Source organism: Pelophylax lessonae (assembly GCF_965119305.1).
Source record: "Pelophylax lessonae genome assembly, chromosome: 1".
In the NCBI taxonomy this organism is placed as follows: Eukaryota; Metazoa; Chordata; class Amphibia; order Anura; family Ranidae; genus Pelophylax; species Pelophylax lessonae.
This window is the reverse complement of record NC_138768.1, coordinates 26,351,903-26,496,081: the sequence shown is the minus strand read 5'-3', so window position 1 is coordinate 26,496,081 and position 144,179 is coordinate 26,351,903.

Here is a 144,179-nt window from a genome sequence, read left to right as displayed (position 1 = left end):
AAAAAACATTTAGGGGCAAAAAAAGTTGATTGTGGCCCTGTCTGCATATGTTACAGTGAGATACACCCATTGCATACTGTTGTATTGTGCCTTGCAATAAAAAAAACTATTTAGGGGACAGAAAGATATTAAATTGCGGCTTAGTCTGTATATGTATGTGTGAGATACACTCGTTGGATACTGTTGTTCTAGTCCACTATTCAATAAACACCCATTTAGGGAAAAATATATTACATTACGGCTTAGTCTGTATCTGTACGTGTCAGATACACCCGTTGTATAGTGTTGTTCTAGTCCGCTATTCAATAAACACCCATTTAGGGAAAAAATATTAAATTGCAGCCTAGTCTGTATCTGTATGTGTGAGATACACCCGTTGTATACTGTTGTTCTAGTTGCTATTCAATAAACACCCATTTAGGGAAAAAATATTAAATTGCGACCTAGTCTGTATCTGTATGTGTGAGATACACACGTTGTATACTGTTGTTCTAGTCCGCTATTCAATAAACACCCATTTAGGGAAACAATATTAAATTGCGGCCTAGTCTGTATCTGTACATGTGAGATACACCCGTTGTATACTGTTGTATTGCGCCTTGCAATAAAAACCCATTTCGGGGAAGATCCAAAATTCAATAAATATGAGGAGAAGGTCAAATAAGGGACATGGCCTGGGTCGTGGTGTTGCTGGTGGAGCTCCTGTTGCAAGGAGAGGACATGGTCGATCTGTGCCAGCTACACGCACAGGTGAAACACCTTCCTCAGCTGCGAGTAGGCAACAGAACCTGCAGCAGTATTTGGCAGGGCCTAATGTGCCTCTAGAAATGTTGAGGCCAGAACAAGTACAGGCGATAGTAGATTGGGTTGCTGACAGTGCCTGCAGTTCCTTCACATTGTCTCCCACCCAGTCTTCAGCTGAAAGGTCAGAGTTTGCACCTACAGCCGATGTCCATCAAACTGTCACCACACCCCCTTGCAAATCAGCCAAGCAGTCTGAACCCCAATTCATGCAGCAATCTCTTCTTCTTTTTGATGACTCTGTTAGCATGGTTTCCCATGGCCATCCATCTAGCCCTGCCCCAGAAGAGGAAGAGATTGAGTGCAACGATGCCCAACCACTTATGTTTCCATATGAGTACATGGGAGGACCATCGCAGCACGTCTCAGATGATGAGGAAACACAGGTGCCAACTGCTGCGGAATTCCGAATTGTGGAGACCGACAAGGGTTGCAGGGGTGAAGACTGAGTGGAAGACGATGTGGAGGACGATTAGGTCCTCGACCCCACATGGAATGAACATCATGCAGGTGACCTGAGTAGTTTGGAAGAAGAGACGGTGGTCGCACAGAGCCACCAGCACAGCAGAAGAGGGAGCAGGGTGCAAAAGCAGAGCGGCTGTGCCTTAGACACTACACCTGCTACTGCCCAACGCAGCAAGGGACCGAGCACACCAAAGCCAGCTCACAGGATTTCCCCAGCGTGGCAGTTCTTCAGACAATGTGATAATGACAGGACACGAGTGGTTTGCATGCTGTGCGATCAGAGCCTGAAGCGAGGCATAAACCTTCTCAACCTGAGCACAACCTGCATGACCAAGCATCTAAGTGCAAAGCACGAGCTGCAGTGGAGTAGACACCTCAAAATCCAAGAAAGGTCTCTGGCTCCTCCTGCTTCCTCTTCTGCTGCTGCAGTCTCGGCCTCTTCATCCACCTCTGTAGTGACAGTGGCACCTGCCACCCCGCAAACAGAGGATCCACCAGCAACACCACCACCAGGGTCACCAACAACCATCTCCACAATGTTCTGTGGAAGCGTTCAGCTTTCTATCTCCCAAACACTGGAGCGGAAGAGGAAGTACCCCCCTACCCACCCGTGATCCCTGGCCCTGAATGCCAGCATTTCAAAATTCCTGGCCTTTGAAATGCTGTCATTCTGGCTGGTGGAGACGCAGAGTTTTAAGAGCCTTATGGCGGTGGCTGTCCCACAGTACATCGTGCCCAGCCGCCACTACTTTTCCAGGCAAGCCATCCCTTCCCTGCACAACCAAGTGGGTGACAAAAGCAGGTGTGCACTGCGCAACGCCATCTGTGGCAAGGTCCACCTAAGTACGGATACATGGACCAGTAAGCACGGTCAGGGACGTTATATCTCCCTAACAGCACACTGGGTAAATGCAGTGGTGGCTGGGCCTGAGGCGGATAGCAGTTCGGCGCATGTCCTTCCACCACCGAGGATTGCCGGGTGGCTTCAGTTTGCCTCCTGTTCCTAACTCCACCTACTACGCTTCCTCATCCTCTACCACTTCCTCTTCCACTCAGCATAACACCTTCACCACCAACTTCAGCACAGCCAGGGGTAAACGACAGAAGGCAGTTTTAAAACTTGCCTGTTTGGGTGAAAAACCACACACCGAACAGGAGTTCTGGAGGGGCATTGAACTGCAGACCGATGAGTGGTTGGTGGCAGTGAGCCTCAAGCCCGGCCTGGTGGTGTGCGATAACGGGCAAAATCTCTTTTTTTGGCGCATGTGCTGAATTTGGTGGTGCAGAGGTTCCTTAGAAATTACCCCGATATGTCAGAGCTGCTGCACAAAGTGTGGGCCGCCTGTGCGCACTTTCGGCATTCTCACCCTGCTGCTGCTCATTTGTCAGCGCTGCAGCGTAACTTTGGCCTTGTCGCTCACCACCTCATATGTGACGTGCCCACAAGGTGGAACTCCACCTTTCACATGCAGGCCAGACTGTGCAAGAAGCAGCAGGCCATAGTGGAGTTTCAGCTGCAGCACGCACACATGAGTCGCTCTGCGGAACACCACCACTTCACCAGCAATAACTGGGCAACCATGCGAGACCTGTTTGCCTTGTTGTGCTGTTTCGAGTACTCCACCAACATGGCCAGTGCCGATGATGCCATTCTCAGCTTAACTATCCCACTTCTATGCCTTCTTGAAAAAACACTTTGGGCGATGATGGAAGAGGATGTTGCACAGGATGAGGAGGAGGAGGAGGATGAAGAGGTAACATTTCCAAGGCTTCCAGGGCAGTAATTTGCAAGTGGCTCCGAGGGTGGGTTCCTGCACACACAAACGCCAGGGACACAATTGTCCAGCAGGGGCACAGTTCTGGAGGATGAGGAGGATGAGGAGATGGAGGAGGATATGGAACCATGTTCACAGCAGGGTGGCACCCAGGCCAGCTCATGGCCATCACTGGTGCGTGGCTGGGGGGATATGGAGGACACAGAGGATACACCTCCCACAGAGGACAGCTTTTCGTTGCCTCTGGGCAGCCTGCCACACATGAGCGATTACATGCTGCAGTGTCTCCGCAACGACCGCCGAGTTTCCCACATAGTAACTTGTGCTGATTACTGGGTGGCCACCCTGCTGGATCCCCGTTACAAGGACAACGTACCGTCCTTAATTCCCTCACTGGAGAATGATCGCAAAAGGTGCGCGAGTACAAGCGCACGCTGGTAGACGCGCTGCTGGTGGCATTCCCACCTGACAGTGGGGGCATAGTGGAAGCACAAGGCCAAGGCAAGGGAGGAAGAGGTCATCAACGCTGCCAGGGTACTGCCAGCACCTCAGAAGGCAGGGTTAGCATGGCCGACATGTGGAAAAGCTTTGTCAGCATGACACAACAAGCAGCAGCACCAGCAGCTGATATGGAACGTCTTAGAAGGAGGCAGCATTTCACTAACATGGTGGAGCAGTATGTGTGCACACGCCTAGATGTACTGAATGACGGGTCTGCCCCCTTCAACTTCTGGGTGTCCAAGTTGGGCACATGGCCTGAGCTTTCCCACAGGACTTGTCTGTACCTTGTGCAGAATAGACATGAATACCGGCCTTACCCAGCCATTGCTGGATTTGATCTTTCTTACTCTTTTGGGGTGTACCCGAATTAAATTTTTTTTTTTTAATTAAAAACCAAAACCAGCGTTGGCTACCTCGTCCTCCTCCTCCACTGCCACCGCCGCTTCCACCTACACCGCCATATCACCCGCCATATCCTCCGCCACCTCAACCTCCTACTCCATATGGGCCTCGTCTTCCTCCTACATTATTCAAGATGATTATTTTTTATTTTTATGTTTTTTTATGTTCTCTTAAATTAATTCCCTTTCCACATTTGTTTGCACAGCACTTGCCATGCTCTTAAGATGATTTTGTTGCCATTTGCAACCCTCTAGCCCTTTAGGCATTTTAGTGCTCAAAAGTTCGGGTCTCCATTGACTTCAATGGGGTTCGGGATCGGGACAAAGTTCGGGTTAAGTCCGGGTAACGAACCCGGACATTTTTTTTAAGTTTGTTCGATCCCGACGATCCCGAACATCCAGGTGTTCGCTCAACTCTAATCGTGAATGATAAGCACACTCGCCTAGCTCATGACAGTGTTAACTACCTCACATTTCTAAAAATGAATGAGGCATGGATCTCTGAGGATTTCAACCCATGTGACCAGTAGACCATGTTTGATTACAATTCCTCATGACAGGCAACAAATACCTGTCAGACCGCCATCCACCCACAACAATTCATGGTCCTTGTCTTCGGTAAATACAGCGGCATAAAAGGCATTTCATGTTCATTGAATGCCTAATTTTTGGAGCCTTTCATGGCCGACAATTATTTTTTCTGTCAATGCCTAATGTATCTCCAGCCACAGAATACAATGTTCTTAGCTGTCAGGTAAACCCATGTGGGCTAATTTTTGGGGCCGATACTGGCCGACCCTTACTTCTGTTTCCTGTGAATACCTAATGTACCTTTAGCCACAGAATACAACGTTCCTTGCTGTTAGGTAAACCCATGTGGGCTAATTTTTGGGGCCTATACTGGCCGGCACTTACTTCTGTATCCTGTGAATGCCTAATGTACCTCCAGCCACAGAATACAATGTTCTTAGCTGTCAGGTAAACCCATGTGGGCTAATTTTTGGGGCCTATACTGGCGGATACTTAATTATTTATCTTGTGAATGCCTAATGTACCTTCAGCCACAGAATACAATGTTCTTAGCTGTCAGGTAAACCCATGTGGGCTAATTTTTGGGGCCTATACTTGCCGACACTTACTTCTGTATACTTGCCGACACTTACTTCTGTATCCTGTGAATGCCTAATGTACCTTCAGCCACAGAATAAAACGTTCTTAGTTGTCAGGTAAACCCATGTGGGCTAATTTTTGAGGCCTATACTGGCCGACACTTACTTCTTTATCCTGTGAATGCCTAATGAACCTTCAGCCACAGAATACAACGTTCTTAAATGTCAGGTAAACCCATGTGAGCTAATTTTTGGGGCCTATACTGGGCGAGACTTACTTATTTATCCTGTGAATGCCTAATGTACCTCCAGCCACAGAATACAACGTTCTTAGTAGGGTTGAGCGGACACCTAGATGTCTGTGTTCGACGGGTTCGGCCGAACTTTAAAAAAAAGTCCGGGTCCGTGTCCCGGACTTTTACCGAACTTTTCCCGGACACCGAACCCCATTGAAGTCAATGGGGACCCGAACTTTAAGGCACTAAAATGGCTCTAAAACACCTAAGGAAAGGGCTAGAGTGCTGCAAATGGCAGCAAAACGTAATTAAGAGCATGGCAAGTGCTCTGCAAACAAATGTGGATAGGGAAATAACTTAAAACAACAAAAAAAACAGAAAAATAAAACAATGTTCTTCTTCATCTCTGAAGGACGAGGCCCATATGGAGTAGGAGGGAGGTTGAGGTGGTGGTGGATGTGGCGGTGACATAGGCATGCGCACAGGGTGTGCCGGGTGTGCCTGGGCACACCCTAATTACCTAGGGCACATAGCATTGCCAGTGAGGAGATGGGAAAGATCTCCCTCGGACCTGCTCTGCTCTATTTCTCTTTGCCTACAGGTACATGGCCCCCGATACATTACTCTCCCTGCTGGCAAACACATGCATGTGTATTTCAACTTTGGGGTGCACACCTTAATGCAATAGGCTGCGCACACCTATGGGCGGTGTAGGTGGAAGCGGCGGTGGAGGAGGACCAGGGCCGGATTAAGAGCATCATGGGCTTGGTGCTGAGGATTTTGAAGGGCCTTAAGGGCCGTGCCTTGCCATGCACCCAGAGGAGGAAGGGTGCAGCCATGCATGCCTAATTCAACATGGGATGCTGTCTCTGAAGCCGATAAACACATCCATGCATCGGCAACTGTCCCTCCTTGTCCAGCCTTCGCGCTTTGTGGGGAGGTTCTGAGGGTGCTGCCTGGGGAAGCGAGCATAGAAGCCAGACTTCTGTGTTTACAAGTGACAGAAGAGCGGTAACAGTGAATATGGCCAACCCGGGGCCTATATAAAAGGTAGGGGCCTGGAGCTGCAGCTCCAATAGCCCCTACGTTAATCTGGCCCTGAGGAGGAGGACGAGGTAGCCAACACTGCTTCTTTTCACACCCCAAAAGAGTGAGAAAGAGCAAAAATGGAACAATGGGTGGGTAAGGTCGGTATCCATTGCTATTCTGCATAAGGTACGGAAAAGTCCCGTGGGATCCATGCCTGGTTCATTTTAATGAACGTGAGCTTGTCCACATTGTCTCTGGACAGGCGGCTGCGCTTGTCTGTTATAACGCCCCCAGCCGTGCTAAATACCCGTTCAGATAATACACTGGCTGCAGGGCACGCCAGCACCTCCAAGGCGTAAAGGGCAAGCTCAGGCCATGTGCCCAATTTGGAGACCCAGAAGTTGAAGGGGGCAGACCCCTCATTCACTACATGTAGGCGTGTGCACACATACTGCTCCACCATGTTGGTAAAATGCTGCCTCCTGCTAAGACGTTCCATCTGAGCTGCTGGTGATGCTGTTTGTTGTGGCGTGCTGACAAAGCTTTTCCACATTTCGGCCATGCTAACCCTGCCTTCTGAGGTGCTGGCGGTGCCCTGGTTGCGTTGGCGACCTCCTCCTCCTCCTCCTCTGCCTTGTGCTTCCACTGCGGCCCCGCTGTCAGATGGGAATGCCAGCAGCATGGCGTCTACCAGCGTGCGCTTGTACTCGCACATCTTGCGATCGCGCTCCAATGAGTGAATTAAGGACGGTACGTTGTCCTTGTAACGGGGATCCAGCAGCGTGGCCACCCAGTAATCAGCACAAGTTAGAATGTGGGCAACTCGGCGGTCGTTGTGGAGACACTGCAGCATGTAATTGCTCATGTGTGCCAGGCTGCCCAGAGGCAACGAAAGGCTGTCCTCTGTGGGAGGTGTATCGTCCGTGTCCTCTGTATCCCCCCAGCCACGCACCAGTGATGGCCATGAGCTGGCCTGGGTGCCACCCTGCTGTGAACATGGTTCCATCTCCTCCTCCAGCTCCTCCTCCTCCTCATCCTCCTCATCCTCCAGAACTGTGCCCCTGCTGGACAATTGTGTCCCTGGCGTTTGTGTGTGCAGGAACCCACCCTCGGAGCCCCTTGCGAATGACTGCCCTGAAAGCCTTGGAAATGTTACCTCTTCATCCTCCTCCTCATTATGTGCCACATCCTCTTCCATCATCGCCCGAATTGTTTTTTCAAGGAGGCATAGAAGTGGGATAGTTAAGCTGAGAACGGCGTCATTGCCACTGGCCATGTTGGTGGAGTACTCAAAACAGCGCAACAAGGCACACAGGTCTCGCATGGAGGCCCAGTTATTGGTGGTGAAGTGGTGCTGTTCCGCAGAGCGACTCACGCGTGCGTGCTGCAGCTGAAACTCCACTATGGCCTGCAGCTGCTCGCACAGTCTTTGCAGCATGTGCAAGGTGGAGTTCCACCTTGTGGGCATGTCACATATGAGGCGGTGAGCGGGAAGGCCGAAGTTAAGCTGCAGCGCTGACAGGCGAGCAGCAGCAGGGTGAGAACGCCGAAAGTGCGCACAGACGGCCCGCACTTTCTACAGCAGCTCTGACATATCGGGGTAGTTTTTAAGGAACCTCTGCACCACCAAATTCAGCACATGCGCCAGGCAAGGGATGTGCGTCAAACCGGCTCGGCCCAGAGCTGCCATGAGATTTCGCCCGTTATCGCACACCACCAGGCCGGGCTTGAGGCTCGCTGGCAGCAACCACTCATTTGTCTGCTGTTCCATGCTCCTCCACAACTCCTGCGCGGTGTGTGGTTTGTCCCCCAAACAGGCAAGTTGTAAAACTGCCTGCTGTCGTTTACCCCTGGCCGTGCTGAAGTTGGTGGTGAAGGTGTTACGCTGTCCGGATGAGGAGGCGGTAGAGGATTAGGAAGCGAAGTAGGAGGAGTTAGGAACAGGAGGCAAACTGAAGCGCCCTGCAATCCTCGGTGGTGGAAGGACATGCGCCAAATTGCTATCCGCCTCAGGCCCATCCGCCACTGCATTTACCCAGTGTGCCGTTAGGGAGATATAACGCCCCTGACCGTGCTTACTGGTCCACGTATCAGTAGTTAGGTGGACCTTGGCACAGATGGCGTTGCGCAGTGCACACCTGATTTTTTCCCCCACTTGGTTGTGAAGGGAAGGGATGGCTTGCCTGGAAAAGTAGTGGCGGCTGGGCACGACGTACTGTGGGACAGCCACCGACATAAGGTTTTTAAAACTGTGCGTCTCCACCAGACGGAATGACAGCATTTCAAAGGCCAATAATTTTGAAATGCTGGCATTCAGGGCCAGGGATCGCGGGTGGGTAGGGGGGTACTTCCTCTTCCTCTCAAGTGTTTGGGAGATGGAAAGCTGAACGCTTCCACGGGACATTGTGGAGATGGTTGTTGGTGACCCAGGTGGTGGTGTTGCTGACAGATCGTCTGTTTGCGGGGTGGCAGGTTCCGGTATCACTACAGATGTGGCTGGAGCGGCCGAGACTGCAGCAGAAGAGGAAGCAGGATGAGCCAGAGACGTTTCTTGGTTTTGAAGGTGTGTACTCCACTGCAGCTCGTGCTTTGCACTTAGATGCCTGATCATGCAGGTTGTGCTCAGGTTGAGAAGGTTTATGCCTCGCTTCAAGCTCTGATTGCACAGGGTGCAAACCACTCGTGTCCTGTCATCAGCACATTTTCTAAAGAACTTCCACGCTAGAGAACTCCTTTGAGCTGACTTTGGTGCGCTCGTTCCCTTGCTGCGTTGGGCAGTAGCGGGCGTAGTGTCTAGGGCACGGCCGCTCCGCTTCTGCACCCTGCTCCCTCTTCTGCTGTGCTGGTGGCTCTGTGCGACCACCGCCTCTTCCTCCAAACTACTCAGGTCACCTGCATGACGTTCATTCCATGTGGGGTCGAGGACCTCATCGTCCTCCACATCATCTTCCACCCAGTCTTCACCCCTGCCCTCCTTGTCGGTCTCCACAATGCTGAACGCCGCAGCAGTTGGCACCTGCGTTTCGTCATCATCGGAGACGTGCTGCGATGATCCTTGCATGTACTCATCTTGAGAAATAAGTGGTTGGGCATCGCTGCACTCAATCTCTTCCACTTCTGGGGCAGGGCTAGGTGGATGGCCCTGGGAAACCCTGCTGACAGAGTCATCAAAAAGAAGAAGAGACTGCTGTATGGCTTGGGGCTCAGAATGCTTGCCTGATTTGCAAGGGGGTGAGGTGAAAGACGGTTGGACATCGGCTGCAGGTGCCAACTGTGACCTTTCTGCAGTAGACTGGGTGGGAGACAATGTGAAGGAACTGGAGGCACTGTCAGCAGCAAACCAATCTACTATCGCCTCCACTTGTTCTGGCCTCATCACTTCTAGGGGCGTATGATGCCCTACCAAATACTGATGCAGGTTCTGTCGCCTACTCACACTTGAGGAAGGTGTTTCACTTGTGCGTGTAGCTGGCACAGATCGACCACGTCCTCTCCTTGCAACAGGAGCTCTACCAGCAGCACCACGACCCAGGCCACGGCCCTTATTTGACGGTCTCCTCATATTTCTGTAATTTAAGATCTTGCCCTAGAAAGGTTTTTATTGAATAGCAGAATAGGAAATATGATCCAAAAAAGTGTATGTATCTCGCACGTACAAAACCACACTAGGCCCCAATTACTATTGTTTCTACCCCTAAAAGGATGGATGAGGAGTAGGAGGAGTATGGAACAGACAGCACCCTCAAATCTTCAGAAGTATGAGATGAACCTCAAAAACTTGGAAAGGTGGATCTCACACTTACCGACACAGACTATCCCGCAATTCAATTGATCCTTAAAGGTTTTTATTGAATAGCGGAATAGGAAATATGATCAAAAAGAAAGTGTATGTATCTCACACGTACACCACCACACTAGGCCCCAATTACTAGTGTTTGTACCCCTAAAAGGATGGTTGAGCAGTAGGAGGAGGAGTATGGAACAGGCAGCACCCTCAAATCTTCAGAAGTATGAGATGAACCCCAAAAACTTGGAAAGGTGGATCTCAGACGTACCGACACAGACTATCACGCAATTTAATTGATCCCCAAAGGTTTTAATTGAATAGCGGAATAGAAAATATGATCAAAAAGAAAGTGTATGTATCTCACATGTACACCACCACACTAGGCCCCAATTACTATTGTTTGTACCCCTAAAAGGATGGTTGAGCAGTAGGAGGAGGAGTATGGAACAGGCAGCACCCTCAAATCTTCAGAAGTATGAGATGAACCCCAAAAACTTGGAAAGGTGGATCTCACACGTACTGACACAGACTATCACGCAATTTAATTGATCCCCAAAGGTTTTAATTGAATAGCGGAATAGAAAATATGATCAAAAAGAAAGTGTATGTATCTCACACGTACACCACCACACTAGGCCCCAATTACTATTGTTTGTACCCCTAAAAGGATGGTTGAGCAGTAGGAGGAGGAGTATGGAACAGGCAGCACCCTCAAATCTTCAGAAGTATGAGATGAACCCCAAAAACTTGGAAAGGTGGATCTCACACGTACCGACACAGACTATCATGCAATTTAATTGATCCCCAAAGGTTTTAATTGAATAGCGGAATAGAAAATATGATCAAAAAGAAAGTGTATGTATCTCACACGTACACCACCACACTAGGCTCCAATTACTATTGTTTGTACCCCTAAAAGGATGGTTGAGCAGTAGGAGGAGGAGTATGGAACAGGCAGCACCCTCAAATCTTCAGAAGTATTAGATGAACCCCAAAAACTTGGAAAGGTGGATCTCACACGTACCGACACAGACTATCACGCAATTTAATTGATCCCCAAAGGATTTAATTGAATAGCGGAATAGAAAATATGATCAAAAAGAAAGTGTATGTATCTCACACGTACACCACCACACTAGGCCCCAATTACTATTGTTTGTACCCCTAAAAGGATGGTTGAGCAGTAGGAGGAGGAGTATGGAACAGGCAGCACCCTCAAATCTTCAGAAGTATGAGATGAACCCCAAAAACTTGGAAAGGTGGATCTCACACGTACCGACACAGACTATCACGCAATTTAATTGATCCCCAAAGGTTTTAATTGAATAGCGGAATAGAAAATATGATCAAAAAGAAAGTGTATGTATCTCACACGTACACCACCACACTAGGCCCCAATTACTATTGTTTGTACCCCTAAAAGGATGGTTGAGCAGTAGGAGGAGGAGTATGGAACAGGCAGCACCCTCAAATCTTCAGAAGTATGAGATGAACCCCAAAAACTTGGAAAGGTGGATCTCACACGTACCCACACAGACTATCACGCAATTTAATTGATCCCCAAAGGTTTTAATTGAATAGCAGAATAGAAAATATGATCAAAAAGAAAGTGTATGTATCTCACACGTACACCACCACACTAGGCCCCAATTACTATTGTTTGTACCCCTAAAAGGATGGTTGAGGAGTAGGAGGAGGAGTATGGAACAGGCAGCACCCTCAAATCTTCAGAAGTATGAGATGAACCCCAAAAACTTGGAAAGGTGGATCTCACACGTACCGACACAGACTATCACGCAATTTAATTGATCCCCAAAGGTTTTAATTGAATAGCGGAATAGAAAATATGATCAAAAAGAAAGTGTATGTATCTCACACGTACACCACCACACTAGGCCCCAATTACTATTGTTTGTACCCCTAAAAGGATGGTTGAGCAGTAGGAGGAGGAGTATGGAACAGGCAGCACCCTCAAATCTTCAGAAGTATGAGATGAACCCCAAAAACTTGGAAAGGTGGATCTCACACGTACCGACACAGACTATCACGCAATTTAATTAATCCCCAAAGGTTTTAATTGAATAGCAGAATAGAAAATATGATCAAAAATAAAGTGTATGTATCTCACACGTACACCACCACACTAGGCCCCAATTACTATTGTTTGTACCCCTAAAAGGATGGTTGAGCAGTAGGAGGAGGAGTATGGAACAGGCAGCACCCTCAAATCTTCAGAAGTATGAGATGAACCCCAAAAACTTGGAAAGGTGGATCTCACACGTACCGACACAGACTATCACGCAATTTAATTGATCCCCAAAGGTTTTAATTGAATAGTGGAATAGAAAATATGATCAAAAAGAAAGTGTATGTATCTCACACGTACACCACCACACTAGGCCCCAATTACTATTGTTTGTACCCCTAAAAGGATGGTTGAGCAGTAGGAGGAGGAGTATGGAACAGGCAGCACCCTCAAATCTTCAGAAGTATGAGATGAACCCCAAAAATTTGGAAAGGTGGATCTCACACGTACCGACACAGACTATCACACAATTTAATTGATCCCCAAAGGTTTTAATTGAATAGCGGAATAGAAAATATGATCAAAAAGAAAGTGTATGTATCTCACACGTACACCACCACACTAGGCCCCAATTACTATTGTTTGTACCCCTAAAAGGATGGTTGAGCAGTAGGAGGAGGAGTATGGAACAGGCAGCACCCTCAAATCTTCAGAAGTATGAGATGAACCCCAAAAACTTGGAAAGGTGGATCTCACACGTACCGACACAGACTATCACGCAATTTAATTGATCCCCAAAGGATTTAATTGAATAGCGGAATAGAAAATATGATCAAAAAGTAAGTGTATGTATCTCACACGTACACCACCACACTAGGCCCCAATTACTATTGTTTGTACACCTAAAAGGATGGTTGAGCAGTAGGAGGAGGAGAATGGAACAGGCAGCACCCTCAAATGTTCAGAAGTATGAGATTGTGTTCACTGTACCCCACAAAGATTGTGTTCACTGCACCCCACAAAGATTGTGTTCACTGCACCTCAAAAAGGATTTTGTTCACTGCACCCCACAAAGATTGTGTTCACTGCACCCTAAAAGGATTTTGTTCACTGCACCCCAAAAAGATTGTGTTCACTGTACCCCCCAAAGATTGCGTTCACTGCACCCCACAAAGGATTTTGTTCACTGCACCCCAAAAAGATTGTGTTCACTGCACCCCAAAAAGGATGTTGTTCACTGCACCCCAAAAAGGATTTTGTTCACTGCACCCCAAAAAGATTGTGTTCACTGCACCCCACAAAGATTGTGTTCACTGCACCCCACAAAGGATTTTGTTCACTGCACCCCAAAAAGATTGTGTTCACTGTACCCCCCCCAAAGATTGTGTTCACTGCACCCCACAAAGGATTTTGTTCACTGCACCCCAAAAAGATTGTGTTCACTGTACCCCCCAAAGATTGTGTTCACTGCACCCCACAAAGATTCTGTTCACTGTACCCCACAAAGATTGTGTTCACTGCACCCCACAAAGGATTTTGTTCACTGCACCCCAAAAAGATTGTGTTCACTGCACCCCAAAAAGGATGTTGTTCACTGCACCCCAAAAAGGATTTTGTTCACTGCACCCCAAAAAGATTGTGTTCACTGCACCCCACAAAGATTGTGTTCACTGCACCCCACAAAGGATTTTGTTCACTGCACCCCAAAAAGATTGTGTTCACTGTACCCCCCAAAGATTGTGTTCACTGCACCCCACAAAGGATTTTGTTCACTGCACCCCAAAAAGATTGTGTTCACTGTACCCCCCAAAGATTGTGTTCACTGCACCCCACAAAGATTCTGTTCACTGTACCCCACAAAGATTGTGTTCACTGCACCCTAAAAGGATTTTGTTCACTGCACCCCAAAAAGGATGTTGTTCACTGCACCCCAAAAAGGATTTTGTTCACTGCACCCCAAAAAGATTGTGTTCACTGCACCCCACAAAGATTGTGTTCACTGCACCCCACAAAGGATTTTGTTCACTGCACCCCAAAAAGATTGTGTTCACTGCACCCCAAAAAGGATTTTGTTCACTGCACCCCAAAAAGGATGTTGTTCACTGCACCCCAAAAATATTGTGTTCACTGCACCCCACAAAGATTGTGTTCACTGCACCCAACAAAGGATTTTGTTCACTGCACCCCAAAAAGATTGTGTTCACTGCACCCCAAAAAGGATGTTGTTCACTGCACCCCAAAAAGGATTTTGTTCACTGCACCCCAAAAAGATTTTGTTCACTGCACCCCAAAAAGGACATTGTTCACTGCACCCCAAAAAGATTGTGTTCACTGCAGCCCAAAAAGATTGTGTTCACTGCAGCTCACACACAGAAAAATGGATGTGGATCACTGACACCTGCCTATCTCCTATCCCACACCACACAGCAATATCGATTGTAGTTTGTAGAACACAGTTTCCCTAAAATTCAGCAGCAGCAGCCTCTCCCTAACAGGATTGAGAAGAGATCGTAGATCAGGATTGAGTGCAGAGTCACCCCACCCCCCCCACAGCAATATCGATTGTACTTTGTAGAAGACACTGACCCTATAATTCAGCAGACTCTATCCCTAAAATGCCTACAACTCGCCCTGCCTAAACACTCCGACCTGTCCCTCAATTCTATCCGGACACAAATGTTTTTTTCCTGCCTGTCTTTCCCTAATCAGCAGCCAGCACGTTGATGTGTGCTTTGTCCCTGATCTAAGCAGCAGAATGAAGACGCTGCGGCTGCCTGGAACTTATAAAGACTTGGTCACATGCTTCAGACGGCCAATCACAGCTACTGAGACATTTGCAGGCATGGCTGGGATGGCTTAAGGCACACCAGTTAAACGATTGTTGATTGGCTGTTGAAAGCCCGCCATGAAAAGAGCGCCAAAGCATGCAAAACCCGGAAATAAAACGACCGAACACGGATTTTTACCCAAACATACAGTAAAGTGTCCGTGTCCGTGTTCGGGTACAAAAAATCCAATTATTCGGTACGAACACGAATAATACAGTCCGTGTTCGCTCAACACTAGTTCTTAGCTGTCAGGTAAACCCATGTGGGCTAATTTGTGGGGCCTATACTGGCCGACACTTACGTCTGTATCCTGTGCATGCCTAATGTACCTCCAGCCACAGAATACAACGTTTTTAGCTGTCAGGTAAACCCAGGTGGGCTAATTTTTGGGGCCTATACTGTCCGACACTTACTTATTTATCCTGTGAATGCCTAATGTACCTTCAGCCACAGAATACAACGTTCTTAGCTGTCAGGTAAACCCACGTGGGCTAATTTTAGGGGCCTGGAATGGCCGACACTTACTTCTTTGTCCTGTGAATACCTAATTTTTCAGATTGAAATTGAAAATCAATGGGTCTGTAAACGTTCCGCCAAATTTTGGAACGGATGCGGATCCATTTTACAGATGTGTGAATGGACCCTATATGTATTTGACATGAATTTACCGGCTGCCGTCAGTTCTGGCTGATTTAGGAAAAAAAATTATAAATTTTTTTTGCTTTAAAAATATTTTTAGGGCAACTTTTCCAATTGCAATACTTCTGTTATGACAGTGTCCATGTGGTGGGACTGTTTGTGCACAGCTAGTAAGTATTTTTTGACTGCAAATATGACCTAAAGGTTTTTAAAGTTCTCCTCCCATAAAAGTCAATGGGGCCCGCCGCAAACTTGCGGTTCGCGGACATTTGAGAAAATTTGCGGCTAACGTTTGCAAACCTCCCCGGCCGATGTTGGTCCATCACTACTTATCATATAGACAATGGCAAGAGACCCCAGTATCAGTATGTCCGTCTTCTAAGTACATGGAATACACATTATTAGAAGTCTAAACACAGAGTAAATCAGCATAATTACGACGTGTGGAAGACAGGTGATTGAGCTGATGATATTATCTGCTAGGAGTCTGACTGTGTGAAGCCTTATTGGCAATAGGCAGCTAGGCTTAGAGTCCCAGAATCTTCATATATTCTTTGAGATATATTGTTGACAAATATTACTGTCCCACTTGAAGCAATCCAAACCATTAAGTAGCTATCTCTCACTGACAGTGACTGTGGGTACCGTCACAAGGACCATTTGATATTCAACAGTGGGAACGGTTTTTTCAAAAATGATGGGCCACAGCAAGTTAGAGATGGAAGTTGGCAGCAAGCAGAGACACAGCTCAGAGAGAAAATGTATGGCAGAAATGGAACTAACTAAAATGCCTAATCCAACTACAGCAACTATATTCTATACTTGTCCTGATGAGAGTATAATACTTGATGATGATTATCCTCCTCTTTATGGAGTATATTTAACCACTTTGACCCTAAAGGTAAAACTTGTGCCTAAGCACAAGTTTTCAATTTTGACATGTGTTAGTAAAACCGTACATATCATCAAGACTACTTTGTGCATTCAGATGCATTATACATTGTTTTTTTCAGGACAAATTGGGCTTTCATTTGGAGGTAAATGGTAATGGATATCTCTTGATTTTGTTTTTATTATCAAAGGAAAACCGGCCCAAAATAGTAAAAAAATATTAAATGAAAATTAGCTATATATTTCTTGTTTATACCATAACCTACAAGAACAAATAACAACCCAAAATAAATTCTCCTGCTCCGGGTGATCACATTGATACCATATATGTGTATGTTATTTAATGTATGTACCCGTAGTACAGCCCAAGAACAGTAGTGCACATTTTTTTTTTAATCTTACCTAAAACACAGTGACACTAACTGACACTCATACTAATTTAAAAAATGCTTAAAAAAACCCTGCTTAAAATATAATGACCATGACCTTTGACCCTGACCTTGATCTGTACCCTTACTTGACCCAAACACAAACCCTGGCACTGACCTAAATCAAACTTTGGTCTAGCTATTTTTTTTTTTATTTTTTTTTTCCTTTGCATTATTATTATTATTATTTATTTATTTATTCATTCATTTATTTTTACACAAAGTTTTTTTTTTCTTTCTGCAAGGAGAGAGACACAGGGATGGGCTTCACAGTGACTGGTCACTGTGATAGCCAAACAGAGGTTATCACAACGATTTAGGTGACCCAGAACTGGATGTTCCAGGTACTGACCATTAGTACGGGACCCCCCGCAGTCTCTGTGCTGTAAGCGCACTCTGAAGCACACTCACAGCACCAAGACAGGTACACTTATATGCGGCCCCACAGGAAAAAAGCCCAGTCCAGTGGGGCTGCATATATGCATACTGTTGGTGTGAAAAGGTAAATGAAAAGTCTCACATGAGAGTCCAAAGGAGCCCAAACAGTCTATATCAATTGAAAAATATCAAACAATTTTATGATGAGGATTGAGGAATCAGGCTCAGTATAGAATCCAAGATGACGGCCGCAAATTCACCCCATGTGAAGGATGAACAGATTGCAGGCACATCTCCTCACAGGACCCTCTAATCCTTAGCCCCAATTCAGGGGCCCACCTGAGTACCTTTAACATGATATCCGCTTCACCTGCCTCCACTGAATCCCTGATCAGGCACACCATGGATGATTTAATTCTTTCTCCCATGGAAGATGGGCCCTCACACTACAAAATCAATAAGGCCCAGTCAGTTCACTCCACAGAATTCTCCCCTGACACTGCGGTCATGCTTACTAAATTTCAGCATTATTTAACAGCAGCCTGTCGCAAACAGCAGCCAAGATTACAGGGGACATTAAAGCAGAGCTACATAACCTGGGCACTCACATAGAGGTAGTTGAAACAAAATTGGACACCACCATCTCCAGAACCAACCAAAACACAGATCTATTACAGGACCTTAAGGATCAACATGATATGGCTTTATCTAAAATAGATGACCTCGAAAATAGGTCAAGGAGGAACAACTTTAGGATCAGAGGCCTTCCAGAGAGTGTTATGGATGCTCCTACAGCAGTGCAGTCCCTGATCCAAGCACTCATCCCGGATATGCCCCCACACAAACTGGAGCTGGATAGAGCTCACAGAGTGCTGGGGCCCCCTCGATCAGATGGCCTCCCAAGGGACATTGTGGTAAAACCCCACTACTACTCAACTAAAGAGGAGGTCATGAAGAAGGCCCGTCTAACTCCACAACTTAAAATTGGAGAACATCCTATACAGGTATTTACAGATTTATCTCCATCCACCATCCAAAAGCGGACGTCCCTTAAATCTCTCCTCTCGGTCCTTTCCCAAAAAGAGATAAAATATTGGTGGCTCTTCACATTCAGCCTTAAATTCACATATAAGAACACATAATACATGTTCTCAAAATATGTGGAGGGGGAAAAACTACTACTGCACTTGGGACTCATCACCCAGACGCCTACATCCCCATCTTCTGAATTCAATGTTGGAACCTCCAAACGTCAAATGTCTACCAGCCCCATCACACCTGTATGGCAGAACCCAAAAGCAAGAGATCTAAAGAATCTGGACTTACATGGTAAGAATATGAAAGAAAAGACGCCCCCAGCTCAGAGAGCCCTTTACAATTCAATCTCCCCATTGAGGGACTGGTCCTGATACTGACTCACTGGAGTTTGTGGAACCCTAGTGGACTCCCACCCCTGCCGGCTTCATTTCTACAGCAATACATGTTAATCTCACTGCACTCTTAGTTTAATTATCTACTTTGGTTGCGCTGTTATTTTAAATTGTTTTTGTTCTACAAGATTTTGAATTATGTACTTTTTAAGGTTGGAGAGGTACACTCGTGCCTTCACCTGACCCAGACACAAGGTTACTCCCTGTTTGTGGGCCAGGGAACCTTCTACTCTGGTTAGAAGAAGAACCCACACAAGGGTCAGAGGGTCAGATGACACCAGTCACATCCGCCCCGAGGAGACATTACCTCTCCCTCTCTTCTACTTTATTATTTTCTCCCACTACTCTTTCTTTTTCTACCTCTTCTCTAGGAGTCCTGCCAGTAACGTACATACCACAACTATTCCTACTCGTATAATTGGCCTGGCAGAAAAGGGACTTAGAACCTCAATTAAAGACCTAAAGGTGAGTGACTGTTCATCTCTAGTTATACCTCCCTACTTGCTCGATGGCTGACAATGCAAAGCCACCCCCCCGGCTATGGATTGTTTCCCATAACATGCAGGGATTAAACTCTTTAACAAAAATACAGAAAACCTTTCAGTATTATAACACCCAAAAGATTGATGTGATCCTGTTGCAGTAAACGCACTTTCCAAGACTGCACACTCCCAAGTACATCCACCCAAAATTTCCTAACTTTTTCCTCGCAAATGCTGAGGACAAGACAAATAAAGTATCAATCTGCTTCTCCCATAAGTGCAAGTTAGTACTTAAATCTGAGCACAAAGACCTTGAAGGGAGATTCATTCTTATCAAGGTTGTATTGGATGATCAACTCTATTCCTTAATTACCTATTATGCACCCAATCGAGGTCAGGTAAAATTCTTTGACTCCGTGTTCCGGACGCTGGGGCCAATGCTTGAGGGCATGGTTATATTTGGGGGGGGGGCTCCAATTTAGCATTTGATACAGGATTGGGCAAAAAAAGACCCCCAGGTGCTCAAAAGATCTGCCCCACTAAGCAAAGCCTTCATCTAGCTAAATTAATGTACCATCAAGGGCTTATTGACGTTTAGAGGGAATTAAACCCTCAGACCCAGGACTACATACATTATTCTCACCCACACAAGGTTCAATGTTGGCGGCGGGAATAACCCCCAGACCTCACTCTTCCTCGTATATCTCTACCGAATGGTACAAGAACCTATAACCCCATAAAATTATGGGAGCATTTCATGACTTCTATAAAAAGCTTTATAACAGCAACTCAGGAGAGACCAATATAAACTCCAATTCTTTTCTAGAATCCCTCTCTCTCCCAAAACTAGAAAATCGTCACTTAAACAGAATGGAAGCCCCAATAACAGAAGAGGAGGTTATCTCTGTCATCAAAACCCTAAAGACTGGTTCCACTCCTGGTCCAGATGGCTTTTCAAACTCATACTACAAAGTTTTTGCACCCACTTTATCCCCTTACCTAACCCATTTATTTATTGCACTACCATATGGAGCCTCTCTAGATAGATTGCTCAATTCATCATTTGTCACGGTTATCCCAAAACCAGGGAAAGACTCAGGAGATATAAGCAATTATAGATCCATCTCATTGATAAATAATGACCTGAAAATTCTAACCAAGATCCTGGCTGATAGGTTGGCTTCTTTTATAAGCTTATATGTCCATAAAGGCCAAGTAGGCTTTACCCATGGCAGACAAGGCCCAGATAAAATCAGGAGAGCAATAGATATTATATCGTTGTTGAGATCAAATTGGGATGGGGGCACCCCACAAGAAGGACTTCTTTTGTCCATAGACCTTCAGAAGGCATTCAATTCAGTTTCTTGGCCTTACCTCTTTACCATATTACAGCACTGGGGGTTTGGCCAGAACTTCTCTAATGTCTTATGGCCATTCAACCTCCTGAGGCCAGGGTGCATTTACAGGGATACTACTCAGAGCCTTTATTAATCGCTAAAGGTACGAGACAGGGATGTCCACTCCCGCCCCTGATTTTCGCAATAGCAAAATCTCCCTAGCCATAGCGATCAGAAACCATCCAGACATTCATGGAGTCAGATGTGGTCCCCACACACACAAATGTGCGCTCTTTGTAGATGATCTGCTCCTTTTTATTACATCTTCTCCTATCTCACTTCCAAGTGCCTGCCGACTGTTAGACGAGTTTGGTGATATTTCAGGGCTTTGTGTCAATATGTCTAAATCACAAGTACTTAAGATTAATGTCCAAGATTCCCTGGTTTCTAGAGTGAAGAAACACTTTCCCTTTTCTTGAAATACATCATCCATACCCTATCTGGGAGTACATCTACCTTCCAGGATAGACAGACTTTTTTCACTTAATTTCCCCCCATTTACCAAAAACTAGACAAGGACTTGCAGTCTTGGTCTCGGCTTAATCTCTCATGGTTAGGTAGAATTCACTCAGGTAAAATGACGCTATTGCCACAAATCCTCTAACTCTTTCGTTCTTTACCCCTACTTATCAACAAAGACCATTTGCAACGTTTCCAAGCAAAGATTGTAGCATTCGTTTGGGGTTCGAAGGGACACAGACTGGCTAAAGGAGTCCTTTTTCGAGCCCATAACAGGGGCGGTCTGGGACTGCCGAACCTACTCCTATACTATCAAGCCGCACAATTAGTCAGATTTCAGTTATCTACTCGAGGAATGCTAAACCTGATTGGGAGATTATGGAATGACAAGCAGTTCCACAATTCACAGTGGATTATCTGATGTGGTGCAACTCTAAAACCCGTCCAGCAACCCTTGCTCCTACACTCTCTTACTCTTTGACCCTATGGGACGGTCTCAAGAACCACAAGAATTTGGTTTCTCCCATTCAAACCCTAGCCCACCTCTACCATAACCCCCAATTCCCCCCAGGAATGAGCATTAGGGCCTTCCAATGGTGGTTGGACAAGGGGATGTACAGAATTGGACCTTTTTTTTTAATTTGAAAGGGCCGCTATCCCCAAATCACTGCATCAATAAACTTGGGATGCCAATTACTGAAAAATGTAGGCTTCAACAAATTTTGCACTTCTTGCATTCTATCTGGATTCCCAAACCCTTAATACCTAGCATTTCGCCATATGAGTGATGCGGTAGACAAAGCCAGGAGAAAAGGGGAGAGGATCTCGGTGATCTACCAGTCACTATCTACAGATAACACTAGAACTAACTATATGTTGACTTTGGAAAAAGATCTTTTGCAGGTTTGGGACCTAGAGGACTGACGTAAAGCAGTTCACAGTGCTTACAGCAGAATGATCAACATATCCCTAATGGAAGCAGACCTAAAAGTATTGACTCTCTGGTATCTAGTTCCCTCCAGGCTAACAAAATTATACCCATCATCCTCCCCCCTCTGCTTCAGAGGGTGTTCCTACTTAGGAACAATGCTACATATATGGTGGGAATGCCCCAGAATAAGAGGGTTCTGGCAGAGGATCTTTGCTATCATAAGGCAGTTAACAGGGTTGTTCATCCCCAGCATCCCTCAATTAGCCCTTCTGAAAACTCTGGTATGACCGCATCTGGAGTATTCTGTCCAGTTCTGGTCACCAGTCCTCAGGAGGGATGTGTTGGAGCTGGAGAGAGTCCAGAGAAGGGCAACTAAACTAATTAGGGGACTGGAGGACCTTTTTTTTTTTTTTTTTTTTTTATTTAAAATTTTCAAGTTTGACAAAATGCAAAACAGAGATAGACAAGTATCGAGAGACAATAAAATCAACAGCATATAAGGATTAACTGGGGCAAGGATATCGCCTAAGGCAGGAGGGAAGGGGGGGGGAAGTGGGGAGGGGGCGCGGTCAGAACTCAATGATCCAAGCATAGGTGGGTCTGGGGATAGCGGAGATCACTTAGGGCGGAGGATTGCATATCGTGAAAGTAAATCCATCAAGGGGGTAGTCCAAGGTTTTAGACAGATGCTGAAGAAAAACGTTCCATTTAGCCTGAAAGGCGTTGGTCGCCGAGGGCGATGTAAAGTCTGTGTTTAGGCGGTCAATGGAAAGGAGTTTGGTTAGCTCTGGTTGTAACATAGAAATGTGAGGAGGGGTAGTAGCAATCCAGTGCTTCAATATCAGTCGTCTGGCAACGAGTAGAGTTGTAAGTATCCATAGACGAGGAGGCTCGATCGATACACTTGACCATTTCTGAAGACGCTTGTCCCAGTAGCCAAATAGCAGAAGAAGGGGGTCTTTCGGAGCAGATAAGTTAGTAACAGATTCGATGAAAGCAAGGACTTTTTCCCAAAATGACGAGATATCTGCACAGTCCCAAAACTTATGAAAAAGGGAGGGACGTACAGTAGAGCAAAAAGGGCATTTTTGAGCTTCCGGGATCGTCTTGTCAGATAGGAAAGGGATATGTGCTCTGTGAAAGATCTTGAGCTGGGTTTCCTTCCAGGCAGAGTTTGGGGTAAGGCTGAGAGTGGTCCGGAGTCCGCTGATGATCTTGGGCAGGGTGTCTTCCCCAGGGAAATCCTTAAGCCAGTTCTTAGCGGAGGAAGTAAACGAAACCGGTGGGCATGTCTGCAAAAGAGGTTTGTATATGTCCGATATGGTAAACTTGCCTGAGTCTAGAAGGGTATCAATGAGTGAAGGACGGAACCTTTGTTCAGGTTTAGTCGAAGTATTACGAATAAAGTGGCGACATTGGGCTAAATAGAAAGAGTCCGAAGGCGGCAGTTCGTATGCCCCGGATATGTCCGGGGTTGAAAGCGGGAGTCCGGTTTGTACATCACAGAGGTGGGCAAAAGTGACTATCCCTTTTAGTTTTACCGGGGGGGAAGGCAGGAGTACCTCTAATCGGCAGATATTTCGAAAAATATAACGGTAATTTCAAAAGTTTCCGCACTTCCCTCCACGCGATAACCGTATCCCTTAGGAGCAGGTTATGACGCAGTTCGGGTTGGAGTTGTGCCCATCTGACATGAAGCAAGGCTGACAGCGAGAATGGGCTGGACATCTGAGATTCCAACTCGTGATTCGAGAAATGAGAGGTCTGAGATATCCAGTCCATGGCCACCCTCAATAAACAGGATAAATTGTACAAACGCAAATCAGGGAAGTTGATGCCGGCATCTCCCCTGGGGAGGGACAGTTTTTTAGAGGAAATGCGGGGTCTCCTCCCTCTCCACAAGAAACAGGAAAAGGCTCGGGAGACCTCTTGGACGTCTTTATGTTTGATCAATAATGGTAGGGTTTGCAGGAAATACAATATACGTGCAAAGCTCACCATTTTAATTAGGTGGCATCTCCCCAAGAGAGACAGCGGCAGTTCCCTCCAGTTTTCCAGTTCTCCTTTGATTTTGGCAAACAGCGGGGGGTAATTGAGGGTATAGATGGAGGCGGGGGTCCTCCCAATTTTTATCCCGAGATAGGTTATAGACTGCGAAGCAATTTTGAAGGGGGAACCTATTTCCCAGGCGCGATGGTTGCCTGACCCCAGGGGAAGAATCTCGCTCTTGGAGTAATTTATTTTTAGGCCCGAGCATTTCCGAAAAGCGTCGAAAGTAGAGACAATCGTGGGAATGTCGGCAGAAGGGCAGGAAGTGAATAGGAGGAAGTCGTCTGCGAACAGGGAGATCCGTAATTCCTGTGTACCCAGACTGATACCATGTAGGGGTGCTTTAGTCGAAAAAAACCGAGACAAGGGTTCCATTGCCAAATTAAAAAGTAGCGGGGACAGGGGACACCCTTGACGTGTACCCTTGAACAGTCTGAATTCCTCGGTCAGGGATCCTCCTACACATAGTCTGGCAGTCGGGGAAGCGTACATAGATGTTATCAGACGCACAAACGGGCCTTGAAACCCCATAACATCAAGGACCTTGCGCAGCCAAACAAAATTAACATTGTCGAATGCCTTTTCGGCATCCAACGTCACTATCGCCAGGTCTTTGGTGGGGTGAATACGCGCTTGTTCCAGTACTAGCAATACCTTTCGGATATTTGCTGTGGCCGAGCGTCCCTTTGTAAAGCCGGATTGGGCCGGGTGTATCAAATGTGGCATGATAAGTGCTAAGCGCGAGGCAACAATTTTCGATAATATTTTCACATCCAGATTAAGTAATGAGATCGGACGATACGATCCCGGTTCTAGGGGGTCTTTCCCTTTTTTCGCCAGCAATTTAATTATGGCCTGGTTACCCGTCGGCAAATAGGGCCCACCTTCCCAGATGTGGGAGTAGACCTTTACAAGTGTAGGAACCAAGCTGGCTGGGATGGATTTGTAAAATTCCCCTGTGAGACCGTCAGGTCCAGGTGATTTATTGGCTGCCAAGTGCTTTATCGTACGTTCGACTTCTTCCGCCGATATCGGGGCGTTTAACATGGCTAGCTGCTCTGGGTCAATAATAGGAAGTCCCGTGTCCGACAGGAACATGTCACCCGCCGCATCCTCTACATTTTCCGGCCCATATAACGTGGAATAAAATTCTCTCATGATGCGCTGCACGCCGAGGGGAGAAGAGTCGACGGCGCCCGCTGGATCTCGCAGTGACCCAATATGCGTGGGAGATGGCCTACCCTTGCACATCCTCGCCAACAGTTTGCCAGCCTTATTGCCGAACCTGTGCAGGGACGCGGCACAGTGAGCCATGCGAATATGCTCAACTTTATCAGCCCAGTCGTCAAAGTTTTTCTTGGCTAGGAGCCAAGTTTCCGTGGCTGCTGGGGTATCTGACAGAAGCAAATTCCGCTGTGCCGTGCGAAGGCGATCACTCGCTAATTTATACCCGCCGTTAGCATGTCGCTTGTAAGCCGCCGCATATGAGATTATACGACCTCTCAAAAACGCCTTGCCCGCTTCCCAGAATAGATGGGGGGACGTGGAATGCGCTGCATTGGAATCTGAATATTCCTGCCACGCACGATCTAGATATGATTGGAAGTCAGCATTTTTGGCTAAAAAGGAGGGGAACCGCCAAGTCCGGAGTCCGAGCAGAAAACGTAGTCAATTCTCGAAAAAGTTTTATGAGGGTGGGAGTAAAAGGAGTACTCCCAGTCAGTCGGGTGAAAGTGGCCCCAGGTGTCCGTCAGTGATAGAGAGTCTACGAACGTGGCTAAAGGCGTAGTAGTGCCGACCGTGCGGGGATATGACGACGAGGGGGACAGTGATTTGTCAAGAACTAAGTCCATAACCGCGTTGAAATCGCCCCCCACCAGACGCGGAAGATGTGGAAGGGTTAAAGCTCGCGTTGATAACGCCGAATAAAAGGACTGATCATAGACATTAGGGGCATACACATTAGATATCACGAGTTCTTTGCTGTTAATGCGTACGTGCGCCGAAACATATCTGCCTTCCGCATCCGCGTCCACCGAGAGGATATCTACTGGGAGGCGTTTATGAAATAGAATGAGAACACCAGCCCTGCGCCCTATCGCCGCCGATCCAACTACCTTACCCACCCAAAGTTTCTCCATACGGGCCATATCTTCTGCTGGAAGGTGTGATTCCTGGATAAGAGCGATATCAGCCCGGAGGCGTTTGAGGTGCCTCAAAACTTTCATCCTCTTAGCCGGGGATCTGAGACCCTTAACATTCCAAGATATAAACGTCATAGCTTACCTAGAGCGCAGAGATTTGCACAGTGCCTACAACATAGTCTACCAATAGTTACAGAGAGCGTTGTGGTCGAACACTCCAGTTTTTGCCGCCAAGTGATCAGGAGGGTACGCCAAGCGGTTTTCGCAGCCTGGGGAAGATTGATCTCTGAGGGGGAGAAGAACAGGGTGACAGGGAATAGGAAAACTGGGGGGAAAACATAATAAACAGTACAAGCACAACAACATAACATCAGTGTCTTCACTTTTTTCCGCATGTGTATGCGATAGAGCACAGCTCCCCACGTGTGACTCCAGAGACGAAGCAGAGCCACAGAGGCCCAACTAGAGATCGTGTCTGCAGAAACCTGGGACGCGACCTACGACAGAGCGTGGTGCAGCCATGGCATATGATGCGTTCCAAAGGAAGGAGCACAATAGCAATAAAACAAAAGTATAGCAATGATTAAGCAATACACAATTATCAGACTCTAATAACAGAGGATGATCTTACGGTTTCCGCCGACCAAGCGGCAGGAGCCACCCGGGACATAGCCCGGAGAAAACCACTCCTGTGGCCCACTTAGGCAAAAGGGAGCGCCGAGAGGACCTGAGGATGTTCAACGGGGGGGACCAGAGCGGCCAGAGCTAACCACCTCCGCGTATCGTTGCCGTTTAGGGGATTCCTTCCTGGGGCTGTGGTGGACGTCCAGTCTGGGAAAAGAAAGGGTTTTTGAAGCGGTAGAGTGACCTGAGTCGCCTTTGTGTAGAGAGCGGACAAATTTTTCAGCTTCAGAGGGGTCCTGAAAGGACAATTGATTGCCGTTCGGGGCGCGAAGGCGTAACGTCGCCGGATAGGCCAGGGTGAATTTCAGACGTTCTTGGTGGAGTTGTGAACAGACGGTCTGGAAAGCCTTGCGTCTTTTTGCGACGTCAACCGAATAATCTGCAAAAATTAGAACTTTCATACCTTCGATCTGAAAATGGGGAGTTTGGCGAAACTTCTGCAAGATGGCGGATTTGTCCGCATAGTTCAGATACTTCGCTATAATGGGGCGAGGGGTCTTACGTTCTTCAGAATAGAGACCCATTCTGTGAGCCCGTTCTACTACGCAAATCCCTTGCAGACCCAGTGCAGCTGGTATTTTCCGTGCGCACAATTCAGGGATGGCTGAGGGTGCAACAGTCTCCGGGATCCCTATGAAACGCAAGTTGCTCCGCCGAGATCTATTCTCTAAATCCTCAAGTTTGTCCATAATTATGCGGTTTAGCTTATCCTGTGACTGCTCAGTACCTTGCATTTGGTAAAGTTCATCCTCCATACTAGAGATCCGACTTTCTGCTTCGTTTAGGCGGTGTGAGTGAGACTCCAGCTCCTTCCTAATGCAGGCCATGCCAGCAGCCACGGCCTGTTCCACAGAGGCAGAAATGGTGGGGGTGAGCAGGTCCATCACTGCCTTAGCTATTCTGTCCGTGGAGGGGTCTGATGCCGAGGTAGGTGGCATGGGGGGCATCCGGGAGGTCTCCTCTGGCTGTCTGGAGGTGTCCATGTCCGCTGGTACGGACGAAGCTCCGGAGCAGGCCGCGACCGCGGCCTCGATTTGCGGCGGACCCGGCGGAGGTCGCGCCGCCGTTTTTTCAAGAAATCGCTCCATAGCGAAACTTATGGGGTGCAGTCACCGGGTCCTGGGAGGTTCCGAGGGCAGGTGGGGGGTTGTGGAGGCAGGCAGGAGGCTTTGGGCCAGTTTTATATGCCGTTTTAGGTGGTCACACTGCGGGAGCTGCTAAGTGCCCAGCTAGTGCATGCGGCGCCGGAACCGGAAGTGACTGGAGGACCTTAATTATGAGGAGCATCTGCAATCGCTTGATTTATTCTCCCTGGAGAAGAGACGCCTGAGAGGGGACATGATAGCAATTTATAAATACCTCAATGGTGATCTCAGCATAGAAAAAAAGCTATTCAGTTGAAAGGATTGCATGAGGACTCGAGGGCATACAATGCAATTAGAGGAGAAGCGTTTTAACCTCAGGCAACGCAGGGGATTCTTTACTGTTAGGGCTACAGGATTGTTGAATTCTCTACCACAAGAGGTGGTTTCTGCGGGAAGTATGGTTGCTTTCAAAAGACTCTTGGACGTACATCTCATTGATCAGAACATTCAGAGGTATGAGAGATGATTACGGCCACACACAACTACACAGATTGAACTGGATGGACTATTGTCTTTATTCAAGCTCAACTACTATGTAACTATGTAACTTCCCAGTGGAAAGGGCCCCATAAAATACTAAACACCTTATACACTTTATTCTCTTAGGAGCTAAACTGACAATAGTAAAAGCGTGGAAACAGCCGTTGGTCTCCAGCAGCAGAGCAAAGAGGAAAATGTCTTGGATTATTGCCCAGGAGAAGATGGCCAGCATCCTACAGGACACTGTCAATAAATTTGAAGTGACTTGGGAACCATGGGCTGAGTACATGCAAATACCACTGACAACCCTGTAACCTCCCATTGTAACATGCCAATTACCAGGCTCTGGCAGGACTGCTTATTCCCTAAACCTATCTGTCCCTTTCTTTCCTCCTTTCTACTTCTCCTCTTCTCTTTCCTTTCTACATCTTTCCTCCACCTAAGGAGGTTTACAGGTTAAAGGTTTTGTTATCTCTTCTAGAAGGGAGGATATTCAGATTGCTGTCTCCCCCCTTGTTGGGACTATAATAGAATCTCAGGTTTCTTAGGTCAAGGTGGTAACCAGTTTGGTCATTTTTTACACTTTTAATCCACAGGGATATAGCTTGAAAGGAGCATACTCAGAGTGTGTATGCAATGGTTTGCGCTAGATATTCATCAATCACTACAGCTCTAACCCCCGCAGGTTAAACTGAGATTCCTTCACATCTGTTATATTTTATATCTACGTGGGTTTTAGTGAGGGCATGTTTGATGACTTAATCTAACACCGGGCAGGAGCATTCTCTATCTCACTTTAGACTTTATATTTCATAAACTCCCAGGGACTTGCCGGACTTACTTGATCTCTCAATTGATACACCGGGACTCCAGGAGCACTCACCAGCTCAACAAAACATAGCACCTCTGGATATATGGTATCATTCTTTGGTACTCTGGTTGTTTTCCACAATTTATAAACTTACTTAACTTACCTTGTTGACTTACCTTTTGGTTGATTGCACCTCTACCTTACCTGTGTCAGTTTGTTACATAGTTCAGCTACTTTCTGGATTTATTTGAACTGTACTATACCTGTTAACTGATTGGAAACTTCAATAAAAATGATTGAAAGTAAAAAAAGTGATTGCCCCCCTCCTCAGACTAGTAGGCAACAGACTATAGCAGGAGACCTACTTGCAATAAACATATTATGGCAGGGGACCCCAGTGGTTTGAGCAGATTACGTTAACATCTACGGTCATTGCTGGTTTGAGGCATAGAGGCCCCAAATATGGATATGGAACCTCCAGTTCCCTGAGTCCGTGTGTTTTGGGGAGACATGAACTTGATTTAGAAACAAGACCACTCCACGGATCCCCCAGGCATACACCCCCCAAAGGGCAATATTCACCTAAATGCCAGGATCCATAGTCAGTGGGTAAGAGGCTTGCTCACAGTCCTCCCCAAAATCCCCTGTCCCGGCTAGGTCAGTCACATTTAGTATCAACATTCACCTCCCGAAGACATCACTATTGTTGGAGTTTGTGAGCCTCTTGCAAACCGAACCCAGACGGAACCTTTTTGCAATTGTCCAAAAAATAATATAATTTGTGCAAGACAATATTCCCAAATGTAAGCTTATTTAATATTAGAAAAAAAAGAATTTGTAAAAAGTAAAAAGCCATATGTGGAGCATGTTGAACTACACATGCATGTATATTTTTACTATACACTGTAAGCACTCTATGACAAAAAAGTGTACAGGTTTTCTGACATGTTATTTAGCTTAGTACATGCATAATCTACTACACAGAAAGCCACTCACATACTTTTATTTATTTATTTATTTTTAATGATTTCATCTTAAGTAAAGTGTTGATCCATATTATGTACTGCACCTTATAGGGACAAAATATCCAAAAGTATCAAATATTGGATGTACAACACTAATAATAATAAAATAATAATAATACTTTTACAATTATTACATTTATTCATTTGTATCTTATTACTATTAGCCTAAACTAGATGGGTGAATGAATAGTTAAAGTGAAGGAGAGATAGTAAGACTTGTATGATGACAGTTTGTATTGGAAAGCAGATGGTGATCGGTAAATTCAGCGTCTGTTTCCTGGGGGAATCCGGCAGATACTTTCATCCAATAAAATAATTAAAGTTTTTCTTTGGTGACTCAGTTGTTCTTTTTTTCTTGTATGAATGGAGCGTTCCCAGCACTGTAATCATGTGTAAGTCTTGTAGTGTCTCTAGTGAGCGCTCAGCTCAGGTGTCAGTAGTCCCGGGAGAACGGCACACAGAAGGTTTACAATGACTCTAAAAATGAAGAATGAAGTCACCGGCTTTACTATTCTCTACAATCTGCTGCAATGTGTGAGATATTGTCATCATATGGTAAGCAGCCTCCAGAATATCACCTATCAGGGGAATAAAAACACAACAGTGATATTAAAGATTTTACTTTAAAAGACACAAGAAATACAAAAGTCTAAATGTGTCTCTAAACTTTCATCCAATAGAATAAACTCTGGCTGTTCCCTGAAGAAGATGTCTAATAATGGTTTAATAAAGAACTGATTTTTAGTATCAGCAATGCTGAGAAGAAAAAAGTTATGAAGATTAGTAGTTTATTTTGCTAGATATTCAGTATATATAATAGTTAAAATTCAGATGCAAATATACAAAATAATGTAATTGTTAAAAGCATGTAAAATATTAACAATTAAAGATAATATGTACTGTTCAATAAATATCAATCATAATAATTAGTGTTGAGCGAACACGGACTGTATTATTCGTGTTCGTACCGAATAATTGGATTTTTTTTACCCGAACACGGACACGGACACTTTACTGTATGTTCGGGTAAAAATCTGTGTTCGGTCGTTTTATTTCCGGGTTTTGCATGCTTTGGCGCTCTTTTCATGGCGGGCTTTCAACAGCCAATCAACAATCGTTTAACTGGTGTGCCTTAAGCCATCCCAGCCATGCCTGCAAATGTCTTAGTAGCTGTGATTGGCCGTCTGAAGCATGTGACCAAGTCTTTATAAGTTCGAGGCAGCCGCCGCAGCAGCGTCATTCTGCTGCTTAGCTAAGGGACAGAGCACACATCAATGTGCTGGCTGCTGATTAGGGAAAGATAGGCAGGAAAAAACCATTTGTGTCCGGATAGAATTGAGGGACAGGTCGGAGTGTTTAGGCAGGGCGAGTTGTAGGCATTTTAGGGATAGAGTCTGCTGAATTATAGGGTCAGTGTCTTCTACAAACTACAATCGATATTGCTGTGTGGGGGGTGGGGTGAATCTGCACTCAATCCTGATCTACGATCTCTTCTCAATCCTGTTAGGGACAGAGTCTGCTGAATTTTAGGGAAACTGTGTTCTACAAACTACAATCGATATTGCTGTGTGGTGTGGGATTGGAGATAGGCAGGTGTCAGTGATCCACATCCATTTTTCTGTGTGTGAGCTGCAGTGAACACAATCTTTTTGGGCTGCAGTGAACACAATCTTTTTGGGCTGCAGTGAACACAATCTTTTTGGGCTGCAGTGAACACAATCTTTTTGGGCTGCAGTGAACACAATCTTTTTGGGGTGCAGTGAACAAAATCTTTTTGGGGTGCAGTGAACACAATCCTTTTTGGTGTGCAGTGAACACAATCTTTGTGGGGTGCAGTGAACAAAATCCTTTGTGGGGTGCAGTGAACACAATCTTTTTGGGGTGCAGTGAACAAAATCCTTTTTGGGGTGCAGTGAACAACATCCTTTTTGGGGTGCAGTGAACACAATCTTTTTGGGGTGCAGTGAACAAAATCCTTTGTGGGGTGCAGTGAACACAATCTTTTTGGGGTGCAGTGAACACAATCTTTTTGGGGTGGAGTGAACAACATCCTTTTTGGGGTGCAGTGAACAAAATCATTTTTGGGGTGCAGTGAACAAAATCATTTTTGGGGTGCAGTGAACACAATCTTTTTGGGGTGCAGTGAACACAATCTTTGTGGGGTGCAGTGAACACAATCTTTTTGGGGTGGAGTGAACAACATCCTTTTTGGGGTGCAGTGAACAACATCCTTTTTGGGGTGCAGTGAACACAATCTTTTTGGGGTGCAGTGAACACAATCTTTGTGGGGTACAGTGAACAGAATCTTTGTGGGGTGCAGTGAACACAATCTTTGGGGGGTACAGTGAACACAATCTTTTTGGGGTGCAGTGAACACAATCTTTGTGGGGTGCAGTGAACACAATCTTTTTGGGGTGGAGTGAACAAAATCATTTTTAGGGTGCAGTGAACAACATCCTTTTTGGGGTGCAGTGATCAAAATCCTTTTTGGGGTGCAGTGAACACAATCTTTTTGGGGTGCAGTGAACAAAATCCTTTGTGGGGTGCAGTGAACAGAATCTTTGTGGGGTGCAGTGAACACAATCTTTGGGGGGGTACAGTGAACAAAATCTTTTTGGGGTGCAGTGAACACAATCTTTGTGGGGTACAGTGAACAGAATCTTTGTGGGGTGCAGTGAACACAATCTTTGGGGGGTACAGTGAACACAATCTTTTTGGGGTGCAGTGAACACAATCTTTGGGGGGTACAGTGAACACAATCTTTTTGGGGTGCAGTGAACACAATCTTTGTGGGGTGCAGTGAACACAATCTTTGGGGGGGTACAGTGAACACAATCTTTTTGGGGTGCAGTGAACAACATCCTTTTAGGGTGCAGTGAACACAATCTTTGTGGGGTGCAGTGAACAACATCCTTTTAGGGTGCAGTGAACACAATCTTTGTGGGGTACAGTGAACAGAATCTTTGTGGGGTGCAGTGAACACAATCTTTGGGGGGTACAGTGAACACAATCTTTGTGAGGTGCAGTGAACACAATCTTTGTGGGGTGCAGTGAACACAATCATTGTGGGGTGCAGTGAACTCAATCTTTGTGGGGTACAGTGAACACAATCTCATACTTCTGAAGATTTGAGGGTGCTGCCTGTTCCATACTCCCCCTACTCCTCATCTAGCCTTTTAGGGGTACAAACAATAGTAATTGGGGCCTAGTGTGGTTGTGTACGTGTGATATACATACACTTTTTTTGGATCATATTTTCTATTCCGCTATTTAATCAAAAACCTTTGGGGATCAGTTAAATTGGGGGATAGTCTGTGTTGGTACGTGTGAGAGAGATCCACCTTTCCAAGTTGTTGGGGTTCATCTCATACTTCTGAAGGTTTGAGGGTGCTGCCTGTTCCATACTCCCCCTACTCCTAGCCTTTTAGGGGTACAAACAATAGTAATTGGGGCCTAGTGTGGTTGTGTACGTGTGATATACATACACTTTTTTTGGATCATATTTTCTATTCCGCTATTTAATCAAAAACCTTTGGGGATCAGTTAAATTGGGGGATAGTCTGTGTTGGTACGTGTGAGAGAGATCCACCTTTCCAAGTTGTTGGGGTTCATCTCATACTTCTGAAGGTTTGAGGGTGTTGCCTGTTCCATACCCCCCCTACTCCTCATCTAGCCTTTTAGGGGTACAAACAATAGTAATTGGGGCCTAGTGTGGTTGTGTACGTGTGATATACATACACTTTTTTTGGATCATATTTTCTATTCCGCTATTTAATCAAAAACCTTTGGGGATCAGTTAAATTGGGGGATAGTCTGTGTTGGTACGTGTGAGAGAGATCCACCTTTCCAAGTTGTTGGGGTTCATCTCATACTTCTGAAGGTTTGAGGGTGCTGCCTGTTCCATACTCCCCCTACTCCTCATCTAGCCTTTTAGGGGTACAAACAATAGTAATTGGGGCCCAGTGTGGTTGTGTACGTGTGATATACATACACTTTTTTTGGATCATATTTTCTATTCCGCTATTTAATCAAAAACCTTTGGGGATCAGTTAAATTGGGGGATAGTCTGTGTTGGTACGTGTGAGAGAGATCCACCTTTCCAAGTTGTTGGGGTTCATCTCATACTTCTGAAGGTTTGAGGGTGCTGCCTGTTCCATACTCCCCCTACTCCTCATCTAGCCTTTTAGGGGTACAAACAATAGTAATTGGGGCCCAGTGTGGTTGTGTACGTGTGATATACATACACTTTTTTTGGATCATATTTTCTATTCCGCTATTTAATCAAAAACCTTTGGGGATCAGTTAAATTGGGGGATAGTCTGTGTTGGTACGTGTGAGAGAGATCCACCTTTCCAAGTTGTTGGGGTTCATCTCATACTTCTGAAGGTTTGAGGGTGCTGCCTGTTCCATACTCCCCCTACTCCTCATCTAGCCTTTTAGGGGTACAAACAATAGTAATTGGGGCCTAGTGTGGTTGTGTACGTGTGATATACATACACTTTTTTTGGATCATATTTTCTATTCCGCTATTTAATCAAAAACCTTTGGGGATCAGTTAAATTGGGGGATAGTCTGTGTTGGTACGTGTGAGAGAGATCCACCTTTCCAAGTTGTTGGGGTTCATCTCATACTTCTGAAGGTTTGAGGGTGCTGCCTGTTCCATACTCCCCCTACTCCTAGCCTTTTAGGGGTACAAACAATAGTAATTGGGGCCCAGTGTGGTTGTGTACGTGTGATATACATACACTTTTTTTGGATCATATTTTCTATTCCGCTATTTAATCAAAAACCTTTGGGGATCAGTTAAATTGGGGGATAGTCTGTGTTGGTACGTGTGAGAGAGATCCACCTTTCCAAGTTGTTGGGGTTCATCTCATACTTCTGAAGGTTTGAGGGTGCTGCCTGTTCCATACCCCCCCTACTCCTCATCTAGCCTTTTAGGGGTACAAACAATAGTAATTGGGGCCTAGTGTGGTTGTGTACGTGTGATATACATACACTTTTTTTGGATCATATTTTCTATTCCGCTATTTAATCAAAAACCTTTGGGGATCAGTTAAATTGGGGGATAGTCTGTGTTGGTACGTGTGAGAGAGATCCACCTTTCCAAGTTGTTGGGGTTCATCTCATACTTCTGAAGGTTTGAGGGTGCTGCCTGTTCCATACTCCCCCTACTCCTCATCTAGCCTTTTAGGGGTACAAACAATAGTAATTGGGGCCCAGTGTGGTTGTGTACGTGTGATATACATACACTTTTTTTGGATCATATTTTCTATTCCGCTATTTAATCAAAAACCTTTGGGGATCAGTTAAATTGGGGGATAGTCTGTGTTGGTACGTGTGAGAGAGATCCACCTTTCCAAGTTGTTGGGGTTCATCTCATACTTCTGAAGGTTTGAGGGTGCTGCCTGTTCCATACTCCCCCTACTCCTAGCCTTTTAGGGGTACAAACAATAGTAATTGGGGCCTAGTGTGGTTGTGTACGTGTGATATACATACACTTTTTTTGGATCATATTTTCTATTCCGCTATTTAATCAAAAACCTTTGGGGATCAGTTAAATTGGGGGATAGTCTGTGTTGGTACGTGTGAGAGAGATCCACCTTTCCAAGTTGTTGGGGTTCATCTCATACTTCTGAAGGTTTGAGGGTGCTGCCTGTTCCATACTCCCCCTACTCCTCATCTAGCCTTTTAGGGGTACAAACAATAGTAATTGGGGCCCAGTGTGGTTGTGTACGTGTGATATACATACACTTTTTTTGGATCATATTTTCTATTCCGCTATTTAATCAAAAACCTTTGGGGATCAGTTAAATTGGGGGATAGTCTGTGTTGGTACGTGTGAGAGAGATCCACCTTTCCAAGTTGTTGGGGTTCATCTCATACTTCTGAAGGTTTGAGGGTGCTGCCTGTTCCATACCCCCCCTACTCCTCATCTAGCCTTTTAGGGGTACAAACAATAGTAATTGGGGCCTAGTGTGGTTGTGTACGTGTGATATACATACACTTTTTTTGGATCATATTTTCTATTCCGCTATTTAATCAAAAACCTTTGGGGATCAGTTAAATTGGGGGATAGTCTGTGTTGGTACGTGTGAGAGAGATCCACCTTTCCAAGTTGTTGGGGTTCATCTCATACTTCTGAAGGTTTGAGGGTGCTGCCTGTTCCATACCCCCCCTACTCCTCATCTAGCCTTTTAGGGGTACAAACAATAGTAATTGGGGCCTAGTGTGGTTGTGTACGTGTGATATACATACACTTTTTTTGGATCATATTTTCTATTCCGCTATTTAATCAAAAACCTTTGGGGATCAGTTAAATTGGGGGATAGTCTGTGTTGGTACGTGTGAGAGAGATCCACCTTTCCAAGTTGTTGGGGTTCATCTCATACTTCTGAAGGTTTGAGGGTGCTGCATGTTCCATACTCCTCTTCCTCATCCTCCCTTTAGGGTAGGAAAAAATTTAATCGGGCCTAGTCTGTGTTTGTACGTGTGAGATACACAGTTTTTTATCCTATTCCGCTATTCAATACACACCCTTTTGGTGTAAAAAACATTAAATTGCGGCATAGTTTGCATATTTGACATTTGCATATATTGTGCCTTGTTGCGCTGTTTTGGGTACTCCACCAACATGGCCAGTGGCAATGACGCCATTCTCAGCTTAACTATCCCACTTCTATGCCTCCTTGAAAAAACAATTTGGGCGATGATGGAAGAGGATGTGGCACAGGATGAGGAGGAGGAGGATGAAGAGGTAACATTTCAAAGGCTTTCAGGGCAGTCATTCGCAAGGGGCTCCGAGGGTGGGTTCCTGCACACACAAACGCCAGGGACACAATTGTCCAGCAGGGGCACAGTTCTGGAGGATGAGGAGGATGAGGAGGAGGAGGAGCTGGAGGAGGAGATGGAACCATGTTCACAGCAGGGTGGCACCCAGGCCAGCTCATGGCCATCACTGGTGCGTGGCTGGGGGGATACAGAGGACACGGACGATACACCTCCCACAGAGGACAGCCTTTCGTCGCCTCTGGGCAGCCTGGCACACATGAGCGATTACATGCTGCAGTGTCTCCACAACGACCGCCGAGTTGCCCACATTCTAACTTGTGCTGATTACTGGGTGGCCACGCTGCTGGATCCCCGTTACAAGGACAACGTACCGTCCTTAATTCACTCACTGGAGCGCGATCGCAAGATGCGCGAGTACAAGCGCACGCTGGTAGACGCCATGCTGCTGGCATTCCCATCTGACAGCGGGGCCACAGTGGAAGCACAAGGCAGAGGAGGAGGAGGAGGAGGTCGCCAACGCAACCAGGGCACCGCCAGCACCTCAGAAGGCAGGGTTAGCATGGCCGAAATGTGGAAAAGCTTTGTCAGCACGCCACAACAAACAGCAGCACCAGCAGCTCAGATGGAACGTCTTAGCAGGAGGCAGCATTTTACCAACATGGTGGAGCAGTATGTGTGCACACGCCTACATGTAGTGAATGACGGGTCTGCCCCCTTCAACTTCTGGGTCTCCAAATTGGGCACATGGCCTGAGCTTGCCCTTTACGCCTTGGAGGTGCTGGCGTGCCCTGCAGCCAGTGTATTATCTGAACGGGTATTTAGCACGGCTGGGGGCGTTATAACAGACAAGCGCAGCCGCCTGTCCAGAGACAATGTGGACAAGCTCACGTTCATTAAAATGAACCAGGCATGGATCCCACGGGACTTTTCCGTACCTTATGCAGAATAGCAATGGATACCGACCTTACCCACCCATTGTTCCATTTTTGCTCTTTCTCACTCTTTTGGGGTGTACCCTCATTTAAAATTTTTGAAAAGAAGCAGTGTTGGCTACCTCGTCCTCCTCCTCAGGGCCAGATTAATGTAGGGGCTATTGGAGCTGCAGCTCCAGGCCCCTACCTTTTATATAGGCCCCGGGTTGGCCATATTCACTGTTACCGCTCTTCTGTCACTTGTAAACACAGAAGTCTGGCTTCTATGCTCGCTTCCCCAGGCAGCACCCTCAGAACCTCCCCACACAGCGTGAAGGCCGGACAAGGAGGGACAGTTGGCGATGCATGGATGTGTTTATGGGCTTCAGAGACAGCATCCCATGTTGAATTAGGCATGCATGGCTGCACCCTTCCTCCTCTGGGTGCATGGCAAGGCACGGCCCTTAAGGCCCTTCAAAATCCTCAGCACCAAGCCCATGATGCTGTTAATCCGGCCCTGGTCCTCCTCCACCGCCGCTTCCACCTACACCGCCCATAGGTGTGCGCAGCCTATTGCATTAAGGTGTGCACCCCAAAGTTGAAATACACATGCATGTGTTTGCCAGCAGGGAGAGTAATGTATCGGGGCCATGTACCTGTAGGCAAGGAGAAATAGAGCAGAGCAGGTCCCAGGGAGATCTTTCCCATCTCCTCACTGGCAATGCTATGTGCCCTAGGTGATTAGGGTGTGCCCAGGCACACCCAGCACACCCTGTGCGCACGCCTATGTCACCGCCACATCCACCACCACCTCAACCTCCCTCCTACTCCATATGGGCCTCGTCCTTCAGAGATGAAGAAGAACATTGTTTTATTTTTCTGTTTTTTTTTGTTGTTTTAAGTTATTTCCCTATCCACATTTGTTTGCAGAGCACTTGCCATGCTCTTAATTACGTTTTGCTGCCATTTGCAGCACTCTAGCCCTTTCCTTTGGTGTTTTAGAGCCATTTTAGTGCCTTAAAGTTCGGGTCCCCATTGACTTCAATGGGGTTCGGTGTCCGGGAAAAGTTCGGTAAAAGTCCGGGACACGGACCCGGACTTTTTTTTAAAGTTCGGCCGAACCCGTCGAACACGGACATCTAGGTGTCCGCTCAACCCTAATAATAATGATTACAATAAATGCTATAAATAAAGGACTTATAATTTGTGAAGAAGGTTATGTAATATATACAGATGTTTTGTTCACGAAATACATCTATAGGGCCAAATAATATACACTGCTGAAAAGAAGTAAAGGAACACTTTGAAAACACATCAGATCTCAATGGGGAAAAATATCATGCTGGATATCTATACTGATATGTACTGGGTAATGTGTTAGGACATAAAGGATGCCACATCATTTGATGGAAATTAACACGATCCTCCTAAAGGGGGCTGAATTCAAAGACCCCTGAAAATCAAAGTGAAAAAATGATGCAGCAGGCTAGTCCATTATGCTGAAATTTCATTGCAGCAACTCAAAATGATACTCAGTAGTGTGTATGGTCCCCACATGCTTATATGCATGCCTGACAACATCAGGGCATGCTCCTAATGAGAGGATGGATGGTGTCCTGGGGTATTTCCTCCCAGATCTTGACAAGGACATCACTGAGCTCCTGAACAGACTGAGGCGCAACCTGGCAGTGTCGGATGGACCAAAACATAATGTTCCATTGGATTTAGGTCAGGCGAGCGTGGGGGCTATTCAGTGGTATCAATTCCTTCATCCTCCAGGAACTGGCTGCATGCTCTCGCCACATGAGGATGGGCATTGTCATGCACCAGGAGGAACCCAGGACCCACTGCACCAGCGTAGGGTCTGACAATGGGTCCAAGGATTGTATTCCGATACCTAATGGCAGTCAGGGTGCCATTGTCTAGCCTGTAGAGGTCTGTGCATCCCTCCATGGATATGCCTCCCCAGATCATCACTAATCCACCACCAAACCTGTCATGCTGAACAATTTTATAGGCAGCATAATGTTCTCCACGGCTTCTCCAGACCCTTTCTCGTCTGTCACATGTGCTCAGGATGAACCTGCTCTCATCTGTGAAAAGTGGCTCCATGGTGCCGGGCAGTGGGCACAGGGCCCACTAGAGGAAGTCAGGCCCTCAGGCCATCCTCATGAAGTCTGTTTCTGATTGTTTGATCAGAGCCATTCATACCAGTGACAGTCATTTTGTAGGGCTTTGGCAGTGCTCATCCTTTTCCTCCTTGCATAAAGGAGCATATACCGGTACTGCTGATGAGTTAAGGACCTTCTACAGCTCTGTCCAGGTCTCCTATAGTATATGTATAAGTAGTATAAGTATATGCAGCCACCCCCACTGCTCCTCTCATTCTCCTTTCTGCTGCCCACCCTGTGCTCTCCGCCTCCCCCTCATGCTCTCTGGTCCCCCTGTGCTCTCCACCTCCCCCTGTGCTCTCCAGCCCCCCTGTGCTTTGCCTCCACCTCATGCTCTCTGATCCCCTGTGCTCTCTGCCTCCCCCTTGTGCTATCCACCTCCCCTGTGCTCTTAGACATCCCCAGTTCTCTCCAGCCCCCCTGTGATCCCCACCTCCCCCAGTGCTCTCCCCCTTCAAGTGTTCTTGCCCTTCAAGTGCTATCCGCCCCCCATGCTCTGCACTCCACCCCATGTTGTTGCTTCCCCCTGTGCTTCCCACCCCCCCCCCAGTGCTCTCCAGACCCCCCCCCTGTGCTCTCTAGCTCTCCCGTGCTCTCTGGCCCCCCTGTGCTCCCATCTTGTGTTCTCTGCTTCTCCCCTGTGCTCTCTGCCCCCCCCCCATATTTTCCACCTCCCCTTGTGCTCTCCACCCCCTATCTCTCTCTGGCCCCCCTGTGTTCTCCACCCCACAGGGCTCTCCACCCCCCCCCCCTCGTGCTCTCTACTCCTCAGGGCTCTCTGGCCCCCCTCCTGTGCTCTCCACCTCACACCTTGTTCTCTGCTCCCCCTGTGCTCTCCGCCTTACCATGTGTTCTCTGGCTTCCTCTCTGTGCTCTTCAGCCCCCAAGGTCTCTCCTGGCCCACTTCACTCCCCACAGCTCTGCCAGGTTCTCTACTGCCCTCTTCCAGGGGATCCGTCAGGATGGAGAGTGGGGAAGGGGCTAGCTAACATGTCATGGGCTGCTCAGTCCAAAATGCCCAGCCTATTTTTTGTTTCAGTCCGGGCCTGGCCATGATCTCCTGTAAGATGTTTTTATCCTATGTGCCATGATCCCATGTAAGTTGCTCTGATCCCATGTGCCTGATCCTGTGTAAGTTGATCTAACACCATTTGCCCTGATTCAATGTAAGGTTGTCTGTTGTGTGGCCCAAAATGTGCCCTGATACTATGTAATATGCCCTGCTCTGTGCCATATAATGTGTTCTGCTCCCATTTAAAGTGCCCTGCTCTCATGTAATGTGCCCTACTGACTTCCAATCTGCTTTGAACTGCTGACCTCCGTACACCAATTCTCTCTCCAAGTTTCACAATACAAAAGGTACATTTGACATCTCTCTCTCTCTCTCTTTCTCTATTCCCCTCCTCCTCTCTCTCCCCCTCCACCCTGCCTCTCTCTTCCCCTGTCCAAAAAGACAACACTAGTTACAGCATACTCAAAAAGACTGTCTGTGGTGAAAACCTGTATGCTATTTCCATCATTGGGGTCCTAAAAAGATACATTTTGCTGAAGAATTGCAGCCTGTCCAAAAATGTTTATTTTTTTTTTGTTGTTGCTTTTTAGTTGTGGTGCAAGCTTATACTGTATGTTCTTTCAATTGTTGGAGTCCAAAAAATATATATATTTTTCAGATTCTGAATGCTTGCTCATTCTCTCAAAGAAGCTAGCATGTTTTTAAAAAAAGTATTTCTGAGGGGTGTGGCCAGCCGGGAAAACCAAGGACACAAGCGGCCCGTACAGGCGATCTTGCTACCCGAGCAGACAGCCAAGTGAACATTCCAGGTCCCTAGGCTTCAGAGACCACAGTGGCAAGGACTAGGAAGAGGAAGGAGGACGGAAGGCCGCAAAAGTTAACATTATTCATACAACAGCTGCACTTTCACACTACTCACCATGCCAAAACTCCCCTGAGAGCTGTAGCAGCCATGTAAACTGGCAACAGCATACCCTCAGCTCCACACCAGTATTAGGAAGCCCAGAAAAAAGCAAGATTCTGGCTGGATGGCGACCACAGGAGACAGGAGGTAAGTCCTGGGGGTGATACAGGGGAAGACACCAGACACTTGCCTGAAAATACTGAGCTATTCCCCACTAATAACAAACCTGTCATGGATACAGTTTTAAAAGACATGCTGATGTCCATCTCTACAATCTGATCTAGCCTCATTTAATGAATACATTTGGTACTTATCTGCAATCTGTTGCAAATAGAGTGGACCATGTGGAGACCAACATGGGGAATTTGCTACCACAATTAATGACCACGTAGACGCAAACGACAGAAAAGAGGACGAGATGGAGTGAGTTAAGGCAAAATTAGTGGATATTGAAGACCGGTCAAGACGTAATAACTGAACACATCCCTGAACACATCCATCAGGACAACCTGCGCACTTACGCCACTGACCTATTCAGGGCTATCCTTCCAGAGGCCTCAGATCTTGGCATAACTATTGACAGAATTCAGTGCTTTAATCCAATGCAGGCAAACCGCTCAGGTGAGATGTGGCTCAAGTGCAGGTCGGATCTGCCATCCAGATTGTAAGCCAAACACAAAAATGGTGACCGCACTCTGATGTAGATCAAAACAAATGGAGTGGTTTATTCTTCATCACAAACATCAAAGCAAGACTGATATGACACAGGACAGGTAATTGGTTGACGCGTTTCACAACAATTCCAGTCGCTTACTCATAACCATACAAATAATGTCAATGGAATAACCATGCAATATAATAAAATAAATCAATTGCACTAAAACAAAAGTCCATTCGGCATATATAGATGGTGGAGAGTCCACTAGAGGGTGAAGATCCCAAGATGTGAAAGAGCAATGGAAATAAAACAGTCACCCGTGCGGATAGGCAAGATGGCAGCTTACCGCAATGAGTGGGCCTCCAAATTAATGGATGGGCCACTAAGAGCATAAGGTAATAACTCCTATGGACTGGGTTCTCTCCTCTGCATGAACGGACCAAGTATCACTAGACTGCATTAAACCCTCACTCGCTCATAGATCCAGACACGACTCCAATATGTATGGCAATATGTGGAGGATAAAAGCAGTCATAGCGTAATCCCGTTTGGCGGTATAAAAACATTTTGTTTTTGTTTTGTTTTTATACCGCCAAACGGGATTACGCTATGACTGCTTTTATCCTCCACATATTGCCATACATATTGGAGTCGTGTCTGGATCTATGAGCGAGTGAGGGTTTGATGCAGTCTAGTGATACTTGGTCCGTTCATGCAGAGGAGAGAACCCAGTCCATAGGAGTTATTACCTTATGCTCTTAGTGGCCCATCCATTAATTTGGAGGCCCACTCATTGCGGTAAGCTGCCATCTTGCCTATCCGCACGGGTGACTGTTTTATTTCCATTGCTCTTTCACATCTTGGGATCTTCACCCTCTAGTGGACTCTCCACCATCTATATATGCCGAATGGACTTTTGTTTTAGTGCAATTGATTTATTTTATTATATTGCCTTGTTGTCAATTGTATATTAATTTATTAACTTTTTAAGCACAATTAATTTTGCTGTTCATAGCGCTGCACTACTTGACACACAATATGAATGGGATTACTACGAATCCAGTGTTCTAGCTGCTACCTTGTTTTATGTTAATTTATCATATACTTTTTTATTCACTATTTAAGCGCAGGATATCCCCCTTGATTTTATTTAATGGAATAACCATGGATAAAGGGGCAATAACAGCTGAAGCGGATGAATGGTAATTGTTCCACCTTAAAAATGCCTCCATCACCTGTGGCTAATGATTCCACTGACACATAAAAACAACAACAATCTGTCACATATTCTTATATAACCAAAAAATAGAGTAGAAAAATAGTACATTCAAAGCATCAAAAAAACACAGGGATCTTAAACAATTATTTAAGGACATCAGAAGACACAATTAGACATTTAAACATTGAACCAATATATATATATATATATATATATATATATATATATATATATATATATATATATATATAGTGATGCTCCAAATATCTATACCATGTGATGTGAATGTACTATAAAATGTAATACATGGTTAAAGAAGAAAAGTCAACCATCTCTCGTGATTAATAAGAATTCCGACATAAAAAAAATAAATATATGTCAGTCTCTAATGCTTCCCACATACTGAGAAAACTGTGTATATGTGTGTATATATCAAAAATTTCATTAAATGTGAAAACGATAATAATGATAAAAATTAAAATAAAAATGAAATAATTGAAATTAATTGTAATCTGTTTGTCAATTATACATATGTGTGTATATATACATCATTAAAGAAAAGAAAGACAAATTTAAAAACGAGAAAAGGACTGAATATGAATGTTGTTGTATAGGATCTTCATAGATAAGGAAGTGCTAATATACTCAGACCAAAAAAAAATGATCGTTGTGTGAGTGGGATCAAAATCTGTATAGTTTTATGTATGTCCGAATCATATGTATAATTATATATTATAATGAATTCCCATAACTCAAACAAGAGAAATAGAAACATGAATAAACGGACACTTGAAAAATGCATATATACATAGACTCAAAATAAATGAATACAATTAGAACAATTAATAACGATCCCAGCTCATATTGAACTATGATACAGCAGTCGGAATACAAAGAGTTCAGACCCAAAAAGGAGAAACCGGTAACAAATTATAATCAAAAATATACATACCAATGGCCAAAGAAAAAGTAAAAACCAAAATAACCAAAAAGAAAGCAAATTTAGAAATAATCAATCAAAAATAATATAATTTGCTGAGAAATATTATGACTGAAAAATATTATTGCAAAAATACCGGAAAATATCTGAAAATCCCATATGCAGACAAAAAATGTGTATCGATTTCACATAATAGGATTAAACGCTCAAATCAAATACATGTGGCATCATAGTCATCCACACACATAATCTATCCATACATAAATCCATTGAAGTATTAATGGCTGTATACAAAAAGATAAGAGAATCGTGGTAATCCTTTTCAATCCTAATTAGAAAAGACCGACAATTCATTTCCCTGAAAAAAGGAGGTCAAAAGAGGGAGGTCCAAAAGATCTCAATAATCTCCTATCAGTTATACAATGTGTAAAGAGAAGATTCTATGCGGGATGTACATGTAAATACAGAACCACACATGACAGAAGATTGATAGACCCAAAGTATATAAACCTTATTAAATTGCTTGTGTAAAAACTCATATTATATAAATCTTTCATAAAAAACATTTTATATTTATCCAGTCGTGTGGATCCCGTAAGCATCTACATCCCCACAAATGGCTATGTACCCAAATCCTCAGAATAAACACCCATTGGACATATACATAAAGGAATATAGAGTGGAATAAATGAAATTACATTCAATTCAATTCATGAAAGTTCCACTCAAACCCTCCACTGACTAAGGAGAAACAACTAAATTTTATGCATAAAAGTGTGTTACGTCCCATTCAAAGTTTAACCCCTTTGGCAGGCGAGTTTGGAGATTAAAAATCCAAAATACTTCTGTTTTGCAGAGAATTTGAAAAATGTCACCCCCTCTTATTGGTGTATTGATTTTTTCTATGACTTGTACCATAACTAGGGATATGTCACCCTTATGTTGGTTATTAAAATGACGGGTGATGTTGGTGGATTTTAAATTCCTGATGTCACTCAGGTGTTCTCTAAACCTGTCTTTTAGTTTCCGTGTCATCCTACCTACATATTGAATGGAACATGCTTTGCATGTGATAACTTAAATTAAATATTGGGTATTACAATAACAAAATCTATTTCTGTTGTAGGTTTTATTGTACGCAGAGGATGTAAATACATTACCTGACAGAACATGGGGATAAGTCGGACAATCTCGCATACCACATCTCTAGTTTCCCTTACAGTGAAACCATGTATGAGACTTAGGTTTAATTTTAGATGAAAAGAGGCTCGGTGATAAAGTATTGCCTAATGTTACCGCCCTTTTGGCCACAATATTGATGCCCTGATCCAAAATCTCAGCACAAATATCATCCGTGTATAGAATTGGAAGATGTTTTTTTTTTTTTTAAGAGGAAATCATCTGCATATAATATAATCTTGTCTTCTAAGGCCCCTCTTTTAAACCCCTTCACCTTATCTGAGGCTCTCAAAGCTATTGCCAGTGGTTCTATTGCAATGGCGAAGAGGAGGGGCGACAGGGGACAACCCTGCCTTGTTCCTCTCTTCAGGCCAAATTTTCCAGAAGTTTCATTATTTACCATGACTCTGGCTTCAGGAGTCTTATATAGCATTTTAATCCATTTAATAAAGATTGGACCAAACTGTGTCCCTTCCATTATTTTCCATAGGTACTGCCACTCTAAACTGTCGAAGGCCTTGGCGGCATCCAATGACAGGATAGCCTTCTCACCTCCTCCTTTTGTTGGTATCTGGAGGTTCAAAAATACCCGTCTAATATTTATACTTGTGGTTCTTCCAGGTATGAACCCCGATTGGTCAGGGTAGATAAGCCCCGCTATGACTTTATTCAGCCGAGCTGCCAAGACCTTCGACAGTATTTTCATATCGGCGTTCAACAGTGCGATGGGCCTATATGAAGCGACGTCCAGCGGATCCTTACCCTCTTTATGTATATTTATTATAATCGAGTCTGACATTGATGGGGGAAGCTCTCCACCTGCCAATGACCCATTCAGTACTCTCAAAAGTTCGGGCAGCAGAACCTTCCCATAATGTTGGTATATCTCCGCTGGAAGCCCATCTGGACCTGGAGATTTCTGTTTCGCCATTTCATTCGTAACCTGCTGTATTTCTTCCAATGTTATAGGGGCATCTAGTTCCATTCAATCCTTCTCTGAAAGAGAAGGAAGGCACTGGTCTTTAAAAAATTATTTTCAGGCTGTCTCTCATCCTATCCTGTCAGGAACTATACAAATCTTCATAGAATTCTTTAAACCTGTCCGCTATTTCTGGTGTGTGTGAAGAAATTCTTCCATCTCTCATAGCGATCGCAGGTACCGTGGACTTAGGGGAGTTTGCATTAGCCAGCTGTGCCAACATTCGGCCCACACTCTCTCCTTCTCCAAAGCTGGTTTGTCTCCGGAAGAGGGATTTGTTCTACACCCTCCGGAGAGTCACCAACTTATAATTCTGCTGTTCTTCCCTTTAAATCTTGAGTCTATCAGGTGTCGGTTCATTTATATATTTTTCTTCCGCCATTGTAACCCTCTGCCCAATTTGTCTCTCCCATTCTTTTGACTGCTTTTTAATTTTTGAAATTTGTTGTATCATTATTCCTCTTAAAAATGCTTTTAGAGTGTCCCATATTATTCCTACTGAGGCAGTGCCCTTATTCAGGTCTATAATCTCTCCCAGGGATGTCAATACCTCACTCCGGTTTCCCATCATTTCAATCAGAAAGGGATTTAACTACCACCCTCCAGTATACCTACGCTCTCCCAAGTCTACCCCCACCAACACCGGAGAGTGATCCGACAGACCTCTGGGTCTGTAGCTCACATTTGTAATCATAGGCGCCATCTCCTCACTCCCCAGGACCAAATCAATCCTGGAGAGTGTGGAGTGCATTCCAGAAAAACATGAGTAATAACGCACCCCTAGATTCCGTGTTCTCCAGATTTCCCTCAGCCCAAGATCCCCTAAGAGATCTGCCCTCCAGTTACCTTTTGCGTTGTTTGTGGTCAGCCCTGTGGGGAATCTATTCAGTTTCTGGTCTATTACTATATTAAAATCCCCCAATATGATCACAAGTATCCCTGCTTTATCCAACAAAAACTCAGCCAGGGCACACAGAGTTGACACTTCAGCGGGGGGGGGGGGGTCAGGTAGAAATTTGCCAGTACACAAACTCTATTCTCAGTTTTACAAGACAAAAAAACATACCGTCCTAAGTTGTCTACCTTAGTCTGCATACAGTCAAAAGGTTACCCCTGATTTAATAAAAATGCTTACCCCCCTAGGATAGGAGGTGTAGACTGAATGGAATTGTACACTATAGTTCGCCATCTCAATTGAGAGGTTGAAGCAGTTGTAAGGTGTGTCTCCTGTAAACAGAGGATGTCTACTTCGTGTGTTTTAGCAATCAAAAGAATAGCTGCCCTTTTCTCAGGAGCTCCCATTACCTGAACGTACCAGGAGCATAAAGTTATTTTCTTATTCTGAATACTATTAACCATTAACTAACAAATTTACCTTGAGAATCTGACCTATACTTCTTCCCATTGGTGAAAAAATTCCATTTCGATTTTGTGACCCTACCGTGTTTAATCTTTCTATTGTTTTTGATTTCAATCAATCTTAGACACCAGAAGGACCACACAACCCATCTCAAACACCCAACAACCATTAGCTACAATGGAGAGGGGCAAAGTGTGACTTTAACGGTGCAAAATGATGGAGAAAAATCTGAATTCTCAAAAATTGTACATTTTATTACACATAGGAGGTGAGGACAAGACAGTACATCAATATAAAATGATAAAATCAAGAAAATGCACTCGAAAATATCAACTCTACATGTTTCGCCATCTTCATAATAGCTTCTTCAGGAGTTTTCATAGACATTTCTCGAGAGTGAACATTTCTAGGTAACAAAAGGAAAGAACATAAAAGACATAGCATGTGTATATACATAGGGCTTATCTCAATGGTCCTAAAGTTGAGTGCCCAATTGATTTACATATTAGAAAGACAATGATACCAATAAAAGTACCTTAAGATGACCTGAACCCTTTCTTATGCCGAAGGTGGAGGCAATAAAGGTGACGCCACCCAAGCGAGCACAGAGGGGGAGGGGAACCGAGACATCCAACCTCTTAAAGTTGACCCATAGAGAGGGTGACAGCCAAGCTAGGAATGATGGGTAGAAATAATGAGACCAGAGCATGGAAATACACTTCAACCCAAAATTGCTATATCTCCAGTTGTATAGGACTAAATATCAGGTTGAAAAATTGCTAAAATATTCACCTGATTATAATGAATGTGCTGTTGATTCACTAGGTACCCCAATGTAAAAAAGGCAGGGAGGGAAAACAAAGTTTCCTTAGTATCCCCAAATGGGAGGTATCCCTTAAAGAGAAAAATGGAGTTTATTAATAACAATGACAAACGCAATGCGGGTCTGTCAAGTGTTGAGGGTATGCATACTTACCCAAAATTGGCAAAATTGGGCACATGGATTATCATGCAGTATTCAAAAGTTCACCGCCATTGTAATTGAACAAATTTTCCAATAGTACGCTCAAAATGAAAGAGACTGCATGGGAGGAGAAAGAAGAGAGAGGCATGGAAGGACATAGTCAGCATCTAATATACAAAAGATGTAAGGAGAGAAGCAGGGTTTAGAAGATTTCATTTACCGCAAATGGTCTCGAAGCTCATATGTCGTTCCCCGGTGGTCTGGTGTAATACTGACCGTATTGCGCCGGCATTTATACACCCTCTCCACTCCCTCGGCGTCTGACGTCACCGAGGGAGTGAGAGAGAGATACGCCCAGTGGTCCAATGGAGACCAAAGAGGAAGTGCGTCATCAAGACGCAACCGCATCGCATTGTTCCGCCGGAACCGGAAGGTCGGGGATGGCAACATCCGGTCCGGACATAATGTATGCAGAGGAGGTAACAGATCGCCAGAGACAATCTGAAATGGATCCAAATGAAACTGACAGCATTATTAAAGGCCGGATTTCAAAAGATATATCCACAATGCCTGTATAATGGGGAAAATCTAAAGACACAAAAGGTCATAAAGAAGAAGATTAACCCAATTAGTAAATCAGTCAGTATTGTGATAGAAATGAAAATTAGAAAGAAGAGGTTTTATGAAACTCCAATGAAGGACACCTGGGAGTTTGAAAGCGGTGCTGCTACTGACCAGGTTGGACCAATTTTCCTGGAAAATAAGTGTAGGGCACCGCGGGTGTCCATATGGGCAACAAGGACAGAGGCTGGAAATAGGCTCGGATACAATGGGTCCCCCAATGTGCTCACCTTAGGGTCTGCCACCCACAGTCGCATCCACATGACGGCAGGGGTCAGGAAAAAATATCCAATGGGCAAATCACAAAATGTTCTTGTTCTTTGAAAGGTAGATGAACTACAACTGAAAAAATAAACATATAATTGTTGTAAGGCAATTTTATCGAAATATATGTCATGTGCCAATATAGGCACCTAGAAAAAGGGGACTTTGTAACAAGGGTTCAAAATCCAAAATGCTGGCCAGCATCAGAAATCCTGTACTGAATCAGCAATAAATACAATTGACATTACCTAGCCAAGAAAGGGTTTGAAACTAATGGATTCATTTATACCAGGATACTGAATAGCCGATAAATTAAATATCCACTTGGTTTCACGTTGCAATAAATTTCTATATACACTTCCACCTCTTTCATTGAGTGGGATGTGTTCCGAAGCAAAAAAGGTCATCATCCTATCATCAAAGCCATGGTATAAACCCATATGTCGGCTAATGGGACTTTCAAACTTTTTGTTCTTGACAAGTTTGACATGGTCACGAATTCGATTAAAAAAAGGCCTTTTTGTTTTGCCTATGTAGAAGGCTTTACAACTGCAATACATTATATAGACAATTCCTACTGTTTGACAGTTTGCATAGAAATTCGGTCTATACAATTTTCCATTGGGAAGAATAATTTCACTTAAATTAGGCAGATATCTGCAGAAATTGCATTCTCTGCAGGAATATGTGCCTGTAAGTGTTTTTTTACATTTATTTGAAGGAGCATAGTGACTATGAACCAATTGGTCCCTTAAGGAGCGAGACCTTTTAAAAGTTATCTGGGGGCGGGCATCAATAAATTTATATACCTTTTCATCTGCCTCTAAGAGGTACCAAAAATTTTTAAGAATTGACCGTACCTGGTCATGTTGACCAGAATATCGTGTAATTAGACGTACCCCATAAGTATTGGTTTTATTCTTTGTCTTTTTGCCAAAAATCAAATCAGTCCTGTTCCATTTTTTCGCTCTATGATAAGATTTTTTCAAACAGGCCCTAAATAGCCTCTACATAAAAGTCTCCTCTGTAAGTTTTTGGCTTCTCTCTCGAAATCTTCAGATTTCGTACAATTACGCTGTAATCTCAAATACTGGCTATATGGTATACTAGATACCAAAGGTTGAGGATGGGAACTGTCTGCCCTCAGTATAGTGTTACCTGCAGTGGTTTTACGGAAGAGGGTGGAACCCAAAATGCCATCTTCATCTACATAAATGGTAATATCCAAAAAGTCCAAAGACCTTTGGCTATAAGTGTAGGTAAATTTGAGATTGAAGTCATTGACTTTCAACACCTCAAAGAATCTCAACAGCATGCTTAGAGAACCTGTCCAAATCATAAAAATGTCATCAATCAATCTTCTCCAAAGGAGTATACAAGATAAAAGAGACTCCAGGTTATCCCTGGAAAAAAGGTCACGCTCCCATCCCCCCAGGTGCAGGTTGGCATATGAGGGGGCACACTTGGTCCCCATAGCCACACCCTGCACCTGGAGGTAATGGGAGCCATTGAACAAAAAGACATTGTTGGACAAAATAAATCTAAGGAGTGAGATGACAAAGGCATTATATTCCACTGAAGAACCTCCTCTTTCTGATAGGAAGCCCTCCACAACTCGAACCCCACAATGATATGGGATGGAGTTGTAGAGGGCCTCTACATCAAGGCCCACTAGCCATGCCTCCTCAGGGACTTGGATGCCATCAATGGCTTTGATGAGATCACTGGTGTCCCTAATGTAGGAAGGCAAAGCCAGTACATGGAGACGCAGGTAATCATCCACTAATTGGCTCGCTCGTTCCGTTAAACAGCCATTGCCAGAGACTATTGGTCTCCCTGGGGTTTTAAGGTTTTCGTGAACCTTAGGTAAGGCATACATAGTAGGGGTTTTAGGATCCTTGATATTCAAAAATTCCCAAGTTTTCTTGTCTATCAAGGCTCTAGAATAGGCTTCAAAGATAAGCTGACGATATTTGATGATTATTCTTGCTAGGAAACATTAGGGACACCAGTGATCTCATCAAAGCCATTGATGGCATCCAAGTCCCTGAGGAGGCATGGCTAGTGGGCATTGATGTAGAGGCCCTCTACAACTCCATCCCACATCATTGTGGGGTTCGAGTTGTGGAGGGCTTCCTATCAGAAAGAGGAGGTTCTTCAGTGGAATATAATGCCTTTGTCATCTCACTCCTTAGATTTATTTTGTCCAACAATGTCTTTTTGTTCAATGGCTCCCATTACCTCCAGGTGCAGGGTGTGGCTATGGGGACCAAGTGTGCCCCCTCATATGCCAACCTGCACCTGGGGGGATGGGAGCGTGACCTTTTTTCCAGGGATAACCTGGAGTCTCTTTTATCTTGTATACTCCTTTGGAGAAGATTGATTGATGACATTTTTATGATTTGGACAGGTTCTCTAAGCATGATGTTGAGATTCTTTGAGGTGTTGAAAGTCAATGACTTCAATCTCAAATTTACCTACACTTATAGCCAAAGGTCTTTGGACTTTTTGGATATTACCATTTATGTAGATGAAGATGGCATTTTGGGTTCCACCCTCTTCCGTAAAACCACTGCAGGTAACACTATACTGAGGGCAGACAGTTCCCATCCTCATCCTTTGGTATCTAGCATACCATATAGCCAGTATTTGAGATTACGGCGTAATTGTACGAAATCTGAAGATTTCGAGAGAGAAGCCAAAAACTTACAGAGGAGACTTTTATGTAGAGGCTATAGTAGGGCCTGTTTGAAAAAATCTTATCATAGAGCGAAAAAATGGAACAGGACTGATTTGATTTTTGGCAAAAAGACAAAGAATAAAACCAATACTGATGGGGTACGTCTAATTACACGATATTCTGGTCAACATGACCAGGTACGGTCAATTCTTAAAAAATTTTGGTACCTCTTAGAGGCAGATGAAAAGGTATCTAAATTTATTGATGCCCGCCCCCAGATAACTTTTAAAAGGTCTCGCTCCTTAAGGGACCAATTGGTTCATAGTCACTAAGCTAATTCAAATAAATGTAAAAAAACACTTACAGGCACATATTCCTGCAGAAAATGCAATTTCTGCAGACATCTGCCTAATTTAAGTGAAATTATTCTTCCCAATGGAAAATTGTATAGACCGAATTTCTATGCAAACTGTCAAACAGTAGGAATTGTCTATATAATGTATTGCAGTTGTAAAGCCTTCTACATAGGCAAAACAAAAAGGCCTTTTTTTAATCAAATTCGTGACCATGTCAAACTTGTCAAGAACAAAAAGTTCGAAAGTTCCATTAGCCGACATATGGGTTTATACCATGGCTTTGATGATAGGATGATGACCTTTTTTGCTTTGGAACACATCCCACTCAATGAAAGAGGTGGAAGTGTAGATAGAAATTTATTGCAACGTGAAACCAAGTGGATATTTAATTTATCGGCTATTCAGTATCCTGGTATAAATGAATCCATTAGTTTCAAACCCTTTCTTGGCTAGGTAATGTCAATTGTATTTATTGCTGATTCAGTACAGGATTTCTGATGCTGGCCAGCATTTTGGATTTTGAACCCTTGTTACAAAGTCCCCTTTTTCTAGGTGCCTATATTGGCACATGACATATATTTCGGTAAAATTGCCTTACAACAATTATATGTTTATTTTTTCAGTTGTAGTTCATCTACCTTTCAAAGAACAAGAACATTTTGTGATTTGCCCATTGGATATTTTTTCCTGACCCCTGCCGTCATGTGGATGCGACTGTGGGTGGCAGACCCTAAGGTGAGCACATTGGGGGACCCATTGTATCCGAGCCTATTTCCAGCCTCTGTCCTTGTTGCCCATATGGGCACCCGCGGTGCCCTACACTTATTTTCCAGGAAAATTGGTCCAACCTGGTCAGTAGCAGCACCGCTTTCAAACTCCCAGGTGTCCTTCAATGGAGTTTCATAAAACCTCTTCTTTCTAATTTTCATTTCTATCACAATACTGACTGATTTATTAATTGGGTTAATCTTCTTCTTTATGACCTTTTGTGTCTTTAGATTTTCCCCATTATACAGGCATTGTGGATATATCTTTTGAAATCCGGCCTTTAATAATGCTGTCAGTTTCATTTGGATCCATTTCAGATTGTCTCTGGCGATCTGTTACCTCCTCTGCATACATTATGTCCGGACCGGATGTTGCCATCCCCGACCTTCCGGTTCCGGCGGAACAATGCGATGTGGTCGCGTCTTGATGACGCACTTCCTCTTCGGTCTCCATTGGACCACTGGGCGTATCTCGCTCTCACTCCCTCGGTGACAACGGACGCAGAGGGAGTGGAGAGGGTGTATAAATGCCGGCGCAATACGGTCAGTATTACACTAGACCACCGGGGAACGACATATGAGCTTCGAGACCATTTGCGGTAAATTAAATCTTCTAAACCCTGCTTCTCTCCTTACATCTTTTGTATATTAAATGCTGACTATGTCCTTCCATGCCTCTCTCTTCTTTCTCCTCCCATGCAGTCTCTTTCATTTTGAGCGTACTATTGGAAAATTTGTTCAATTACAATGGCGGTGAACTTTTGAATACTGCATGATAATCCATGTGCCCAATTTTGCCAATTTTGGGTAAGTATGCATACCCTCAACACTTGACAGAACCGCATTGCGTTTGTCATTGTTATTAATAAAATCCATTTTTCTCTTTAAGGGATACCTCCCATTTGGGGATACTAAGGAAACTTTGTTTTCCCTCCCTGCCTTTTTTACATTGGGGTACCTAGTGAATTAACTGCACATTCATTATAATCAGGTGAATATTTTAGCAATTTTTCAACCTGATATTTAGTCCTATACAACTGGAGATATAGCAATTTTGGGTTGAAGTGTATTTCCATGCTCTGGTCTCATTATTTCTACCCATCATTCCTAGCTTGGCTGTCACCCTCTCTATGGGTCAACTTTAAGAGGTTGGATGTCTCGGTTCCCCTCCCCCTCTGTGTTCGCTTGGGTGGCGTCACCTTTATTGCCTCCACCTTCGGCATAAGAAAGGGTTCAGGTCATCTTAAGGTACTTTTATTGGTATCATTGTCTTTCTAATATGTAAATCAATTGGGCACTCAACTTTAGGACCATTGAGATAAGCCCTATGTATATACACATGCTATGTCTTTTATGTTCTTTCCTTTTGTTACCTAGAAATGTTCACTCTCGAGAAATGTCTATGAAAACTCCTGAAGAAGCTATTATGAAGATGGCGAAACATGTAGAGTTGATATTTTCGAGTGCATTTTCTTGATTTTATCATTTTATATTGATGTACTGTCTTGTCCTCACCTCCTATGTGTAATAAAATGTACAATTTTTGAGAATTCAGATTTTTCTCCATCATTTTGCACCGTTAAAGTCCCACTTTGCCCCTCTCCATTGTAGCTACTTTAAACAAAGGGATGTGGTGCTTTCTACTTCATCTCTAGCAATATTTCTTTAAAATACCCAACAACCATTCTTTGTCACCACAAACAACTGACAGACCATCTCATGTACCCAAACTTCCCTTTCACTGGCCCTCTGGGCCTACTTAGGGGCATACTATAGTGACCGTTACATATTCCAAGCTTTTTGTGACTTATAATTTTCTTTAAATTTAAGTTTTTACACTCTTCCCTCCCTCCCACACCCTCCCTCCCTCCCACCTTCCTCCAACCATCCTAAAAAAACAATAAACAAAACCAAACATAACCCAAAAAACAATATTTGAGGGAACTCTTCACCATTCCCTCCAGTAACCTGGGGTAAATAGCTCATTATTCCCTCCAACTTATACTCCGCCAACCCCCCCACCCCCCCCCCCCCGCACCACCACCATTTTGTGGTCTATAAATGAACTGTGTTTTTTTTTTTCTTGTTTCTTTTTTTATTTAAAATTTTTAAGCATAACAAAGTATAAAACATGTATAAGCAGATACAGCGAACCAACAGAAATACATTTGGAAGAAAGGGGGTAAAGGGCACGCCCAGGGGTGGGCAGGGGTGTGAGGGAAGGGATGAAGGAGCGGTCAGAACTCGATGACCTAGTTGAGGGCGGGGGCAGGGGTCGTAGAGGTCGCATGGATAAGGGGATCTCTTACTCGAAATGTGAAATCGTCCGGGGCAAGTCCAAGTCCTTTGATATGAAATTGAGGAAAGTGTTCCATTTGACGTGGAAGGACTGGGCTGCCGAGGGGGCCGTAAAGTCTGTGTTAAGGCGGTCAATAGATAGGAGTGTGGTTAGCTCTGATTTCATCATACAGATAGGGGGTGGTGTGGAAGAGATCCAATGTTTCAATATCACTCGTCTGGCAACCAGTAGGCTGGTGAGGATCCAAAGACCATGAGGGTCGGCCGGGGTGCTCGACCATTTTTGTAGACGTTTGTCCCAGTAGCCGAACAAGAGTGGAAAGGGGGTCTTTTGGAACGGATAAATTAGTGACATCTTTGATGAGGGCTAGGGCTTGATCCCAGAATAGCGAAATGGGCTTGCAGTCCCAAAACTTGTGATAGAGGGAGGGCCTCTCGGCAGAGCAAAGAGGACATTTATGGGCGTCCGGGATTGTCTTGTCCGAGAGGAAAGGGATGTGAGCTCTGTGGAAAATCTTGAGCTGGGTTTCCTTCCAGGTAGAGTTAGGTGTTAGGGTGAGAGTGGTCCGGAGACTGCTGATCATATTAGGCAAGGTGTCTTCTCCAGGGAAATCTTTCAGCCAGTTCGAAGCAGAAGACGTGAAGGAAGCAGGTGGACACGACTTAAAAAGGGGTTTATATATATCCGAGATGGTGAATTTGCCAGATTCCAGGAGATTGTCAATGAGAGATAGCCGGAATCTGTTCTCAGATTTGTCTGAGATAGTAGTAATAAAATGGAGACATTGGTTCAGGTAGAAAGAGTCTGACACCCGCAGGTTGTATTTAGCCACAAGATCGGAAGTAGGAAGTAGTGCCCCAGTTTGGGGGTTGCATAGGTGAGCGAAGGTCTGCAATCCTTTATTGTCCCACACCTTGTATACTGCATGATCTATACTCGGGGGGAATGCAGGGTTGCCCCTGAATGGGAGATATTTGGAGAAATAAAGAGGCAATTTCAAAAGCTTACGTACTTCCCTCCATGCAATAACCGTGTCCCTAAGGAGCAGGTTATGGCGGAGATCGGGTTGCATTTGGGCCCATCTGACATGCACGAGAGCAGACAAAGAGTAGGGACTGGACATCTGACACTCCAACTCCAAAACTGCGAGGTCTGAGATATCCAGTCCAGGGCCACCCTCAAGAGGCATGATAAGTTATATAAGGGCAGATCAGGAAAATTAATGCCAGCATCACGCCTGGGGAGGCTCAGTTTTTTAGAAGATATACAAGGTCTCCTGCCCCTCCATAGAAAACGGGAGAAGGCTCGAGAGTAGTGTTGAGCGAACACGGACTGTATTATTCGTGTTCGTACCGAATAATTGGATTTTTTGTACCCGAACACGGACACGGACACTTTACTGTATGTTCGGGTAAAAATCCGTGTTCGGTCGTTTTATTTCCGGGTTTTGCATGCTTTGGCGCTCTTTTCATGGCGGGCTTTCAACAGCCAATCAACAATCGTTTAACTGGTGTGCCTTAAGCCATCCCAGCCATGCCTGCAAATGTCTCAGTAGCTGTGATTGGCCGTCTGAAGCATGTGACCAAGTCTTTATAAGTTCGAGGCAGCCGCAGCGGCGTCATTATGCTGCTTAGATTCAGGGACAGAGCACACATCAACGTGCTGGCTGCTGATTAGGGAAAGATAGGCAGGAAAAAACCATTTGTGTCCGGATAGAATTGAGGGACAGGTCGGAGTGTTTAGGCAGGGCGAGTTGTAGGCATTTTAGGGATAGAGTCTGCTGAATTATAGGGTCAGTGTCTTCTACAAACTACAATCGATATTGCTGTGTGGGGGGTGGGGTCTGCACTCAATCCTGATCTACGATCTCTTCTCAATCCTGTTAGGGACAGAGTCTGCTGAATTTTAGGGAAACTGTGTTCTACAAACTACAATCGATATTGCTGTGTGGTGTGGGATTGGAGATAGGCAGGTGTCAGTGATCCACATCCATTTTTCTGTGTGTGAGCTGCAGTGAACACAATCTTTTTGGGCTGCAGTGAACACAATCTTTTTGGGCTGCAGTGAACACAATCTTTTTGGGCTGCAGTGAACACAATCTTTTTGGGGTGCAGTGAACAAAATCTTTTTGGGGTGCAGTGAACACAATCCTTTTTGGTGTGCAGTGAACACAATCTTTGTGGGGTGCAGTGAACAAAATCCTTTGTGGGGTGCAGTGAACACAATCTTTTTGGGGTGCAGTGAACAAAATCCTTTTTGGGGTGCAGTGAACAACATCCTTTTTGGGGTGCAGTGAACACAATCTTTTTGGGGTGCAGTGAACAAAATCCTTTGTGGGGTGCAGTGAACACAATCTTTTTGGGGTGCAGTGAACACAATCTTTTTGGGGTGGAGTGAACAACATCCTTTTTGGGGTGCAGTGAACAACATCCTTTTTGGGGTGCAGTGAACAAAATCATTTTTGGGGTGCAGTGAACACAATCTTTTTGGGGTGCAGTGAACACAATCTTTGTGGGGTGCAGTGAACACAATCTTTTTGGGGTGGAGTGAACAACATCCTTTTTGGGGTGCAGTGAACAACATCCTTTTTGGGGTGCAGTGAACACAATCTTTTTGGGGTGCAGTGAACACAATCTTTGTGGGGTACAGTGAACAGAATCTTTGTGGGGTGCAGTGAACACAATCTTTGGGGGGTACAGTGAACACAATCTTTGTGAGGTGCAGTGAACACAATCTTTGTGGGGTGCAGTGAACACAATCATTGTGGGGTGCAGTGAACTCAATCTTTGTGGGGTACAGTGAACACAATCTCATACTTCTGAAGGTTTGAGGGTGCTGCCTGTTCCATACTCCCCCTACTCCTCATCTAGCCTTTTAGGGGTACAAACAATAGTAATTGGGGCCTAGTGTGGTTGTGTACGTGTGATATACATACACTTTTTTGGGATCATATTTTCTATTCCGCTATTTAATCAAAAACCTTTGGGGATCAGTTAAATTGGGGGATAGTCTGTGTTGGTACGTGTGAGAGAGATCCACCTTTCCAAGTTGTTGGGGTTCATCTCATACTTCTGAAGGTTTGAGGGTGCTGCCTGTTCCATACTCCCCCTACTCCTAGCCTTTTAGGGGTACAAACAATAGTAATTGGGGCCTAGTGTGGTTGTGTACGTGTGATATACATACACTTTTTTGGGATCATATTTTCTATTCCGCTATTTAATCAAAAACCTTTGGGGATCAGTTAAATTGGGGGATAGTCTGTGTTGGTACGTGTGAGAGAGATCCACCTTTCCAAGTTGTTGGGGTTCATCTCATACTTCTGAAGGTTTGAGGGTGCTGCCTGTTCCATACTCCCCCTACTCCTAGCCTTTTAGGGGTACAAACAATAGTAATTGGGGCCTAGTGTGGTTGTGTACGTGTGATATACATACACTTTTTTGGGATCATATTTTCTATTCCGCTATTTAATCAAAAACCTTTGGGGATCAGTTAAATTGGGGGATAGTCTGTGTTGGTACGTGTGAGAGAGATCCACCTTTCCAAGTTGTTGGGGTTCATCTCATACTTCTGAAGGTTTGAGGGTGCTGCCTGTTCCATACTCCCCCCTACTCCTAGCCTTTTAGGGGTACAAACAATAGTAATTGGGGCCTAGTGTGGTTGTGTACGTGTGATATACATACACTTTTTTGGGATCATATTTTCTATTCCGCTATTTAATCAAAAACCTTTGGGGATCAGTTAAATTGGGGGATAGTCTGTGTTGGTACGTGTGAGAGAGATCCACCTTTCCAAGTTGTTGGGGTTCATCTCATACTTCTGAAGGTTTGAGGGTGCTGCCTGTTCCATACTCCCCCTACTCCTAGCCTTTTAGGGGTACAAACAATAGTAATTGGGGCCTAGTGTGGTTGTGTACGTGTGATATACATACACTTTTTTTGGATCATATTTTCTATTCCGCTATTTAATCAAAAACCTTTGGGGATCAGTTAAATTGGGGGATAGTCTGTGTTGGTACGTGTGAGAGAGATCCACCTTTCCAAGTTGTTGGGGTTCATCTCATACTTCTGAAGGTTTGAGGGTGCTGCCTGTTCCATACTCCCCCTACTCCTCATCTAGCCTTTTAGGGGTACAAACAATAGTAATTGGGGCCCAGTGTGGTTGTGTACGTGTGATATACATACACTTTTTTGGGATCATATTTTCTATTCCGCTATTTAATCAAAAACCTTTGGGGATCAGTTAAATTGGGGGATAGTCTGTGTCGGTACGTGTGAGAGAGATCCACCTTTCCAAGTTGTTGGGGTTCATCTCATACTTCTGAAGGTTTGAGGGTGCTGCCTGTTCCATACCCCCCCTACTCCTCATCTAGCCTTTTAGGGGTACAAACAATAGTAATTGGGGCCTAGTGTGGTTGTGTACGTGCGAGATACATACACTTTTTTTGATCATATTTCCTATTCCGCTATTCAATAAAAACCTTTGAGGATCAATTGAATTGCGGGATAGTCTGTGTCGGTACGTGTGAGAGAGATCCACCTTTCCAAGTTGTTGGGGTTCATCTCATACTTCTGAAGGTTTGAGGGTGCTGCCTGTTCCATACTCCCCCTACTCCTCATCTAGCCTTTTAGGGGTACAAACAATAGTAATTGGGGCCCAGTGTGGTTGTGTACGTGTGATATACATACACTTTTTTGGGATCATATTTTCTATTCCGCTATTTAATCAAAAACCTTTGGGGATCAGTTAAATTGGGGGATAGTCTGTGTCGGTACGTGTGAGAGAGATCCACCTTTCCAAGTTGTTGGGGTTCATCTCATACTTCTGAAGGTTTGAGGGTGCTGCCTGTTCCATACCCCCCCTACTCCTCATCTAGCCTTTTAGGGGTACAAACAATAGTAATTGGGGCCTAGTGTGGTTGTGTACGTGCGAGATACATACACTTTTTTTGATCATATTTCCTATTCCGCTATTCAATAAAAACCTTTGAGGATCAATTGAATTGCGGGATAGTCTGTGTCGGTACGTGTGAGAGAGATCCACCTTTCCAAGTTGTTGGGGTTCATCTCATACTTCTGAAGGTTTGAGGGTGCTGCCTGTTCCATACTCCCCCTACTCCTCATCTAGCCTTTTAGGGGTACAAACAATAGTAATTGGGTCCAGTGTGGTTGTGTACGTGTGATATACATACACTTTTTTTGGATCATATTTTCTATTCCGCTATTTAATTTAACTGGGCCTCCATGCGAGACCTGTGTGCCTTGTTGCGCTGTTTTGAGTACTCCACCAACATGGCCAGTGGCAATGACGCCGTTCTCAGCTTAACTATCCCACTTCTATGCCTCCTTGAAAAAACAATTCGGGCGATGATGGAAGAGGATGTGGCACAGGATGAGGAGGAGGAGGAGGATGAAGAGGTAACATTTCCAAGGCTTTCAGGGCAGTCATTCGCAAGGGGCTCCGAGGGTGGGTTCCTGCACACGCAAACGCCAGGGACGCAATTGTCCAGCAGGGGCACAGTTCTGGAGGATGAGGAGGATGAGGAGGAGGAGGAGCTGGAGGAGGAGATGGAACCATGTTCACAGCAGGGTGGCACCCAGGCCAGCTCATGGCCATCACTGGTGCGTGGCTGGGGGGATACAGAGGACACGGACGATACACCTCCCACAGAGGACAGCCTTTCGTTGCCTCTGGGCAGCCTGGCACACATGAGCGATTACATGCTGCAGTGTCTCCACAACGACCGCCGAGTTGCCCACATTCTAACTTGTGCTGATTACTGGGTGGCCACGCTGCTGGATCCCCATTACAAGGACAACGTACCGTCCTTAATTCACTCACTGGAGCGCGATCGCAAGATGCGCGAGTACAAGCGCACGCTGGTAGACGCCATGCTGCTGGCATTCCCATCTGACAGCGGGGCCACAGTGGAAGCACAAGGCAGAGGAGGAGGAGGAGGAGGTCGCCAACGCAACCAGGGCACCGCCAGCACCTCAGAAGGCAGGGTTAGCATGGCCGAAATGTGGAAAAGCTTTGTCAGCACGCCACAACAAACAGCAGCACCAGCAGCTCAGATGGAACGTCTTAGCAGGAGGCAGCATTTTACCAACATGGTGGAGCAGTATGTGTGCACACGCCTACATGTAGTGAATGACGGGTCTGCCCCCTTCAACTTCTGGGTCTCCAAATTGGGCACATGGCTTGAGCTTGCCCTTTACGCCTTGGAGGTGCTGGCGTGCCCTGCAGCCAGTGTATTATCTGAACGGGTATTTAGCACGGCTGGGGGCGTTATAACAGACAAGCGCAGCCGCCTGTCCAGAGACAATGTGGACAAGCTCACGTTCATTAAAATGAACCAGGCATGGATCCCACGGGACTTTTCCGTACCTTATGCAGAATAGCAATGGATACCGACCTTACCCACCCATTGTTCCATTTTTGCTCTTTCTCACTCTTTTGGGGTGTACCCTCATTTAAAATTTTTGAAAAGAAGCAGTGTTGGCTACCTCGTCCTCCTCCTCAGGGCCAGATTAATGTAGGGGCTATTGGAGCTGCAGCTCCAGGCCCCTACCTTTTATATAGGCCCCGGGTTGGCCATATTCACTGTTACCGCTCTTCTGTCACTTGTAAACACAGAAGTCTGGCTTCTATGCTCGCTTCCCCAGGCAGCACCCTCAGAACCTCCCCACACAGCGTGAAGGCCGGACAAGGAGGGACAGTTGGCGATGCATGGATGTGTTTATGGGCTTCAGAGACAGCATCCCATGTTGAATTAGGCATGCATGGCTGCACCCTTCCTCCTCTGGGTGCATGGCAAGGCACGGCCCTTAAGGCCCTTCAAAATCCTCAGCACCAAGCCCATGATGCTGTTAATCCGGCCCTGGTCCTCCTCCACCGCCGCTTCCACCTACACCGCCCATAGGTGTGCGCAGCCTATTGCATTAAGGTGTGCACCCCAAAGTTGAAATACACATGCATGTGTTTGCCAGCAGGGAGAGTAATGTATCGGGGCCATGTACCTGTAGGCAAGGAGAAATAGAGCAGAGCAGGTCCCAGGGAGATCTTTCCCATCTCCTCACTGGCAATGCTATGTGCCCTAGGTGATTAGGGTGTGCCCAGGCACACCCAGCACACCCTGTGCGCACGCCTATGTCACCGCCACATCCACCACCACCTCAACCTCCCTCCTACTCCATATGGGCCTCGTCCTTCAGAGATGAAGAAGAACATTGTTTTATTTTTCTGTTTTTTTTTTGTTGTTTTAAGTTATTTCCCTATCCACATTTGTTTGCAGAGCACTTGCCACGCTCTTAATTACGTTTTGCTGCCATTTGCAGCACTCTAGCCCTTTCCTTTGGTGTTTTAGAGCCATTTTAGTGCCTTAAAGTTCGGGTCCCCATTGACTTCAATGGGGTTCGGTGTCCGGGAAAAGTTCGGTAAAAGTCCGGGACACGGACCCGGACTTTTTTTTAAAGTTCGGCCGAACCCGTCGAACACGGACATCTAGGTGTTCGCTCAACCCTACTCGAGAGAGCTCCTGAACGTCTTTATGTTTGATCAGTAAGGGTAGAGTTTGAAGAAAATACAGGAGACGGGCAAAGCTGACCATTTTTATCAGGTGGCATCTCCCCAAGAGAGACAGCGGCAGTTCCATCCAATTTTCCAGTTCCCCTTTAATTTTAGAAAACAGCGGGGGACAGTTAAGAGTGTAGATAGAGGAGGGGGTCCTCCCAATTTTAATACCGAGGTATGTGATGTGTAGTTGCGATTTTAAACGGAGAATGTTTTTCCCAGGAGCAGGACATAGCTACCCCCAGGGGGAGAATCTCGCTCTTGGAATAATTAATTTTGAGGCCCGAGCATTTCCGAAATGAATCGAAAATAGAGACAATCATAGGTACGTCGGCGGAGGGGTGAGAAGTAAACAAAAGAACATCATCCGCGAACAGGGAGATCCGTAGGTCTTGAGAACCCACCCGTATCCCATGCAGGGGAGCTTTACTGGAGAGATGGGGCTCTATCGCCAAATTGAATAGAAGTGGGGATAGGGGACAGCCTTGGCGTGTACCTTTATACAGTCGGAAGTCTTCGGTCATGGAGCCACCCACACACAGTCTGGCAGTCGGGGAGGTATATATGGAGGTTATGAGATTGAAAAATGGGCCGTGGAACCCCATGGTCGTCAGGACCTTACGCAACCAGACAAAATTGACATTATCAAATGCCTTTTCGGCATCCAGGGTAACTATGGCTAGGTCGTGTTTAGGGTGTATCCGTGCTTGGTCGAGAACCAGCAGCACCTTTCAAATATTAGCAGTGGCCGAACGGCCTTTGGTAAAGCCTGACTGGGCCGGGTGTATCAGGTGAGGCATGATGAGCGCTAAGCAAAATGCAATGATTTTTGACAAGATTTTTACGTCGAGGTCTAGTAATGAAATAGGGCGATATGATCCCGGTTCTAGTGGGTCCTTGCCTTTTTTCGCAAGGAGTTTGATTATTGCTTGATTGCCAGTTGGCGAGTAAGGCCCACCCTCCCAAATGTACGAGTAAACCGTGACGAGCGTGGGGACTACGCTAGGTGCGATGGATTTGTAGAATTCACCAGAGAGACCGTCAGGACCTGTAGATTTGTTAGACGTGAGGTGTTTAATCGTGTGCATGACTTCTTCCGCCGAAATTGGGGCATTTAACATAGCTAGATGGTCAGTACTAATGACGGGGAGTCCCGTGCCCGACAAGAATACGTCGCCTGCCGAACTGTCCACCTCATCAGGGCCATAAAGAGACAAATAAAAGTCCTGCATGATACGCTATACGCCGTGTGGAATCAACAGTACCCTTGGGGTCTCGCAGAGAGCCAATATGAGTAGGAGATGACTGGTCCTTGCACATTTTCGCCAAAAGTTTGCCAGCCTTATTGCCAAACCTGTGCAAAGTCGCAGAAAGGTGTGCTTTGTGGATGTGTTCCACTTTGTCAGCCCAATCATCAAAATTTTTCTTGGCTAGCAGCCAGTCCTCCCTAGCCGCAGGGGAATCGGTCAGTACCAAGTTGAGCTGGGCCAGTCGCAAACGTTCGCTAGCCGATTTATACCCGCCGTTAGCATGTCTTTTGAAAGCCACCGCATATGAAATGATACGACCTCTCAGGAAAGCCTTGCCCGCTTCCCAAAACAGGTGGGGGGAGGTGGAGTGAGCCGCATTAGAATTTGAATATTCCATCCATGCACGCTCCAGGAAAGTCTGAAAGTCAGAATTATTAGCCAGGTAGGAGGGGAACCGCCAAATAAGTGGGGCAGACAGAACACCAGCTAATTCTAGGGAGATGGAGAGTGGAGAGTGGTCTGAGGTTGCCATGTCATGAATGGTAGCGTCTTGAGTCAATGGGAGAAGGGAATCGGAACAAAAAAAGTAGTCTATTCTCGTAAAAGTCTTATGGGGGAGGGAGTAGAAAGTATATTCGCGATCTGCCGGATGGAGATGGCGCCATATATCGGACAGTGAGAGAGATTCAATTAGTGAGGCCAAGGAGGTGGGGTTCCCGATCATATGGGGCAAGGATGCCGGGGGAGAGGAGGATTTGTCCAAAACTACGTCCATGACAGCGTTAAAGACGCCCCCTACCAGGCGTGGGACATTCGGTAATGTCAGTATATGGGCAGAAAGCGCGGTATAAAATGACTGGTCAAGGACATTAGGTGCGTATACATTGGAGATGGCAAATTCCTTGCAGCGAAGTCAGACATGAGCCGAGACATAGCGGCCGTCTGAATCCGTATCCACCGAAAGAATTTCCACTGGGAGGCGTTTGTGAAATAATATAAGCACACTAACTTTACGGCCTAACGCTGCCAAACCCACTACCTTTCCTACAAAGAGCTTTTCTATTCGCGCCATATCATCGGTCGGAAGGTGAGATTCCTGGATAAGAGCGATGTCTGCCCGGAGGCGTTTAAGATGCCATAAGACTTTCATCCTCTTAGACGGGGATCTGAGACCCTTAACATTCCAGGTCACTATCGTCATAGTAAAGGGAAAGAGGGTACGTGAGTGCAGAAACGTAAATAAAGCTTACCCATACCAAAGAGAAGAGTGCAATATGTATTGTATGTTCAGGCCAGCCGAGTGATCATACAAACATGTCGAGAAGGAAGCATTGCCGCCGTGACATTGACCTCTGAGGGAAGGAAACCGGGAGGGGGATACACAGGAAAACTGAATGGAAAAAAAGCAAACAAAATGAACAAAACAATAAAGTCTCAGGGACTTCGCTTTTTTCCGCATGTGTATGCTACAGAGCGCAGCTCCACATGTGTGACTCCGGGGACGAGAAGGGATGAGTAAGGCCCACACGGAACACGTCACCGCAGTTACCTGGGTCGCGGCCCACGACAGACCATAAGGCAGCCATGGCATACGTGTCAAACATGGGAAAAGGAGCATGTACATAACAGTAGATCAACAAGTCACTAACATACAATAAACATATAGATTAACTCTACATGTGGAGGGCGAGCTTAAGCACCACTCTGTGCCAGACGGCAGGGACCTACCGGGCACTAGACCCGGAGGAAACCATTCCAAGGCCCCTCAAGGTAAGACAAAACAGTTCTAGGGACAGAGATGATTCAACGAGGTGGTCCAGAGCGACCAGAGCTAACCACATCAGAGTACCTTTGCCGTTTAGGGGATTCCTTCCTGGGGCTCCGTTGAACTAAGGGTCTGGAAAAAGAAAGGGATTTAGCAGATGATGGGTGACCAGTATCACCGTGTTGAAGAGAGTGGACAAAATTCTCTGCCACTTCCGTATCTTGGAAAGATAGTTGATTGCCGTTCGGGGCGTGAAAGCGTAGTGTTGCCGTATAGGCCAAGGTGAATTTCAAACGTTCCTGATGAAGTTTGGAGCAAACTGTCTGGAAAGCTTTGTGTCTTTTTGCGACATCAACCGAGTAGTCAGCAAATATAAGAATTTTCATACCTTCGATCTGGAAGTTCGGGGTTCGGCGGAATTTCTGTAAAATGGCAGATTTGTCCACATAATTTAAGTACTTTGCGACAATGGGGCGAGGGGTCTTGCTTTCTTCAGAGTACAGACCCATTCTGTGAGCCCGTTCCACTATGCAGGTTCCCCGGAGGCCCAAGGCGGCTGGAATCTTCCTCGCACACAGTTCAGGAATGGCTGAGGGCACAATATTTTCAGGGATCCCATTAAATCTCAGGTTGCTCCGGCGTGACCTGTTCTCCAAATCTTCTAATTTATCCATAATAACATGGTTCAATTTGTCCTGAGATTGCTCCGTGCCCTGGAATTGATAAAGTTCATCCTCCACATTAGAGAGGCGACTTTCCACCTCTGTGAGGCGGCGAGAGTGTGCATCCAGCTCCTTTTTGATGCTGGCCATGCCAGGAGCGACAGCCCGCTCCACAGAGGCTGCAATGGTGGTGGTAAGCAGGGCTACTACAGCCTGGGCTATTTTCTCTGTGGAGGGGTCTTGTGGAGAAGGAGAGGCAGTGTGAGGCTGCTGTAGGTTGTCTGCTGGCATTAGTGATGTGTCCATAGCTGCAGCGTCCGGGGGGGGGGGGGTGCCGGTGCTGAGCCCGGCGGCGGCCGCGGCGCCGCTTTTTCCAAGAACCGCTCCATCGGAGCAGAAGATGAGGGTCACCGCCGAGTCCGGGGGGTTCCACAAGCCGGTGTGAGCGAGTGGAGGCAGGCAGGAGGCTTCGGGCAGATTTTATATGCAGGGTTTGAGGAGTCACACCGTGGGAGCTGCTAGAAGCTCAGCTACTCCATGCGGCGCCGGAACCGGAAGCATGAACTCTGTTTTATTAATTATGTTATTCTCAGGTAATAGCAATAAATAACTATATGATTTCTTCTTATAAGTAATAATCCAATTTTCTGCTCTCTCTGGGGACTCAAAAAAGACAGTTTCTTTTGATGTTTTTATGCGCAATCTTGCCAGGTACAATAGGGCATAGTTTGATTTTAATTGTTGTAGTTGACATTTGATATCCCCGAACTGGGCCCTCTTCTTTTGTAGATCTCGCGAAAAATCTGGGTATAACGATATCCTTATGCCGTTGTAAAGGATGCTACCCATTTCTCTAGCTTTATTTAATAGTGTCACTTTGTCCTTATAGTTTAAGACTTTTGTCATGAGCAGTCTTGGGGGAGCCCCAGACTGAGGTGGTCTGGTCGGGACCCTGTGGGCTCTCTCGATTGCAAAAAATGGCGAGAATGACTGTTCTCCAAACAGGTCTTTAAACCACTTTTCTAGAAACACCGTAGGCTCTGTACCCTCACTGCGTTCTGGTAGTCCCACTATCCTCACATTCTTCCTGCGTGATCTATTCTCCATTTCATCCAGTTTAAGCTGGGCTTTAGTCATCTGTTCCTTTATAAGTCACATTTCCTGTTTAAGGGGGTTAAGTTCATCCTCTATTTGAGAGACCCACCCTTCAAGGGCTTTGGTCCTTTTGCCCACCTTTTGCATATCTTATCTGAGTAAAGACAAATCTTCCCAGGTCAGTTTAAGCTGGTCAGACATTTCATAAATTGATAGTTTACAGGAGTTAATAGCTGACAATACAGCCTTCAATGATGGTTCAGATTCTCATTTATCAGGCTTTTTGGGTGATAGATCTGGTTGGTTTTGGGCGATTTCCTTCCCCTCCCCCAGTAAGTCTGGTAAAGTAATATCCCTGGAAGCGTTTGCTATTTTCTCAGGAGATAGTTGACAGTGTCCCTGGCTCTTTCTTATAGCCGAAACCCCTGACTGAGGTTTAGACAGCATGTTGTTTCCTTGGTTCTTATTTTTTGGGGGAGTCTGGTCCAGGGACTGCGCCAGAGTATGTGCAAATTTCCTGAATTTAGTAGCGGCTGCCTGGCTTACTTTAGTAGTGCGTTGTGATGGCATAGCCAAAAAGAAAGAAAAATGCAAAGCTTCAATGGTATAATATAAACCTTTGAATAATAAAGTAAAAGGAGAGAGACACTAAGAGAAAACTTAGTCCGCCAGGTTACTTAAAGTAACTCTTATCCAGGGTCCAACCTCAATTTTCACACCAGGAGGAAGCTTTGCAACAAAAGCCTGGGATTTACACTATTGTATATGCAGAAAAAAAAAAAAAAAAGCTGGGGAAAAGAAGAAAAAAAAAGGGCAAATCTCACCCATCTGAAGTCTGCAGCACACGATCACAGGGGAGGGGGACAGATGGATAAAAGGGATATCCAAGCTTCAATTATCCTTGTCCATGTCATTAATATATTGTGAGTGCAGTTAGGCTTGATCGCCATTTGGGGGAAGCAAAGGATCACTTCATGACTGCATCCATGCCAGCGTCTGTCAGGGAAACTTCATAGAGCCTCTGCATACCTCCGTCACTCCTTATCTCTCTGACACCGAGCGGAGACCTCTCTTACCGGTCTCTGCTGCCTCGGTCAGCTTTGGTCAGCTTCGGGCAGCTTCGGTCAGCTTCGATCAGCAGGCCCTTCCAGGTGCACAGCGGTGCAGGTAAGCAGGGAAGGGACAAGGAAAGGAGTCAGCTGGATACTTTCCCATTGCGCGCTCTCACCTCACGCCCGCATCCTCTTCCGGTCAATGTTTTTTAATAATATACTTGATTTGGTTAAACTCCAAACTATAAGGAAATGATAAAGTAATGGAGGGACATCAAGCTGATCTTCTTCATCCAAAACCAGTTAGTGTACAAGAAATAGATAATCTTCCAAAGAATATAGCTAAAGCTAATAAGAGGAAAAACCTTGGTAACAAAAATTGTACCTCCATTACTTTATCATTTCTTTATAGTTTGGAGTTAAACCAAATCAAGTATATTATTAAAAAACATCTTCCAATTCTATACACGGATGATATTTGTGCTGAGATTTTGGATCAGGGCGTCAATATTGTGGCCAAAAGGGCGGTAACATTAGGCAATACTTTATCACCGAGCCTCTTTTCATCTAAAATTAAACCTAAGTCTCATACATGGTTTCACTGTAAGGGAAACTAGAGATGTGGTATGCGAGATTGTCTGACTTGTCCCCATGTTCTGTCAGGTAATGTATTTACATCCTCTGCATGCAATAAAACCTACAACATAAACATATTTTTTAATTGTAATACCCAATATTTAATTTAAGTTATCACATGCAAAGCATGTTCCATTCAATATGTAGGTAGGACGACACGGAAACTAAAAGATAGGTTTAGAGAATAAAATATGGGTATAGTTGCGCTAAAAAACTTAAAAGGTAAGCGATTAAACGCACAATAAAATAATTAACAAAGCAGCTACACTCAAATCATACACTGAGCATATGTATATAACAAAAAAGAAATAAAATATGTAGCGCTAAAACATTATGAACAAAGTCCATAAATAAAGTCCATTTCCACCGGTGATATTGCACGGCACCAATTTGCAGTAAAGTGAAAGGAATCCACCACCAAAAGGAGTGTTCAAAACACGCTTACCAGATAGTTATATGCATTGGGCCTTGAACTATCATAGAACTGCAACACACTCGGTGACGAATTGGACCAGACCTCTTCACAAAGATGAATCCCAGAATTGATACCTTGACAGTATACCTTAAGGGAGCCACTCAAAAGAAGGAAATAAAACCCCTCATAGTGCAGTAATTTCCATAAACTTTATTGGATGTAAAGCAAAGATATATAGCACTCACATTTGAGAAGGGTATAGTGTGCGAATCACACGCCGACCTGCGTGGTTCCAAATCGGTTAGCAAGGTAGCAGCCAATGTCCTCTATTGCATGTAGGCGTCCAGCAAGGGCGGCCCGACGCGGCCTTTCGTCACATATGACTGACTTCGCCCCTGAAGACGTCAGGAATTTAAAATCCACCAACATCACCCGTCATTTTAATAACCAACATAAGGGTGACATGTCCCTAGTTATGGTACAAGTCATAGAAAAAATCAATACACCAATAAGAGGGGGTGACATTTTTCAAATTCTCTGCAAAACAGAAGTATTTTGGATTTTTAATCTCCAAACTCGCCTGCCAAAGGGGTTAAACTTTGAATGGGACGTAACACACTTTTATGCATAAAATTTAGTTGTTTCTTCTTAGTCAGTGGAGGGTTTGAGTGGAACTTTCATGAATTGAATTGAATGTAATTTCATTTATTCCACTCTATATTCCTTTATGTATATGTCCAATGGGGGTTTATTCTGAGGATTTGGGTACATAGCCATTTGTGGGGATGTACATGCTTACGGGATCCACACGACTGGATAAATATAAAATGTTTTTTATGAAAGATTTATATAATATGAGTTTTTACACAAGCAATTTAATAAGGTTTATATACTTTGGGTCTATCAATCTTCTGTCATGTGTGGTTCTGTATTTACATGTACATCCCGCATAGAATCTTCTCTTTACACATTGTATAACTGATAGGAGATTATTGAGATCTTTTGGACCTCCCTCTTTTGACCTCCTTTTTTTCAGGGAAATGAATTGTCGGTCTTTTCTAATTAGGATTGAAAAGGATTACCACGATTCTCTTATCTTTTTATATACAGCCATTAATACTTCAATGGATTTATGTATGGATAGATTATGTGTGTGGATGACTATGGTGCCACATGTATTTGATTTGAGCGTTTAATCCTATTATGTGAAATCGATACACATTTTTTGTCTGCATATGTGATTTTCAGATATCTTCCGGTATTTTTGCAATAATATTTTTCAGTCATAATATTTCTCAGCAAATTATATTATTTTTGATTGATTATTTCTAAATTTGCTTTCTTTTTGGTTATTTTGGTTTTTACTTTTTCTTTGGCCATTGGTATGTATATTTTTGATTATAATTCGTTACCGGTTTCTCCTTTTTGTGTCTGAACTCTTTGTATTCCGACTGCTGGATCATAGTTCAATATGAGCTGGAATCGTTATTAATTGTTCTAATTGTATTCATTTATTTTGAGTCTATGTATATATGCATTTTTCAAGTGTCCGTTTATTCATGTTTCTATTTCTCTTGTTTGAGTTATGGGAATTCATTATTATATAAAATTATACATATGAATTGGACATACATAAAACTATACAGATTTTGATCCCACTCACACAACGATCATTTTTTTGGTCTGAGCAGGGGCGGACTGACAATTCGGGCATTTCGGGAACTGCCTGAGGGCCCCCTGGCCAGTAGGGGGCCCCATGAGCTGGGACAGATCCCACTTCTAGAAAGGTGTCCCACTACAGCTCATTCAGGGGTTTGTCAGCAGCAGTGTTGTCGCCCGGCCGTGTATGTATTTAGAAGTTCTGTATCTCCTTTCTGTCTCCCCAGCCAGCAGTCTGCACGCTCGCTCTATGCCTCTCTCACTCAGATCCCCCCTCCCATCTTCAGTGCCGTGTGATGGTAGAACCCGGGGGGAGGGGCATAGCTACTGCACTCTCACACTTAAAGAGGTTGTAAACCGAATAACAATTTTTTTTTTCTTTCCATCCTGAAAGAGAAAGACATAATGAGCTAGTATGCATCGCATACTAGCTCATTATCAAATACTTACCTTAGAACGAGCCCCCGCCGTGCCGCTCGCTTACCTCTATGACGGGCGACATGTCCAGTCGCCCGTCTTCCGGGATCGTCACTCCCGCGCACACGCGCGGAAGCCGATGGTCACGGCACGGAGCTCTGAAGGAACGGCACCAGCGGCCGTTCCTTCAGAGCGCATGCGCCAGTGACGTCACTGGCTGCATGCAAAGTAAATATTTCCTAAACAGTACATGTTTAGGAGATATTTACAGTACCTATAGGTAAGCCTTAATATAGGCTTACCTATAGGTAAAAGTGTCAGAGGAGGGTTTACTTCCTCTTTAATGCAGTGAGAGAGTTTGTCTGTATGGGGAGGAAAGCTGCACACAATGCCTGGAAAAGTGTCATGTCAGGAGGGAAGTTTTTATGTTATCATGTGAAGAGTTAAGGTAACAAGAAGGGGGACAATAGCAGCCCGAGTGTGAGTGGGCAAAGTTTGCAGCCCCCCCCCCCCCCCCAGCTGAAAGACATCTACTAAGCAGGCACACATCATATCCCTATCTACATAACATTCCGCAAGCACTCTCTATGTCCAGATAATGTGAAGTTTATTTTTGACCTTTCAATTTATCCTGTATTATCCAAACTCTGTACAGTGAAAAGTGTAAACCCACCAAATAAACTTAACACACTATATACAAAATAATAATCCCCAATAATCATATCATCATGATTTTCAAGGCTATATGCATGAAAGTACATTCATATGAACACTGACCATTTAGAGAATTATTTATGTTTATTGAGGTTTGTTATTTTTATGTACTCAGGGTTAGGCTTGGTTCACAACTACAGGAGCAACCAAGTGTGAGCATGTTTTTCACACGAGCAACATGGAAAAGTCATGAAAAAGTCCAGTATGGAGCGCACATTTGCAGATGCATGGGGGTGCCCTTAACAATTAGCTGTGCATCTGCTAAACTGCAGCACATTTCTGTGCCTGTTGGGAAGGCATGCAATTTTACATGCATTCCTCACATGCATAGCTGTGAATTTAGCTTTAGGGTCCTTTCACACGGGCAGTGCGCTCAGTGGACTCCGATTTTTTTCAGCTGGGATCGATCCACCGATCCCAGCTGAGTGGGCGGATGACAGCTGTAAATCCGCTTACTTACCAGAGACAGAGCTGTCAAATCCCCACTTTCCTCCATGGGAGATCGAATGATAACTGACCGCCTTTCCATTTGCATCTGATCTTATCCTATCAGATCCGATCCTCCAGACGGATGGAAAATAGGGTTTCCCTCTGTCCAAATTTCACAGACCACATCGTATTGGATTGCAGCGGGTGTGAGTGGAGAGGTCACCGCTGACATTGGATGTTCCATAAAGGTACATGGAGCATCCGATCAGGTCCGCCTGAAAAACTGACAGGCGGACCGGATCGGAAATCCCGTGTGAAAGGGGCCTAAGAGGGTTTACTTTATGTGCTGAGTAGAGTTGAGCGGACACCTGGATGTCCGTGTTCGGCGGGTTTGGCCGAACTTGAAAAAAAAGTCCGGGTCCGTGTCCCGGACTTTTCCCGAACTTTACCCGGACACGAACCCCATTGAAGTCAATGGGGACCCGAAATTTCAGGCACTAAAATGGCTCTAAAACACCAATGGAAAGGGCTAGAGTGCTGCAAATGGCAGCAAAACGTAGTTAAGAGCATGGCAAGTGCTCTGCAAACAAATGTGGATAGGGAAATAACTTAAAACAACAAAAAAAACAGAAAAATAAACAATTTTCTTCATCTGTGAAGGACGAGGACCATATGGAGTAGGAGGGAGGTTGAGGTGGTGGTGGATGTGGCGGTGTAGGTGGAAGCGGCGGTGGAGGAGGACGAAGTAGCCAACACTGCTTTTTTTCAGTCATTTTAAATGAGGGTACACCCCAAAAGAGTGAGAAAGATCAAAAATAGAACAATGGCTGGGTAAGGTCGGTATCCATCTCTATACTGCACAAGGTACGGAAAAGTCCTGTGGGATCCATGCCTGTTTCATTTTAATGAACTTGAACTTTTCCACATTGTCTCTGGACAGGCGGCTGCGCTTGTCTGTGATAACGCACCCAGCCGTGCTAAATACACGTTCAGATAATACACTGGCTGCAGGGCACGCCAGCACCTCCAAGGCGTAAAGGGCAAGCTCAGGCCATGTGCCCAATTTGGAGACCCAGAAGTTGAAAGGGGCAGAACCGTCATTCACTACATGTAGGCGTGTGCACACATACTGCTCCACCATGTTGGTGAAATGCTGCCTCCTGCTAAGACGTTCCATATAAGCTGCTGGTGCTGCTGTTTGTTGTGGCGTGCTGACAAAGCTTTTCCACATTTCGGCCAAGCTAACCCTGCCTTCTGAGGTGCTGGCGGTGCCCTGGTTGCGTTGGCGACCTCTTCCTCCTCCTCCTCTGCCTTGGCCTTGTGCTTCCACTGTGGCCCCGCTGTCAGGTGGGAATGCCAGCAGCATTGCGTCTACCAGCGTGGGCTTGTACTCGCGCATCTTGCGATCGCGCTCCAGTGAGTGAATTAAGGACGGTACGTTGTCCTTGTAATGGGGATCCAGCAGCGTGGCCACCCAGTAATCAGCACAAGTTAGAATGTGGGCAACTCGGCGGTCGTTGTGGAGACACTGCAGCATGTAATCGCTCATGTGTGCCAGGCTGCCCAGAGGCAACGAAAGGCTGTCCTCTGTGGGAGGTGTATCGTCTGTGTCCTCTGTATTCCCCAGCCACACACCAGTGATGGCCATGAGCTGGCCTGGGGGACACCCTGCTGTGAACATGGTTCCATCTCCTCCTCCATCTCCTCCTCCAGCTCCTCCTCCTCATCCTCCAGAACTGTGCTCCTGCTGGACAATTGTGTCCCTGGCGTTTGTGGGTGCAGGAACCCACCCTGGGAGCCACTTGCAAATGACTGCCCTGAAAGCCTTGGAAATGTTACCTCTTCATCCTCCTCCTCCTCATCCTGTGCCACATCCTCTTCCATCATCGCCCGAATCGTTTTTTGAAGGAGGCATAGAAGTGGGATAGTTAAGCTGAGAACGGCGTCATTGCCACTGGCCATGTTGGTGGAGTACTTAAAACAGCGTAACAAGGCACACAGGTCTCGCATGGAGGCCCAGTTATTGGTGGTGAAGTGGTGCTGTTCCGCAGAGCGACTCACGCATGCGTGCTGCAGCTGAAACTCCACTATGGCCTGCTGCTGCTCGCACAGTCTTTCCAGCATGTGCAAGGTGGAGTTCCACCTTGTGGGCACGTCACATATGAGGTGGTGAGCGGGAAGGCCGAAGTTACGCTGCAGCGCTGACAGGCGAGCAGCAGCAGGGTGAGAACGCCGAAAGTGCGCACAGACGGCCCACACTTTCTGCAGCAGCTCTGACATATCGGGGTAATTTTTAAGGAACCTCTGCACCACCAAATTCAGCACATGCGCAGGCAAGGGATGTGCGTCAAACCGGCTAGGCCCAGAGCTGCTATGAGATTTTGCCCGTTATTGCACACCACCAGGCCGGGCTTGAGGCTTGCTGGCAGCAACCACTCATTTGTCTGCTGTTCCATGCTCCTCCACAACTCCTGCGCGGTGTGTGGTTTTTTACCCCAAACAGGCAAGTTTTAAAACTGCCTGCTGTCGTTTACCCCTGGCTGTGCTGAAGTTGGTGGTGAAGGTGTTTCGCTGACCGGATGAGGAAGCGGTAGAGGATGAGGAAGCGGAGTAGGAGGAGTTAGGAACAGGAGGCAAACTGAAGCGCCCTGCAATCCTCGGTGGTGGAAGGACATGCGCCAAATTGCTATCCGCCTCAGGCCCATCCGCCACTGCATTTACCCAGAGTGCCGTCAGGGAGATATAACGCCCCTGACCGTGCTTACTGGTCCACGTATCGGTAGTTAGGTGGACCTTGGCACAGATGGTGTTGCGCAGTGCACACCTGATTTTTTCCCCCACTTGGTTGTGCAGGGAAGGGATGGCTTGCCTGGAAAAGTAGTGGCGGCTGGGCACGATGTACTGTGGGACAGCCACAGACATAAGGCTTTTAAAACTGTGCGTCTCCACCAGACAGAATGACAGCATTTCAAAGGCCAAGAATTTTGAAATGCTGGCATTCAGGGCCAGGGATCACGGGTGGGTAGGGGGGTACTTCCTCTTCCTCTGAAGTGTTTGGGAGATGGAAAGCTGAACGCTTCCACGGGACATTGTGGAGATGGTTGGTGACCCAGGTGGTGGTGTTGTTGACAGATCGTCTGTTTGCGGGGTGGCAGGTGCCGGTATCACTACAGAGGTGGATGGAGAGGCCGAGACTGCAGCAGAAGAGGAAGCAGGAGGAGCCAGAGACCTTTCTTGGTTTTGAAGGTGTCTACTCCACTGCAGCTCGTACTTTGCACTTAGATGCCTGATCATGCAGGTTGTGCTCAGGTTGAGAAGGTTTATGCCTCGCTTCAGGCTCTGATTGCACAGGGTGCAAACCACTCGTGTCCTGTCATCAGCACATTTTCTGAAGAACTTCCACGCTAGAGAACTCCTTTGAGCTGGCTTTGGTGCGCTCGGTCCCTTTCTGCGTTGGGCAGTAGCAGGCGTAGTGTCTAGGGCATGGCCGCTCCGTTTCTGCACCCTGCTCCCTCTTCTGCTGTGCTGGTGGCTCTGTGCGACCACCGCCTCTTCCTCCAAACTACTCAGGTCACCTGCATGACCTTCATCCTCATCGTCCTCCACATCATCTTCCACCCAGTCTTCACCCCTGCCCTCCTTGTCGGTCTCCATAATTCTGAGTGCCGCAGCAGTTGGCACCTGCGTTTCGTCATCATCGGAGACGTGCTGCGATGGTCTTTCCATGTACTCATCTTGAGAAATAAGTGGTTGGGCATCGCTGCACTCAATCTCTTCCACTTCTGGGGCAGGGCTAGGTGGATGGCCCTGGGAAACCCTGCTGACAGTCATCTGAGTCATCAAAAAGAAGAAGAGACTGCTGCATGACTTGGGGCTCAGACTGCTTGCCTGATTTGCAACGGGGTGAGGTGAAAGACGGTTGGACATTGGCTGCAGGTGCCAACTCTGACCTTTCTGCAGTAGACTGGGTGGGAGACAATGTGAAGGAACTGGAGGCACTGTCAGCAACCCAATCTACTATCGCCTGTACTTCTTCTGGCCTCATCACTTCTAGAGGCGCATGATGCCCTACCAAATACTGCTGCAGGTTCTGTCGCCTACTCACACTTGAGGAAGGTGTTTCACTTGTGCGTGTAGCTGGCACAGATCGACCACGTCCTCTCCTTGCAACAGGAGCTCTACCAGCAGCACCACGACCCAGGCCACGGCCCCTATTTGATGGTCTCCTCATATTTCTGTAATTTATGATCTTGCCTTAGAAAGATGTTTATTGAAAAGTGGAACAAAACAACAACAGTATTGCACGGGTGTATCTCACAGTCACATATGCAAACTATGCCGCAATTTAATTTTTTTTACCCCAGAAGGGTGTTTATTAAATAGCGCAATAGAAAAACAGTATACAAATACAACGGGTGTATCTCACAGTCAAATATGCAAAGTATGACGCAAATTTAATTTTTTTCACCCCAAAAGGGTGTATATTGAATAGCGGAATAGAAAAAAGTATATAAAACGGTGTATCTCACATGTACAAACACAGACTAGGCCCCGATTACAATTTTTTGTACCCTAAAGGGAAGATGAGGAAGAGGAGTAGGAGGAGTTCGGAACAGGAGGAAAACTGAAGCGCCCTGCAATCCTTGGCAGTGGAAGGAGATGCGCCAAACAAATTTAAAAAGGTGTATCTCACATGTACCGATACAGACTATGCCGTAATTAAATTTTTTACACTCAAAAAGGGTGTATATTGAATAGCGGAATAGAAAAAATTTTATAAAACGGTTTATCTCACATGTACAAACAGAGACTAGGCCCAGATTACAATTTTTTGTACCGTAAAGGCAGGATGAGGATGAGTAGAAGGAGTTCAGAACAGGAGGCAAACTGAAGCACCCTGCTATCCTCGGCGGTATAAGATGCGCCCCAAAAATTGGAAAGGTGTATCTCACACGTACCGATACAGAGTATCCCGCAATTTAATTCTTTTTACCCCAAGGGCGTAGATTGAATAGCGGAAAAGAAAATATGATATCAAAAAGTGTATCTATCTCATACGTACAGACCCAGACAAGGCCCTGATTACTATTTTTTGTACCCTAAAGGCAGGATGAGGAGTAGGAGGAGTTCGGAACAGGCAGGAGGCAAACTGAAGCACAATGCAATCCTCGGCGGTATAAGATGCGCCCCAAAAATTGGAAAGGTATATCTCACACGTACCGATACAGACTATCCCGCAATTTAATTCTTTTTACCCCAAGGGTGTAGATTGAATAGTGAAATAGAAAATATGATATCAAAAGGTGTATCTATCTCATACGTACAGACCCAGACTAGGCCCTGATTACTATTTTTTGTACCCTAAAGGCAGGATGAGGAGTAGGAGGAGTTCGGAACAGGCAGGAGGCAAACTGAAGCACCCTGCAATCCTCGGCAGTATAAGATGCGCCCCAAAAATTGGAAAGGTGTATCTCACACATACCGATACAGACTATGCCGCAATTCAATTCTTTTTACCCCAAGGGTGTAGATTGAATAGCGGAATAGAAAATATGATATCAAAAGGTGTATCTATCTCACACGTACAGACCCAGACTAGGCCCTGATTACTACTTTTTGTACCCTAAAGGCAGGATGAGGAGTAGGAGGAGTTCAGAACAGGCAGGAGGCAAACTGAAGCACCCTGCAATCCTCGGCGGTATAAGATGCGCCCCAAAAATTGGAAAGGTGTATCTCACACATACCGATACAGACTATGCCGCAATTTAATTATTTTTACCCCAAGGGTGTAGATTGAATAGCGGAATAGAAAATATGATATCAAAAGGTGTATCTATCTCACACGTACAGACCCAGACTAAGCCCTGATTACTATTTTTTGTACCCTAAAGGCAGGATGAGGAGTAGGAGGAGTTCGGAACAGGCAGGAGGCAAACTGAAGCACCCTGCAATCCTCGGCGGTATAAGATGCGCCCCAAAAATTGGAAAGGTGCATCTCATATGTACCGATACAGACTATCCAGCAATTTAATTATTTTTACCCCAAGGGTGTAGATTGAATAGCGGAATAGAAAATATGATATCAAAAGGTGTATCTATCTCACACGTACAGACCCAGACTAGGCCCTGATTACTATTTTTTGTACCCTAAAGGCAGGATGAGGAGTAGGAGGAGTTCGGAACAGGCAGGAGGCAAACTGAAACACCCTGCAATCCTTGGCAGTGTAAGATGAGCCCCAAAAATTGGAAAGGTGTATCTCACACGTACAGATACAGACTATGCCGCAATTTAATTATTTTTACCCCAAGGGTGTAGATTGAATAGCGGAATAGAAAATATGATATCAAAAGGTGTATCTATCTCACACGTACAGACCCAGACTAGGCCCTGATTACTATTTTTTGTACCCTAAAGGCAGGATGAGGAGTAGGAGGAGTTTGGAACAGGCAGGAGGCAAACTGAAGCACCCTGCAATCCTCGGCGGTATAAGATGCGCCCCAAAAATTGGAAAGGTGTATCTCACACGTACCGATACAGACTATCCCGCAATTTAATTATTTTTACCCCAAGGGTGTATATTGAATAGCGGAATAGAAAATATGATATCAAAAGGTGTATCTATCTCACACGTACAGACCCAGACTAGGCCCTGATTACTATATTTTGTACCCTAAAGGCAGGATGAGGAGTAGGAGGAGTTCGGAACAGGCAGGAGGCAAACTGAAGCACCCTGCAATCCTCGGCGGTATAAGATGCGCCCCAAAAATTGAAAAGGTGTATCTCACACGTACCGATACAGACTATCCCGCAATTTAATTATTTTTACCCCAAAAGGGTGTAGATTGAATAGCGGAATAGAAAATATGATATAAAATTGGTGATTTTTCAATAGCACATGTGAACACAGCAGTGTCTTATGTCAGTCAGCTCTGCTGCAGGTTATGAAGGGGAAAAAAAAGAAAATTCCCCTTTAAGTATTGTAATTTTTAAATAGCTTAGTACAGACTATGCCACAATTTATTTTTTTTTTAACCCAAAAGGGTGTATATTGAATAGTGGAATAGAAAAAAGTGTATAATATTGAAAATCACTTGCACATGTGAACACAGCAGTGTCTTATGTCAGTCAGCTCTGCTGCAGGCTATGTAGGGTGAAAAAAAAGAAAATTCCCCTTTAAGTTTGTAATTTTTAAATAGATTAGTACAGACTATGCAACAATTTAATTTTTTTTAACCCAAAAGGGTGTATATTGAATAGTGGAATAGAAAAAAGTGTATAAAATTTAAAATCACTCAATAGCACATGTGAACACAGCAGTGTCTTATCACAGTCAGCACTGAAGCAAAAACGCTCACACAACTGACTGATAAAAATAGATTTTTTTCTCCCTCCTCCTCAGCGGGCAAAAAGATTGTGTTCACTGCACCACCCCACACACAGCAAAATCGATGTAGAACACTGACCCTGCCTATTCTCCAGCCTCGCCCTAAAATGATCGATAAGATTGTTCACTGGCACTGCACAACCAAATCGATGTAGAACACTGACCCTGCCTATTCTCCAGCCTCGCCCTAAAATGCCCTAATAACTCGCCCTGCCTGCACTCCGACCTGACCCTGCATTCTTTTTGGACACAATACAATTTTTCACTGTCTGTCCCTAATCAGCAGCCAGCACGTATGATGTGTGCTCTCTCCCTAATCTACAGCAGAATGAAGTGGCGCGCTGGGGCTCTCGAACTTATAAAAACATGGTCACATGCTTCAGATGGCCAATCACAGCTACTAATACATTAGTAGGCATGGCTTGGATGGCTTAAGGCACACCAGTTAAACGCTTGTTGATTGGCTGTTGAAAGCCCGCCATTAAAAGCGCGCCATTACATACAAACCCGGAAATAAAATGACCGAACACGGATTTTAAACCCGAACATACAGTAAAGTTTTCGGGTCCGTGTTCGGGTAACAAAAATCCAATTATTCGGTAAGAACACGAATAATAATACAGTCTGTGTTTGCTAAACACTATCTATGAGCAATGGCAAGAACAATATCAAGGTAATATAGTTGTATCTATAAAGAAGGGCCTATATTGGTACATTTGTAGTGGTTGCTACTTTAATAATGTAATAGCTAAAGGACCAAGATTGTTCGCCACACGTAGTGAAAGGGTTAGTTTAATTAACCGACACTCCCCTAGGAATTAATACATATTATAATAATACCGACTGTCTAGTTTGATTAAACAGAAAAGCTACTCATTATTAATAAACAGGTCATTTATGTACATAGCACTATTTGTCAAACATAATCGTTCTATGGTTCTTACATATGGTAATAATAAAGCTGGATAAGTCTAATTTGTGATGTAATCCATCTAGCGAAGAAGACCTCCTCTATAGTCTATGCTGACAGTTGATCAAAGCAAGCCAAGAGGAATTAAGGCCAGTGGACAAACCTCTATCTGTGCAGTATTAGTACCAATATTTCTGCCCAACCTTCGTATGCTTACCGAAGGTATATGTTAGATTTGGGTATCCTTCTTATCCCCTCAGTGCATATATATCTCTGCCCAGCACACCACGCCGCCAACAATGCGGCTCTCCTATCTGAGTCCCTTCCTGTTTGCCCTAAATGTGCCCCAACCAAGGCGTCCAAGCCGGTGAGAGTGACGGCGTGCGACGTCATTTGGCCCGGCCAAAGGATCCATGCCCCCTCGTCAGCACGCGTGCTATGCAATCAAGCTGCGCTTGCGCAATACGGCACTGCAACTAGTAGACAAAGGAGCATGGTCTTGGGATTCCAGTGTGCAGGCTGTCACCCCCCATTAGTTCCCAAGAGCGTCGTCACCCACCCACGAGAGAGCCAAGGCCAAAGTATGACCAAGCCTCAAGGTGTCAATAAACGGCGCTACAAGCCGTACCTCCACCATGGAATAGGGGTCCACTCGCCCTCCAGCTTTCAAGAACCTCCCTCCAATCACCTGTATACAACAAGAAAAAAGAAGAAAACGTCTTATTCTTTTCAGGAATGACAACAATTATATATATATACACATGGCCAATAATGAACAATTAATATATATATATATATATATATATATATATATATATATATACACATGGCCAATAATGAGCAATCATACAATGTTGTAGGTGCATATTTACATTTCAGGGTATATAGACAATTTTATTTATAATCAAAATGTGTTCACTAACTTTCATAGAGGTCATACTGAAGAGGAAAGGGAAAAAAAGGAAAAAAGGGAAAAAAAGGGTAAAAAAAGGGGAGGGGGAAGGGAAAAAAAGAGAAAAAAGGTTTTGGATCCTTTCTGCCTACCAGAAGGATTGCCAGATAAATCTATATTGTTCTCTGCCTACCAGAGAGCAGGGTCTGCTAGTGAGGTATACTCAATGTGCTCAGGTACAACTCAGTTTGTCTGAAGTGTTTCACACTGGTCCAATAGGTAGGAATAATAGACAGTGGGAGGAAACCTGATAAATGAGTGCACAGGCATTTAGTACAGCCCTGGTGATTGGCAGAGGAAAGTTCCTCTGTGCATGCTGGGACACTGTATAAATGCTAAGAACACATGTGCTAGGGGTCTTTCAGCTGGAGAGTCCATAGGGAGGGGGTGGCTGACTCCTCCTCTGTAGAAGTTACAGTGCAGCCTCAGGTAGTCAACCTGAAGAGCTAGAGAGGAACTGAACCCAGAGGTCCTGTAGAGCTGATGGGAAGGGAGGCACTGAAAGGATCAGATTCTCCTCCATACAGTGAGTACAGATCTGTGTCAAGGGGCCTGACCGAAGGGGGACATCCCTGCAGCTAGAAGAGTTAGTGGATGGGTGTCAGTAAAAGGAATGCTAGAGAGTGTTCTGAAGATAATGTAGTTTACCAAGTCTGTTGCTGGAGAGAGAGAAAGGAGACTTTCCATACTTGTATAGTTAAAGCAGTGTGTCTTCTTACAAAAGTAACCTGGTAAGGCCAAGTGAGAGTTGTCCTTATCAACTGTATATATTTCCAGTTGGAGTATCCCACTATTCCCTTCTTCCATTCAAGTTCCACAATAAATATAAAAAAACCAACACTTCTGGACTGTTATTGAGTACTGAGCCATTGGGAGTAAGGATGCATGTGTGAACCGTACCCTAAGTGACTGCCTGCAGGTAATCAGAGGAGGCCCACCAAGTCATTATACAGCAAGCCCTACGGGGACAGTGCTACAGTGGCTACAGGTAATTTTGTTTAATTAGTCTGGGGAGAAGGGAGATTTTAATAGAGGCAATCCGTCCCAAAAGGGAGATAAGGTGTTTCTTCCACTGATGCAGGAGGGATCTGATTTGATGATATAGAGGGGGGAAATTTTATTTACATAATGTGGTATAGGTTGGGGTTATGTAAACTCCCAGATACTTGAGAGCAGTGGTTTTCCGAGAATAAGAGAAGCAGGATGAGAGGTGTGTAATTTAATCTTTGGGAATGTTAACAGGGAGAGACTCTGATTTAGACGTATTGATTTTTTATCCTGAGAGAGCTCCGTAGCGGTCCAACTCAGCATGCAAATTGGGCAGGGAGGTCCTGGGATGTGTCAGGGTAAGGATAATGTCATCTGCAAATAACGACATTTTAAACTCTCTCCCCCTAACCGGTATACCCGGAATATCCTGATTATTTCGGATAGATGCCGCTAAGGGTTCGACACATAATGCAAACAGTAAAGTTATATGAAAAGAAGAAGAGAGGGCATAGGGAGTTTTCACCTGAGAGGTGGAATTGCAGTAGAGACATGCTCCATGAAATCTGATATGGCGTATTGTAACAAACATAAAGGGCCAGCCTAAGCGGTCAAAGGCCTTTTCTACGTCAAAGCTAAGTATTAGAGGCGCCGTACCCTCTCGATTTGCCACATCAATTAGATTGATGACTTTCCGAGTGTTGTCTTCCGCCTGCCGGAGGGGGACAAAACCCACCTGGTCCTTGTGGATTAGGGACAGAAGAACAGTGTTTAATCTGAGGGAGAGGAGTTTGGCAAGTATCTTCAGATCCAAATTTAGCAGGGTTATGGGTCAATAAGGGATACTAGATCCAGATCAGAGGGCTGGAGTCGGGAAACCCCACTCTATTCAAGATATTGGTGCATAAAGTCTAAAAGAGCTTGAGAAGAAGGGTCATGAGGGATATTGTGGTCATTATAAAGATGTGTGTAGAAGTCCTCAAAGGCACAGACAATATCTTGGGGGTGGGAGAGTAAGCAATCTGAGCTATTTTTAATCTGATGTGGGGTCGTCAGAAGCACGTGGTCGCGCAACTTCCTGGCCAGGAGAGAGTGGGCCTTATTGCCCTTATCGTAATACAACTGCTTTTAACGAATTAGGACTTTCTCAACCTGATTTAGAGCTAAGTCCTTAAAGCCTTGTACACACGATCAGATTATGGAACGATCTGTCGTCCCTTTTTTGTTGCATGCTAGTCTCTTGTCGAAAGTGAAGAGATTACTTTCATACGAAAATTCCCGTACGACACAATTCAACTTCAGAAGTGATGTCATGTGTTGAATTGTTTTGTATGTGTTCTTTAGTTTCTGAGCATGCCTAATCTTGCTCTTACAATTTTTTTCAGACGAAAACTGTACTGATAAACGAAAATCGGACGTTGTGCTGACATACAATAAAAATTTTATAGCCTGCGCATCCAGTTTTTGTCATCCGAAAATTCGTAATCGGCTGTTGAAAGCACTACACTAACATCCTGAAAATCAGCAGATCGTTCTTCAGGCGAAATTTTCCTTACGATTTTCGTATCGTGTTAACGTGCCTTAAGAGTCATGCACAGGTGGATGATTCGCTTGAGCAGGGGTAGAGACGGGGTAGATTGTAGCTGATATTCTAAGTCTCTTAGCTGTCTTTCAGTGTGTAATTTGGTGGCCAGGACATCTCTCTTCATGGCCGAGGAAATAGCAATACACTTTCCTTGGATGACAGCCTTGTGGGCCTCCCAAATGTTGGACAGAGAAACATCTGGGGTAGAGAAGGTTTGCGTTGAGGAGTGCCCAGGGATAAGGTAAGCATAATGGGGGCATGATCAGACCAGGAGATAGGGAGCACACTCGCAGAGTGCGCATTATGCAGCATAGAGTTGTTGACAAAGAAATAGTCTATGCGAAAGTGTGTGCAATGAGGGGCAGAGTAAAATATATACGGTCGATCCCCCGGATGGAAAACCCTCAAGGTATCAAACAGGGCAAATCTCCTGGTCAATTGATGAAAAAGCTGCGAGTCTCTAAGGGGATGGGATTGTGAGCCCCAGGGTTTTTACCACATGGCGGTCAACAACAGTCGAGTGGGATAGGTTAAAGTCCCCTCCTATAAGAAGGTATTCGTGATCTGAGCGAAAGAGGCGATTGAGGACTCTGGTTAGGAAACTAATTTGCCTAACGTTCAGGGTGTACAGGGTGCAAAATGTGATTGTTTGTGTCTGCCAGGTACCTCAGAGGATAATAAAATGTCCCTGTGGGTCTTTATAGGATTCAGGTAAAGGGGGAACCCCGTTTCAAGAGTATAGCAACACTGGTGCGTTTACGTAGGTTAGAGGCTTGATAGACATGGGAGTAGTGTTTGGATGCGAATGCGAGGAAGCCCCCCTTGTCCAAGTGGGTCTCCTGGACCATTATAACATCAGCTCCTGACTATCGAAACTCCTGATATGCCAGATGTCACTTTCTGTTGGAGTTCAGACCATGAATATTCAGAGATAAGACCTTAACCACAGTGTGGGATATAAGCAGAGAAAACAATACTTATCTGATCAAGGGGCAGTGTAGGAGGAGGCCGAAGGGATACAATCTCTGTGAAGCAGGCAAGGATTGGCAGCTTCAGGACGGGGCAAGGGAAGGAGAGAAAAGAGAAGGTTAGAGAGGAAATAAAAGAGCAATCAAAAACAAAGTAGAAAACAATTAAAACAAAATAGAACAGGCCTTTGAGGCCGTTAACTGCACATGTTCCTAAATGTCCGCTGATCCAAATGGGGAGCAGAGGGACATAAGAGAAAAGAAGGAATGGTAGCTAATTAGCTTGAGGGGAAGAATGAGAGAAAGGCCGACCACTCTCAAAGCTCGCCCCAGACCAGCCCAAGTTGTCGGTCTATCCAAATGCAAAATAACAAAGAAAACATAACAATGAGCAACATACAAATGTCTATGTAGACAAATCCAGAGGTATGGTGGAAAAGTGAGAAAAACACTGTAAACAAATATGGGTTGGAAAACAGTTCACCCAGGCTTGTGCTTTGTAGACTTGCGGGGGGTATTTAGGACCCCTGGTGCTCTTAGTTGGAGAGATCTTCTGCCAAACCGCAGGTGGTGCTGGCGGGGGTTGACACAAGGTCCCACTCAGGGAGCTGGAGGACTCGTAGTTCTAACTCATCGCAGAATGCAGACAAATCTTCTAGGTAGCGCAGAACCGCAGATTTGCCTTGCCATTTTGCAATAAGACTAAAAGGGAAGCCCCAGCGGTAAGGGATATCCGCCTCTTATAGGGAGCGCAGGAGAGGATGAAGAAGCCTGCATTTTGGAGGGTGATCCAGGAGAGATCGAGAGAGTTGAACCTGTATGCCAGCAAAAGTCACAGTACGGGAGGAATGGGCTTTGTGCATAACGTCCTCTTTCAGCGGGAGTGAGTGGATTCTGCATATGGATAAAGAGAAGTTATATTGGTGCAAACATAGAATAAAATCAGAGCTGCTGAACACCCAGGTACAAAAAACAACACCAGATCAAATGCAATGGAGAAAATATGGTGCAGCGCTGCATACACAATAAGGATAAATAAATAAAATGTTCCTAAAAGTCCATAAATAAATGAGGCATAAATTGATGAATAAATAAATAGCTGGAATCTCCAATAAACAAGAGAAAGTCCATCCAGGTTTAATAGAACCTAAAAGTGTACAGTGCTGTAATCTAGTCCAAAAAGGTGCTCACACACAGTGAATAACCTCCACCTGTCAAACCAGCCTCTCACCTGAGAGCTGTGTCAACACAGCATATAGTAATATTCAGCCACACTGTGAAAACCTGACTGAGCTGACAGGTTTTACATACCGATATGCTTTTGATCGTCTTTATGCAAATAAGAGGCTTTTAACCTTATAATAAAGTCGCATAGTTTGACAATATTACGCTATGTTTTTGCCTTATTTTGCATTTTATGGGGGATCTGCTGACTTACAAGAGAATTAAGGAGTCCATTGTTGGAAAGTGGATATCTGTTTATCTCATCATCCTTAGTGTCACATCCAGAGGCCAGTGTGTGGATATTACTATATGATGTGTTGACACAGCTCTCAGGTGAGAGGCTGGTTTGACAGGTCGAGGTTTTTCACTGTGTGTGAGCACCTTTTTGGACTAGATTACAGCACTGTGCACTTTTTGGGTTCTATTAAACCTGGATGGACTTTCTCTTGTTTATTGGAGATTCCAGCTATTTATTTATTCATCAATTTATGCCTCATTTATTTATGGACTTTAAGGAACATTTTATTTATTTATTTATTTATCCTTATTGTGTATGCAGCGATGGATTCTGCATATGACATCCCGTGGCTGGGAGGGGGAACCCTTTTCTCGGAGAGCTCAGTGAGCACGGTCCATTTTAATATGTTTTGTGGAGGGCTAGCCCAACAAGTTGTTAAACAGGGTCTGCAGGGTAGTATCTAGGTCTTTGGGGCCATCCGGCTCAGGAATGCCTCTGATGGCGTTGCATGTCCCACAGCAAGAGGTGATGGTCAGCGCTCTGAAGTTGGGTGCGGTGAACTGCCAGTTTGGTCTCCTGTATTTCCTCCTCCGCCATTAACACCCTGTCTGCAAGGTATTTAAGGCCCGTGTGGAGAGCTTGAATCTCAGTGTGGCACTTGGATTTAACATCTTCCAACAGTTGTTTAAAGTCCTCTTTAGTTGGGATAAATTGAAGATAAGATTGCCAGGATGGGGGCGGCTGAGGAGGAGGACTGGTTGCTAGCATTTGCATAGGCAAATGGGGAGGAGGGGGCATCTGTCGGGGCACCCATAGAGAGACCTGTGGGGCTTGGGGTGCAGGCATCGCAGGGTGGTCCCAGGGTTCATACCATGCCGGGGAACATGGGGATGAAGATGCAGATGGCATAGGACCAGTCCCTTGAGATAGTTCAGTGAGACCCCCAATGTGGACAGGAGGAGTGGGGTTCCTCATAGAGTTCCTGGAGTAACTAGGATTGTGGGACCGTGGTAGCCGCTGCTATTTGGGGGAGTGTGGTCCCCCAGGTCTCCCTCCACGTATGTATGAGGCCCCAATCATTCTCCTGCGGGGGGGGGGGGGGTTCGGAGTCCATGAAGCAGATTGAGGAGGCAGAGGAGCCAATGCCCCCTCCACTGGGGAGTGGGTACAGGCATGGCTCCGAGGAAGGCCGCAGCAAGTGTGTGAGGGAGCCGGGGGCCAGAAAGCACAAGGCCTGTGCCTTTTGCGGTGTGCTGGTGAGTGAGGGCGGCAGGGGAGGAGCACTCACCAATGGAGACTGCAGGCATCCACCATTCGACCACTTTATGGAGGAGTCCAGGGGAGCCTGATCTGACACCTGGGGAGACGGTGAGAGCCACGGCAAAGCATGTGGAAGAGGAGCAGAGGCCTCCGGCACCAACTTGTCCCCACCACGGTGAGGCATGTCGGCAGTGGTGAACAGGGCCGCCATCAGGGGGGTACAGCCAGTACTCATGTATGGGGCCCGGCACATAGGGGGGCCTGGACAGCAGGAAGATCGGTAGGATGACAGCATACCTCCCAACCTGGGCAGACCTGTCCCGCTGTATAGAGGCTTTGTCTGGCATAATTCTGGTGATAAATGTTACCTTCTAGCTCAGAAGGACCTGCAGCAGTGGGAACATTTAGAACAGCCAGGGATTGGCTAACAAACCAGCTGGGTGTGCACTATGCAGAGACTGCACCTGTCAAATTCATGCTGTGATGTCGGTAATGGGCGGGACTGCTACTAAGACTCGCCCCCTGTGTCAAGCAACACCTGCATAGGGAAGAAGGAGAAGGAAGATATGGCAGCCAGCAACAGAAAGGTATTTTAGAAAGGTAATTATGTGGAAGATGGGGGACCTTTGGGGAAGATAAGGGCAGAGGAGAGGTGTGTGTGTTGCAGAAGTTGTAGCAGCTGGGAAGAGGTGCATTACAGAGGTATTTACGTACATTCGCTACTATGTACAACTTGGTATGGCACTACTCCTGCTTTTTAACATTGGCCTCAATGGGAAATCTTGGTCACCTTGGTATAGCACTACTCCCGATTTTTAACATTGTCCTCAATGGAGAATCTTGGTCACCTTGGTATAGCACTACTCCCAATTTTTAACATTGGCCTCAATGAAGAATCTTGGTCAATTTGCATCTATGGGAAATCTTGGTCAGCTTAGTAAGACACTACTCCCTATCTAGCACTCTCCTGAACCCTGTGCATAATGCACTCCAGAACCCTGCATTCTGTATCTAGCATTCTCCTGAACGTATTCCTGACCCCTGCACTCTGTACATAATGCATTCCTGACCCCTGCACTCTGTACGGGGATGGGGTTGTGAATTTGTGGAGGAATTTGGGGGGTTGCGCTGTGAGGGGTGATTGGGAGGGATTTCTGCTAGGAAGCTAGGAAGAGGGATTGGGGGAGGGGGTGATAATATAATTTTGATACTATCGGTGGAGGGGGGGGGGGTCCTGTCAGGTAGGCTGTATGGGGCCCCAGGATTTCTAGCGGCAGCCCTGGTGGTGAAGAAGGTATGTAGGGTGGCGGTGGAGCCGAGGGGAGGCTGAGAGGATCCCCTAGACTTAGAAGAGTGGGTGGATCTGGATTTTCCCATGTAGCGGAGTGGAGGAGACCAGAAAAGCAGGGTGTAGCTGCTGGCTGGGTGAGAGCAGAGCTCCTAAGCTTCCATGCAGGTTGGCTTCCAGACACGCCCCATCCATTTTTTCTTACCCCCATTCCAACATATTTCAAGGAATTTTGAGTGTGTATCATTAACAATAGAAGTAAGCTTTTCGTGAATCATGGTTCCCATGATACTTTGTTTCACTGCTCTAAAAAGTGAGGGTGGTTCCCTCCAAGCTTCCACAATAACCTGGCATGTAGCAAGAAACATATTGGATATTAATTTCCCTTCTGATTTAGTAAAACTAGAAATTGGTCTGTAAAAAAGAGCATCCCATGGAGCACAGGGTAAGGTTTTATAAATAATATTAATCAAAGTAAAAATGTGCCTCCAGGGTGATTGAACGATGGGACATTGCCACAACAGATGATACAATGTACAGTACCATGAGTGTTGCTACCAGGGAAGCACAGAGGGGAAAATGATGGCCTATATGTGGCCAGTAAAGCAGGAGCCATATACCAGCGAAATAATATCTTATAGGCATTTTTCTGAGCTAAGACATTAAGGGAACAATGGTCTATCTAGTGATTCCCCCAACTCAAGTTCCCAAGAGAGGACATATTCAGGCTTAGAAACTTCTAAAGGACAAATCAAGGCGTAGTACAAAACAGAAATCAAACCACTGGAATGTGGTGAATTCTTACATATATTTTCAAGTGTGGGGGGGGGGTCGCGGGGGTGTGAGGAGAGTAGGAAAGGTCTGGACATTGCTGAGAAGGGTGTGGATAAAATCCAATATCTGGATTAATCAAGAGGATTTTGAGGCAGGAAGTTGCCAGTGTTCTTGGAGGTATGAAAATTATAAAATTATTTTACTTCATTAAATCTTAGAGGTTTTTGTATACAGTATATTGTATGCTTTTTTTTGACCGCCAGAGAAAAGCTGAGGGATCTCTGTGCACAGAAGGGAACAAAGGATTATTAGGTATATCCACTAGTGGATATGGAGATATTAAAGACAGAAGGTTTTTTATCTTAATGCATTAAGATAAAAAGGCTTCTGTGTTTAGCAGCCACCCTCAGCTCCCTAATACTTACCTAAGCTCCATATCTATCCAGCGATGTCCACAAGTCCCTCAGCCATCCGGGACTCTCCCTCCTGATTGGCTAAGACAGAGCAGCCCTGCCATTGGCTCCCACCGCTGTCAATCAAAGTCAGTTAGCCAATCAGGAGAGAGAGGGGACGGGGTTGTATGACAGCTCCGTATCTGAATAGACACACAGAGCTGCAGCTAGTCTTGGGTGCCCCCCTAGCAAGCTGCTTGCTGTGGGTGCACTCAACAGGAGGGAGGAGCAAAGAGGGACCCGAGAAGAGGAGGATCCGGGCTGCCCTGTGCAAAACCAACTGCACAGAGGATAAGTATAACATGTTTGTTATTTAAAAAAAAAAACACAAGACTTTAAAATCACTTTAATCTGCTAGAATATTTAGTAGAGTCCCACCATTCCAAGGACAATTTCAGAGTAGGGTCATCAATAGGAGAATGAAGTTTCAGGGGGAACCAGATTAGGTAATATATTGATATAGGAGAGCAGTTCAAAATGTTGAGATGAGTCCAAATTGGTGACTCAGAAGTAAAGTGAAGAACTGCTTTTTAGGCAGCCATGTAGTTTTTAGAAATTTGGGGTACATTAATTTATTCACCCCTATTGGATATTCACTTTCCATCCTGTGATGTAAAAATATCATATTAACAAAAAAATACATTTTTACAGGAGAATATCTTGAAAAGGAATAAATATAATTCTGAACTGCTGAAAGCATACTCGGTGTGGAATAAAGAATAAACCAACTTTATTAGATCAGTTATATTTTCAAATATAGAGTTTATATTTTCAGACTGATGTTACTATTATTCCGTTCTTTGTTCTGTAGTGTAAATCGGTGTCAGTCGATGTGTATAAAGCTCCGGTGATTGTGTCTCCTCCTGAGCAGAGCTGCTGGTGACTGAGAAGATCTGCTGTGTGACATGAAATGGTCTCCGGTGTTCTGTTTCTGTGTCCTGCTGATCCTCCTCCTTCCCATCACATCCTATGGAGTAATATTGAACTGGAGAACAACACATCGTTGTAGACTTAATATGGTAATGCCATTGTTTGAGTATGAATATTACAAGGAGGGAGATGTCATTATCGGAGGATTGGTCTCTGCTCACTTGACCAACATATTTGATACAACTTTAAAGAGAATTTTTGGTTGGCCTGGTTCACCTGTAAGCTTTTCCATGTGTGGCTTGTAAGTCTCTTTTTCTCATCTTTTCTCTCTCTGTATGACTCAACAAAGACAAATATAACTCTTCAATTTCACTGTAATATGTTATGAAAATGTACAAATGTTTTAACTGATGTGTTATATATTTTCTCATCGTTAAATTACAGTCTGTGTTTCACCAATATACATTGAATACATGGGGCTTTCATAATATTTTGTCTTCAGGCCATGCTGGGATTTCTGATAAATAGTCATATTATAGACAGTACCTGCAAACTGAAAATCCATATGGTTCTGTTTCTGCCAGGAGAGAGGGAGGAATATGTGATGTAATTTAATAGTTTGTGTGTGTGATCTCCTACTATTCAGGGCTGTTCACAATAAAGGCTATTCACAGCATAGCAATAGGTCAGCCTGGTGAAAACATAGGGGTACTGTACTGTATATGTATAAAGCAATCAATATGACAATTATCAAATATTAACTACAGATGAATATTCACTGCAGTCAAATGTGTTTTAAATGACAGTGACTGATTCACCAGCAGGGAAAGTTTGTGAAAGTCATATATGTACTGCTTTATAAATATGGCTGTTAGAGGTTCCCGCATGCTTACTATTTGCTGGCACTAGGGGTTTAGTTCAAATCTAGGATTGGACCAAACTTTTGCTTTGTTGGCCACCTGTTCTACTGAAGCGTCATAAATAGACATTGTATTTCTACAGCTTTTACAGGTGCATCTCATAAAATTAGAATATCTTTAAAAAGTTAAATTTATTTCAGTAATCCAATTCAAAGCGTGAAACTCATTTTATATGCAGAAGATGAGTTACACACAGGGTGATAGATTTCAAGCATTTCTTTATTTTCATTTTGATGATTATGGTTTACAGCTAGTGAAAACCCCAAATTCAGTATCAAAGAAAATTAGAATATTACATAAGACCGATAAAAAAAAAAGTATTTTTAATACAGAAATGTTGGCTTACTAGAAAGTATAAAACAGGAAAAAATCTGTTCTAGGTCAAGCAAAAAGAATGAAAAGTTAAGCAGCCACCTAACCAACTATGATACCAGCTGTAAATGATCAATAAAAATAAGAAGTGGCGCTAAATCCTAATAGTGCAATCATAAATAATCATATGGTAAATCATGTGGCATGAAAACAACTCAACATGCAGTTAAGAAATTATGAGCAAAATGTCTTATTGAAAAAAATAAATGATATGAAAGTGATATATTGAAATAGATGCACAATCCAGTGTTAGGTAAACATAAAGTCTTTTCAATGAAAAAGTAATTTTCAATACTAAACAAGAGTGTCCATAAAGTGCAAAAAAGTGTATAAGTAATGTTGATTGATGAAATCCACCACCAAACACCAACACTTAGCATACCCTTCTTATCAGAAAGTATAGACCATAAATTATAATGGTCATAAATACACAAAATACTCCGGCATCTGAGATAGGCGGTGATACTATGATCATTAAACCAGGTATTGATACTTTTGGAAGTGTGGGCAGGTGCCAAATCCTGCTGGAAAATAAAATCAGCATCAACATAAAGCTGGTCCACCTCCACCATGACCAATATTAAAAATGACAATGTTGTCACCACAGACAGACAGACAGACAGACAATTGCACTAGACACGCTTCCATCCACACACTTACACCTATAGGTAGATGTTTAGCCCTCCTCTTATGTTAGGGTCAGAACCGACCCGTTTCAGGTTTTGAATGTCTATAAGTATCGCATAAATTTGTTTATTGCATCAAGATTTTTTTACTTTGTCAGGAACCTCTATTTAAACAATGTAATAGAAAAAGAATCCTTTTCACTAAATTATAAAATACTGTGGTGAAAATTAAGACGTTCATGGTGTTAGGGTCAATTCTGACCCAGTTATAATATAGGATTTTAGGACACTAATAAGTTCCAAAACTGAAATCATAAACACTCTCTCTGCTTAGTAACACTGACAGCCAATCATCTCTCAACTCTGTGAGCTGTAGTTAGGGAGGGGCCTATCTATTTTCCTGCTTGTCTGGTTCTCTAAATAAAGTGAAGAAACATAGGACCAATACATTTCAGAGTTGCTGACTTTATTTTACCATTTTTTAAATTTGACAATGAGAGGTATGCTATCAAAAGAAAGGTCTAAGGGGTCACACCAAAAATATTAAAACCAATCTTTTCAAGGATAAAGAAGCCTAACAAGGTAACCAAGAGGTAAGAAACAAATTTGATGATAAATAATTATTCAGAGGGTATTTTATGGCTGATTTAAAACACGGGTCAAAACCGACCCTAACATCATGGATAGTAACAGAATTCTAACATAAGAGGAGGGTTAAGCGATGAACAGGGTGATTTGGTGTTTGGAGATGGGAAATATTCTCCCAGTTCACAAAAGCAGATCTGTTAGGGAAATCAATGGAAGGCCTATCCAAAAGAAAATAAGTCAAACACCCTTAACCACTTAAGCCCCGGAAGATTTTACCCCCTTCCTGACCAGACCCCTTTTTTCAACTTGGCACTTTGTGACTTTAACTGACAATTGCGCGGTCATGCAATGCTGTATCCAAACTAAATTTACGTCCTTTTTTTTCCCACAAACAGAGCTTTCTTTTGGTGGTATTTGATCACCTCTGCGCTTTTTATTTTTTGCGATATTAATAAAAAAAGAGCAAACATTTTGAGAAAAAAATGACATTTTCAACGTTGTTTTTTTAAAAAATATCCAATATTCTCAATTTATGTCATATTTTTTGGCCAAAATGTATTTAGCTACATGTCTTGACAAAAAAAATTTCAATGAGTGTATTTTTATTGGTTTGCGCAAAAGTTATAGCGTCTACAAACTATGGTGTAAATACTGAAATTTACGCAGCTTTAATTTCTGACTGCCTATCTCATTTCATGAAGTGCTAAAATGGCAGGACAGTACAAAACCCCCACAGATTACCACTTTTTGGAAAGTAGAGATCCTAAGGAATGTCCTGAGAGGCATGTTGAGTAGGGATGATCGAACAGTTCGGGTCGACCATCGGTTGGCTGTTCGAGGTTTGGCCGAATTCCGAACTTTTTGCTGAAAAAGTTCAGAATTCGGCAACCAGAAACGACCAAAATGCAATGGGACAGGAACTGGGCTTTAAAAGCCCGTGATTGGACCAGAACCATTAGTAAAAGCCAATTGAGGGGGCAGGAGAATGCTAGGAATGTGATTGGAGTGACTAGGGGGTCCAGAGGCCAATCATTAGTAAATACTCCCCCCAGTATATAAGATAGCCCCCGCCAAATTCCTAGCATTGTAATACAGGGACATGGAAGAGAGTGGAAGCAGTTCTGTTACTTCTGCTTTAAAAGTGTCATTTAGCAATTATTAGTGTCAGGAAAGGGATATCTAGTGTTGTTAGGCTGCTATTTTCCACTTTAGTTAGATTCAAAAATCTAGTTTCTGTAGGGAAAGTGTTAAGTGCCAGGGTGACCGTAATGTAGTGTAGGGTGAACTGACTCTGACTGCTATGGCAGGGTGACCAAACCCTTCCATGTCAGGGTGACCACTATAGAGAAAAGATTGTTTCTCTTAGGTGACTTATAGAACAGCTATATGGCTTCTCGCCGGTCAGCCTGCTTTTTGCTGCAGGCATTTATAGGGCTTTTTTGAGGACATGTTTGGAGTCAGGCATGACATCTGAACTTCTGTATAGGGGTATATATACACACACATGTATGTATATATACACCTGCACATATATAGGTGTGAAAGTAGCAGAACACTATGCTTGCGCTAATTAAATAATTAACAGGCATATGGCTCCGCTCCTATCACACCTATATATGTGTATGTGTATATATACATATAAGTGTGTGTGTATATATACCCCTATACAGAAGTTCAGATGTTTTGCCTGCCTCCAAAAAAATGCCTGCACCAAAAAAAAAACGCCCAGGTGTGTTATTGCAGGCGTTTTTTTGGGGCATTTTTTGGGGTCTTTGGAGGCAGGCATGACATCTGGACTTCTGTATAGGGGTATATATACACACACATGTATGTATATATACACCTACACATATATAGGTGTGAAAGTAGCAGAACACTATACTTGCGCTAATGAAATAATTAACACCAATATGTCTCCGCTTCTATCACACCTATATATGTGTATGTGTAAAATACATATAAGTGTGTGTATATATACCCCTATACAGAAGTTCAGATGTTTTGAATGCCTCCAAAAACCCCAAAAAAATGCCCAAAAAAACGAAACTCATTTATTTATTTTTTTCCTCAATAATTGGCTCTCTATCAAAAATGACAATTTTTAAGAACTTTTTTTGTGTGATTAATAGTCCCTGGGGCATGACCCAGAACCCTAGGCACTTTTTAGGAGCATTTATTGGGTTTTAGGGCTTCAAAATGGTGTTTTTTGATTACCGAAGTTCGGGTCCCATTGATTTCAATGGGGTTCTGAAATCCAGGCCGAACTTTTGGGAAGTTCGGGTGTTCTGGTCGAACCTAACTTTTCAAAAGTTCGATTATCCCTAATGTTGAGCTCATGGAATATTTCATTTTTTTTTTACACAAAGTTGTCATTGAAATAATATATTGCTTACACATGCCATGGTTATATGTGTAATTACACCCCAAAATATTTTCTGCTGCTTCTCCTGAGTACAGGGATACCACATATGTGAGACTTTTTGGGAGCCTAGCAGTGTACGGAAGCCCAAAATAAATCACCACCATCAGAATTTCAAAGGGCGTACATTTTTTGATTGCATTTTCTCACTACCTATAACGGTTTAGGAGGCCCTGAAATGTCAAGATACCACAAAACCCCCCCAAATGACCCCATTTTGGAAAGTAGACACCCCAATATGTTTGCTGAGAGGCATGGTGAGTCCATGGAATATTTTATATTTTGCCACAAGTTTTGGGAAAATTACAATTTTATTTTTATTATTTTATTTTTTTTACACAACGTTGTCACTAAAAGATACATTTCTCACACATGACATGGGTATATGTGAAATGACACCCCAAAATACATTCTGCCGCTTCTCCTGAGTATGGGGATACCCCATGTGTGAGACTTTTTGGGAGCCTAGCTGTGTACGGGACCCCGAAAATCAATCACCATCTTAAGGTTTTCTAATGGCGTAAATTTTCGATTTTACTCCTCACTACCCATCACTGTTTCGGAGGCCCTGAAATTTCAAGATAGCACAAAACCCCCCTAAATGACCCCATTTTGGAAAGTAGACACCGCAATCTATTTCCTGAGAGGCATGGTGAGTCCATGGAATATTTTATATTTTGCCATAAGTTCCGGGAAATATATATATATATATATATATATTTTATTTTTTTTATGCCATAGGTATATGTGGAATGACACCCCAAAATACATTCTACTGCTTCCCCTGAGTACAGGGATACCCCATGTGTGAGACTTTTTGGGAGCCTAGCTGTGTACAGGACCGCGAAAACCAATCAACACTCTCAGGTTTTCTAATGGCGTAAATTGTGTATGTCACCTCTGCACTACCTGTCACAGTTTCGGAGGCCCTAAAATTACAAGATAGCACAAAACCCCCCAAATGACCCCATTTTGGAAAGTAGACACCCAAAGCTATTTGTTGAGAGGCATGGTGAGTCCATGGAATATTTTATATTTTGCCACAAGTTCTGGGAAATATTATATATATATATATATATATATATATATTTTTTTTTTACACAAAGTTGTCAGTAAATGATATATTGCTCACACATGCCATGGGTATATGTGAAATGACATCCAAAATACATTTTGCTGCTTCTCCTGAGTACAGGGATACCCCATGTGTGAGACTTTTTTGCAGTCTAGCCGAGTACAGGACCCCGAAACCAATCCCCACTTTCAGGCTTTCCAAGGGTGTAAATTGTTGATTTCACTTCTGACTACCTATCACAGTTTCAGAGGCCATGAAATGCCAAGACAGCACAAGCCCCCCCCCCCCAAATGACCCCTTTTCGGAAAGTAGACACCCTAAGCTATTTGCAGAGAGGCGTGTTGAGTGTTTTGCAGATCTCACTTTTTGTCACAAAGTTTTGGAAATTAAAAAAAGAGGAAAAGAAATGCATTTTCCTGTTTTTTCTTCATTTTCAAAAAAAAAATGAGAGCTGCAAAATACTCACCATGCCTCTCAGTAAATAGATTGGGGTGTCTACTTTGCAAAATGGGGTCATTTTGGGGGGGGGGGGGTTTGTGCCATCTTGGCATTTCATGGACTTCAAAAGTGTGATAGGTAGTAAGGAGTGAGATCAACAATTTACGCCCTTAGAAAGCCAGAAGGTGCGGATTGGTCCTGTACACGGCTAGACTGCAAAAAAGTCTCACACATGTGGTATCCCTGTACTCAGGAAAAGCAACAGAATGTATTTTGGGGTGCCATTTCACATATTCCCATGGCATGCGTGAGCAATATATCATTTATTGACAACTTTGTGTAAAAAAACAACAAAAAAAAGAAAAATAATAATTTTCCCGAAACTTGCCTATCAGCAAATAGCTTTGGGTGTCTACTTTTCAAAAAGGGGTCATTTGGGGGGTGTTTGAACTGTCCCGGCATTTTATGCTCAATCTTATCCACACATCACTCACTCTCCTAACCACTTGAAAACCAAGCCTTTTCTGTGACTTTTAGTTTACATGAAAAAATATTTTCTGTTTACTAGAAAATTACTTTGAACCCCCAAACATTATATATTTCTTTAAAGCAGAGGTCCTATAGAATAAAATGGTGGATGTTGCAATTTTGTCACACGGTATTTGCGAACAGATTTTCCAAATGCAATTTCTGCGAAAAAAATACATTTATTTAAAATTTATTGCACAAATACACTATATAATTCCAATTTGTTTGGTAAAATTTAAAAGATGATCTTATGCCGAGTACATAGATACCAAACATGACATGCTTTAAAAATTGCGCAAGCCTGTGCAGCGGCAACAAACTACGTACATTTTTAAAAGCCTTTAAAAGTCTTTACAGGTTACCACTTTAGACTTACAGAGGAGGTCTACTGCAAGAATTACTGCACTCGACCTGGCATTCGCGGCGATACCTCACATGCATGCTGCAATTGCGGTTTACATATGACACTAGACCAACACTTGTGTGCGTCATTACGCGCAAGCACGGGGTGACAGGGGGGGCTTGGTTTTTTATTTTTTTTTATTTTGCTTTTTTATGTTATTTTGACATCTTTCCTTTCCTTTCATTTTTTTTTTTTTTTTTATCATTTTTATTGTTATCACAGTGAATTTAAATATCCCCTATGATAGAATTCTGTAGTGACAGGTACTCTTTTTTTAAATAATTGGGGTTTTTTAGACTCTAGATCTCTCCTCTGACCTTAACGCATCTGACCACACCAAAATTGGTGTGATAAAATATTTTCCCAATTTCCCAATGGCGCTGTTTATTTCTGGCGAAACAGAAGTCATGAAATGCTCGTAGCTTCCGATATCTTAGGCCATAGAGATGATTGGAGCCATTCTCATCTCTAATCAGCTCTATGGTTAGATAATTGAACCACCGGCTGCACTCTCGGGTTAACCAGTGGGACAGGAGAGCCCGAGAAAAACCACGGAAGGTGGCGGTGGGGGGGGGGGGAGAGTCCCCTCTCACTGCATGTAAAAGCAGTCTAGCGGCCAATTATCTGCTAGGATTGCTTTTACATGTAAGCCGACCGCTGGCTGTTAAAAACTATACCAAGATGATGCCTAAATCTGCAGGCATCATCCTGGTATAACCACTCAAAGTCCAGCAACGTACCAGTGCATTGCTGGTCCTTGTTTTGCATATAGTGTAGGTTTTTTTTTTTTTTCATGCAGCCTGTGGGCTGAACAAAAAAAAAAGAGAACCTATCAGAAATCAGCACAGGAATAATGTGTAGTATGACTCATCATTAACCGCCCAAACAGCCACCCACTGAATTTAATAACGGGTATACACGACACTATCCACGTATACCTAAATAGGATTTTAACTGCAGTGCTGAAATCAGAAAATCACCACAGCTGCTGCCAGCAAAGGTATCCATATATGCTGAGTGCAAACGCTGTTGGTGTCAGAATATATAAAATCAATGTGGCAGCCGACGAGTACCTGCAAGAGAAACAGGTCACAAAAGAATGAAAAACAAAGTACAGTAAAAGTACAGTAGGAAGTGTAGAAGAACATAAAAAATGGACTGACACGACAACTGTTTTTGGATTTTTTTATTTCTTTTGGAACACTTTTTTTTCTGTGTACTGCGATTTTCCAGCTTGGGTCTCTCAAAATGTCGATAGCCATCGAACATCTTTCGAGAATCTGTGTTTGTGTGCCCTACACTGTGTCGTGCTGTACCCTACACTAATACTAATACTCTACTAGTGTATGGTAGCGCTCTAAACATTCCCCGATGCAGAGACCAGGTTGGTCAGGACATCTGGGACAATAATAGCGGGTGTCATGCCTAAATCCGCGCCTGCTACAGACATGACATCTTCTTTGGGGGTGTCTTTGGGTAGGGGTATGTGGGAGGACATGTGGAAAATGTCTCTCATGCAGCCGGCTCACTGCATCTGGAAGGGGAAGTTGGACAGGCATGCCTCCTGGGTACAGGCAGGCAAGGATGATCGCTTCCTGGAATTCCCGGAAGGATCCAGTTCGTCCTGACGCCCTGTATAGGACAAAGGCGTTCAGCATAACCAATTGGTATAAGTAAACAGACACTTTTTTGTACCAGCATCTGGCTTTATGGGCAACTAAATACGGCGCCAAAAGCTGGTCATTAAGGTCCACCCCTCCCATATTAAGGTTATATTCGTGGACACAGTGGGGTGTCTCCATAATGCCAGTTGCCGTAGGAATTTTGATCGTCGTGTCTGCGTGAAGGGAGGACAGAACATAAACATCCCGTGTATCCCTCCACTTCGCTGCAAGCAATTTGTCCGTTTTCAAGCAGGCTCTCCCCCCGACTAAGATGGGAATTTACAAGCCGTTGGGGGAAGCCCCGGCGATTAGGTCGCACGGTGCCAATTTGTAATTCAGAAAGATGACTAAATAGTGGCACGCTTGTGTAGAAGTTGTCCACGTACAAATGGTACCCCTTTCCGGATAAGGGTGACACCAAGTCCCAAACTATCTTGCCGCTGCTCCCTATGTAGTCTGGGCAGTTTGGGGGCTCCACAGTGCTATCTTTTCCCTCATAGACCCGGAAACTAACTCTATAACCTGTGGCCCTGTCACACAGTTTATACAGCTTGACCCCGTACTTGGCACGTTTGCTGGGGAGGTACTGTTTCATAGCAAGGCGGCCAGTAAATTTAATCAGGGACTCGTCAAAGCAGACAACTTGTTTGGGCGTAAACAAGGCTGAAAACCGCTGATTGAAGTGGTCTATGAGGGGCCGAATTTTGTGGAGCCGATCATATTCAGGGTCTCCCCGAGGACGACAGATTTCATTGTTGCTGAAATGCATAAATCGCAGAATTTGCTCATATCTCGCCCTGGACATGGAGGCAGAGTACATACGCATATAGTGAAGTGGGCTAGTGGACCAATATAGCCGCAATTCACTCTGTTTGGTTATGCCCATGTGGAGGGAAAGGCCCAGAAAGATTTTAAAATCGGGAACCGTTATAGGTTTCCAGCCGAATGGTCAGGCAAGGGGCGAATTTGGGTTGGCGGCGATAAATTGTTGTGCGTATAAATTTGATTGGTCCACAATAGATCTGAAAAGATCTTCCGTGAAGAACAGCTCAAAAAAGTTCAGGGGCGTAAAACCAGCTGTCTCCACGTGGATTCCAGGTTGGGCAGTGAATGGGGGAAGTACTGGCGCTGTAGAATCAGTGGGTTGCCAATTGGGATATGCCAGCGCATCAGGGAGGGCACTATGGGCTCTACGGGCCTGTCTTCGAAAACGCGGTGGCTGCGGGCCACTACTCGTGCTAGCCACCGCACCAGCTTCAACTGCACTTATGGGACTCGCCACATTACCAAGTGTTCCTGCAGGGCTGGTTGTACTAGGTCCAGGGTGTACTAGGTCGCTGGTGCTTGCCAGGTCACCAGAAAAATGAGCGGCACTAGTAACCACACTCTGCTCCATACGAGCACCCTGCGATTCCTGCATCTCAACAACTCCAGAATGGGGTCGGGTACGCCTGGGTCTAAATGGGACCCATCTGTCGTCGGAGCTATCTGTCAGGGAGCCGCTGCCGTCATCTGGTTCGTATACTGACAGTAATTCGGTCAGTGTAGCTTCCCCATCGCTATCATCTGACACAGCCAGTATACTATAAGCCTCTTCACCACTGTACAAACGTTTGGTCATTTTGGTAGCTAAATTTACCGGTACAGTAGTGTGACTCACAGGTAATAAAAGCACCTGGTTGTCAAGGACTATTTCAAGCGCTACCAAAAAAAACTGCTAATGCTAGCAGGGATCAGGCCTGACTCTGCTAATACAGCAGTTTTGTGTGTTGTGTTTTTTTGTAAGTGACAGTAATCTATTGATTACTACACTTGCCTGGGTGGGGTGGACTGAGCAGAGTGGTTAAACGCAGGTGCTGGCAGGAATCAGTGCTGATCGTGCAAACACCGCGTTTTGGGAACCCTAAACTATGGGGACGCTAGTTTAGTTCTGATCAGATCAGATATTGATCTGTTCAAACACTATACTAGTAATGGAAGTGTGTGTGTGTGTGCGTGTGTGTGTGTGTGGTAATCAAGGGGTTATTTCTAACTATGCGCCGGGGATCTGCGCTATTTTAGACTAACACTAACACTAGCTAATGTCACCTGTGTCACTAATAATAGTGATCAGAAAAAAAACTGTACACTATAAAAGTGACACTGTGACAGGGCAATGAAGGGGTTAACTGGGGGTGATCAGGGGGTTAAATCTTTATTGCGGGGGGGGGGGGTGGTGGGGACCCTAAACCTCCTTTGGGATAGAAACGAACTCGCTAGCGCAAACTCAAGTCACAATCACACTAATACAAAATACAGTAAAAACAGTATATTATGTGTGTATTAGTGTGCAATGTGACAGGGGGGAAGGGGTTAACTGGATGTGATCAGGGGGGGATCAGGGGGTTAAATCTTTATTGGAAGGGGGTGGCAGGTATCCTAAGGATAAAAGGAACGGTGGCAAGCGCTAAACCTGGTCACAAGTCACACTTATACGGGTATATAGAAAATGCTATATACTGTACACAGTGTGTGTTGTGACAGGGGGTGTAGGGGTGATCAGGGGGTTAAATCTTTATTGGGGGGGTGGCGGGGACCCTAAACCTCCTTGGGACAGAAACTAACTTGCTAGCGCCAATTCAGGTCACAATCACACTAATACAAAATGCAGAAAAAAAGTATATTACCTTTGTATTAGTGTGCAATGTGACAGGGGGGAAGGGGTTGACTGTGGGTGATCAGGGGGGGATCAGGGGGTTACATTTTTATTGGGGGGTTGGCGGGTATTTTAAGTGAAAAAGGGAGGGCCGCAAGCGCTACACCTGGTCACAAATCACACTTATACGGGTATATAGGAAAATGCTATATACAGTATACAGTGTGTGTTGTGACAGGGGGGGCGATCGGGGGTTACATGTGCCTATCGAAGTGTATGTGGGTGTGCTTGGTGCAGTACTTACAGTTAGATGTGCTCTCCTCTCGAGATGAATCCAAAAAGGATGATGGGAGGGGAGGGCACATCTTTACTGAGCCTGTGTTTACATTTCACAGGCTCAGCATGGATTCTGATTGGGCAGGACCGATCTACAGGTCCAGGCCAAAAATCATTGGCCTGGACCTGATGACTGATCGGTTCTGAACCCAATCAAGCCATTGGCAGGGGGGCTCGCGGCATCGGCGGGGGGCGCGCGGGAGAGCGCACAGGACCGGCGGGAAGTAGCGACGTAGTACTGCGTCACTTTGCCTGGCCGGGGCTGACCGCCGCAGTAAATAGTCGTGCGGCGGGTCGGCAAGTGGTTAATGATGAAAAATAGGTGAGTATTGGGAGTGGGGACCTGCTCTGATCCCTTAGATCAGGGATCTCCAAACGTCAGCCCTCCAGCTGTTACAGAACTACACATCCCATCAGGCATTGCAAAACTCTGACATTTACAGACATGACTAGGCATGATGGGAATTGTAGTTCCTGAACAACTGGAGGGAGTGCAAGGGTGAGAATAAAGAGAAAGTGCGTAGAGGTTGATACAGGCGCTACCTATAAATTTGACTCATAGATCAAAAAGGCGGTATACAGTGCAAATAAAAATTACCGCAAAGGGTGAGTATATCTCACAGTGCCACCCAAAATGATATATACAAGTGTAATATTGTGGGTTAAATAAAAAAATGCCATAGGCAATAATAGAAAGTGTTTGGAATTTATTTTATTGAAAAGTGCAGGTTGAAAACAATAAAGGAAAGTGCATATATTGTGAGAAACCTCAAAGCAAATCCTGAAAGGATAGTGATATATCCTCCCAAAAATGGGTGAAAAAGCCTTTATGGTAATAAACGGTGTCTTAACCACTTGCCGACTGCCTAACGCCGATCTACGTCGGCAGTCAGCCCCTCACAGGCAAAGTGACGTAGGGCTACGTCACTAGCTTGTGAGGGTCTAGGGAGCGAGCGCGCGCCCCCGGAGGCGCGCTCCCACTCCCGCGTGGTCACGGACCCCCCCGCGCGTGTGACCGGCGGACCCGATGTCCGCCGGTCACTCGGCGATCGGCGGGGGAGAGGGAGAATGTCAGGCAGCTTGTGTAAACAAGCCACCTGTCATTCTCCTTGCTGTTAGGATACTGATCACTCGGATCTAGTATGTAGATCCGTTGATCAGTGTCCATACAGCTCAAGCCCCAGCCAATCACAGTAGAAAGCACGCCCCTAGGGATACACACAGCCCCTCCCTCCCAAATAAAGTTAACCCCTTCACTACCAGTGTATTTTTACAGTAACAGTGCATATATATAGCACTGATTACTGTAGAAATGTCACTGGTAACCCCAAAAGTGTCAAAAATGTCAGTCAAGGGTCCGATCTGTCCGCCGCAATGTCGCAGTACCGCAAAAAAAAATCGCAGATCGCCGCCATTACACGTTAAAAAAAAAAACAACAAAAATGACAGAAATCTTTCCCTTTGTTAGTAAACGCGATAACTTTTGCGCAAACCAATCAAAATACGCTTTTTGCGATTTTTTTTACTAAACATAGGTAGCATAAAACAAATTGGCCGAAAAAGTAAAAAAAATTTGATTTTTAAATTTTTTTTTGGGGAATTTCATATAAAAAAATGTGAAAAATATTGCTATTTTTGCAAAATTGACGCTCTTTTTTTGTTTATAGCGCGTGATCAAAAAATCGCAGAGGTGATCAAATACCACCAAAAGAAAGCTCTGTTTGTGGGAAAAAAAGGACGCCAAATTAGTTTAGGTACAGCGTCGCACGACCGCGCAATTGTCCGTTAAAGTCACGCAGTGCCGAATCGCAAAATACCCCCTGGTCGGAATGGGGGTAAAATCTTCCGGGGCTTAAGTGGTTAAACAACTCATAAGTATCAAAAACTGGGTCAACAATAACCAGAACCTCAGTTTTCAATGTAAATATAAATATAAAGTGAACCCAAGAAAAAGAAAAATGTGTGTGTGCTTCCGTGTAAACCACTAGGTGGCACACTTGCAATACGACCTGTATATGGTCCAATAGGCTTTTACAGCTCCGGGGTTAATGTTCCACTTCTGAAGGACTGAGACCTGATGTCCTTGCTCTAAAGGCTCCGACAGAAATAAAACCCCATGATTTGTAAAAGTACCAAAGCAATAGTGTAGAAAACCGATGTAGACTCACTCGTTTAGCTGATCAGGATCAGAATAGCTCGCGCCGGGAAGCTTCCGCGTTCCACGGCCCTCAACTCCGTACCCGGAAGTGACGTGTGACGTTCAGACTCCGCCCTACGCATTTCGTCAACTGAGCGTACTCCCGGTTATTTTTTAGCCGCCCGTATCCTAGCAACCAAGGGGTGTTTCTCAGCGCCATCTTTGTACTCCCTCAGAAGAAGCCATATTGCTCCTCTCTCGGCTTTTTAAAAAGGATATGTAAGGGACGGCTACAGTCATCATTTCCGATCAGGCTGTATCAACGAGTGGTGCAAAAAATTGATTAAAAAATATATTCTTTATTGGTAAAAATATGAAAAATGCAAAAATCTAAAAAAAAAAATTTAAAAGGAAAAAAAAGTTAAAAAAATGGGAGTATTAAAATCCCATATTAATATTAAGAATATTGGACATTCCGGTGTCAAAAAAACCTTTTTATATCATATGTTCATGAAACAAAAACCCTCAGTATTACAATTTAGGGGGAAGATGAAAGAGATTGTTATATACCATGGTGCTTCGTAAGGAAAAACGGAAAAAGATTGAAAAAAAGTTTTTCTTTTCCTATAAAAAAAGCACAAGAGGATGTTGGATGAGAAGGTCAGATGTATCACCGGACTCTAAGGTGTATGCCCCTTAGATATAAGGTTTATAGTTATTGATCCAGCGATCTTGAATACCATAAGTAGTTGAGAAAAAGGCATATGTGGTAATGATGCCATAAGGGAAAAGAAGGAAAACAATTTTTGCTTTAAATGGTGCAAACATATGTTCTAAAAGGTGGAGGATTATATTAAAAAGAAAACCATATCCTATACAAAAATATGGTAAATACAACATGGAAGGGTCAATGGGACAGAGTGGTAAAAAAAGTGGGATTTTTTTATATTTAATTAATTCATATGGGAATAAAAAAGCACATCTAATATCAAAAATGTATAAAATTAGAAATGTAAAATTTAGAAAATAGTTATATTAAAATTAAATTAAAATTAAAATAAAAAAATAAAAAAGGGAGGGATGTTGGATGAGAAGGCTCTGTGAATATTTAAAATCAGATAGAACGATATATACACTTTTCTTTTATGTAAAGAGACCCTTAAATAGGTCACAATGGAACCTCTAATTAAGCACGAGGGGATGCTGGATGAGAAGGTCTCGGTACAGTTACTATATGAGAAAACTTCAAAAAGGATTTTTTTTTTAAATATTTTTGAAACAAAGAATGTCTATGTGGAAGGCAAAAACAAGGAACCAAAAAAATGATGCTGGATGGGTTTTTACAACAGGTTTAAAAAAAATATATATATATATATATATATTTTTTTAAAATATATGTATTATATTTAACGTGACAACAGCAAGGAGCAATAACTGAAAGAATTGATTTTAAAAAATCAGTTAAAAAATTAATTTTAACGTTGTGTAAGCATTAAAATTAGATTTTTAAAACTTTTAAATTATATGCATGGCGGGAAGACTTATGAGAGCGATAAGAAATGTCAGTTTTAAAATTAGGTCAATTTTAAAAAAGATACGTGATGGGAAGACAATAGGAAGCGACATTGAAGATGATATTAATGTTAAAATAAATACTAAAAAACATAAAAATAATAATAATCTAAACACAGATAGATAAAAAAGAGGCGGATGGATAAAAGGATAAAAGGAAGAGACAAAGCTGGTGAAAAATGTGGTTAACCCACCAAAAGAGGATCACCCTTCCCACTAGCATCAATGGTTTCTTTAGATGTAAAAAATGTCTGCCTTGTAGGACAAACAGAAACCAACCAAGATCGCGCTCCAGTGAGTGAATTAAGGACGGTACGTTGTCCTTGTAACGGGGATCCAGCAGCATGGCCACCCAGTAATCAGCACAAGTTAGAATGTGGGCAACTCGGCGGTCGTTGTGGAGACACTGCAGCATGTAATCGCTCATGTGTGCCAGGCTGCCCAGAGGCAACGAAAGGCTGTCCTCTGTGGGAGGTGTATCGTCCGTGTCCTCTGTATCCCCCCAGCCACGCACCAGTGATGGCCATGAGCTGGCCTGGGTGCCACCCTGCTGTGAACATGGTTCCATCTCCTCCTCCAGCTCCTCCTCCTCATCCTCCAGAACTGTGCCCCTGCTGGACAATTGTGTACCTGGCGTTTGTGGGTGCAGGAACAGACCCTCGCAGCCACTTATGAATGACTGCCCTGAAAGCCTTGGAAATGTTACCTCTTCATCCTCCTCCTCCTCATCCTGTGCCACATCCTCTTCCATCATCACCCCAATCGTTTTTTGAAGGAGGCATAGAAGTGGGATAGTTAAGGTGACAACGGCGTCATCGGCACTGGCCATGTTGGTGGAGTACTCAAAACAGCGCAACAAGGCACACAGGTCTCGCATGGAGGCCCAGTTATTGGTGGTGAAGTGGTGCTGTTCCGCAGAGCGACTCACGCGTGCGTGCTGCAGCTGAAACTCCACTATGGCCTGCTGCTGCTCGCACAGTCTTTCCAGCATGTGCAAGGTGGAGTTCCACCTTGTGGGCACGTCACATATGAGGCGGTGAGCGGGAAGGCCAAAGTTACGCTGCAGCGCTGACAGGCGAGCAGCAGCAGGGTGAGAACGCCGAAAGTGCGCACAGACGGCCCGCACTTTCTGCAGCAGCTCTGACATAACGGGGTAATTTTTAAGGAACCTCTGCACCACCAAATTCAGCACATGCGCCAGGCAAGGGATGTGCGTCAAACCGGCTAGGCCCAGAGCTGCTATGAGATTTCGCCCGTTATCGCACACCACCAGGCCGGGCTTGAGGCTTGCTGGCAGCAACCACTCATTTGTCTGCTGTTCCATGCTCCTCCACAACTCCTGCGCGGTGTGTGGTTTTTCCCCCAAACAGGCAAGTTTTAAAACTGCCTGCTGTCGTTTACCCCTGGCTGTGCTGAAGTTGGTGGTGAAGGTGTTACGCTGACCGGATGAGGAAGCGGTAGAGGATGAGGAAGCGGAGTAGGAGGAGTTAGGAACAGGAGGCAAATTGAAGCGCCCTGCAATCCTCGGTGGTGGAAGAACATGCGCAAAATTGCTATCTGCCTCAGGCCCATCCGCCACTGCATTTACCCAGTGTGCCGTTAGGGAGATATAACGCCCCTGACCGTGCTTACTGGTCCACGTATCGGTAGTTAGGTGGACCTTGGCACAGAAGGCGTTGCGCAGTGCACACCTGATTTTTTCCCCCACTTGGTTGTGCAGGGAAGGGATGGCTTGCCTGGAAAAGTAGTGGCGGCTTGGCATGACGTACTGTGGGACAGCCACCGACATAAGGCTTTTAAAAACTGTGCGTCTCCACCAGACGGAATGACAGCATTTCAAAGGCCAAGAATTTTGAAATGCTGGCATTCAGGGCCAGGGATCGTGGGTGGGTAGGGGGGTACTTCCTCTTCCTCTTAAGTGTTTGGGAGATGGAAAGCTGAACGCTTCCACTGGACATTGTGGAGATGGTTGGTGACCCAGGTGGTGGTGTTGCTGACAGATCCTCTGTTTGCGGGGTGGCAGGTGCCGGTATCACTACAGAGGTGGATGGAGAGGCCGGGACTGCAGCAGAAGAGGAAGCAGGAGGAGCCAGAGACCTTTCTTGGTTTTGAAGGTGTCTACTCCACTGCAGCTCGTGCTTTGCACTTAGATGCCTGATCATGCAGGTTGTGCTCAGGTTGAGAAGGTTTATGCCTCGCTTCAGGCTCTGATTGCACAGAGTGCAAACCACTCGTGTCCTGTCATCAGCACATTTTCTAAAGAACTTCCACGCTAGAGAACTCCTTTGAGCTGACTTTGGTGCGCTCGTTCCCTTGCTGCGTTGGGCAGTAGCAGGCGTAGTGTCTAGGGCACGGTGCTCCGCTTCTGCACCCTGCTCCCTCTTCTGCTGTGCTGGTGGCTCTGTGCGACCATCGCCTCTTCCTCCAAACTACTCAGGTCACCTGCATGACCTTCATTCCATGTGGGGTCGAGGACCTCATCGTCCTCCACATCATCTTCCACCCAGTCTTCACCCCTGCCCTCCTTGTCGGTCTCCACAATTGAGAGTGCTGCAGCAGTTGGCACCTGCGTTTCGTCATCATCGGAGACGTGCTGCGATGGTCCTTCCATGTACTCATCTTGAGAAATAAGTGGTTGGGCATCGCTGCACTCAATCTCTTCAACTTCTGGGGCAGGGCTAGGTGGATGTCCCTGGGAAACCCTGCTGACAGAGTCATCAAAAAGAAGAAGAGACTGCTGCATGACTTGGGGCTCAGACTGCTTGCCTGATTTGCAAGGGGGTGAGGTGAAAGACGGTTGGACATTGGCTGCAGGTGCCAACTCTGACCTTTCTGCAGTAGACTGGGTGGGAGACAATGTGAAGGAACTAGAGGCACTGTCAGCAGCAAACCAATCTACTATCGCCTCTCCTTGTTATGGCCTCAACAGTTGTAGAGGCGCATGATGCCCTACCAAATACTTCTGTAGGTTCTGTGGTCTACTCACACTTGAGGAAGGTGTTTCACTTGTGCGTGTAGCTGGCACAGATCGACCACGTCCTCTCCTTGCAACAGGAGCTCTATCAGCAGCACCACGACCCAGGCCACAGCCCCTAATTGACGGTCTCCTCATATTTCTGTAATTTATGATCTTGCCCTAGAAAGGTGTTTATTGAATAGCGGAACAAAACAACAACAGTATCGCACGGGTGTATCTCACAATCAAATATGCAAAGTATGCCGCAATTTAATTTTTTTCACCCCAAAAGGGTGTATATTGAATAGCGGAATATAAAATAGGATATAAAATGGTGTATCTCACAGGTACAAACACAGACTAGGCCCTGATTACAATTTTTTGTACCCTAAAGGCAGGATGAGGAACAGGAGTAGGAGGAGTTCGGAACAGGAGGCAAACTGAAGTGCCCTGCAATTCTCGGTGGTGGAAGGAGATGCGCCAAACAAATTTAAAAAGGTGTATCTCACACGTACCGATACAGACTATGCCGTAATTTAATTGTTTACACTCCAAAAGGGTGTATATTCAATAGCGGAATAGAAAAAAATTCATAAAACGGTGTATCTCACACGTACAAACACAGACTAGGCCCCGATTACAATTTTTTGTACCCTAAAGGCAGGATGAGGATGAGGTGTAGGAGGAGTTCTGAACAGGAGGCAAACTGAAGCACCCTGCAATCCTCGGCGGTGGAAGATGCGCCCCAAAAATTTGGAAGGTGTATCTCACACGTACCGATACAGACTATGCCGCAATTTAATTCTTTTTACCCCAAAGGGTGTAGATTGAATAGCGGAATAGAAAATATGATATAAAATTGGTGATTTTTCAATAGCACATGTGAACACAGCAGTGTCTTATGTTTTATATCACGTTCAGCTCAGCAGCAGGCTATGAAGGGAAAAAAAAAAATTCCCCTTTAAGTTTGTAATTTTTAAATAGCAGATTAGTACAGACTATGCCACAATTTAATTTTTTTTAACCCAAAAGGGTGTATATTGAATAGTAGAATAGAAAAAAGTGTATAAAATTGAAAATCACTCAATAGCACATGTGAACACAGCATTGTCTTATGTCACGGTCAGCTCAGCTCAGCAGCAAGCAGGCTATGAAGGGGAAAAAAAAAAAAAAAACCCTTTAACTTGATTTTTTAATAGCAGATTAGAACAGCAATCTGTAGTGAAATATAGCTAAACGCTGCACACAACAGACTGATAAAAATAGATTTTTTTCTCCCTCCTCCTCAGTGGGCTCAAGTGAGGGCAAAAAGATTGTTCACTGCACCACCCCCCACACAGCAAAATCGATGTTGACTGTCCCTGCCTAATCTCTCCAGCCTGTCCCTAAAATGCTCAAATAACTGTCCCTGCCTACACTCCGACCTGTCCCTGCATTCTTTTTGGGCGCAATTTTTCACTGTCTGTCCCTAATCAGCAGCCAGCACGTATGATGTGTGCTCTCTCCCTAAACTACAGCAGAATGACGCGTCGCGCTGTGGCTCTCGAACTTATAAAGACATGGGTCACATGCTTCAGATGGCCAATCACAGCTACTAATACATTAGTAGGCATGGCTGGGATGGCTTAAGGCACACCAGTTAAACGCTAGTTGATTGGCTGTTAAAGCCGCCATTAAAAGCACGCCATTACATACATTACATACAAAACAGGAAATAAAATTACCGAACACGGATTTTAAACCCGAACATACAGTAAAGTTTTCGGGTCCGTGTTCAGGTAACAAAAATCCAATTATTCGGTACGAACCCGAATAATACAGTCCGTGTTCGCTCAACACTAATGCTGATGTATCCCTTGAAGACTGCCTATCCTATTCTTCTACCTTGATTCTGCTAGCTTCCAGCATTGTTTTTGGTTTAGGTCACTACCAACCCCCAAGGCCTAATTTTTCTGCATGTGTATGACAGGTGCATACAATTTAACAGGTTGCCGACTGCGCACAGTATATTTACTGCGGCAGTCAGTCCCGGCCAGGCAGAGTGACGTAGGTCTACGTCGCTCGCCTGTCACTTGGATTTGAGCCAAAAGCGGGCGAGCGTGCGCCTGCTGAGGCGCGAGCCCGCCTCGGCTTGTTCAGGGAGGAGTGCGGGCGTGTGACCGGCGGACCCGATGTCCGCCGGTCACACTAAGATCGTCGGTACAGCCGGAGAAAGGCAGAGCGGCTTATGTAAACAAGCCGCCTGTCATTCTCCCCTGTTTAAAAATGAAGATCAGACGGTTCTACTATGTAGAACCGTTGATCTCTGTTTTTACACTAGGAGACATGTCCCACTACAGTTAGAATCACGCCCCTAGGACACACTTAACCCCTCCCTGTCCAATACAGTTAACCCCTTCACTGCCAGTGTCATTTTTACAGTAACAGTGCATATTTATTGCACTGATTACTGCAGTAATGTCACTGGTACCCCCAAAAGTGTCAAAAATGTCAGTCAAGGGTCCGATCTGTCCGCCCCAATGTTGCAAAAAAAATCGCAGATCGCCACCATTACTCGTTAAAAAAAAAAAACACCAAAAATGACAAAAATCTTTCCCTTTGTTAGTAAACGCGATAACTTTTGCGCAAACCAATCAAAATACGCTTTTTGCGATTTTTTTTACCAAACATATGTAGCATAAAACAATTTGGCCGAAAATGTTAAAAAATTTAGATTTTTACATTTTTTGGGGGGGAATTTGATATAAAAAAAAGTGAAAAATATTTTTATTTTTGCAAAAATTACGCTCTTTTTTTGTTTATAGCGCATGATCAAAAAATCGCACAGGTGATCAAATACCACCAAAAGAAAGCTCTGTTTGTGGGAAAAAAAGGACGTGAAATTAGTTTAGGTACAGCATCGCACGACCCACAATTGTCTGTTAAAGTCACGCAGTAAAAAATCGCAAAAAACCCTGGTCAGAAAGGGGGTAAAATCTTCCGGGGCTTAAGTGGTTAAATGTCAAATGTCATTTTTTTTTAACAATTACATTTTTATTGAGTTTTAGAGAATAAACATGACAAATTGTACAAACATTTGAGCAGTCAGATATAAAAACATGGCAATAACAGCAAATAACCAACAGAGTCAAGTATTAACATAAATTGCTGTTGCCTGCGTATAAAGAATGAAGTTAGTGGAACTGCTCTTTATGACTTAGTAGTGCAAGTTACATAACAGAAAAGAAAACATTTCACAACAGTAAAAGTAAGGCAATAGTGCACTCTAGTGGACAATGTGTGGAAGACAAGTTTCATGTATCATGTACATAATCCTGCCAGGGTTTCCAGAATTGGCTTATTCTGTGCACAGAGCCTTTCTTCAAGGCCACAATACGTTCATATACGTAAACTTCCTTAAGAAGTCTAATAACTTTGTGAAGTTCAGGGACCTCAGCAGATTTCCATTTTCTCATCAATACCACTCTGGCCGCAAACAAAATCTGCATAGTGATAGGTCTGATAGAACAGTGTATTGATTCACTTCCTATGCTCAAAATCGCAAGGGCTGGGTTTTTCTGGAGTAGGTTACCTGTAACACTCGCAATCAATCGGAAAACGGCTGTCCAAAAGCTTTTGACATGCAAGCATGTCCATGTCATGTGGAGAAGTGTGCCCACCTGGGCACCACATCTCCAACATTGGGCTGAGGTATGTTTAGAAAATGTTGCAATCAAATGAGGCGTAAGGTACCATCTATGATGAAACTTTTGAGCAGATTCCCAGTAGTTTGCAGATCTGGTGTATTTGAGATTGCTGCGGATGGACTTGATCCATTGATCGGCCGCGAATGTTAAGTTCAGGTCCCTTTCCCATTTAATCATTTGTGGGGTTTTCACAAAGGTCGTTTTCATTTGCAGTAAGTTGTAAAAGACCGATATGCCCTTCACTGTGGGATGATTTGTATTCCAAAAATTCCAGGCTGCCGTTGGCACGTGAACGTGGATATGTGGTACTGATCTCAAAATGTGCCGAATTCACATGTATGTAAATATTTCTGATTGGGGCAGTTGGAAATGGGATGCAAGGGTACTAAAAGGGGCTATGTCATTCTGTGAAGTTATGTCTGCTACTACAGAGATACCCCTATGTGTCCACAATTTTAGGTTTACATCTTGCGTCAGAAACTGCAGTGACTCTAAAGGGATCGGTATCCGTGTGCATTCCTCAGGGTCTATGTGTTGCTTGAGCAAAGTTTTCCAGGCCTCCAAAGATGGGTAGATAAGTGGGTGTGGCCGAGCTTGTTGAATGTCTAAATTTTTACTAATCGGGAGTAGGTTTCTCAGGGTATTCGGGACACATGAGCAGATTCTAGGTTGGTCCAGTGTTTAGTGTTCGGAGGTAAAAACCAGTACCATAATTGGTCTAAAAGGGACGCTGTGTAGTAATCCTTAAAAATGGGCACGCTCATACCGCCAGCTAGTTTAGAATTCATCAGGAGTTTACTGTTGGCTCTAGGTCTTTTATCAGCCCAAATAAAACCGTTAATGAGGGATTGCAGTTTGCGGAAATAGGGGGAAGGGATGCAGACAGATAGTGTTCTAAAATAATATAAAATTTTAGGGAGGAGAAGCATTTTCACCGCCGCTAGCCAACCCGACCATGACATAAAAAATTTCCGCAAACAGTTTATTTCCAGACGTATATCTTGCAGCAACGGCCGGAAATTGGAACTGAAAATATTAGAGACCTCCGGGGTAAGTCGGATGCCTAAGTAGGTTATGTGGTCTGTGGCCCAGGGGAATGGGAAGTTAGTCTGCAGTATGCGTTTTGAGATATCATCAATACCAATTCCTAGGATCTGTGATTTTGTAGCATTTACTTTGTAGCATTTACTTTGTAATAGGAAACAGCATTAAAATGTTGTAACACCTCTTGCGCTGCCTGGAGGGAACGGACGGGGTCTGTCAAGATAAGAATTACATCATCAGCGAATAATGTTATTTTGTGATGAATATCTTTGGACATGATGCCTAGTATGTTGGGGTTGGATCAAATTTTTGCAGCCAGCGGTTCCATTATAAGATCAAAGATCGGGGGGGGGGGGGGGCAATGGGCAGCCCTGACGTGTCCCATTTGTGATATTGAAAAGCGAGGAGTACATACCATCACATAGCACGTGCGCCGAGGGGGCCGAGTAAAGGGCCAGAATGGCCGAGCGAATAAAGTCTTGGAAACCAAATTTATGTAATACCTGGGTCATGTATCCCCAATGAACCCTGTCAAAGGCCTTCTCTGCATCTAAGGCCAGAAGCAGAGAAGGCCAGCGCCGCGACTGAGATACATGGATCAAGTTGAGCATTCGTCTGGTAGCGTCAGGAGCTTGATGTCCCGATATAAAACCCACCTGATCCATGTGAACCAAAGTGGGCAATACCGTGGCAAGATGGGTAGCAATTGCCTTAGCATACAACTTAACATCCACATTCAGTAGAAAAATCGGCCTAAAATTTTGAGGGGAAGTGGGGGGTTTCCCTGGTTTAGGCAGGGTAACTATGGTGGCCGTCAACATTTCTTGGGGGAAGTTTGTGCGGATTGTGGCTTCCGTGAAAACCAACATTAAATGTGGAGTCAGAAGGGAGTAGAAAGTCTGATAATATTCTGCCGAGAAGCCGTCTGGACCCGGGCCTTATTTTTAGGTAAAGAGCGGATAGTTCTATGTAATTCTGATTGGGTGAATGGTGAATTTAAGAATTCTAAATGTTGGGGACTTAAGGAAGGCAGGGACATCGAGTTGAGGAAGATTTTATCAGGTTCCGGTTGAGTGGTGGTCGGGTCAGATTTAAGATTATACAAGGAGCTATAATATTTGCAGAAGGTCTCAGCTATCTCTTTAGGGTTGGATACTGTTTTGTCAGTAACTGGATCTGTTATGGAGGTGATTTTTTGCTTGGCTTGTTTTTCTTTAAGTTGAGAGGCCAGTAACTTTTCCAGCCTTATTGCCATATCTGAAAGATTGGGCTTTGAGGAATCTAAGATTACGACCATGATTTTCAATGAGCAATAAACGGAGATCGTGTCTGGCTTTGAACAGTTTGTTTGCAAGTGGATCAGAGAGGGATATTTGGTGTCGTTTTTCTAATTCACGGATTTCTGCAAGGAGGTAATTTAAGTGTTTTGTTCTCTGTTTCCTCACCTTGCTTCCAAGCTGAAGCAGAATGCCCCTGATAATAACTGCCTTGTGGGAGTTCCAGAGAACAAAAGGGTCAGACACTGAGGGGGCATTGAGCTTAAAATATTCGGTGATGGCAGATGATATTTCCTGGAAGTATCAGGGGTTTAAAAGTATAGAGAGGTCATTACGTCATCTGTTAGCACGTGTTTTCGGTTCGGGTTACACCAATAGAGATAGAGATAGGGGCGTGATCTGACCAGGTGATGTTGTGAACCACAGAGTTAGACATTTTTTGAAGGAGAAACTTGTCTACTAAAAACATATCTATCCTTGAGTAAGTCTGGTGGACCTGTGAATAGTGGGTACATTTTTTTCTGAGGCATAATGGCATCTCCAAATGTCAAGGAGGGTGGAGTCTAAAATAAACTTTTTGAGAGTTGGCCTTTGTTTCTTGGCCACAGTGGAGGCCATACTATCTAGTTCCAAATCGTGGATATTAAAATCTCCGCATAAAATTGTGTACCCTTGACGCATGGAGCGTGCAATTTTCCATATTTTCCTCAGGCTAGTGAGCTGTCGGGTATTAGGTAAATAGACATTGATTAGGGTGTAGATGCTGTTGTTAATTTCACAGATCAGCACAACACATCTACCGCCAGGGTCACAATAGGAGTCTATCTGCCGAAAGGAGACCGTATCTCTGATGGCTATTGTAGTACCCCCCCCCTTTTCTTAGGAGAGTTAGAGCAGTAAATATGGGGAAATTCTGAATTTCGAAATGGAGGAGGATCGTCGGACCGGAAGGGAGTCTCCTGTAGGCAGAGGATGTGGATGAAGCACCGGACTTATGGCCCGCCATGGTAGAGTGAAACTGGGGACCTTGGGGTGAATGAGCAGAGGGAGACGGCCACGTTTTGAGGTGAGTTGCGAGAGGTAGGAGACGTTCCCCCAGATTTTTGAAAATTGAAGTGGCAGGGGGGTATGGAAAAAGTCTGTCATCTTCCCGAGGTTACGGGGTCCTTTCCGCTTTGTAGAAGTCATAAATGTTGAGATATAGAAAGAATATACCAATAGAACGCTGTATAGGAAGTCTGCGATCCTGTGTACGCTCTAAGAAATCCGGTGAGCATTTCTTTAAGATTATCACATAATTTGGTAAAACTCACATGCCAGGAGTATAGAAAAGGCAATAGGAAAAGCAAGGCACATAGGTTTGAGAAAGCTTCAACTGGTATAAGGTGCTTATGTAATGCCATTTGGGTACTATAAGGCTCAGGCAGCAGATTGCAAGACTGTAAGTGGGTGCAACAGTCTGCAGGCAGCACAGTACAGGTGACAGTGAGGCAGACAGTCCGTGTAGGGAGAGAAGAGAGGCTCACTATAGTAGTGGATGGTGCTGGCACTGCTTATGTCCCCCACTGAAACTTTAGCTGAGCCTGCCGCTTGTGGACTGCAATCTCAGGGGGTGGGTAGAAGGGGTGCAGACTACGCAAGTCCCCGTGTTAGGTGGTGTATACCCGCACTCCTCGTGGGGCTTGAGGTGCTGTGTGCTCAAAGCTGTCTCTAGGGAGATGCCCGGTGGTGTTAAGAGGGTGCAGGTCGGCGCCGGGCCTAGGCCAAGATGGCGGCTGGGGCCTAGGAGGAAGGCGCCAGTGCGCAGCTCGTGGGGTCCCGGGAGAATGGGAGCCAGGTAGCGGTGGTGGCGGGATGGTAGGAGGAGTGCCCCAAGCTGTATTGCGAGCCGTGGCCTACCTTCTTCCTGGATATCAGTCTGAGGCACACTGTACCGGGTCCCGGCGGAAGCACAGGCAGCAGAGCTATATGTAGGCCTCGGGTGATGTAGAGGTGCGATCCACTCCCAGATGTCTGGAATGAAGGTACGGGGCACTTCTGCTAAGGGAGGCCGATGCAAAGGTGGTGTTTTTGGCCGTCTCTCTTGAGGAGGGTGATGGATGTCGGAGGATTACAGCTAGAATGGCATGAGCTCCTTCAGGAAGCGTCTGGCGCGGCTGATGTCTGGACACGCCCCCCCGTCAAATGTAATTTTTAACAGCAAGCCCTGTCCCTCTGCCCTGTTAACTGTGAGGGGTTACGGTGTTCAGGCACCACCTACAGCAAAGGCCCAATTTTTGGCACCTGTATAGCTCATGCAATTTCAAATTTGCATGGAATTCCTACCAGCAGATCCCGTTCCTGCACCCAGCAAGATTATCTGCGAGGGCTTGGTTACAGTGTTCAGGCACCTCCTACAGCAAAGGCCCAATTTTTGCCACCTGTGTAGCACATGCAATTTCAAATTTGTATGGAATTCTTACCAGCAGGTCCCGTTCCTGCACCCAGCAAGAGGGCTTGGTTACGGTGTTCAGGCACCACCAACAGCAAAGGCCCAATTTTTGGTACCTGCAATTTGAAATATGTACGGATTTTTTAGCAGCAGGGCCCGTTCCTGCTCCCAGCAAGAGTTATTGTGATGGGTTACGGTGTATAGGTACCACCAACAACCAAGGCCCAATTTTTCTGCACCCGTATGACAAGTACATGCGATTTGAAATGTGTATGTATATTTGTATATGAAATTTTTTGCTTTAGAAATGTCAGTATTGCTGCAGAAGGCTACATACATCGTAGAGATGCACTACTTTACAGGCACATTCAGGGGACCCCCAGGCACAATGTTTGAAGGAATTTTTCATTTTTATAGTCTCACTTTAAGCCTCATAAAAAACAGTAAATCAGTGCTCCTTTAGAAACGACAATTTTTTAAAACTTTTTTTTTTCATTGCTACATGTTCCCCAGGTCAGTACCCGGACCCCCATACCCTTTTTTGGGGCAATAACTTGCATTTAAACCTTCAAAATGAGGCCGTTTGATTTTCGAGGTTCGAATCCCATAGACTTCAATGGGCTTCCTTTGTTCAATGGGCTTCCTTTGTTCGATTAAACTTTTCCTCTGTTCGTGGTGTTCTGGTGCAAAACGAAATGAGGGGTGTTCGGCTCATCACTATTTGTGACATTCAACCTGATTTAAAACCCCACAAGTCTGTGGTGGAAGCTTACTTCTCTAGCTTACCAAAAATTGAGGACACGAATATTAGCTTATGTCACTTATTCTGATGGACAAGGTGGTGTGCTGTCTCTCGGTTGAGATTGTAAAAGCCCTTGTTGTGGGTTCTGAACAGGATCATAAAAAGGGGGAGATGAAGAGAAAGGAGAGAGGAGTACATAAAGAAAAAAAAAAAAAAGTAGAGAACTAAAATAATAGAATAATATAAGGATGGGGGGGGATAAGGAGGGGGGGGGGGAGGAGGGAAATTCCCTCCTCACTCTCCGCATCAGTGTGATTACTACAGAACATAGTCTGTTGCACAAACGATAGATGTTCAAATTATATTATTTAGTCATTATTTTGCTGGGACAGGGGTCTCTCAAACACAACCCTTGCGTAGGGGTGAGAGACCCCGTGCTTCCGGTGATCCATGGTAGGAAATGAGTGTGGTGTTCTCAAGGTTTCTATAGCCATAAGCGTTTTGTATCTAGAAGATGTTCGAAAGAGTATCCAGTCCGAGATGTGCGAGAGAATTTGTCAGGTGTATCATTGGCTATGCAGATTAGTTCCTTCATCTCTGCCCTTTTCTTATTTGCTTGAGCCACTCGGGTCTGGTACATATTTTTGGTGAAAAAAATCCCAATAAGCGTATTTTGATTGGTTTGCGCAAAAGTTATTGCGACTACAAACTAGGGGATAGATTTATGTCAATTTTTTTTTTACTATTAACGGCGGCGATCAGCGACTTTTTTAGGGAGTGCTTTCTGTGTGGGGGATTTACTTAATAGATGAACACAGAGACCTGTGTTCATCTGTGATAGAACGGTGGTCTACCTTGTTTACATAGGTAGACCGCCATTCTGTCTCTATGGGGAGTGATCGAGGTTGGCCACCGGACCCGCTGATTGGCTCCCCCTCTGGCCAATCAGCGCGCACGCGCCCCTACTGTCTATTACACAAAACGACGTACAGGTACATCGTTTTAATAGAGCCAACCTGCCGCTATGGTGGCTAGAAGGCAAGTGGTTAAAGGGTTCCCACACCTTATGCATGTGCAGAACGAAATAATTAGTTTAGTTTTGTCTCATTCAATTTTTTAAATCATATTTGGAACTTTTTTTGTTTTGTTTATTCGTTTTCTAATTTTATTCAAATTTTCCATAATAAAACTTGAATTGAATTTGAAAAATATCCAATAGGCATTTGAATTCAAATTCTTTTCTATTCAAATTAGAATTTTGGAAAACGGTTATATTCTGTTATTCTATTATATTGTTTTTTTTTTTCTATTCTATTCCTTTATTTTAAATTCTATTTCATTATGTTCTTTTATTTTCTATTATATTCTATTTTTGATTTCTTTACGCTATTCTTTTCTGTTCTATTCTATTCTGTTTTATTCTATTCTTTTCAAAATTGGAATTGCTTAAAGTGGCTATATTCAATTTTATTCTATTCTGTTTTGTTTTCTATTCTATTATTTTCTATTTTATTTTATTATTTTCTTTTCTATTCTATTCCTCTATTTTCTACTCTATTCTGTACTGTTTTTCTCTATTATTTCCATTCTATGCTATCCTTCTAAATTTCTATTCTATTGTATTGTATTCTTGTTTTTTAATTAAATTTTGTTTTCAAATTCAATTTCATTTTCAAATTTGGTTCAAATGGGAATTTCAGACTAAATTTTGCTTCAGTTTTTGGGATTTGTTTAAATTTGTTACTTTTGTAATCTGGAAATTCAGGTACATCCGAAACTCCGAATAATGTCAAATTTGTCTGAATTTTGATTCCGAATGAAATTACATGTCCACTCTTTGCATCCATTAAACTGTGAATGATAATGAAAAGGTACAAAAAGGATTAACGCGTAGTACACTTACATTCCAGTTTAATATATGATCAGTGTTACATGTTTGTTAATAACAGTTGCTATATTTAATGAAATGTTGGCACAGTACCATTAGTCTATCAATGCACCCATTTTTTTTAAACCAGAAATTAAATCTTACGTCAAAAAAACAGACTTATAGAGGTGTATTGGCTCTGGACTGTTTTACAGCAAGTTTACAATGGCCATTAGCAAACTCAGACTTTATTTACATTTATAATATTCTGCTTTGCTTTTAGCATGGAAAGTTTTAGTTTTTTTTTATCATGCAGTGATCAGGAGTATGTCATGTACAGCGTGCAATAATCAGGAGTAGAGTTGAGCGAACACCTGGATGTCCAGGTTTCGGCAGGGTTCGTGAACAGGACTTAACCCGAACTTTACCTTAATCCCGAACCCCATTGAAGTCAATGGAGACCCGAACTTTTGAGCACTAAAATGCCTCTAAAACAAACATGGAAAGGGCTAAAGGGCTGCAAATGGCAGCAAACTTGTCTTAAGAGCATGGCTAGTGCTCTGCAAACAAATGTGGATAGGGAAATTGTGACAGAACCCACTGTCACTGTGTGTGTTGGAAGGGACTGTGCGCGTGCCTCCTACCGACAGACTATGGGCCAGAAGATACTGAAGACCTGGGGACATGCTGGCATTGAGTTAATGTAATGTAATGTAATGTAATGCTACAGCCCTTCTTCCCCATCCCCCCCCTTGTCTTGCTGTGTCTAATTGTGTTGATTCATGACACAGACAATGGTCTGGACTGGAGACATCCCACCGCTGCCACCACTGTGACGGATCTTAGATACCCCCAGTGGGCACATCCGCCAGACCTGACTCTCCTGTCCTCCAAACGCACCCCCAGCCTGCCGACTAGCCATACCCAGCCCATAACCCCTCAATCACGAGGCAATCCACACAGGTGTTGAGGGTTAAACATGCAGAGCTTAAACTGTTTATTAAATTCCAAGACATACAGTTTTAGACACAGTTAGGGACACTCCCCTTAGCCTTGCCAAAGGGGGGAATGGGACAAGGAACAACCAATGGGAACTGAACATTTGTACATTGAAACAGGCAGTCTCTCAATACACACCCCCTGCGGAGAGATGTCTCCAGTCCAGACCATTGTCTATGTGTCATGAATCAACACAATTAGACACAGCAACACGAGGGGGGGGGATGGGGAAGCATTACATTATATTACATTAACTCAATGCCAGCATGTCCCCAGGTCTCCAGTATCTTCTGGCCCATAGTCTGTCGGTAGGAGGCATGCGCACAGTCCCTTCCTACACACACAGTAACAGTGGGTTCTGTCACAGAAATAACTTAAAATAACATAAAAAACATAAAAATAAAAAAAAATCATCTTGAATGATGTAGGAGGAGGACGAGGCCCATATGGAGTAGGAGGTTGAGGCGGCGGAGGATATGGCGGTGTAGGTGGAAGCGGCGTCGGCGGTGGAGGAGGACAAGGCCCATATGGAGTAGGAGGTTGAGGTGGTGGTGGATGTGGCCGTGTAGGTGGAAGCGGCGGTGAATAGGGATGATCGAACGGTTTGGGTCGACCATCGGTTCGACCCGAACATTGGCTGTTAGAAATTCGGCCACCAGAATCGCCCAAAATGCAATGGGACAGAAACTGGGATTTAAAAGCCCGTGATTGGCCCAGAAACATCAGTAAAATGTGATTGGAGTGACTACGGGGTCCAGAGCCCAATGAGGAGTGAATACGCCCCCCATACGCCCCCCAGTATATAACATAGCCCTGCCAAAACTCTAGCACTGTAATACAGGGGCTGTGGAAGGGAGTGGAAGCATTTGTGTTGCTCCAGTGTCATTTTGCAATTATTAGTGTGAGGAAAGGGATATGCAGTGTAGTTAGGGTACTATATACCACTATAGTTAGATTCAATAATATAGTTTCTGTAGGGAAAGTCTTAAGTGTCAGGGTGACCGTAGTTTGGGGTGAACTGACTCTGCTATGCCAAGGTGACCGAACTCTTCCATGTCAGGGTGACCGCCAGAAAAAAAAGATCATTTGTCTTAGAATTTCAGTAGCGCAAGGATGGGGCTCCGCTCCTTTCACACCTGGGAGTTTTTGTTTCAGGCATTTATTGGGCATTTTTTGGGCATCTTTGGAGGCAGGCATGACATCTGAACTTCTGTATAGGGGTGTCATGCCTGCCTCCAAAGACGCCCAATAAACGCCTGCAACAAAAACACCCAGGTGTTAAAGGAGCGGAACCCCATCCCTGCGCTACTAAAAATTCTAAGAAAAATTATCTTTTTTTTTCTGGTTCTGGACATGCTACAGAGCTGAAACTTCACAGGTACACTTTTTAGACCCCCCAGACACTAAATCCAAAGAAATCTCTCTTTTTTTTTTTCAATAATTTTTTCAATAATTTGCTCTCTATCAAAAACGACAATTTTTAAGAACTTTTTTGTGTGAAAAATAGTCCCTGGGGCATGACCAAGAACCTAGGCACTTTTTAGGGGCATTTATTAGGTTTTAGGGCTTCAAAATTGTGTTTTTTGATTCCAGAAGTTCGGGTCCCATTGATTTCAATGGGGTTCTGGAATCCGAACCGAACTTTCGGGAAGTTCGGGTGTTCTGGTCGAACCGATCTTTCAAAAGTTTGATCATCCCTAGCGGTGGAGGAGGACGAGGTAGCCAACACTGGTTTTTGTTTTTAATTTTATTTATTTTTAAATTAGGGTACACCCCAAAAAGAGTGAGAAAGATCAAAAATACAACAATGGCTGGGTAAGGCCAGTATACATGTCTATTCTGCACAAGGTACGGACAAGTCCTGTGGGATCCATGCCTGGTTCATTTTAATGAACGTGAGCTTGTCCACATTGGCTCTGGACAGGCGGCTGCGCTTGTCTGTGATAATGTCCAACCCGTGCTAAATACCCGTTCAGAGAATACACTGGCTGCAGGGCAGGCCAGCACCTCCAAGGCGTAAAGGGCAAGATCAGGCCATGTGCCCAATTTGGAGACCCAGAAGTTGATGAAGGGGGCAGACCCGTCATTCAGTACGTCTAGGCATGTGCACACATACTGCTCCACCATGTTAGTGCTGGGTCGTGGTGCTGCTGGTGGAGCTCCTGTTGCAAGGAGAGGACGTGGTCGATCTGTGCCAGCTACACGCACAAGTGAAACACCTTTCTCAGCTGCGAGAAGGCGACAGAACCTTACAGCAGTATTTGGCATGTCCTGATGCGCCTCTACAAATGTTGAGGCCAGAACAAGTACAGACGATAGTAGATTGAGTTGCTGACAGTGCCTCCAGTTCATACACATTGCTCCAACCCAGTCTTCTGCTGAAAGGTCAGAGTTGGCACTTGCAGCCGATGTCCATCAATCTTTCACCTCACTCCCTTGCAAATCAGCCAAACAGTCTGAGCCCCAAGCCATGCAGCAGTCTCTTCTTTTTGATGACTCTGTTAGCATGGTTTCCCCAGGGCCATCCACCTAGCCCTGCCCCAGACGTGGAAGAGATTGAGTGCACCGATGCCCAACCACTTATGTCTCAAGATGAGTACATGGGAGGACCATCGCAGCACGTCTCAGATGATGATGAAACACAGGTGCCAACTGCTGCGGAATTCCGAATTGTGGAGACCGACAAGGGTTTCAGGGGTGAAGACTGCGTGGAAGATGATGTGGAGGATGATGAGGTGGAATGAACATCATGCAGGTGACCTGAGTAGTTTGGAGGAAGAGGCAGTGGTTGCACAGAGCCACCAGCACAGCAGAAGAGGGAGCAGGGTACAAAAGCGGAGCGTCCATGCCCTATACACTACGCCTGCTACTGTCCAACGCAGCAAGGAACCAAGCACACCAAAGCCAGCTCACAGGAGTTCCCTAGCTTGGCAGTTCTTCAGACAATGTGATGATGATAGGACACGAGTGGTTTGCACATTGTGCAATCAGAGCCTGAAGCGAGGCATAAACATTCTCAACCTGAGCACAACCTGCATGACCAGGCATGACCAGGCATCTAAGTGCAAAGCATGAGCTGCAGTGGAGTGCACACCTCAAAAACCAAGAAAGATCTCTGGCTCCTCCTGCTTTCTCTTCCGCTACTGCAGTCTCGGCCTCTTCATCCACCTCTGTAGTGACAGTGGCATCTGCCACCCCGCAAACAGAGGATCCACCAGCAACACCACCACCTGGGTCACCAAAAACCATCTCCACAATGTCACGTGGAAGCATTCAGCTTTCTATCTCCCAAACACTGGAGCGGAAGAGTAAGTACCCCCTACAAATCCATGATCCCTGGCTCTGAATGCCAGAATTTCAAAATTCCCAGCCTTTGAAATGCTGTCATTCCGACTGGTGGAGACGCAGAGTTTTAAAAGCTTTATGGCGGTGGCTGTGCCACAGTACATCGTGCCCAGCCGCCACTACTTTTCCAGGCAAGCCATCCCTTCCCTGCACAACCAAGTGGGTGACAAAATCAGGTGTGCACTGCGCAACGCCATCTGTGGCAAAGTCCACCTAACTACGGATACGTGGACCAGTAAGCATGGTCAGGGACGCTATATCTCCCTAACAGCACACTGGGTAAATGCATTGGTGGCTGGGCCTGAGGCGGATAGCAGTTTGGCGCATATTCTTCCACCACCGAGGATTGCAGGCTGCTTCAGTTTGCCTCCTGTTCCTAACCTCTCCTACTCCGCTTCCTCATCCTCTACCGCCTCCTCTTCCGGTCAGCGTAACACCTTCATCACCAACTTCAGCACAGCCAGGGGTAAACGACAGCAGGCAGTTTTAAAACTTGCCTTTTTTGGGGGGAAAAACCACACACACCACGCAGGAGTTGCGCATTGAACAGCAGACCGATGAGTGGTTGCTGCCAGTGAGCCTCAAGCCCGGCCTGGTGGTGTGCGATAAATCTCATAGCAGCTCTGGGCCTAGCCGTTTTGACACACATCCCTTGCCTGGCCCATGTGCTGAATTTGGTGGTGCAGAGGTTCCTTAGAAATTACCCCGATATGTCAGAGCTGCTGCAGAAAGTGCGGGCCATCTGTGCTCACTGTCAGCATTCTCACCCTGCTGCTGCTTGCCTGTCAGTGCTGCTGCGTAACTTCGGCCTTCCCGCTCACTGCCTCATATGTGACGTGCCCACAAGGTGGAATTCCACCTTGCACATGCTGGCCAGACTGTGCAAGCAGCAGCAGGCCATAGTGAAGTTTCAGCTGCAGCACGCACGCGTGAGTCACTCTGCGGAACAGCACCACTTCACCACCATTAACTGGGCCACCATGCAAGACCTGTGTGCCTTGTTGCGCTGTTTCGAGTACCAACATGGCCAGTGCCGATGACGCCGTTCTCAGCTTAACTATCCCACTTGTATGCCTTCTTGAAAAAAACTTTGGGCGATTATGGAAGAGGATATGGCACAGGATGAGGAGGAGGATGACGAAGAGGTATCATTTCTAAGGCTTTCAGGGCAGTCATTCGCAAGTGGCTCCAAGGGTGGGTTCCTGCACCCACAAATGCCAGGGACACAATTGTCCAGCAGGGGCACAGTTCTGGAGGATGACGAGGAGGAGGAGATGGAGGAGGATATGGAACCATGTTCACAGCAGGGTGGCACCCAGGCCAGCTCATGGCCATCACTGGTGCATGGCTGGGGGGATACGGAGGTCACAGTGGATACACCTCCCACAGAGGACAGCTTTTTGTTGCCTCTGGGCAGCCTGGCACACATGAGCAATTACATGCTGCAGTGTCTCCGCAACAACCGCCGAGTTTCCCACATAGTAACTTGTGCGTATTACTGGGTGGCCACCCTTCAGGATCCCCGTTACAAGTTACCATCCTTAATTCCCTCACTGGAGCGTGATCGGAAGATGTGCGAGTACAAGCGCACACTGGTAGACGCGCTGCTGGTGGCATTCCCACCTGACAGCGGGGCCACAGTGGAAGCACAAGGCCAAGGCAGGGGAGGAGGAAGAAGAGGTCGCCAACAAAGCCAGGGCATCGCCAGCACCTCAGAAGGCAGGGTTAGCATGGCCGAAATGTGGAAAAGCTTTGTCAGCTCGCCACAACAAGCAGCACCAGCAGCTGATATGAAACATCTTAGCAGGAGGCAGCATTTCACTAACATGGTGGAGCAGTATGTGTGCACACACCTAGACGTACTGAATGACGGGTCTGCCCCCTTCAACTTCTGGGTCTCCAAATTGAGCACATGGCCTGAGCTTTCCTTTTACGCCTTGGAGCTGCTGGCCTGCCCTGCAGCCAGTGTATTATCTGAACGGGTATTTAGTACGGCTGGGGGCGTTATCACAGACAAGCACAGCCGCCTTTCCAGAGCCAATGTGGACAAGCTCACATTCATTAAAATGAACCAGGCATGGATCCCACAGGACTTGTCCGTACCTTGTGCAGAATAGACATGTATACCGTCCTTACCCAGCCATTGTTGGATTTGATCTTTCTTACTCTTTTGGGGTGTACCCGAATTAAAACATTTTTTTTATTAAAAACCAAAACCAGTGTTGGCTACCTCGTCCTCCTCCTCCTCCACTGCCGCTGCCGTTTCCACCTACACCGCCATATCCTCCGCCACCTCAACCTCCTACTCCATATGGGCCTCGTCCTCCTCCTACATCATTCAAGATGATTATTTTTTATTTTTCTGTTTTTTGTTATTTTAAGTTATTTCCCTATCCACATTTGTTTGCAGAGCACTTGCCATGCTCTTAAGATGATCTTGCTGCCATTTGCAGCCCTCTAGCCCTTTCCATGTTTGTTTTAGAGGCATTTTAGTGCTCAAAAGTTCGGGTCTCCATTGACTTCAATGGGGTTCGGGATCGGGACAAAGTTCGGGTTAAGTCCGGTTCACGAACCCGGACTTTTTTTTTCAAGTTCGGCCGAACTCGCCGAAACCGAACATCCAGGTGTTCGCTCAACTCTAATCAGGAGTATGTTGTGTACAGAGTGCAATGATCAGGAGTATGTCATGTACAGAGTGCAATGATCAGGAGTATGTAATGTACAGAGTGCAATGATCAGGAGTATGTAATGTACAGAGTGCAATGATCGGTAGTATGTCATATACAGAGTGAAATGATTGGGAGTATGTAATGTACAGAGTGCAATGATCAGGAGTATGTCATGTACAGAGCGCAATGATCAGTAGTATGTCATGTACAGCGTGCAATGATCAGGAGTATGTCATGTACAGAGTGCAATGATCAGGAGTAAGTCATGTACAGAGTGCAATGATCAGGAGTATGTTGTGTACAGCGTGCAATGATCAGGAGTATGTCATGTACAGAGTGCAATGATCAGGAGTATGTCATGTACAGAGTGCAATGATCAGGAGTATGTCATGTACAGCGTGCAATGATCAGGAGTATGTCATGTACAGAGTGCAATGATCAGGAGTAAGTCATGTACAGAGTGCAATGATCAGGAGTATGTCATGTACAGCGTGCAATGATCAGGAGTATGTCATGTACAGAGTGCAATGATCAGGAGTATGTCATGTACAGAGTGCAATGATCAGGAGTATGTCATGTACAGAGTGCAATGATAAGGAACATGCCACAGAGTGCTGTGGTCAGAGGCAGGTAACATGCAGAACAAATTACATAAATATGTAACATGCAATAGTAGCGGCGATGTACTGTCCTTCCTGCTACCCTGTTCCAAAATTACTCATCTCTGGAACCCTCGTCCAGCACTGCTCACCCTTGCACCACCTTAAACCCTTCTCCAAAACTTCTCACTCTTGGACCCGTCTCAACTCTTTTTCAACACTGATCAACTCTACACTCTCTGCAACCCTATTCCAGTACTGCTCACTTCTGTTCCCTATGCAAATTCAACATCCTTCCAACACTGCTCACATTTGCTCCACCTGCAACCCTTTTCCAACACTGCTCACCTTTGTACTTGATGCAATTCTTTTTACACACAATGTTTAACCCTGCACCCCATTTTTCAGCACTGGTAACCCATGCAATCTTTGCAGCTTTCTTCCAACATTGGTCACCCCTCCATCCCTCTTCCAGCACTTCTAATCAAGCACTACTCTCTTCTGCACCTCATGCACCCGCTTCCAAAACTGCTCACCTTTGCACATCTGCACCCTCTTCTAGTGCCACTTCTTCAGGACATGAGATTTCTTCATAGAATAAAATGGCATATACTGGTGAATTTTCATGCAGTGTGATCACTGTGTCCAATCACAGCTTACTACAAAATGTAGACTATGGCTGGAATTTGCTGTCACTGGTTCTCCTTACTCACATACAGACCATGTGTGAGAGGAAGAAGAGAGATCTGCACCAGGATTAATGATGAGCTGAACACCCCCCTGTTCGGTTTTCACCAGAACATCTCGAACAGGGAAAATGTTCTAGCAAACATGCAAACTCCTTTAAAGTCTATAGGACACGAACATGCTTAAATGCAAGTTATTGGCCCAAAAAAGTGTATGGGGACCCGGGTACTGCCCTGGGGAATATGTATCAATGCAAATTTTTTTAAAAAAAATTGATCGTTTTTACAGGAGCAGTGATTTTAATAATGCTTAAAGTAAAACAATAAAAATGAAAAATTCCTTTAAATATCATGCCTGGGGGGGGGGGGGCTTAATGTGCCTGTAAAGTGGCACATTTGTGCTATGTATGTAGCCTGCTGCAGCAATACTGACATTTCCAAAGGAAAAAATGTCATTTAAACTTGCTCACGGCTGTAATGTTTTGTTGGCTCCCGGCAATACGGATAAAAAAATGAAAAAAAACGGCGTGGGCCCCCCCCAAAATCCCTACCAAACATCTCGGGTTTGGTATGGGTTTTAAGGTGAACAACGTGCCAAAGTAAAAAAAATGGCGTGGGATTCCCTCTAAAATCCATACCAGACTCTTATCGGAGCACACAGCCTGGCTGGCCAGGATGGGGGTGGGGGCGAGTGAGTGCCCCCCTCCTGAACCATACCAGGCCACATGACCTCAACATGGGGGGTGGGTGCTTTGGGGCAGGGGGGGCTCTGCCCCCCCCACCCTAAGGCACCTTGCCCCCATGTTGATGGGGACAGGTGTCTCTTCCCGACAACCGTAGGCTGTGGTTGTGGGGGTCTGCGGGGGGAGGCTTATCGGAATCTGAAAGCCCCATTTAAGAAGGGGGCCCCTAGATCCCGCCCCCCCCATGTGAATCGTACCCATTCACCAAAAACGTGTACAAAAAAAATAAAGACAAAAGTCAGTTTTGGAAAAGTCCTTTATTAAAAAAAAAAAAAAAAAATAGTGTCCCCCGATCAGTCGCCCGCCTTAAAAATAGAAAAAAATGTAAAAAAAGAAGCTCCTGCTTCTAAGGACGCTTCCCCACTATGAGCTTTTTTGAGTTTGACAGCTCTTTTATAGGGACCTGACGTCACGAGCCGCCCCACAATTCACTGCTCAGGTTCAGTGAATAAATTACATGATGTCAGTAATTTATTCACTGCACCTGAGCTGTGCATTGTGGAATGTCTTATGACATCAAGTTCCTATAAAAGAGCTGTCACAATCAAAACAGCTCAGAGCGCGGGAAGCGTTCGTAAAAGCAGGAGCTTCTTTTTTTTCTATTTTTTGGGCGGACGAATGACTGATCATCAGGGGACACTATTTTTTATTTTTTTAATAAATGACTTTGCCAAAACTGACTTTTGTCTTTATTTTTTTTGGTGAATGGGTAGGGGTACGATGAACCCGATATCCATTCACATGGGGGGGGCGGGATCTGGGGGCCCCCTGGTTGTCGGGAAAAGACCCCTGTCCCCATCAACATGAGGGCAAGGTGCTTTGGGGTGGGGGCAGAGCCCCCCTGACCCAAAGCACCCATCCCCCATGTTGAGGGCATGTGGCCTGGTATAGTTCAGGAGGGGGGGTGCTTGCTTGCCCCACCCCCATCCTGGCCAGCCAGGCTGTGTGCTCTGTTAAGGGTCTGGTATGGATTTTAGGGGGAACCCCACGCCATTTTTTTAAAATTTTGGTGGGTTTTTTTTTTAGCAATACTGACATAAACTGATATAAACTAAAGTGCCTATATATATATATATATATATATATATATATATATATATATATATATATATATAAATAATATAGTGTATAACTTTGTGGTATACACTGCACTCTGCACTATCTGATCTCAACTAACTGTAGAAAACAAAAATCTCTCTCCCTTCCAGCAAATGTATTATTAATTATAGAATTCCACTTATAAATCACCTTCTGGCCAAGGGATTCAAACCCACACCCTTGCAATTGCAGGCCTGATATTCTACCCGCTATGCCACCGTCAAGTAGGCTTGGGTGCATCACGCTTTCCCTGCCTAACTAACTAACTCCTATCTCACCCTACACACAGTGGATGAGATAAAAGTTAGGGAGAGTATGTTCAGCTTAAGCAGGCTTAACGGTGGTGTAGGTGGTAGAATACAATATTTGCCTAGAGAGGGTTGTGGGTTCAAATCCCCTGGCCAGCAAGTGGTTTATTGGAATTCAGAGGTCAGAGTCCATGATAATGCAGGAACTCTAAGTTCCCGCAAAGAAGCCCATTTGTTCGTCATTCGACTAACGAGCAAACAGCCAATGTTCGAGTCAAATTTACATTCGACTCAAAGCTCATCCCTAACCAGGATCTGCAATTTTACTGTGATCTTTACACTGCCCTACACTACATGGTTACACACAAAGACCCACCTCCTGACAGCGCCCTTATCAGCCAGTGTGTCTGTCACACCAGTGCAGCCATAATCACTGCCCTGATCAGCCAGTGTAACTGTAATAAATGGGGAAAAGGATGCACTAGCCAAGCAGGTGGATAGCAGTACCTTGAACTGCCTGAACCTTGGGAGAAAATATATATAGGGGTAAAAAGACTAGTGTGCTATCTGCATAAATAAATTGACATAATAATAAAAATTATGACAATGGTGAAACATATTAAGGAAAACATCCAAAATGTCCATAAAAAATGTCCAAAATTCCACAAAAGTGCAACAAAAGTGACATAAACAAATTCTGCAAGAAGAAAAAACACAAACGTGTGCCAATGTGATAAAAATAAGAATAAAGTCTCTTATAAAATTCAAAACCCCATGACATATCCACTACAATGAATAAACTAATGTCCAGCAAACAATATATTGATAAAAAGTGCAAATCCCACTGTGATCAAATGAAAATGGATGGCTGCTTACCAGAGGTACATAATCTCAAAGCATGAAAATGAAGATTGGAAGGATCATACACATCCCCGACTTTCCAGAAATCTCATCTCGGCACAGATCTGTGTCCGGGCACTGCTGGGTCAAGTGGCCACATGAGGAGCCAGAGAGAAATATACAGAAGAGTTTTCCTTGAATCAGAGCTATGCCGAGATGAGATTTCTGGAAAGTCCGGGATGTGTATGATCCTTCCAATCTTCCGTGGTTTGAGCATCTACATCCATAGATTTTCGGATCTATAGGGATTTCTGCTTCTGTTGGGACAACTGATATCCTAGAGTGCATGTTATACATTTTCAGGCTTTGAGATTATGTACCTCTGGTAAGCAGCCATCCATTTTCATTTGATCACGGGGGGAGCGCATGCAGCACTTGGCATTACATGTTTCGGGATTTGCACTTTTTAGCAAGATTTTGTTTGCTGGACATTATTTTCTTCATTTCAGTGGATATGTCATGTTTTTTTGAATTTTATAAGGGTATAATTTTATAAGTAGTAGCGCTCTTTGATCCGTATTCAATCATCTTAAAGTATGGTACAATACTACTTGTTTCATCATTGAAGTAGCTCAGAAATTGTCTCCAGAGGAAACCGTTCCGGTGAAACATGTCGGGATTGCTACTCCGTGATATCAATACATATATTTGTATATGAATGGATTTTATATGCAGCTTACAAATCAATTTTAATATTGTATGTCCCCTTTTTTTGTCCATTTCTGTATTTCATTTTTCATATAATAATACATTTTGTACATTTTAAACGATTTACTTGTTTATTGGCACCTACAAAATCCCCAACCTATTTTTCTCTTCCCCTCGGGTGGTTGAGTTTTCCTATTTACCAATTTAATTTGTTTTCTTTATTTTTCACCAATGATTTATTCCAATGAATTGTTGACCAGAGCAATGTTTTTGCCCAGCAATGCATCATGAATAATCCAAATTCATATTATGCCCATCCAGTTAAATTGAGACCTGTCACAGTGGATACATTCAAAATATCTTTGGTCCTCACACTTAACATGGGACTTATAAAAAAAAATGAAGTACACGTTTACTCGTCCACAAACCTCATTTATTACATGACACTGTAATAATCTGTTCACATCAAGGACACGCTAGGACATGATCATGTGATTTCTTCTTTTTTAGTGAGAGCACACCATGCTGTTCCAGAAACCACCCTGAATATGATGAACTTTAAAAAACTGGCCCTCTTATTATTGTTTTTTTCCCCAGAAATGTGTTCAGTTGTATACTACTGAGCAGCATATTTGCATTGATGAGTCCCTCATACATTTTACCAGCAGACCAGGAATCAAACAATACGTCCTCAGTAAAAGGACCAGAAATTGGGTGAAGCTATACAAACTTGGTGAGAGAGCCACAGGGTATATGTATGCTTTCTGTGTTTATGAGATTGGTCATTTACCCAGATCTGTGATAAGCTGTGTCCAAGGGATATAGCAATTACAGATCATGGTTCACACATGAGTGCAAAGAGTGAAAAGACATCATATGACGTTCACCCAAAATAACAAAGCTCTTGCCCGGACATATTATTACAATAGGCGAAGTGGAAAGTTCTTACATACGGATTTAAAGGTCTACACCAAAGTCTTAAGCCCCGTACACACGTACGGATCGTCGGCCGACCGATCGGCCGTCTTTTGTCCCCGGGCTGTCGGTGTCTGTTGAAAAGTGCAAAGACAGCACAAGAATTTTGTCCGCCGACTACAGCCGACTGCAGAAGTGATGTCATGTGATGGTTAACTTTCCCTGTGTTTTTTCTTTTCTGACCATGCCCAGTCTTGCAAATCTGCGGTCTGTCGGCCAAATTCTGTACTGACTGGCGAACAATCGGCCGCTCTGGTGTCGGCATACAAAAATTTTAATGCTTGCATGAAAGATTCTTGTCGGCAGAATGTGCGCTGACATCTGTCGGAGGCACCATACTAACAAGCGTACAATCGGCAGATCTTTCGTCCGCCGACGTTTGTATGCCGACGATCGGTACGTGTGTACGGGCCTTTAGTGAACCAAATATCTGCACGTCTACCTAATTTGATACACGGGGATCAGGTGGACTTTGTCCCTTGCTTTGGGCCATACCCTAACATCTAACTGACACATCATTATTGGATTTCCAAACCAGGACATCTATACATTAGTGATTCTATCAATTTGATTTTTTTCATATCATTTCTATTCCTTTCTCTTTCCTTTGTTTTCTGTGAAAAAACTTTTTGTGTTAGTTTTGTGGGATGTGTCCAAACTGTAATCCCATAAGTAACCATGTTGTATTGTTTGAAAACCTCTCAATATCCTGCAGTGTTGACATTGAAGAGTACAAAAGCATTTTGCTGATTAAATTGGTTGTTAATGAAATTAACGAGAACCCCGATCTTCTGCCGAATGTTACCCTGGGCTATCATATATTTAGTACTTGTTCTGATCCAATGAAAACTTTGGGTTATGCCATAAAGATATTGTCTGGAGAAAAGGAAGCTCCCAACTATTATTGTAAGGGACGTGGAGAAGTGGCTGGATTTATTGGTGACAGTAATTTCCATTCAAGTCATGCTGTGGCTCAGTTACTTAGTCTGTATCGGTATACGCAGGTAAGTGATCACTCTAATGTATTGTATGTATGTAATATGGTGTGTCCAATAGGTGGCTCAGTACAGTCTAAAGCTGGATACACACTATACAACTTTTGTTGTTAGATTTCCTTTAGATTTACCATTACTATGTAGTACAAGGGCCTTCCAGATTGCATACAAATTGAACATGTTTAGGTCCGACCTCATATTATATAGTTTTGGTAAATCTAAAGGAAAAAAATCTAAAGACAATTGTATAGTGTGTATGGCCCATTAGTGTATTTTTTTTAGCTTTAAGCCTCGTACACACGCATCGAAATTCGGCCGGGAATTTTCGTCCGACGACCGATCCGCCGATTTTCGGCTTGTTAGTATGATGCTTCCGACAACCGACTCCGACTTTTCGGCCGAAAAAAAATTTTGGTGTGCAGGCTATACAATTTTTGTCCCCCGTCAAAACACGTCTGATTTTCGTGCAGTCAGTACAGATTTTGACAGGGAAAAATCTTATGAGCAAGACTGGGCATGCTCAGAGAAGAAAGAACACAAAGAAAGCAATCCAACACATGACATCACTTCTGAAGTAAAATTCTGTCGTGCGGGAAATTCATGTGCAGTCTAGAGCACATTCCAACCAACAGACACCACTCTGGACAAAAGATGGACAACCTGTTTTTTTTTTTTTCCAAAGAATTGTATTGATTTTTTAAGGAGTACCAACAGAAACAAACATGGGGGAGACAATTACACAATCAACATAGGTTAGTCCAGGGAGGACCAATCAAATAGGTACAAAGTATTTGACAATTGTTTATATGAAAACGTACAAAGAACTTAAGAATCTAATCTATTTCTTCTCATACTTGTCGAAAATAATGTGTCACAATAAATCAGTATCACATTAGAGATGTATAGAACTGTTCGCCGGAGAACAGTTCCCGGCGAACTCAGCATGTTCGCGTTCGCCGCTGCCGGCGAACATATGCGATGTTCGGTCCGCCCCCCATAAGACATCATTGAGGCAAACTTTGACCCTGAACTTTACAGTCAGCAGACACATTTCCAGCCAATCAGCGTACCTCCCTCCCACACCCTCCCACCTCCTATAAATAAGCAAGGGCAGCATCCATCTTAGATCATTCTGAAGCAGTGTGTGTAGTGAGAGTAGGGAGAGCTGCTGCTGCTGCTGCTGCTGCTGCTGTTAAGCTAGGGACAGTTAGTCAGTGTTCCTGGTCTTGCAGTGTTCTTGGTCCACTACTGCTGTAATATCAGCACCCCAAAAAGCCCTTCTAAGGGCTGGTATTTGTGTTTTTTTTTTTTTTTTTATATATATATATATATATATACCTAGCGTCCCCAAAAGCCCTTTTAAGGGCTGGTAATTGAGTTGTTTCTTCATATATATATATATCTATATCTATCTAGTGTCCCCAAAAGCCCTTTTAAGGGCTGGTAATTGAGGATTTTTTTATTTATATATATACATATATATATATATACAGTGTCCCCAAAAGCCCTTTCAAGGGCTGGTAAGGTAATAGATTTTTTTCTTTATATATATATATATATATATATATATTGTGAGGGATTAGCTCGGTGGTAGGCGTAGATGACTCCTTGGGGGGTGCGTTTTCACAGAGAAATAGCCCAAAAGTGCTTGCAAACAACAGGTTTATTCTTCAAACAAGTGCATGCAGCAAAAACATCAAAATAAAATAAAACAAAATAAATCCTTGCCTCTGTGGGCGGCTACCTTCTCACAACTGGAACCTGCCTAAGTGTCTGTCTCCAACCTACCGTCGGGCAGACTTCCTTGTCCTTACAGCGGACACTCAATAGTCCTTTTATAATAGCTTCACAGGGCAACACAGTCCTTTTGTTTCTTTCACATCAACAGTTCGTCTTCTCACCTTTGAGACGTATTCACCCTTGGTTACCGTCCCGGGCACACATCACTCCGGGGGGTCTTCTCCCAGGCCCACACATCCTGTCGGGAGGCACACGCTGACTGTCCTCCTGCTCCCAGCCCACATGGCTTCAGGATGCAGCTTCTGGAGGCAGCAAACAATAGGAATTTCTCTGAACAAATTATAGAGCCTTAACTCCCTCATTCTGAACAGGTGAAGGCCTTTCAACTTCCTGCTGGCTAGCTCTGTAGCCAACACCCTAAATTAATTAATGGACTTTCTAAATCAGGTAGAAATGTATCTCCTTCCTGTGACTACATTCCCAGATTTAGCTGACTTCCTGTTACATACCCCCCCCTCTTGTTTCAACCCTAGGGTTGGGACACAGATTTCCAGGCACGCATGTGTCAAGCACTGCTGACTCACTGATAAGCCTCCTATTATCCTCAAGCTTCCGGATGAAACTGTTTTGTCATCTTCATTGACGGATTTCTCATAAATGCCACACAGTTTGTCTCTCATCTCATATACACATTCTTCAACTGCATTTTTGGCATCATTTCGCTCCTTCTCGTTTCTGTCATCTTCATTGACAGCTTTCTCATAAATGTCAGACAGCTTGTCCCTCATAACCGTCTGTCCAATCCACCATGGAGGACCGTGATCCATAGGCAACTCAATTGGGCTAGTCTTAATGTCTTCAACATTCTTAAGACGCCTCTCTCTGCAATCCATAAATGTTTTCCACAAAACTTTGAGAACCTTTGCTTCACTAAGCTTTGTTCCAAGTAGGGACTCTTGACATCCCTCTGTGACTTGAGTTGCCTCTCCATACAGCTGTACACAATCATTGACTTTTTGTTGTAAAAGGGAATGATCTTCCTTCTTGAGCTTTGCTTGCTCTAAGATGCTGTGCAGAGGATTTTCCAATTGAGACAACAGGCTGTCACACATTTCTTCAAAGTGACCCCTGTTCCTTTTCCCAGAGATATCAATATCATTCAAACATTTCATATTCATAGGCAGATCTGAAGCGTTTGCACTCATCAACTTCTTAAACTTTTCGCCCTCCTGAGCGAGTCGCAGTAAAGGCCTACTACTTGATTTGATATTCAGTTTATATTTCTTGCCAAACTCTTCACAGAAGTAGCCAACCAGAACATCATCAACTTTCCTTCCACCAACATAGGGGTCAAAGGCAACAACACAGTTGAACCCAGCGATCTGGGTGGTATCCATTATAGACCTCCTCTCTGCATCAGTGAAGAAGCATGGAACTGCAACACATTCTTTTACAGGTTTCTTCAATGCACTTTCTGCTGAACTATTTGACCGCTCAAGGTCACCTAGTTCTTTTTCTCTATCTGAATTCCACATGGAATGCATCTCAAGATCACGATCAAACTTCTGCCACCCGTCTTTCACCAGTTCCATTTTGGAAACACTCCCTGAAAGGCACTTATTCATTTGCTTCACGTTTTCACCAACAGCCTTAGTTTTCTCCACTAGGTTTTCAGCCTGAACTGAGAAATCACCACATTTCTTACTCAGCTCCTTTGTTTGCTGAAGTTCTAATGATACATTTTCCAATGCTTGAAGTTTTTGAAGGAACGGTTTATTCCAAAGGGGTGATTCAAGCCACATGTCGTCACATTTCTGAGGCTCACTCAGGACAGACCCCAAAACACTGATCCTTTTAAAAACTGCATCAGGCACACTATCCCCTCTTTGGGACAGATCCTCTGTTGCCTGGAATTCCTCTTCCAGTTCCTGCAACGGAATCTTCATCTCTTCTACTTGCTGTTCTAAGGCTCGCTTAGACTTTTCTAGCTCCTGAACGCTTTTCACAACATCATCCTTGGAGCTGACCAATTCTTCCATTTCTGTACGCAGCTGTTTGTCAAGACTTTCTAGTTCAGCCTTACACTCTAGAGCTTCCTCCAAAGAGCGAGCCAAGAACAGGGCTTTGCTCTCGTTATCACGCACCTCCGTTTCTGCACGGGCGCGTTCTTCTGCATATTTTGCAGACACAGTCTTCTCTTCACCAAGCATCTGATCAAACTTCTTTTTCACATCTTCAACACACTGTAATGAACCAACGCTTTCTTCCATGCGTTTTTTCATATCCGCTATCTGAGCTTGCAATGTTGCGACTTGCTCTGATAGGTTTTTCTTTGCTTCCGCCTCCTCTTTTAATTGTTCCAGGAAGCCATTTTTCTCATCTTCCATTTGTTTGAGCTTTGTGCTAAAACTCAGCCTTTGACACCTCTCTTCCTGTAAGAGTTCCTGCGTGTCTTGCAGCTGCGATTCCAAGATAGAAAAATCTTCCGCAATTTCTCTAGATTTGCTGTCTGCTTGAGAAAGCTGATTTGTAACATTGTCCAACTCAACCTGCAGTCGGTTTGCCTTCTCTGACAGCTTAGCACACAATCGGTCACCTTCTGACACCTTGACTTGCGATTCCAGAAGCTGTGCCTCTACTTTTTCCCTCTTATGTTCACAATCTTCTTTTCCCTGCATAAGAGCTTTCACCTCATTGGCTAGCTTCTGGGAATGAGACCGTAATTCTGCCACACAGGCTTCTTTCTCCTTTAACTGCTGCTGGAAACGTTGGGCTTCACCTTTCCAACTTTCACAGTCTGCACGTAATTCATCTACCACATTGCTCAAAGTGGTGAGCTCATACACAGTACTCAGTAATTTAGCCTCTCTTTCACTTTTCTCGTTGTCGCTGAGAGACAATGTCGTTTTCAGAGCGACATTCTGTTCCTGCGCCCCCTGCAGGTCTATTTTTGTAGCTTCCAAAGACTGAAGACTTTTTTCCAGCTGATTTCGTAACTCCAACATATCATGCATACTTTGCTCCTGCAAAGTCTGAATTTCAACCTCCTTTTCCTTGAGGATGGTATCTTTCTCCATTATAGTCTCTCTGCGTTTTTGCAACTCGACCAAAAGAAGAGCAGTGGATTCTTCCCACTGTAACACATGAGACTTGAGTAGTTCATTCATTTCCTGCAAGTTTCTATGCTCCATTTTAAGCAATTCCAAGGCTTGTTCCTTTTCTTCCATTTTCCGTTGCAAGGCATCCAACTCAGCCCTGCACACATACTCGGTTTCCTCCAAACCGATGGCCTCCATTGGCTGCTGGCGTCTCTGTTTCCAGCCTGCCATGCTCTCTTGATGAGCCTTTTGTTGAGCTGCAAAGCTCTGCTGAAAATCCACATTTGCCTGCTGTTGAGCTGCATTTGCTTGCTGTTGAGCTGCATTTGATATAATCAGATGTTTCAACATCTCCTCCATTTTGAGTTTACTTTTCATCTGAGCACACTGCGTCTCCATAGCGGTTTCATCAGTGTTGCTAGGGACAACAACCTTCCTCTTTAGTAGACTCTCTTTAGGCATGGATGGGGCTGGTTCAGACGGCAACATCCCCTCCATCCATAGAATCCGGTCTCTCATTTCATCTATCTTTGCATTCTTCAGGCGTTTTGAACGCCCCATCTTCAATAACTCCACAAACAAATTTTTCACAGTCCAGCAAAAATTTTTCAGACCACTGTCTCTTTAACACATGTAGTTTTTCTCTCTCTCTTGCAAGATCTCTTTTCCTGCACACACAGTTTGTGCAGTCACTTGCACCAGACACAACAAAGTTCATCAAATAATTTTGAGACCGCTGTCTCTTTAAAACACTTTTTTTTTTCTGTCAGGATCTTCTCTCCTGCACACATAGATTGTGCAATCTCATGCACCAGATAAAGTTCATCAAACATTTGCACTTCCTTGCAGGGATCTCTGCTTATGCCCACTGCATACCTCCACCATATGTGAGGGATTAGCTCGGTGGTAGGCGTAGATGACTCCTTGGGGGGTGCGTTTTCACAGAGAAATAGCCCAAAAGTGCTTGCAAACAACAGGTTTATTCTTCAAACAAGTGCATGCAGCAAAAACATCAAAATAAAATAAAACAAAATAAATCCTTGCCTCTGTGGGCGGCTACCTTCTCACAACTGGAACCTGCCTAAGTGTCTGTCTCCAACCTACCGTCGGGCAGACTTCCTTGTCCTTACAGCGGACACTCAATAGTCCTTTTATAATAGCTTCACAGGGCAACACAGTCCTTTTGTTTCTTTCACATCAACAGTTCGTCTTCTCACCTTTGAGACGTATTCACCCTTGGTTACCGTCCCGGGCACACATCACTCCGGGGGGTCTTCTCCCAGGCCCACACATCCTGTCGGGAGGCACACGCTGACTGTCCTCCTGCTCCCAGCCCACATGGCTTCAGGATGCAGCTTCTGGAGGCAGCAAACAATAGGAATTTCTCTGAACAAATTATAGAGCCTTAACTCCCTCATTCTGAACAGGTGAAGGCCTTTCAACTTCCTGCTGGCTAGCTCTGTAGCCAACACCCTAAATTAATTAATGGACTTTCTAAATCAGGTAGAAATGTATCTCCTTCCTGTGACTACATTCCCAGATTTAGCTGACTTCCTGTTACAATATATATATATATATATCTATTGTACACTGCAGTTGCCTGCCCGCTGTGTGTGAGAGGCCACAGACCTACCACAGACTGTACTGTGTGCACACCACACTCATTTCGGGTGGCACAGGCACAGTACCTGGCATTTTAAAAAATATTTTTTTTTCCTCTGTCATAATTGCAGTGAGTGCTGTGTCAGGTCCACAGAGTGCACTGTACCCACTGCAGTGCACTGCCCACCACTGATATATATACGTTGGCACAGCATCTTGTTGCAATAAATTGAAAAAAAAAATATTTTTTATTATTGCAGTTGCCTGGGCTGCCAGTGACTGTCAGGTCCACAGAGTGTACTGTGCCCACTGCAGTGCCACTGTGTGCCCACCCACCACTGATATATAAGGTGGCACAGCAGCTTGCAAAGTAAAAAAAAAATATATATTTTTTTTTTAAATTGCAGTTGCCTGGGTGCCAGTGACTGCTGTCAGGTCCACAGAGAGTGTACTGTGCCACTGCCCACCCACCACTGATATATAAGGTGGCACAGCAGCTTGCAAAGTAAAAAAAATATATATATTTTTTTAAATTGCAGTTGCCTGGGTGCCAGTGACTGCTGTCAGGTCCACAGAGAGTGTACTGTGCCACTGCACACCCACCACTGATATATAAGGTGGCACAGCAGCTTGCAAAGTAAAAAAATATATATATATTTTTTAAATTGCAGTTGTCTGGGTGCCAGTGACTGCTGTCAGGTCCACAGAGAGTGTACTGTGCCACTGCCCACCCACCACTGATATATAAGGTGGCACAGCAGCTTGCAAAGTAAAAAAAAATATATATATTTTTTAAATTGCAGTTGCCTGGGTGCCAGTGACTGCTGTCAGGTCCACAGAGAGTGTACTGTGCCACTGCCCACCCACCACTGATATATAAGGTGGCACAGCAGCTTGCACTCATAGTACAACAGTAACAACACATTAAAAAAAAAATGACAGGCAGAGGCAGGCCACCCCGCAAGGGCCGTCGTGGTCGTGGTGCTGTGATTTCCTTAGGCCCTAGAATAATGCCCAGTGTTCAGAGGCCACCACAGACCCTGAACTCAAAAAATTCTGAGGCCATAGTTGACTGGCTTACACAGGACACCCAATCGTCTACAGCTTCCGCTCGGAACCTTAATGCACCATCCTCCTCCAGCTCAGCTTCGGGCA